Below are 123,036 nucleotides of genomic sequence, written 5' to 3' on the forward strand. Positions count from 1 at the left end.
TTGACTATCACTGTGTTGTATCTTTTTATTCTTGATGAATGTATTTTATTCTCCTTATGTACACTTAGAGCTTATACACCAAAAACAAATTCTTTGTGTGTCCAATCACACTTGGCCAATAAATAATTCTATTCTGTTCTATTCCATTCTATCATTGTTGGGGCTTTCTGAGACTACTCTACATTAGTTAGCAAACCCAGTGAGGAGAAACAGGAAGGCATGGTGAGATCAAATTTCACAGTAACAGGCAAGTCACAGGAAAAGAAGCTGACATAGAAAATAAAACTTCCAACGCCACTCCCCCCCATGCATGCGCGCACAACTCCTCCCCAGCCTCAGGAGGTTTTCCTGAATCCTGGGGAGGGTGAAAATGACCTCCCCTGGCCCTCCGGAAATGTGAAAAATCAGTGGCCGGTGCGTGCCATGAAATATGGACCATTTTTTGGTCATTTTTGCCCACCCCCCCCAGTTCCCAGGAGCACTCTACAAGCCTCCTAAAGGCTATGCATGCCCTTTTTTGGCAAACAATGGGCCAATTTTCATGAAAAACGGGCTGGTTTTTGCTTGTCCCCCTACCAGCCCCCAGGATCATTCTACAAGCCTCCTAAAGGCTATGCATGCCCTTTATTTGGCAAAAAATGGGCCCTTTTTGGAAAAAAACAGGCCAAATTTTGCTTGTTTTTGCAGAGGGTTTGGGAGGTCTGCAGAGTGCAAAAACTTTTTTTTAAATTTACCTCTTCAAAATCTTGATGCTTCTTATACTCCATTGCATCTTATACTCCGAAAAATGCGGTACGTTAGAATAAGTAGTATATTTTCGATGTTCAGTAGTAAATAAATAGACAGAGAAATTGTATCTTAATGAGGCCTTTGAGGCGAGGAGAAGCCAGGGAAGGCTCCCATTGATGTGAGTGACGTCAAGTTAGCCACGCCCATCCAGTCACATAACCAACCAGTTACATGATCAACCAGTCACATGACCATGAAGCCATGCCCACCATCACATTGTCAACAAGCCACACCCACCAAACAAGCCACACCCACAGAACCAGTAGTAAAATTTTTGAAACCCTCCCCTGCTTGTATGTCTGTATATTTGTATATAAACCACTATTAATTGTATAAAGGCGCTGTATGCTATGTTTTGTTCCTGGGGTTTATCTCACAAATAATAATCACACTGCTAAAACTCTTGACAGTTTTAAAGGAAACTACAGCTCCTATCCAGTTTGTGTTGTCCGGATTCCCCCTTTAACATTTCCACAAACCAGAGGTGGGTTTCGACTGGTACAGATTAGTACGGCCGAATAGGTAGTAGAAATCGGCCATACCATAGTGTATGGTTAGGACTGATGGGCTGGCCATGTCCCTTTACCTGTACAGTCCCCTGGTGTGGGCCCGCTTGCTCCCCATGGCCACCCAGTTGCCATTCTCTCTCTCTCACCCTGCCCGTCCACACCATGCTTGCCCTGCCCATCCACTTCCTTTGCCCGCCCAGCCAATGGAAGCCACAGTGGTGCTTGTCATGGCTGAGAGCTTTCTTTGGCCAGCTGGCCACTGAAAAGTTCTCCCCTTTAAAAGCCTCCAGTGATGGAACCAGAAGAAGAAAGAACTGGTGAGCTGCGCCCAGGTGGGAGGGATGTTCGTGGGGGCTGAGTGTGCAGGAGCTAGGGTAGCTGCATCCAGCCGGGGGATTGGATGGGGCGGCTGAGCGAGCACTGGGCAAGTAGGCAGGAGGGCCTTGGGGTGGGGGCGTGAGCCAAATTGCAACCACTGCGAGCGTCTCTCAGCTGTTGGGTGTAGGGAAAAATCTTGCACAGTAAAGAAAAATCTCTTGAGATTTTATAGGCAATTAACAGCTTCTTGCATTCTTGGGAAGTTTTTCTTTTCTGTGCAAGAGTTTTCCATGCATACAATAGCTGAGAGATGCTCACAGTAGGGTGAAATTTGGGGGTGGCAGGTGGGGCAGGGGATGGGGTGAGCCGGGCTGCACAATGTGCATCTTACCAGAGACTGGCGGCTCTGGATCTTGCAGCTTGAAAACCTGCAATGTTGCTTTTGGAGGGGGCAGATGGGCGCCTGAAGCCTCAGAGCCCCCCCCCCCCCCCCGCCTGGGCGCCTGAAGCCTCAGAGCCTGCAGCCATGGAACAAGCATTTGCACAATAAAGAAAATCTCACATTTGAGAGAAGTTCTTAGTTGCCTTTACTGTACAAGTTGCTGCAGGCCCCTAGGCTGCAGGCACCTGGGGAGGGGGGCAGAATGCTGCCTGTCTGCCTTCCCCCTCCAGAAGCAACCGGGCAGGCCCTGGGATGGTCAGCAGTCCATGTGTCCCTGCTATGTGACCACTCTGTGGGTGCAGCACCCAGACGAGGCTACAGCCGGCAACGGGATGTGAAGGAGCAGACATCCAGCAGAGCAGAGTGGGGTGGTGGGGAGGTTGCGCAGGGCTGAAGGTGGCATGGAGGTGGGTGCCGAAGCCCCTCTGGGCACTTGCAATTGGATGCGGCAGCTGCTTGATGGCTGCTCCTTCACGTCCTGTTGCTCCTTTGCCTCCTGATGCAGTTGGCTTTCTTCTGGTGATCCTTCCTCTCCAGGGCAGAAGGTCTCTCAAAGCCCGGAAGGATCGCCAGGAGAAAACCAACTGCAATAGGACGCGAAGGAGCGGCCACCCGGCAAAGCCAGGAGTGTCCTGAGGTCGCACTGCAGAGAGGTTGTGTGGGGCTGGAGGCGGCAGGGGGCCAAGTGCCGCGGCCCCCCTGGGCACCTGCAATGGGATGAGGCAGCTGCTGGGCAGCCACTCCTTCGTGTCCTGTTGCTCATTTGCATCCTGTTGCAGTTGGCTTTCTTTTGGCAATCCTTCTTCTCCGGGGCAGAAGGTCTCTCCCAGCCAGGAAGGATCACCAGGAAAAAGCCAACTGCAGCCAGCAACGGGACGCGGCAGCTCCTTCATCCCTAACTGCAGCGGTTGGTGCAGGTAATTGTCCCTACGTAGCTGCCGTAGCTTCACTGGAACTGGCTCCACTCGGCTGCTATAGCAAGCTCGCATGAAAGCAGGGATCGCTGCCTGGCGTTGCCATGGCAGTGGTGGAGGGTCACGGAGGGGAAGGGGCACTGTGGGGCTCTCGGGCCCCCAGTCGCACTGCCATGGAGGACAAGTCATGAGCACGGGAAGGAGAATCTGGGGAGGTTCATGGTCACTAAAAAGCTTTATTATTATTATAAACAAATAAAATAAATAAATAAAAGTTTAATGGTGGAAATGCGATTAGTTGCTTTCCTGCAGCCCTTTTAGGCCCCCAACTCGAATCCTGCATCCTTCCCCCAACATGCTTTATTCCAACTCCCATCATCCGCAGCGGGTGAATAGGGATTGTGGTAGGCCGAGCGTCTCTTGTGTGTGTGTGGGGGGGCGACCAAGCAAGAGGGTTTTGAAGGGACGACTTCTGAGACTCCTAATTTAATTAATTTAATTTAATTTAATTAGCACTTCTAGACCGCCCCCTCTCCCAAAAGGGACTCGGGGCGGTGTACAGTCCATATCAAAAACATCATACATAATAACAATTAAAAATTATTAAATGGATAAATACATAAATAAGAGGAGGATAAAATAGACAGAACTGTAATTGCTAAATAAATAATTTAAAATATACAAAATTTAAAACCCCAGTGTCCTATAAAATTAAGTCCCCTAAAAAACCAGTAGGAAATATGTATGCCAGGAGGTAGACGTTAAGAATTATGCCAGACCAGCCAGTCGGAACAGGTGTGTCTTCAGTTTCTGCCGGAAGGAGCGGAAGTCAGTGGTGGTTCTAATGTCGGGGGGGAGGTCATTCCAGAGGGTTGGGCCCATCACAGAGAAGGCTCTACTCCTTGGTGTCGCCCGTTGGCATTGCCTAGTGGACGGCACCAGGAGAAGCCCCTCCCTGTGAGAGCGAATTGGCCGCAGGGATGTATGTGGGAGGATGCGATCCCGCAGGTAACTAGGCCCTATGCCATGGAGCGCTTTAAAGATGGTGGTCAAAACCTTGAAACGCACGGTGGAGCCTTGTTGTCTTCTATTCTGCAAGGGACTGCAAGCATCCCATAATATCTCTGGCCTTTGAGCTTTCGTCTCCCCCTCCAAGGATCAAAACAGGGAGGTCCAATTTGGCATTTTAGGGAGGTGGGGGCTGAGTTTTCGAATGGCAGTTCTGGTTATGGATCACTTTATTTGGGAGGGAGCTTATCCACCCTGCCCAATCCACAGCAGTCCTGAACTCTGGAGTCCCCTCTTGCATTAAGGAAAATAATGATAAGTGTTAATAAATGTATTTCTCTCTGTGTGTGTATGTGTGTGTAGTAAATGATACAAAGAGTGGGGTGACTTCTCAGAAAAGAAATATATAATCTATACAATTGTACATGTGTATGTATAAAAATACTATAGGTATTTAGTATTAGTATTGTATGGTGTATTATATGGTATGGTTATAGTAATAGTATAGTAATAGTAATAGTATAGTACCGGGATGGCGACCCTCTGGCACGCATGCCACAGGTGGCACTCAGAGCCATTTGTCAGGGCACACAATGACAAACTGGAAGTGACTTCCGGTTTGCTCATAGGGTCATTTTTTGCCCATCAGAGACTTCAGGGAAGCCTCCAGAAGGCCCCTGAAGGCTCCGGAGGGCTAAAACCGGCCCTACGAGCAAACCAGAAGTCCGTTCCCGAACTTCCGGTTTGCCCATACGTCTGGCTTTTTTGTGCTCTGGAGGCTTCAGGGAAGCTCCTGAAGCCTCTGGAGGGCCTCCAGCAGGGTAAGGGGGGGCTGTTTTCACCCTCCCCAGGCTCCTATAAAGCTTCTGGAGCCTGGCGAGGGTGAAAAAAGCATGCAAAAAATGGGGGAGCACTGGTCATGCTCACATGTGCGCTGGGGTCGTGTATTTCATTATGGGTGTGGCACGCCCCCGCGTGACCCCTGTGCGCTCCCCCCCTTTTGGCACACGAACCAAAAAAGGTTCACCATCACTGGTATAGTATATAGCCATGATGGCGAACCTATGGCATGTGTGCCAGAAGTGGCATACAAAGCCATTTTACCTGGCACGCGGAGCCATCATCAGTTCCTCTTCCGGGTTCGGGCGCAGCAGCCAGCTGGTCTTGACGTGCATTGGCATGCCAGAAAACAGAAGTGGAGCCACCCGGTGTGCATGCGCACGCCAAGAAAATGATGTTTTTGTTTCCAGGGTGCACATGCATGTCGGCCATTTGGTGATCTGGTTCCTGGCACGCATGCACACCAAAAACCAGCAACAGGAAGAGCAACGACCGCATGTGCCAAAAGACACAGAGAGGGGTTCCTGGCCATCGCTTATTAGTAGAGCTGTGGTCAGGGCTTCCCTCCCTCCCCTCCTGAGCAGGCTTCTTGCATAGCCCCAGCTCTCCAGCCCATGGTTCATCTGCTGTCCGAAGTGCCTGGCCGGCTCAGGCGCCCCAGAAAAGCGGTGACAGCCATAAGGGGAATGGCAGGAATGGCCAGCCGGCCCCTGCAGCCACTCCCACTGACACCCCTGCACCAGGCGAAGCCCCCGGTTTGGAGGAAGATCTATCTCCAGACAGTGAGGGTTCTGAGATAGGAGATCAGGAAATGGAAGAGGCCCCTCAGCCCTCTGCCCCAGAAGGGCTGAACAGTCCAGGGCCCACAGGTTCAGCCATCTCTCCTATGGCACGGGTAGAGGTTTGTGCAGTAGCGCCTCCCCCCCCCCCCCGGCATGGCTGCCATCATTACTGAGGCTATTAGACAGGGCATTGTGGCAGGTCTCCAACAAAAGAAGTCCTCTGCCTCCAGAAAGCATAAAAACTGTAGGACAAGAACAGCGGCTAGAGACCCACCAAGGGAGACCAGGAGGAACGATCCCAGGGATCATCAGGCAGTTCTTCATCTTTGGGGGATGAGGAGGATTTTCAGGATCCCAAGCTATCTGACAATGAGGATTCAGATTTAGAGCAAACTCCCTTAGCTGGGCTCTTCAAACATTCAATATTTAGGTCCCTCCTAATCAAGGCCCAGAAGATAGCTAATGTAGAGGTGGCCCAGGCCACTAGGTCCCCGGCAGCCAAAAGGGATTCCACTGGCCTGGGGTTCACCGAGCCCAACGTGCAAAAAGAGGTGGTCCCCTTGCCCCCCTTCTTCACAGACGTGGTCCAACGTCAGTGGAAGTCCCTGGGGTCGGGTCCCTTTCCTTCCGCCCAGGACAAACACTTTTACAATATTGGGCCGGATTTGGCCAAGGACTTGGAGGTCCCTTCGGTGGATACTCTGATAGCTGTGTTGTCCTCGCCTAATGTTGTTCCAAGCAATCCAGAGGATGCTTTAAAGCCAGAGGATATGAGGATGGAACACATCCTCATTAAAGGTCATCAGCCGGCTGCCTGGGCGATCAGGGCAGACACATCTGCATCATTCTTTAACAGGACAGCTCTCCTGTGGCTCCAGCAGTTGAGGGATAGGCTTTCTGCTTCGGATTCGAGGTCCCACCAGGACATCAACAAGTTGAAAACGGCTTGACATCGCGACAACACAACATGCAATCATGGAGCTCCAGGATTGTTGTCGATATCTCTGCTGCTGGATGGTCCCTTTGGACCTACACCATCCCGTAGAGATGGTGATAGAGAAGGTCACGTCATGCGGATCTCAGGGACATCGCAAAGTCCCCGATTGATCCAGGAGAAGCCCTTTTTTCCGGCAAAAGAGAAGCACCCATTGAAGCTGCACAAGATTGGGACAGCCCCTGAATGGAAGAAAACAGGAGAGTATGTGTGTCGAACTAGTGAGATAAATTTTAATATTAGAGAAGAGAACACCCAAAAAGACAGAATAAAATTAAAATTGAAGACAGAAGAAAGCAAGCGGTGAATTAAACCTGGATTAAAATTAATGTGTTATCTTTCTTTAATTTTGTTTTTTTTAATGGATGGAATTTTTACGAATGCCTCTTTTTAAATTGGACTGGTCTTTTTTTTTCTCTTCTTCATTTTTTGTATTGTGGATCAAGAATCTCTTTTTTTCAACGCTCAGCTGGATTGTACCTTTTAAGCATTTTTTTTCTTTTCTCAATTTCGGAGCTTAAAGAGAGAGGTAAAAACAGAGGAAAAAGAAGTAACACTGCCACCTAGAGGCTGGAGGCTTGAAACATCTTATATCTCAAGGGTTCTGACTTTGTTTATTGAATGGGACAGTGGGAAGAGCAGTTTGTTTATGCAGGTGCTCTTCTGGAGTACTATCAGTAGCTGGTTTGGAGTAAAGAGAAAGCCTTGACTTGAAACATTACAGTGAATCTGTTTGAAACCTAGCAAAAATCCTTGGATGTCTTACTGGCAGTGTTTACAACTTGGAAAAATGGCGCAAACTGAAGAAGAAAAGGAATTAACATTGCAAATAATTATGCTAGAAATTAAAAAACTACAAATAAGTATAGAAAACATTGAAAAGACATTTGAGATTATAGAGCAAAGAACTGAAAGAATGGAGGGAAGATTTGAGAATATTTTTAAAACTATGATGAAATTTGAGGATATGAACAAAGTGATAAGAAAATTGTTGACATTGACACTAAATTGAGCTTGGAGGGAAATGATAGGAGTGGACTATCGAAAGGAGAGGTTGACGAACTGGAACTCTATCTCAGACTTCAAAATATGGAAAAAGAAAAGGGAGGAAATCTGGCAGAAATAATGAGAAAAACTTTGACAGAAGCACCAGTGATAACTAAAGGCAAGCTGATGGAAGGAACAGATGGAGGGCTTTGGGTCTTTACAAGATATACAATGAGCAACAAGTTGCCAAGAGAAGTCCACATAAGACTTTTCAAGAAAACAATTAGAATACAAATTCTACAAATGGCAAGAGATATAGGACTGCACTACTACTGGAAGGATACAGGATGATGAAATGAAATGTCATAATAAAAATTAAGTTAAACTTAGTTAAATTTTGAGTATTATGTATAAGACAATGTAATAATAGTTTATAGTCAAATACATGATTAACAATGATAATAATACATATATATATACATTAGATTGATATATGAAATTTTACTTAAATTGTAAGTGAAAACTATGGAGATGATGTTGAAAAGCTTTGTTATAAAAGATAAATAATTCTATATAGAAAAGAATATAAAGATGTAATATTACTGGATGATTTCAGGATGATGTAATGAAATGCTATAATATAAATTTATTTTAAATTTAGAATATTTCACATAAAAAGGATGTAATAATAGCTATAGTCAATGAATGTTTAATAATCATAATAATTGTATACATATATATTAGATTGATGATATGAGACTTTATGTGACTTGCAAGTAAAGACTATTGTGAGGAGGCACAAAAGCTTGGTAACCAATCGACCCATTGTAGGAAATTCGAGGATGGTTTTTATAATTTGTGTGTGTGTGTGTATGTTTGTTTGTTTTATGACTGTTTAAAAATAATTTTTAAAAAAACCAAGTTGAAAGCAGCCCTTCAATTTTCGGCGGACGCCTCCCTTAACACAGCCAGGTTAGTGGCTAAATCCTTGGGTTCTCCACAGTGGCCAGGTGTCTACTGTGGTTACGGCCTTGGCAGGCCAATGCCAAGAATAAGTGGCGTCTCGCCGCTGAACCATTTGCGGGGGATAAACTGTTTGCCCCCCCTTGAACTCAGACTTATTGAGCAATGTTCCCTCTAATTTTTTTTCAGTGTGAGCAGAAAAGTATAGTGTTTGAGCGGCACATTTTTATGCCTGAGCAGCACCTGAATTTTTTTCACAGGTGTCACCTAAGACAACAACAAAATCAGTATTATTTGAAACTCAAAGTTATGTTTATTCAAGGTACCCACTAATTAAAAGTGTTATATAGTATCACTTAACAACGCTCCTGCTTAGCAACCAAAATGTTGGCTCAGAAACTCTGGCATTTGAAGCACGCAAGTCTTAAAGCTGTCAAGTTACAAGATCCTTGCACCCCTAACCCTTTAGTAAAAAAAAACCCCAAGGGGTCTTCAAACTTGACAGCTTTAAGACTTATGGACTTCAACTCCCAGAATTCCTCCTCCAGTCCTGTTGGCTCAGGAACTCTGGCATTGAAGCATGCAAGTCTTAAAGCTGTCAAGTTGCAAGACCCTTGCACCCCTAACCCTTTAGAAAAAAAAACTCAGGGTCTTCAAACCTGACAGCTTGAAAACTTGTGGACTTCAACTCCCAGAATTACTCCTCCAGTCATGTTGCAGCGACGTCATCTGCGTGGATCTGCTCCATCTTCGGTTTTTTTCACAGGGGGCAGGGGTGCCGCTGAAGATGCCGAAGACGAGCCCCTGCCGCCACCAGAATAACAGCTGCCTCCTCCTCCTCCTCCTCCTCCTCAAACAGCACCACCACCTTTGGAGTGAAGCCACCAAAGCTCCCGCTGGAGCCCCTGCCCGTGGCAGCGGCGGCGGCGTGTCCCCCTCCACTTGGAGCACCTGAGCTGGGCACCACGTTACCCCTGCTGCCTTCTCCTCCGCCATGCTTTTGAGAAGCCATGAGGCTTTTTTCCCCCCTGCTGCCCTCCGCCGCCTTCCTACTGGCTCCCGTGGCCTCATGGCTCCTCAAAAGCACAGCAGAGGAGGAGGGGGTAGGGGTAACACGGGGCCCAGCTCAGGTGCTCCAAACAGAGGGGGAGGCGCCGCTGCCATGGGCGGGGGCACCGGCGGGAGCTTTGAAAAGGCTTTGGGAGTTTATTTTCGCCGCAGCGCCAGGCGCAAGCAGCTAGGATTGGCCGCCCACAAAGGACCTCCCCGGGCTTGCTTTCCTGAACTCAGTCGCCCCGCGCTCATCAAAACAAGTCTGGGGAGGTCCTTTGCGGGCGGCCAATTCTAGCCGCCTGCAAAGGACCTCCGGTGCCTGTGACAGTACAAAACACTGCGTGGCAGTTGGAAACTGCTGCGCTGTGTTTTCTTGCCACCTGCGCGGCCGCGCAGCCACGCACCTTAGAGGGAACAGTGTTATTGAGTCCAAAGATAAAAGAAAAATTCTCCCCTCCGTCTTCCGCAGGACTGAGAACCGGGCCACCCCTTATCATCACAGGTTGTCCTTTCAGAACCTGGATGGGGGATACGGGTTCTCCTGTCCGGTCAGACATTACTCAGGACGTCAGGGTCCCCAGCAGCAGCAGGAGAGGACGGGTAGAGTTTACCAACTATTCCCCCCTTCCAGGAAATCTTACCAAGGTACAAGAAATTCCTGTCCTTCCCCAGACAAAAGTGGCTGCAGCAGGAACCTTCCCATCGGTGGTCATTTGGCCTTTTTTGCCGACCAGAGGTAACTACGGATGCCTGGGTCAGAGAGATGGTGGAAACAGGCCTCTCTCTAGAATTTCTCTCCTACCCCCACAAAGCATTTCCTCCTCTGCCCTGTATCTTGGGACCGGGAAAAGAGAAGCCTGGTAGACCAGGCGATTCGGCATCACTTAAACATCCAGGCCATTCGGTTGTTGCTGGAGGAACAACAGGGACTGGTGTCTTACTGCCTATTGTTCATTGTACCAAAGGCTTCAGGGGGCTGGAGAGTGATCCTCGACCTCAAGGCCTTGAACCGCCATATTGTCTACCGGCAGTTCAAGATGCACTCGTTAATGACCATCTTGGAGGGCGTCTGCAGGGACGACTTTCTTACCTTGATAGATCTGACGGAGGCCTACCTCCATGTCCCAATCTGTCTAGAACACCAACAGTTTCTGTGCTTTTGCTACCGGGGGCGTCACTACCAATATCAGGCTCTCCCATTCAGGCTCTTGTCAGTGCCCAGGGTGTTCACCAAGCTGCTGGCGGCCTTCGCAGCCTATCTACGGGCCCGTCCCATAAGGATAATGTGCTAACTGGACTATGTTCTCCTGTTGTCCAGGTCCCCAGACCAGGCCCACAGGGATCTGCAGGAGGCCTTGGACGTTCTAGAAACACACAGCTTCTCAATAAACCTCTCCAAGAGCCACCTAGTTCCAACCAAGCGCATAATGCACCTGGACGCCCTCATAGACACCCGTCTAGGTAGGGTGTTCCTGGTGGGGCAACACCAGCAGAGCCTCCAGGAGTTGGCCTTGTCAGTAAGGGGACAGTGCAGGATGCAGCTTCTCCAACTGTCCCAACTGCTAAGCAAGATGGTCTCATGCTTTGCAATTGTGCCCTGGTCCAGACTTCACAGCAGCCCTCTCCAATGGTTGCTTCTACCATTCCAGAAGGACAACAGCAGCTGTTCGTCACTATGGATTATATTGCCCCCCCAGGGTCTGCAATTCCTTGGCCTGATGGTCATCTCAGACTATAACGAAGGGTTGCTTGTTCTGAGAACCGTGCCGGGTGACCATCAATGTTCCCTCTAAGGTGCGCGGCCGCACACGTGGCAAGAAAACACCACGCAGCAGTTTTCAACTGCCGCGCAGTGATTTCTATTGCCACAGGCTCTGGAAGCTGGGGAGGTCCTTTGCAGGCAGCTAGAACGGGCTGCCCGCAAAGGACTTCCCCGGACTTGCTTTGTTGAGCACGGGGCAACTGAGGGTAGTTGTGAAGCCCCAAAGCCCCCGCCGCCACCGGAATAACTGCTGCCACCTCCTCCTCCTCCTCTAACAGCACTGCTGGATTTGGCGCCCGGCGCTACGGCTAACTTGAAGCCAGCAAAGCTGCAGCCGGCATCCCCGTGCATGGCAGCGCCTCCTCCTCTCCGCTCGGAACACCTGAGCTCAGCGCCGCATTACCCCTGCCCCCTCCTCCTCCGCCGTGCTTTTGAGGAGCCATGAGGCTGCGGGAGCCAGTAGGAAGGGTGGGAGCAGGGGGAAAAAAGCCTCATGGCTCCTCAAAAGCACAGAGGAGGAGGAGCGGGCAGGGGTAACGCGGCACAGCTCAGATGCAAATGTGGTGGTGCTGTTGGAGGAGGAGGAGGAGGTAGCAGCAGTTATTCTGGTGGCAGCTCGTCGGCATCTTCAGTAGCAGCCCTGCCCACGATGAAGAAACCAAAGATGGAGCAGATACACACAGATGACGTCGCTGCAACATGACTGGTGGAGGAATTCTGGGAGTTGAAGTCCACAAGTCTTAAAGCTGTCAGGTTTGAAGAACTCTGCGTTTTTTTTTCTAGGGGTGGAAGGGTCTTGTAACTTGACAGTTTTAAGACTTCTATGCTTCAAATGCCAGAGTTCCTGAGCCAACAGGACTGGAGGAGGAATTCTGGGAATTGAAGTCCACAAGTCTTAAAAGCTGTCAGGTTTGAACACCCCTGGGGTCTTTTTTTCTAAAGGGTTAGGGGTGCAAAGGTCTTGTAACTTGACAGCTTTGAGACTTGCACACTTCAAATGCCAGAGTTTCTGAGCCAACATGACTGGAGGAGGAATTCTAGGAGTTGAAGTCCACAAGTCTTAAAGCTGTCAGGTTTGAAGACCCCTGGGGTTTTTTCCCCTAAAGGATTAGGGGTGCAAGGATCTTGTAACTTGACAGCTTTAAGACTTGCGTGCTTCAAATGCCAGAGTTTCTGAGCCAACATTTTGGTTGCTAAGCAGGAGCGTTGTTAAGTGATACTGATATTATATAACACTTTGAATTAAGCGGGTACCTTGAAGAAATATAACTTTGAGTTTCAAATAATACTGATTTCGTTGTTGTCTTAGGTGACATCTGTGAAAAAAATTCAGGTGCTCAGGCATGAAAATGTGCCGCTCAAACACTATATTTTTCTGCTCGCATTGAAAAAAAAATTAGAGGGAACGTTGGTGACCATCACCATTGATGCCAGCCTGCTGGGATGGGGGACCCATTCCAAAACAGAGGTGGCACAGGGTCAATGGACCCGCTCGGAACAGCAACAGATGATCAATTTCCTGGAACTGAGACTGATTCATCTGGGGCTCCTGCGCTTCCAATCATTAGTGGAGGGGTAGCACGTGTTGGTCCTAATGGACAACATGATGGCGAAGGCCCACGTCAACAGGCAGGGCGGAACCCGATCCAAGCGGCTGATGAAGGAAGCTGAACAGCTGCTGACCTGGGCAGAGACACACCTCCTCTCCATATGGGCTGAACACATCGCGGGCCCCGACAATGTCACCACGGATTGGCTGAGCTGATCACAAGTGGATCAGGCCGAGTGGGAATTCCACACAACCCACTTCAGAGAGCTGACCACAAAGCTTAGAGTCCCCTTGGCCAACCTCTTCGCCACCAGCCGCAACAAGAAGGTCCCTCAGTTTTACGTGAGGTATGCAGCTCCAGGTGTGGAGGGGAGGGATGCCCTATGATGTTGTTGGCCGCAGGACCTTCTTTATGCCTTCCCTCCATTTCCCCTGATCCAGCGGGTCATCAGGAACTGTTGGAGGAAAGTTGACCCTCCTAGCGCCTCAGTGGCCGCCTCACCCATGGTTGGTGGATCTCCTGTCTCTGTCAGTCGCTCCTCTGTGGAGGATCCCCCCTTCCAAGACTTCTCTCTTCCAGGGTTCTATATCGCATCCAGACCCACAATGTGTCAAGTTGACTACATGGAGGTTTGAGTGGTGCTCAATGACTGCTGAGGGCCTCTCACCAGATGTCATTCAGACGATCCAGGCAGCCAGGAGACCTGCCACCATTCACATCTATGACTACACTTGGAAGGCCTTCTGTTCTTGGTGCTGGACCAAGAAGGTGGCTCCCCTCCAAACACGGATATGTCACATTCTCCAATTTCTGCAGGATGGGTTGACTGCCGGGCTGGTGCCCAAAACCCACCGTCGCCAGGTTGCAGCCCTATCCTCCGTCCTATGTTCTGGCCTTGACAGGTCGCTTACCAAATTGTCATTTGACAATTCCTGAAGGGCACCACTAACCTGCATCCACCCACTGTGCATCGCTATCCTTCATGGGACGTGCCTCTCATTCTCCAGGCCCTCACCCAAGCCCCATTCGAGCCACTGCAGGACATCTCACTTCTCTACATGTTGCAAAAAGTTTTGTTTCTGGTGGCAATCATGTCCACTTGTTGGATTTCGGCGCTAGCGGCTCTTTCCGTGAGACAGGATCTGTGTACCTTCCATATGGATAGAGTGGTTCTCAGGGTGGATCCAGCATTCATCCTTAAGGTAAATTCCATCTTTCATTGCACTCAAGAATTGGTGCTTCCCAATTTCTGCCCTGAGCCAATCCATTGCCTGGAACCCAACTGGCAGAAGATCTATTTACACAGGATGTCGACCTTTCGTCACACTGAAGCATTGTTTGTATCTTTTCAACCGGACTCTATGAGCCTCAAAGCGTTCTCTTCTTCATTAGGAAGGTGGATCAGGGCATGCATTGCAAAGGCGTATTCTTCTCAGGATCAGCCCATTCCAGATCACATTACTGTCCATTCAACACGTACTGCAGCTGCTACAGCTGCCTGGGGCACACGGGCACCATTACATGAGTTGTGCAGGGTGGCCACGTTGTCATCTCCGTCCACATTTATTTGATACTACAGGATTGACAGGTACGCATTGGCTGATGCGGACTTTGGGAGGAGAGTCTTACAACAGGTCAGGGTTAGTCAGAAGGATTCGTCCTGGATGGTTTCCCACCTGTAATGTTGGACAAGCATTGGTATGTTCCACACAAGGATGCTGTCTCCACTAAGTCAGGAAAATGGACGATTGGCTTGATACACTCATTTTCTGAAGAAGTGGAGACAGCATCCTGCCTCATCTTTAGGGTTTGGGCTGTTATTTAGGGAGAGATTGTTTCTTTTCACGCACGTCTGTCTGCATATTAGTCTGGTCAAAAAAGCTGGGGATCTCAACAGGAAGAGGTGGGACTTAAACTTTGCAGACTCAGTTCTATTGGATGGTGTTCTGCCCCCCCCCTTCAATCCAGCCTGCCAAGAGGACAAGACCCGATAGCTTCTCCAGCTCTGGTAAATATGTTGATTCCTGCAAACAACTTGCGGAAAGTCCCTCCTTAAATACAGTCTTGAGAGGAGCCTAATTACAACCACCTGAGTTCAATTACCTCCTGTAACTGCGTAGCTGTTCTTTATGTCTATTAGCCCTTTGTTGCAGGGCATCCAGAACCACCTCCCTTGTCTCCTCCCCTCTGCTCCAATGCATGAGGTCAGGAGCACACTCCCTTATCTCCTCCCCACTCCCTTTGGCTTTCTCTGCTGCTCCATGCCTCAGGCGCCTCCTGGTGGCCAACCAGCCTCTCTGATCCCTGCTCTGAGTCGGAACCCTGTCCAGGGTCCTCCACATCTTCCAGAGCCGACTGATAAGGCCCCTCACTGTCGGAGTCTGGTTGCAGCTCCAACAGCTCCTGCTGGGCCACAACAGGATGGTATATGAGAATAACCCACACAAGGATGCTGTCTCCACTTCTTCAGAAAATGAGCGTATCAGGTAAGCCAAAGCTCCATTCTCTTCACTAGATTACCCATGGCAAGTTCCTGCAACTGTTCATTGTATGTTTTAGCCTCCAGTCTCCTAATCATCTTGGTTGCTTTTCTCTGCACTCTTTCTAGAGTCTCAACATCTTTTTTATAGTGTGGTGACCAAAACTAGATGCAATATTCTAGGTGTGATCTTACTAAGGCTTTATGGAGTGGTACCTCACTTGATCTTGATTGTATCCTTCTGTTACTGCAACTTAGGATTGCATTGGCTTTTTTGGCTGCTCCGCACACTGTTGGCACATATTTAATTGGTTGTCCACCAAGATCCATCTCACAATCACTGCTATTAAGCTTGGTTTCACCCAGTCTATATGTTGGCTTTTCTTGCCTAAGTGTAAGACCTTATTTTTCACTACGTTAAATTTCATTGTGTTAAATAGGGCCCAATTTTCAAGTCTGTCAAGATCATGGGTGAAATGCTACCGATTCTGCCTGGTTTGCTGAAACTGGTAGTAACAAATGCTTCCAGTTCCCTGAATCGATAGTAAAAAATATTTTTAAAAAGAAAAAAAAAAGGTTCCCACAATCGCATGGCACAACTGATTGTCACAGCTGATTTTTTAAAAAAACTTTTTTTAAAGCATTTTTTTATTCGCCGAACTGGTAGTAAAAAAAGGTTTAAAAAGTTTTTTAAAAGGTTCTGACTATCAGCTTTGTTGGGGGATGTGGAAACCTTTTTTTTCTTTTTTAAAGCATTTTTACTGCCTCTTAGCCCTAACCATGACTCTGTGAGGTTCCAGCTTGTTGCAAGGGCCATTTTTTATGAAGTCCAGCTGCTTCTGCATTGTGTGAGAGTCAGTTGTGTAGCTTTTGTGTTATTTTTGTGTAAAGTGTGATAGTTAGTTTTTGAGCTCTCTGTGACTCTGAGGTTATTTTTGTGTAAAATAATTTTTGAGCTGTGACTCTGTGAGGTTCCTGCTTGTTGCAGGGGCCATTTTGTGTGAAGTCCAGTTGCTTCTGCATTGTGTGTGAGTTAGTTGTGTGGCTTTTGTGTTGTTTATGTGTGAAGTATGAAAGTTGGTTTTTGAGCTCTTTGTCACTCTGTGAGATTTCTGCTTGTTGTTGCAGGGGCCATTTTGTGTGCTTGCATTGTGTGTGTCAGTTGTGTGGCTTTTGTGTTGTTTATGTGTGAAGTATGAAAGTTGGTTTTTGAGCTCTTTGTCACTCTGTGAGATTTCTGCTTGTTGTTGCAGGGGCCATTTTGTGTGCTTGCATTGTGTGTGTCAGTTGTGTGGCTTTTGTGTTGTTTGTGTGTGAAGTTTGAAAGTTGGTTTTTGAGCTCACCCGGTCACATGACCATGACCACCAAGCCACGCCCACCAAGCCACATCCATAGTACTGGTAGGGATTTTTTTTAGATTTCCCCACTGGTCAAGATCCATCTGGATCTTGAGCCTGTCATCTAGGGCAGGGCTTCCCAACATGCAGCCCATGCACCACAGGGAGGCAATTTGATTTTTAATGGGGGCAATTCAAAAATGAACTATTAACTGAATTTTTGAAAGCTCACTAATTGTTCTTATATATTTGTGTTTCATTTGTGTTCATATTTGTGTTTCATTCAAACAGCTGTGTTTCATTTGCCTACTGTTGTCTTTGTTAAAGTGCATTCCTTGGTCTGAAAAGAATATCTCAGCTGGGGGGAGGCAACTGCCAACCAATCAGATATGTTCCCACTAAGGATCATGGGACTGGCAGAGTCTCTCTCTCTCTCCCCCCCCCCCCCTGTGGGCTTTGCTGCTGGGTGGTTGCAGGGAGATCTGCTCTGTGAGGAGACAGAGTGGCTGGCTGTTGGGGGAAGTCCAACAGTGAGGATACAGAACCAGGACCCAAGTTTAAGTAAGAAATTGTTAGATTCACAGTTATTTTTAGTCTGTGTTTTTCCAGGCCGTGTTTGCGTTGTATGATCTTGAGGCGAGTTCAAATTGTATTTTGAATTTGTTAGATATCTTTGTTTTAATATGTACAGTAATTAATATGATCAAAGTATTACAGAAAAAGTTTTCATTAAAATTATTTTACATTTATGTATTCCAGTTCTCTATTATGTTTTGAAACTTTATTTGCTGCTTTTTCATATCCCTTCATACTATTATTTTTTTACGTTCTTCAGTACTTCTACTGTCTTTTGTTCTTTTATTTTTCTTTCATGGATGCCATGTTCTTTGGAATCTTGTTTAAACCAAGTTAATGGCCTTTTAAGCTTCCTCTGCGTGAGTAGGATTTCACTTTTTGAATAGTAAGAATTATATGTCACGGGAGGGGGGGATCAGGATTTTAGAGATGCTTAGATGGGGCATGGCCAAAAAAAGTTGGGAACCACTGGTCTAGGGTGTTGGCTATTTCTGCCAGCTTAGTATCATCTGCAAATTTGGCAAGCTCCCCTTCTATTCCTTCATCTAAGCCATTTATGAAGATATTGTAGTAGGAAGTAAGTAGTGGTACCCTACTGCTTCTTTCTCTCCATGTAAATGTATCCATTAAGTCCATTAAAAACTACTCATTGAGTAAGGTTTGACAGCCAGTTACAAATCCATCTGATGGTGATGCTATCTATCCCACTTTTTTCTAGCTTACCAAGAAATTGTGGTCTACTTTGTCGAATGCCTTGCTGAAGTCTAAGTATATTATGTCCACAGTGCTGGTCTACTAATTTAGTCACTATGTTGAAGAATGAAATAAGATTGGTTTGTCATGATCTGTTTTTAACAAACCCATGCTGACTTCTAGTTATTACTTTACTCATTTCTAGATGTTGGCAGATGTTGGAAGACTGATAGGATTAACTGCACATGTATAAAATGCCATGTATTGAATGCACAAGAGAAAAGGAAGGAGATGCTTCATTAGTTTTCCTCAAGGTATTCCAGATACTTCTTTGCAAGGGAATCCCATTCTACTGTTCTGCAAGTCATCCACTTTCTGAAATTGCTTCGTAGGAAAGGAGAAGAGTTATTGAGGTTTCAGTACCAATATTCACGTATAATCTGTAGCCAGATCTTTGCCTGGCAGTGTACAAGCTAAGTTTCTCATTTTATTTAGTTTTCATTGCAAATTGATACTGAAATACATCAGAGGAAGTTTGTGGCATGCACAAGAAGGATGGACATGTTGATGCCAGCTCTTAAATGCTGGTGCCAGTTAAGCTGTTAAAGGATACAATCAGAGACAATAAACAAGGCATCACCGCACTCCTACTCATGTTGGCAGAATCACTGCAGTAAGACATCTTTCTTGAAGCTTCATATAGCTCTGCTTCCATCAGTTTGATCAATTCTCAGGGAAGAATAGAGTTCAGTCAAGTACTGAAAGTCCACTTTTCTCTATGGGCATAATTCTTTTAACATTAAATGCATGCCCCCCTCTCTGGTTTTGCTCTATTAATTTAACTAAGCTGTTTTTTTTCCCTATTCTGGAAAATGATTAGAAAAAAGGGTCACCTCTGAGTGATGAGCTCCTCTGGGCAAAGTGGCCAATGATACACTCTCTCTTCTCTTAGCTGTTTGTAGTGATGTTACTAAATGACATATGAATGACCTGGATCTAGCCAGCATTAGGCATTCCATTCTGTCCCAGACCATTAATAAAATATACACAGGGATCCAATGTTAAAGCATTAGTTTTGAAAATAAAGCAAAACAATATTAACAACAACAGCAGCAGCAGTAAGAGTTGTAGGAAATGGTAACAACCATTTCTATTTTTAGTAATAGAACCATAGTAATTGCCAAGTTTGTCAGGTGCTAGCAGCAGGTATAAAAATATAAGCAATTCTGCTTAATTATTTCATATCAGGTTGCTGCTAATATGACCATTTCAAAAGCAGGATTGTTGTTAATTGGGCTTCTGAGGATGTACCTTACACCACAATCCTCTTGCAGACATTGTCTGACAAGAAAGAGAACAAATAACTGGTATATATTCTAGCACGATGAAATTAAATTCAAGTATAGCTTTGGCTAAAAGAGAAATGTGTTTACTGTAACCAAAGGTAATTGTTGTTGAAACCCCCTCCCCCCCCAATTTTGCATTGCAGCCAGAATAGATTCCTTCCTGGTTCCTACCAGTTCCTTTACAAATAGCCAATTATGGCACAGAAAAATGAAATTATTCCAATCAGCAATCAGTATTGCTCACTGGGCAAATCATCCTGAAAATTTAAAAATGTTGCTGCATGTATTTTAGCCCCAAAGTCCAGCATTCTAACATGCCCTTTTCTCCACTGATTGGGGGAACCATGATTCTCATTCTGAGCCTCAATGCAAGCAACAATGAGCCTGCAGAATTGGCCCCGAGATTCCTCAGAACCTGACCTCAATTGTTGATTCAAGATTCTAGTTCTGTTCCCTGGAGAACAGAGGAAAGAGCTGGGGTGGTGGGGCAGAAGGCAGTGGATTTTAGTGCGTAATGTTTATAAAAGCTTGAGAGGTGTGCAATCAGAAATCACACATGAAAATCTTTCTTTTATCAGAGTTATCTAGATGTTTCTTTATCTTCAGATGAAACCAAAACTAACATCTTGCTTTTGTATTTCACAGAATGCCACTGAAAAGCCTAGTTTAATGGCAAAACCAAACACTAAGTGAGGATGCATAAGGTAAATAACAACTGAACTAAAGGAATATGTAAGTTTAACATGATTATTAGGAAAAAAAGAACATCATATAATACACACTTTAGACCATGCTAGGAATCATATTTTCAGACATGTTTTAAAGCACATACTTTTATAAAACTGCCACTGAAAACAAGATATCAATAATACAAAAATAGAGGGAAGCCAGTAGAAATCTGTAATGGTTCCATTTATTAATATGTATATCACAAATACAATATCAATGCATTCTTGTCGGCATGCTAGACAGAGGCCTTATTAAAAAATTGTTTAGTTTTTTTAAAAAGGTCTTAAACTTTTGTTCCCCATCCTGAAAAATATTCCACACATTCTTTTTGTTATAATTATATTGATTGATTTGACAATGAATTTTGTGGCAACTTCAGTGCAAAAGGAGAATAAAACAGAAAGAAGGGCATAAGAAAAAAGTTGCATTACAGTACAATCTGATTCATAATTATCTAATCAAAGAAAGCAAAATTACTGGGTTCACAATAAGCAAACAACACACCTTAGTAATGTATTACACAAGTTCAGATTCTGAGGCAAAATGCACTAGACAAAGTCTATTGGCAAAAACACTAGGCGATACAACACTGCTCAAGAATGAAAAACATAGCAGAATATCAATACATTAATTTCCCTTAACCAGATTTTCACATTTCAAGTATTCCCCAAGTTATGTAATTTATTTTTTTCTTATTTTGGGCAGTGGTTGGAAAGGGGAGATTAGATAGACTGACACACTTTAGTAAAAGCTATAAACAAAATCGAGAAATTAAAAACTTGATAAATCAAAATAATATATATATTTCTGTACAGGCTTAATATGGATGTGTGCAACATTTATTAACCATGGTGAAAGGCTAATGGTGCCTTCCAGTCACTACATGCACAACCTAATCATTGCTGTCAAGGAATTATCTCTGCTAACTTGACAATGCAACTACTGTCTGATCAAGAACAAACATACAGTGCCATCATATCCACAGTTGTTGAGATGGAGTATACAGTACTGGATGCTCAATGGTTCAGGCTACTTTTTGTGGCGCGGCAGTACTTCATGGAATGGTACATTATGCATGGTACAAAGTTGAGAACGTGTTGTCTTTAGGTGTGTATATATGTAGTTGTGTTATGTGTGCGCTAACATTCTTTAGTAGTCTTCCAAGAAATTTCTAGTTCCTGATTGAAAACAGGTGCTGTATTTCATACTCCTGGAGAAGTACAGAAAGGAAGAGAATAATTATTGTTTTCATTTCCATCAATCATAAGATTTCTATTGTGTACAGGTAATCCTTGATTTATGACCACAATTGATCCCAAAATGTATGTTGTTAAGTGAAACATTTGTTAAGTAAGTTTGCCCCATTTTACAACCTTTCTTGCCACAGTTGTTAAGTGAATCATGTCATTTGTTAAGTTAGTAACATGGTTTTTAAGTGAATCTGGATTCTCCATTGACTTTGTTTGTCACAAGGTTACAAAATCTGATCACATGACCCCAGGACACTGCAACCATCATAAATATGAATCAGCTGCCAAGCATCTGAATTCTGATCAAGTAACAACAGGTAGTGCTGCAATAGTTGTGTGAAAAATGGTCATTACTGTTTTTCAGTATCATTGTAACTTTGAATGGTCATTAAATGAACTATTGTAAATCAAGGACTATCTGTAAATAAATTTTCTTCCAGTTGATTCTGACGGACATGTCAAGTAATTCACCAAAGATATTTGTGAAATTTCTCTGGAAGCAAGCAACCCAATATATTGGCAATAACATCTCTCACACTACAACTTCAAGGGGGGAGCTAATGAACATTTCTCCCTGCACTGCAAGTTTGGTGATTCCTTTAAGAAGTACTCCTGTAAAACCACTATCGTATTTTTCGGACTATAAGGCCTAGGTGAAAATCTGGGCAAGTCTTATACTCTGAATGTAACCGCCTGGGTTGTCTGGAGAAGGGGGAGATGAACCTGGCACTGCGCAAGAGGCGAGGCGTAAGAGAAGGTGGCTTGCTGCTTGGTCTCCTGCTTCTCCAGACAACCCAGTTGTCTGCTTCTGTTCCTGGCCCGGGAGATGGATCTGGCCAGGAGGAATAGAAGCCCCATTTTTGCAATCGGGGAGGAAAAAGAGTATTTCAGGTGCCAGGCGATCCTTGCAGCCTGGAACCACCTGCCATCTGAAACACTCTTTTTCCTCCCTGACTGCAAAAATGGGGCTTGCATTTCTCCTAGCCAGATCCATCTCCTGAGCCAGGAGTAGAAGCAGACCACCCTCTAACGGTTGACTGGAGAAGGGGGAGGCCGAGCAGCGAGCCGCCTTGCCTTACACCTCTCATACAGCGCCCGCTTCACCTGTCCCTTCTCAGTTCCAGGCAGCCGAAATCACCGCGCTGCCACCTGAAAACGCTGTTATTGTGCTCTCTGCTGCTGGAACTCCCGAGAAGAGACTGGTGAAGCGGGCGCTGCAATGCCCCCCAATCCCCTGGATCCGTGATGCAGTGCTTATTGCTACTGCTGCTATTGCGCCCAGTTACCATATCTCTTTGCTGCATAACAGATCCAGGCAGATTTTGTGGGGGAGGTGGATGGAAGAGGACCAATCTCCTCTGTATGAAGGCTTTTCTCAGGACACTAGATCTCCACTTGCTCTCCAGAAAAAGCTATTAGCATCTTTGGGATTTTGGCTAATGGAAGAAGCGCAGAATGGAAAGGAAACTTCAGAATTCAGGAGCGCTGGGTCGGGAGTCTCCCTGGAGCTTGGCATCTGCCGCATTCCAAAGTTTTCTTTCCATCCTGAGCTTCTTTCACTAGTCAAAATCCCAACGATGCAAATAGTTTTTTCCAGAGAGAAAGAGGAGATCTAGGGTCATGAGAAAAGCCTTCATGCAGAGGAGATTGATTCTCTTCCCTTGTTCCACCTCCCCCCACCCCAATCCCTCCCGATCTGTCATGCAGTGCTTATTGCTACTGCTGCTATGGAGCCCAGTTATCGTATCTCTTTGTTGCATGACAGATCCGAGCGGATTTGGTGTGTGTGTGTGTGTGTGCGTGCGTGACAAGGCAGCCTCATTTCCTTATGCTTCCCTTTTGCCATTTAGGCGCTGCTGCGAGGAACCATTAATCCAAATGGAAGGGATCCCCACCCATCCTCAACCAATGGGCTGTTCCCAGTCAAGCACAGCAGCAGCCATTCAGCAGTCCCCGCATGTCCCCTCACTAAAGAGAAGACGCGAGCTGACTACCACTTCTTAGGCCACGCGACTCACCGTCACCGCAAGTCCGAGGGAAGGGGAAAAAAATAAAGCATGGAGAGAGATGTTTAGTCCTGCCCTGCTGTGGGAGGGGTAGAGAAAAGTGGATTTGAGATCGCTAAAAGTCTTACTCTTTAAGAAGATCAAGCCCCCACGTGTTCCATTTTTGCCCTCCCTGGTCCCCAGAAGCACTTTTCAGGCCTCCCAAACTCTCTGCATGCCCCATTTTTCACAAAAAATGGGGCGTGCAGATGGTTTGGGATGCTGGAGTGCTCCTGGGTGCCGGGAAGGGCAAAAACTTTTTTTTTAAATTTACCTCTTCAAAATCTTGGTGCGTCTTATACTCCGAAAAATACAGTCAGTGAATCACTAATTTTAAAATGCTTTTTGCCATATGGTAGATGTCATAATGAATAATTAGGAATTCAAGATCGAGCTCTATTTAATCCATGGGAATTACCGTATTTTTCGGAGATGCACTTTTTTCGGAGATGCACCTTTTTTCCTCAAAAAAGAGGTTGAAAATCTGGGTGCGTCTTATACAACAAATACAGCATTTTTTTTGCCTCCTGAAGCCCCGCGCCCTTCACCAAAGTAGCCATGCATAGCCTTATGAAGGCTTCCAGAGAGCACCTGGGGGCTGGGGAGGGCAGAAATAAGCAAAAAATGGACCAATGTTTGCCCCCCCCCAGCTCCCAGCAGCACTCTGTAAGCCTCCATAAGGCTATGCATGCAGTTTTTTTGAAAGAAAACAGGCCCGTTTTAGTGAAAAATGGGCCGTTTTGGAGATGTTTGCAGAGTGCAAAAACTTTTTTTCCCCTTTTGGAAAGCTCTTTAACTGATTGATGAGAATTACATTGATCAAGTGCTGTGCCAGCAGAAACAAAGTCTTAGATGCTGCAGATTGTCAGCGATTTCCTTCTTCAGCACATGGATAAATACACCTGGAAACCTCTACCTACCTACCTACTCTCTCCCTACCTACCTACTGTATTTCTCCCCCTCTCTCTTTCTATTTCTCTCTCTCTATCCCTCTACCTACTTACCTACCTGTACACACTCTCTCTCTTCCTACCTACTTACTGTATTTCTCTATGTCTATTTCTCTCTCTCCCTCCCCCTTTACCTACCTACAGTACCTATTTCTCTCTCTTCTCTCCCTTTCTATCCCTCTACCTATTTTTTAAAAATTTGCCTCTTCAAAACCTTGGTGCGTCTTATACTCTGAAAAATACAGTATGTAATATAGACCACATGAACAAGAAGTACTGCATTGATTTCAGTGTCTTAACAGTACATGTTGTTTCTATATACAAACAACTGTTACTGGCAATGAAATTATAATACTAGAATCCCTGGAAATGTTGGACTAAGCCATTGTTCTCTGAGCTTGGTTGTTTCCTTGCAGACATTTAATTGCCCAAATTAGGTAACATCATCATTGCTAGTGGTGTTACAGGACTAGCACTGATCATGTTAACTAATTTGGATAATGAAATGTCTGCAAGCAAACAACCAAACTCAGGGAGCACCAAGGATCCCTCACATATGCTTTTTGTGTGAACCTATTCCTCCACTGAATTAAAAGTGAATTCATACAAGGATTCAGGCACTGATCTATATGCTCATATCACTTTGGATAAACTAAGATCACTGGGCATTCAGAATAGATCTAAAAGACTAATGGCTTCAAAAGCAATAAACCACATTCTGTGTCCAGAAAGTCTGGCATGCAATAGACTTGCTCTAAATATTCTGTTTCCATTTGGAATGGTTTTATAATTATAAATTTATTTATAATATTTTCTTAAACATTCATAAATTTTCAGTGGACAACGTGTTATCTGGGTCGATATATTTGCATACAATTCTAATAGTGATATTACCATTTAAATATTCATAATCATATTTTTTCAACTTCTAACATTTGTGTATACATAGTACTAATAATATGTTCTATTATATTTCAGTATACATAATATTATTTTCCCAGTTTCTACGTTTTTTTCTTTTTTCTAACTCTTATTAGAATAACCACCACGTTAAAAATATTCTATGTCTATCCATCATCTCTTGCCCTTTTTAGAATTTCAACTCTTATTAGCTTTTTGGTGAATCTGTCCTGCTTCTCCTCTGGTATCTTGTAACTCCTTTTGTCATTTTTATTTAATCTAAGTATTTTGGAATGTTTACTGCTGCATTGGGGTCATGCTCAAGCTTCTGTTCTACTGTGAAGGCCATGGAATAGCTTCCTTGCAGTGCATATTATCATAGGTGTAAGAAAGCATGCCTAGCTATGGTAAGGATCCAATTTCTCTGTGAATGGGCATGATTTATACATAAGACAGTGGTGGGATTCAAATAATTTAACAATTGGTTCACCCAGGGTCAGGTTGGTTGTCGTGGGAGGCATGGCCCATCTCTGTCCTCCAGCTCCGCTGCACATGCGGGATGGCCGACCTGACTCTAGGCAAACTGGTTGTTAAATTACCTCCCTGCTGTCAAAGTGGATCCTAGGCACTGTGCTGCAATGGAGAAATATGAAATGAAGCAGCCAGCGCGAGGAAAGGAAGCCACTTTCCCTCTTTCTTCTCCCTGCTCCTCCTTCTCCCCTTGCGCCAGCCATTCCATTTCATGTTTCTTCATTGCAGCAAAGTGTTGCACTGGGGAGCTTGCCCCACCCACCATCACCCAGATGCCATTGCTTCCCCCAAGCATTTCTTTACCCACTTGATTTCCAGCTCTGTCACATTTTTCCCTTGCATTTCTCGTCATCATGTGCAGGGAAATAAAAGTTTGTGGGACTAAAAAAAAGTTCAAACAATTCCAACTTTGTGCAGAAAAAAAAGATCTCACGAAGTTGGAATGGATTAATTTAACTTTTTTTTTAGTCCCACAAACTTTTGTTTCCCTGCACATGACGGCGAGAACCATGATGGAGAAACGCGACGGAACTAGAAATCAGATTAGCAAAGAAATCCTTGGGGGAAGCAAGGGCATTTGGGCGCCAGGCGCTGAAGTGGGTTCATCTGTCTCCAGCAGCTGCCCAGGTCCGCCGCAGGGAAGGCTGGCATCTATCGGTATTTAAACGCAGCAGCATTCCAGCAGTATGCTGGCTCACTTCAACACCCTCCCTGACCCTTTGGCGCTCCACCGGCGCTTTGGCCCCAGGCTGCTGTCTTATGTACAGGTCCTGCTCCACCCCTGCTGCTTACTGTACAGTAAGAATTTTCGCCTGAGTGACATGATCAAAGGCGCCGCATCTCTGTTTAGTTTCTGTCGCTCCTCTCTTGGACTTTTGGGGAGGATTTTATTCCCTCACTAGGAAGGAAGTTGAACGAAAGCCAGTCATGTTCCGGAAAACACAGATTTTCTGGAACACATCTAACCGGTTCGCCGAACTCCGCAAAAAAATAGATATTGGTTCTACTGAACTGGTGCGAACTGGCTGAATTCCACCACTGGGATAAGCTTATGCTGAACAAAAATACTCCTGGCTGAATGGGAATCAAATGGGTAGAAAGTCAAATCCAAGAGCACTCTAAAATTGTACCTTTGGGTTTTTTTAAAAGAAGTCAAATGAATTCTTTTTAGATCAATAGTTCTAGTGGCCAAGAAAGCTTGTCTGGATAAATTTCAACTTTTAAACCTACATCTAATCCATTACATGTAGTCATTTAAGCAGTTATTTTAGTGACCATTGAAAGTTACCATGGCACTGAAAAAAGTGACTTATGATCGTTTTTTGCACTTATAACCATTGAAGAATCCCTATGGTTACATGATCAAAATTAAGACACTTGGAAACTGATTCATATTTTAATGATTGCAATGCAAAGGTCATATGATCACCTTTTGTGCCCTTCTGACAAGCAAAGTCAATGGGGAATCCAGATTCACTTAACAACCGTGTTATTAACTTAGCCACTGCAATGATTCACTTAACAACTGTGGGAAGAATGATTGTAAAATGGGGCAAAATTCATTTAAGAACTGTCTCCTTAGCATCAGAAATTTTAGGCTCAATTGAGGTTGTAAGTTGAGGATTACCTGTACTGATTTTAAATATGGGTTTAGGGTTGCTAAGTTTTATAATGATGGGAATGAGACCACACATTCGAGAATATCAGCAGAGGTAGTATTTTAAAAACTACTTTTGTCTTTTAATTTAAAATAAAACTATGGAAAATTATATTACAGGATAGTCCTTACAGAATGCTTTTTGTTGTTCTGCTTTAACATTAATGCAAATTATTAATGCCATTCAGCACTGAATGTCTTTTCATTGATATAAACCACCCAGAATAACATTGGCTGAGGCTGATGGGAGTTGTGCTGATTGCAATTAAAAGGCCATGCTGGAGAGAACAGCTATAAAATCTATCTTTCTCCAAGTTGAAAGCAAAGCATTTGCCTGACTCTGAAAAAAGCATCTTGTATGCAGCTGTGCAGAATCTCACCTTGTTACACCATCTCATACTGATTGGCAGTAATAAACCGGGACAGACAACACGCCAACAGCATGCCAATCAGCTGCAGAAGAGAAAGGAAAAGAATCATGCATTTAATCCAGTGTCATGAAATGTACTGAGTCTGCAAAAAAGATTTTAGATTTTTAAATTTGTGGAAATATGTAAAATGAAATAATATAAAATAAAGTCTACAGCCAAAATAAAAACATCAAATTAATGCAATCAGGAAAGAGGCAGTTCTAATAATTTATTTGATACACCTCTCTTTTTATTTCCCCTCTTTTTAAGACCACACTGATTTCACTGTATTTGCCTCTAAGCAATTTATCTTTTCGAGGAAGTGGGAGTGGTATTGAAGCCATGTTATATCAGCTTTATTTTTTTCAGAATGAAGCATTGTGTTGGAAAAAGGCACTATGAGTTCATAAGATTAAGTTTAGTCTAGTAAAATACAAGGCTAGAAACTAGGAAACTATGAGGCATGAAAGTTGGTTGGGTGATTTTGGACCAATCTCTCTCTTTCAATCCACATCACAGTGTTTTTGTGGCGGGGGGGGTGGGTAAAAAGGAGGCGAAAGGAATATTAGGTAAGGGTGCCGTCTTGAGTTGTTTATAGAAATAATACAGATGAGAAAGAAAAAAATCTAATATCTATCTTGATGGGGAAGATGCATTTTAATCCTAGAAGTTCCACATATTGTTATTATCTTTCATTTTTCAATGGGCTATTGCTTAATTTTGGAAGTGCAAGTTCAGGGAATTCTACTAAGAATAGAATATAAAAATGTAATATTGGATGATTTCAGGGGTGATGTAATAAAATGTCATAATATAAATTTACTTTAAATTTAATATGCTTTAAGTTGAAAGGATGCAATAATAGTTAGGCTTAATGGATGTTTAATAATTATATCAATTTGTATACAAATATATTAGATTGATGATACTAATAATGGGGAAAACATGGAATTAAAAATTATTAGATAATGTTATCAATGCTAAAATAATAGAATGATGTCACAATAAATTTAGTTAAATATAGTTAAATTTTGAGTGTAATGTACAATGTAATAACAGCTAGTCAAATAAATGATTAATAATAATAAAGCATTTATATATACTAGATTTATAATATGAAATCTTATACAAACTGTAAGTGAGGATTATGGAGATGATGTTGAAAAGCCTTTTTATAAAAGATAAAAAATTCTATATAGAATAGATTAGAAAGACGTAATATCATTGGATGATTTCAGGATAATGTAATAAAATGTTATAATATAAATTTACTTCAAATTTAATATGTCTTATGTTGAAAGGATATAATAATAGCTGGGCTTAATGGATGCTTAATAAGTATAACAATTTGTATACATGCATATTAGATTGATGATACTAATAATGGGGGGGAAAACAACTATTAGAGAATTATCAATGCTAAAATGATTGAATGACTTAGAATAGGAGGAAGCATAATAACAATGTATACAAAGATATCTTGATTGTCAATATGTGAATTTTGATAAAATTAAAGTGAGGACCACGGAAAGGACACAGAAAGTCTTTGTAATCAATCGACACACTGTGTGTAATTGAAGAGGCTTTTATGTTATATGTGTTGTGTGTTTGTGTTTGTCTGCAAATAAAAATTTTATTAAAAAAAAATTGTAGCTATGGTATAACCTCCAGATAAAAGTACTCTTCTGAGTGGTTGCTGAGCTGAAATCAGCACAGTGAATTCTAGATTTTATTATGCTGCTTTGTATCTAGCTGCAAATGTACCTCACAGGATACTCTTTGTTTCCTTCTATGTTGGCATAGCAACAGCAAATGATGAGATACAGAATAGCTTCAGATGTTACAAATACTTTGGAATTAGCTAGCAGCATCTATTTGCAAAATTTTAAAAAATGTATAGGGAAGATGTGCAGGGTATGTGTGAATTTAACCTGCAGAATGTTGTTACAAAGCTTCTTTATTAGCTGTTAGAAACAAACACCACTAGACAAAAAAAAAGGTGAGAGACACTTACTTCTAACATACAAAACTGTTGCCCACAGAATACTGAGGCATCTCATATTTTGGAATAATGAAATTAATTTGGAATGGCTCTGTAACATGACTGGTGAGTATGTTAGAATTGAAAATATTCAAGAAAGAAGATGAAAACTATACAGGTAGTTCTTGAGTTACGAATGTAATGGAGCCTTCCCATTCCATTCATAACATGAGGATTCGTGGGAGTGAATCTCCTACCTTGAAAGGGATCACTCCCTCCTTTTGGCCACACATTCGCTTGAATGCGAGGCTCGTAAAGTGCACATAAGAGTGGGGAAGGCCATGGGGGGGGGGACTACTGATGGAACAGGCCACCTGCCTAAGACTACCCAAGGTGTCACCAGCCCACTGAAATATATCATGCTCCCCACAACTGCTTTTCCCCCCAACCTGCCATGCCAGGTTATTTACCTTGTGAAGATCTAGTAAGCAGTCTCCTCTCTAGACTCTCAGGCTTGCACTCTCCTCTGTAGTTCCATATGGGCCTCCACGGGCCTTCCCCGGCCTGTTGCAGGCCAAAATGGAATATCTGGGGGCTGCCCCCAGAAGCTCCATTTTGGTCTGCAATGGGCCAGTGGAGGCCTGCGGAGCCCCGAATGCAGTGTTGGAGGGCCAGATCCGGCCCTCAGAGGCTCCATTTTGGCCTGCAATGGGCCAGGGAGGCCTCTGGACAACTGAACGGGGCTTCTGAGGGGTGGATCTGGTCCTTGAAAGCTCCATTTCAGCCAGCAACATGCTGGGTGAGGCCCCTCAGAAGCCCTGTTCAGGGCACCCTGAAGCCTTCGGAACGCTTAAAACAACCCGACGATCCCTGAAGCCTCTGGAGGGCCTCCAGGGGGGCGGGGGAGGCTCTTTTCGCCCTCCCCAGGCTCCTATAAAGCGTCTGGAGCCTGGGGAGGGCGAAAAAAGCATGTAAAAATGGGGGGAGCACCTGTTGTGCGCGCATGTGCACTGGGGGGGTCGCGCATTGCATTATGGGTGCGGCACGCACGCACACGACCCCCCTGCGCTCCCCCCACTTGTGGCATGCGAGCCAAAAAAAGTTCGCCATCGCTGTTCTAGTAGATAAGGTTTCAGGATAGAAACCAAGAGACTGTGAGTTCTAGTTTTGCCTTAGACCTAAAAACCTGATTACTCTGGGCCAGTCACTCACTCTCAGCCCAATTCATCTCAAAGGTTTGTTATTGTGGGGTAAATAGAAGAGGGAAAAGTATTAGATATGTTTGCTACCTTGAGTTATTTATAAAATAATAGATATGGCATAAAAATATTCAGAACTAAATTTAATTATATTATTCAAGATTTAAAATGCATTGGAAGTTTTACTGATTTATTAATTAATATTAAACATTTTGCCCTACAAGTATGTCAAATGGGTTATATGCTAAAATTAAATTTAAAAAGTTCAAATTAAGAGTTAACTCCTCAAGTAAATGGTTTAGCCTTCAATTAATTAGCTACCTTGAAAAATGGGCATGTGATTTTTTTGTGCTTTATCTGCATGATAATTTTTAAAAGCATGCATACCAACTGATTAGTAATGAAAAATGCTTTCAGAAAGATACAGAGAGGGTATGAATTTAGAAGAGAACTTTGTATAGAAGTTCAACTTATAGCTATTATATCAATTACTGTATTTTTCGGAGTATAAGACACACTGGAGTATAAGACACACCAAGGTTTTGAAGAGGCAATTTTGTTAAAAAAAATAGGTAGGTAGATAGAGGGATAGAGAAAGAGAAATAGAGAGAGAGAGAGAGATAGAAATACAGTAGGGATAGAGAGAGTAGGTAGGTAGAGGGATAGAGAGAGAGAAATAGAGAGAGAAAAAATGCAGGAGAGAGAGAGAGAAACACAGTAGATAGGTAGGGAGAGAGAGAGAGAGAGAGAGAGAGAGAGAGAGAGGGTAGGTAGGTAGGTAGGTACTTAGGCAGATGATGGGAGAGAGAGAGAGAAATACAGTAGGTAGGTAGGGAGAGAGAGAAAATAGGTAGGTGGATAGAGGGATGTACATACATACATACATACATACATACATACAATAGGTAGGTAGGGAGAGAGAGAGAGTAGGTAGGTAGATAGATGTTTCCAGGTGTATTTATCCATGTGCTGGAGAAGGAAATAGCTGACAATCTGCAGCACCTAAGACTTTGTTTCTGCTGGCAAGCACTTGATCAATGTAATTCTCATCAACCACTGTAACTAAAGAGCTTGCCGAAAAGGGAGAAAAAAGTTTTTGCACTCTGCAAACCTTCCAAAAATGGCCCGTTTTTTTTCAAACAAGAGGCATGAATAGTCTTTAGGGGTTTTGCAGAGTGTTTCTGGGGGGCAAAAATGAGCAAAAACCAGCCTATTTTTTGCAAAAATGGGCCCGTTTTTTGTTTTAAAAAAAAAAGAAGCATGCATAGCCTTTAGGAAGCTTATAGAATGCTGCTGGGGGTTGGGGAGGGGGGCAAAAAATCGGGCCATTTTTCGCTCATTTCTGCCCTTCCCAGCTCCCAGGAGATCTCTAAAAGCCTCAATAAGGCTATGCACGGCCATTTTGGTGAAGAGGTGGGGCTTCGGGAGGCAAAAATTGCTGTATTCAGTGTATAAGACGCACTCAGATTTTCACCCTCTTTTTTGAGGCAAAAAGGTGTGTTTTACATTCCGAAAAATACGGTAGTTAAGAGCAAACTGATTAAAATTGGAACAAAAATGCTGCCTTCCATCTTTAACAAGGTATATTGTTCAGAGAACATGATTTTTTCTTAAAAAATCAAATAATTACAATTCTGAAATTCTGAATATTTATAAATGTTAAAAATAAAGAGCTTTCTTTGGTCAAGGTGAGCATGCATGTACTCTGGATAAGGATTGCTGATGAAAGAATAGACATATTCTTGTGTATTGCTGAACTGAGATAGATTTTTAAATAAAAATAGAGCAAAGAATTGAAGAATTATCATTTTTCTTTTGAAATCTTTTTGCTCATTTTACATGTTACGGAAAAAACTTTATATACGCTGATGGAGTATGAACTATCTGTAATCGAGAAAACACCAAGACATAATAGTAGGTGGTATAATTAAAAAATGGAGGCAGTATATAACACTCTGAACAAGGCAAATTGTATACTTAGGATTATAAGGAAAGGGACTGAAAATAAACCTACCAACATTGTAATGTAATGTTATACAAATGATACACAACATATTTGGAATATTATTCATAGTTCTGATTGCCACATAATATATAACAGCTGTAAACAGTATAGAAGAAGGTAATTCAAATGATCAAGGAGCTTGAACATCTTTTCTATGAGAAATGGCTAGAGTGTTTGGGACTCTAGCTAGTAATAAAAGTGATGGATCAAGTAAATGACTAAGGTATCATTTACCTTACCAATCATGCTGTCAGATCCCTAAAAGTGATACTGCCATTCAATTTGGAGGAGGGGGGCCTTGGAGTCGATTTATTAGCAGTACCTGTGACAACTGATATTTTACAACTGGTTTTCTGGTGCCAAAGTGCCTTGAGATCCCCTCACCTTTTGGTGGAATGTTTATGATGGCCATGTGGGATGTTTCACATTAATGTCTAATGAAATATAGCCATGGGAAAGTATGTTTATTCGGCTCTCAAGACTTCCCTCAAGCCTTCGGAACGCTCAAAACAACCCTCAGAGCAAACCGGAAGTCACTTCTGGTTTGCTCGGAGGGTCGTTTTGAGCGCTCCGAAGGCGTCAGGGAAGCCTCTGGACGGTCCCTGAAGCCTCCGGAAGGCCTCTGGGGGGGGGCGGGGGAGGCTCTTTTCGCCCTCCCCAGGCTCCTATAAAGCCTCTGGAGCCTGGGGAGGGTGAAAAATGGCTTTAAAAAAGGGTGAACTCAGCTGGCCAGAGCGCATGCGTGCTGGCCAGCTGATAGGCAGCGCCTCACGTGCCCTGACAAATGGCTCCGTGTGCCACCTGTGGCACGCGTGCCATAGGTTCGCCATCACTGATATATAGTATAATTTTTAAGTTATACATTTATATTGTGTGTATCATTCATATTAATCCAATTCACAATAACAATATTAGTAATCTCTATCACATTTTTCAAATTTAAGTAATCCTTATATTGTTCAAACATATATATTCAAAAAATGCCTAACGCCTCATCTTTATCTTCCTCTTTATCTTTCTTGTTCTATCTAAACTTTCTGTTATATATGAACAGATGTAACTAAGTGTCATTTATATTGATCCAGTTTACGCTAACACTATTAATAATCTCTATCACATTTATCAAGTTTATATAATTCTCATTATATTATTTATACATCTCCTCTTTAGTACTTCAATTGCTTTCCATTTTTCCATTTTAATCCAATTCACAATAACAGTATGAACAGATTTAACTAGATATCATTCATGTTGATCCAATACACATTAACATTATTGATTATCTCTATCACATTAATCAAATTATATAGTCTTGTTACATTGTTAAAATATACATTGAAGAAAATTACCTAACATCTGTAAACTTCTATTATTTTTATTCATTCTATAAGCAATTTGTTTTAATATTTCCCCTATCTAATTTTATTTCTGCGCCTCTAACTTATAATAGACTAATTTAATATTTAAAGGGCAATTTTTTACCCATTCTCTCTTCTCTTTTTAAGTGCTTCAATTCTTACCCAGTTTTTAATTCTGCTCCCATACTCCTCCTTTTTATCACTATTTTCATCTATCTCTTTTTTGTTCACTCTAAACATTTCTCCCAGTAGAATCTTATACTGCCAATTCTCCCAGTTATCTGCCCTTATCCTCATCTCCTTCTCCTCCTCTTCCTGCTTCTCCAATTGTTGATTTATCTGTTTTGTTTTCTTCAATATTTCTTTCTTTGTCAGCTGAATTGCCAGTCCCCTTTTTTGCTCCAGTCCTTGGTTTATTTGTTGATATAGCCAATTCACTTTTCTTTCCACTCCTTTTGCTTGTACTTTATCTAATTTTCCTCTTTCAAGCTGTTGCTTTGTTTGCTGACTTTTCTGATCGATATATTTCCCTGTTCGTATTCTATTTGCTGACTTAAGTGGTCCATTTCATCCAATCTTTTTTTTTTGTTTCCACCAGTTCATATATATTTTGGTCTTTACTTCTCATTCTTTGTGAAATATGGTCCACTTTCTGATCCATACCATTAATTAAGTTCAAAATATTTTGAAACACCAAAGCCAACTCATTAAGAAGTTCTCTAGTTCCCAGCACTGTTCCTTCAACTTCAGCCATAATGACAAAAAACATAGGGAAAACAATCATGCCTCAATCAAATCCAATGTCCAGGGAGTCCAAGATCCTGGGAGTATGCTTTGATAAGAAGAACGGTTGCAGGAACTGGGTATGTTTAGCTTAAGAGAAAGAAGGACTAGGGGAGACATGATAGCATTGTTCCAATATCTCAGGGGTTGCCACAAAGAAGAGGGAGTCAAACTATTCTCCAAGGCACCTGAGGGTAGAACAAGAAGCAATGGGTGGAAACTAATCAAGGAGAGAAGCAACTTAGAACTGAGGAGAAATTTCCTGACAGTTAGAACAATTAATCAGTGGAACAGCTTGCCTCCAGAAGTTGTGAATGCCCCAACACTGGAAGTCTTTAAGAAGATGTTGGATAGCTATTTGTCTGAAACGGTATAGGGTTTCCTGCCTAGGCAGGGGGTTGGACTAGAAGACCTCCAAGGTCTCTTCCAACTCTAGTATTGTATTGTATTGTATTGTATTGTATTGTATTGTATTGTATTGTATTGTAAGTAAGACTCTCTTCTCCAATTCCCACACTGCCTTCCTTCCAGCAGATATTTATTTCACTCAATCTCAATTTTTTTCAGAACAAAATCAATTTTCCAGAGGGATTAATCCCAGCAATTACTCAGTACTCTGTTAATCCAAAATATTTTCCAAGTTCTTTGAGTCTACTCTGTTTTTTTAGTCTTTTATTCTAGCTTCCCATGGTCTCTGTAAGTTTCCAGGAGTCTAGGAGTCATTTTCCCTTTCGTCAGTAGATGGTGATCTCACCTTTCAACATAAATCTCTATAAGAAAGGTATTTTCCGTGGCTTGCAAAAATTATTTTAGAGTCTCTTCTTTAGGGTTTTTTCTTATCCTTGGGGTAACTTTAAAGAAAAAAGAATCATCTCACTCAGCAACACAATCTCTGTTCACAGCTCTCTGCACCCCTGCACTGTCTTGGGTATTCTGACGGGTTCCTGCTTCATGGCAGGCATTTTGACTGCCACTCTTCCTCGTCTTCAGATGAGGGGGCTTTCCAAGTCAGGAGGAGAGATGTGGCTCTCCTCGACCTTCAAGGCAGTCCCCCTTTACTTCACTCCCCCTCCAGGGGGGCTGTGGCTCAGATTTGAGCCTTCCGACAGGGAGAGCTCGGAGCAGGATCGCTTTCCTCACCTGCGACACCACATGAAGTTCCTCCAGTTTTAGATTCTATTGTACTTCACAATCAGAACTCAGAACTATGATATTATTATTATTTTGCCTCACTCAGATAATGCACAAAAATTTAAATTTACTTTAGTAAGAATGTCAAACTAAAAGTATAAAATAATAAACTTGAGACAAAACATATGACCACACATTTTCCCATAGTATATTAAAATTAAGAGACAATGATGAAAAAATGATTTCTAATACATTTTACCCATGTGCCTAGTCTCAGTCCTGCATAATTAATTAAAAACAACTCATGCTGTAAGTAATATTATATAATTTTTCTGTATTTTAAAATTTAATAGTCTCATGTTAAAGTAATACCTACAAGGGATTTTTCACAATTATTTTTCTTAAATATATGTTGATCTAGATGTAATTGAAAAATATGCATCCGTATTATTTCATCATATGACCTTTGACAACAAATTTTACCAGATGATATTTTTTTTGTTTCTATGCTTTTAAATTATTGCAACCTATGGAAGAAACTTTTGATAGGAAACACAACAGAGATCTCTCAAAGGCAGCTCTAAATATATTTTTGCTTCTCTTATCTGAAGTACTGCAAACAAGAAGATTAAACTGCCACAATGAACCACCACTGAAAAGATTAATAAGTAGAACCAAGATTCTACTTCCAATGGCAGCGAGACAAAAAAAATTCTGACAAGTTGGAAAGCTCATGACAAGAGTTCTTTGTGACAATCACCTTCCATCTGCATTCAGGGTTCCTGAACATCGAGGTTGTCTCCTCCTTCCAAGGATAATGTTTGCATCTGTCATTCAGATTCTTCATAAATCTGCTTACTTTTTTGAAAAGTAATTTTGACTGCTAGTTATTATTTAATATATTTTGTTTAGTGAATGTCATAAATTAGCTATGTACTATATACAGAACTAGCTTCTTTGCTTTTCTTAACTACTATTAATCAATTTAGTGGTTAATATTGATATATAAAACAGCATTTAAACTGCTACTAATATCTTAACTGCTATCATCATTGTTCTCAGCAGCACATTACAAAAATAATCCAACTAAACAGTCAAGCAAATGACTTAAAGTAGTTGGTCTGAATACTTCTTACTACTGACAGATACAACTCAGATTATGAGATGTGACTGATAGTACTAGGTTTTATTTTAGAGGAGTATGTTGAATTAAATGACCTTTAGGAACTTTAGATCTATGAATAATCTCAGTAAATTAGAATCAGATTAATTTAATTTGGCATACTATTTTAACTATAGCAAAAAGATGGATTCAATCCTTTGTGCTTAAAACAAAAGAACTTAAAAGACACATTTTCTAATTTCTGAAGAATGAAATTCTCATGGAAAGCAGCTTCATTAGCAGGTTGTCCTGACTTTGATTTTTAGATGCAGCATTTACATAAAATTCACATTTGCTTACAACACATGCTAACAGCTTGAGTCTCAATAAAAAGAAATATTTGTTGATGGTCTTAACCATAACCCCCTAAATGGGACAAATTAAGCATATGCTTTCAACTTTCTTTTCTAAAACATGATGAGATTCCAAATTTGATATTTCTTTTAAATAAAGGCAAATCTAAGTTATGAAATTCCACATGCAAACTATGAATCAACTATATGTCATGTAGGCTGTTTATGTTCCATTTAAATTACTTTTATTACATTAACCTTTATTTGACCCAATGGAACAATCTCCCCCCCCCCCTTGAGCAGGCATTAGTTGGGCTGTAATTGATACTCTCTAGGCGAAACTCCATTTAAGTTAGAAAAAGAAAAATCAATGAACAGATGACCTAAGAGTTAATGAACAGTTTGAGGCCTGTACCTCTCCATAATCCCTCCCTGAAACTGGGCCAAACACACTTCAAAGCAATAAAATGGTATACCTGTGAGAATGCAATTCCAAAAGCCACTCCCGCTATGATTCCCATATTGGTCTCCATAAAACTGGTCACCAAATCATAACATCCCTAAAGAAAACAAAGAATATTTAATCACGCTTCAAAATTATATCCTCTTCTCCATGTTTAATACTCATTTCAAAAAGTTATTCAATTCAATATACAAAACTCAATGACACATCATTTACCAGTAATCAAAATCAGCAAGGACATAATCAGTATAACACTTTTTATAACTCATAAATTGTACATTTTAAAGTAGGATTAAAACCAAGAAAAGGAACATTTTATAAAAAGTTGTTTCCTTAATTATTCATCCTTGTAGAGAAATATGCAGTATCAATATAGCTAAATAATTATATTCATTTATAACCTTTCCATACTCTAGATATAAATTTTCTGAAATTCATCACAATCAAATATGATATAAAATACTTCTTTAATTATTCTGTCCTCACTGCATATTCTCACTACAATTGTTGAAAAAATATCAGCAAAATTACCTAATAAAATGTCCCTTTTTACATTTTCTAATTAATGTACTCACACTTTATTTCATGCTATATGACTATTATCTTATTAATATTTTAGCAGAAGAGAAACCAACTTCATCCAAGTTTATTTCTGAAACTTGCTCAAGATGAAAACCATTGCATCGGTAATACTTAAGCTGTTTGGTAAGTAAATGGAGCATACACACAATCAGATTACTCAGTTCTGGTGCCTCCAAAATATCTTGTAATTTAAACCAGTTGGCTTCTTGGTAACCAATCCAAGAATTCTGAGAGTGTGAGACAACATAACTGGACATGAAATTAGTCTAATTTATAATGGCATATAACTGTTGCAGTATGCTATATATTGGGCTGCTTTTCAATATGACCTGGAACCTTATAGCTGCTCTAAATGTAGCCTAAATGCTGGCTGATACATACTGGCATGAGAAAATCACAAAATCACTGGCATGAGAAAATCACAAATTACACTTTGATTCTTAGTGCAATTTGAAGTACTGGTTTTACATGGGTTGGCACTAGGGTACTTGCACAATTTTTTCCTGGAAAATCTTGTGACCCTCACTTCTGCAAAATGAGGAGAATAGAGGCTCAATCTGCTGTGTTTTTAGTAGTATAACTGATATAACATGATTAAGATTTATACTATATTTAATGCATCAATATTCAATGCTCTTTTATGAAAGTTTTGAAAAGTCTATGTTTTCTGCATTGATTTGCTCCCTCTATTGTAAACCTTAGAACTGAAGAAAATATATTTTTATGAAACAAACTCTATTTGGCTTTATATATTGTATGTGCCATGAAACAAAGTTTTCTAATATTTAGTCATTCCATTTGTTTTCATACAGTAGAACTGTGATGGTGAACCTATGGCATGCGTGCCACAGGTAGCATGCAGAGTCCTCTCTGCAGGCACACCAGCCGTTGCCCCAGCCCAGCTCCACCGTGCATGTGCATGTGACTCCTGCCAGGCAGCTGGTCTTTGGGGCTCTGCTGTGAATGTGCGGGCAGTGGCGCCTTCCCCGATCTCCATAGGTTCCCCCCCCCAGCGCACCCTACCTTTCTCCTCCATTTCTGCCACCTGCACCAACCTGGAAGCCAAAACAGGGTGCAGAGGTGCCACACGAGGCCCCCTGTACCCCATTTTGGGCCTGGTAAGCCTCCTGCACCAACCTGGAAGCCAAAATGGGGCATGAGGGTCGCATGTGGAGGGGGCGCTTTCATTGCATTTTGGGGATTAGGGCACACACGCACGCTTTCGGCACTCGGCACCAAAAAGGTTATCCATCACTGTACTATAAGATGCATCAATGTTTACAAACCATGATTTGTGGCAATTTTTGCTGTGTTCTTCCTGCAACATGAATTCCATAAAGCTATAAAATATACAGTACCAAACCAAGAAACTGAGCGTCGACCCACGTCAGAGTCACCATCTCAAAGAATAAAAGACGACGCCTTGTCCTACACCCAGAGAAGAGGCATCGGAATGGCAAGCTCTGTTAGCTGGTGCTAAAACCTCTTACCCTGAACAAGTTCCTCAAGAGTCTACACATGACCTAGACGGGTCCTCCGTTTTTTAAAAGAAGGCCAATTTGGTGTGTGATGACACCTCAATCCATGGTAACAACCAGACAACTTTCCTTTGTATAAATCAAGTTTCCTGATGAGCTGCAAAAGATGACCCACTTTCCTTTATAACCTGGAATATAGCAGGTTGGTCTGTTCCATCAAAAGACCAACTCTTTTTTTACTATATATCACACTTTGACATCCTCTTCTTGCAGGAAACCTGGACCTCCAGAGTGATTCAGTTAGGTGGCTATTGGATTAACTCAATACAGGCTGTCCCAAGCAAGGTGGGGGGGGGGGGGAGAACTAAAGGGGGTATTGTGACATTAGTTAATACATCCTTGCAATTTAAATGTGTACCACTGCCACCTTTCCAGCCATGGGTTGTAACTACATTACTCTTATTTAAACAGGTGGAGATTTTGCTTTTTAAAATCTATATTCCTCCACTTAATAAGAATAATGTGATTAACAAGATTTGGGACAGCATAGAAGATTTTATTCTTGGCTGTTCAGCCAAATCCCCCAAAGCTGCAATAATTATAGGGGGGGACTTAAACGCTAGAATGGGACCAAATGATCAAGCATTATTTAATCATTTTAAGATTCACTATGATGAAAATGTAACAGGAGAATCTTTGCATTCCAGACAATTTAAAGACCCTAAAGCTAATCGGGCAGGTTTTTGTGTAAGACAAATGACTGTACATTTGGATCTTTGTATCCTTAACGGGTCCCCATGGGCTGACTATCCAGCAGAATATACTTATCGAGGAGTAGGAAGAAAATCCACAGTTGATTACTGGATAATATCATATGACCTCCTGAAGTTCTTACAGAAGATGGAGGTAGACTCGCGACTGGAAAACGATCATAATACAATACTCCTTACTCTCACATTGCACCAGAAATCTCTAAGGGCAGGCACAGCCTACCTACCCAGGTTAGAGACTCAAAATACCCAGGTAAAAATTAAATGGAACAAGAAAAACGCTGAGGAAGTTACCAAATGGATGTTAGCCCCTGAAACCATAGAGCTACATACATCTCTACTAAGAAATAAGTGTGCAGGATCTTACCTAGAGGGGTTTGAATCCTTAATTTTAAATTTGAATTCGGTTCTCAGTAACAGATCACTAGCTCACTCCAAAAGGCCAGGTTCAAAGAACAAAAAATGGTTTGATAGAGATTGCGTGCAACTAAAAAGAATATATAATATGGAATACAAGAAAAGTAAAAGTGCCCCCTTTGAGGTATCACACTTACTACTTAAAGCAGCTGAAAGCACAATATAAGAACCTTCTAAAAGAAAAGAGAAGCGCGGCTCTGAAGGAGTCTTGGCATAGACTAATTACGGCAGTCAGGACAAAAAATACATCCCTTTTTTGGTACATCACCAGGGGATTGGGAAAACCTCCCCTACCCCCAACAAATTAGGTTCCGATTCATGCCTGGGAAGAATATTTTAGGGAGCTTTATACAGATTCTGACTATCTAACCAAGGAGACCCAAGCTAGTTTGGACCAAACTCCTTACTGGTCCCTGTTACACTAGAGGAGATATCCCGGTTGATTGGAGCCCTAAAGGATAATAAGGCACCCAGGGCTGATAATGTCCTGCCAGAAATAATAAAAAAGAACACCAGTTGGTGGGCTCCACTTTTAGCATCACTGTTTACATTTATAGATAAAACAGGCCATATGCCTAGAGACTGGGGAGTAGCAATTATCATACCAATTTATAAAAAAGGTAATAGAAATGACCCAGGCACTTATAGACCCATTTGTCTTCTAAGCGTTATTAGTAAACTGTATGCCAAAACATCTACATAAACTTCAAGAAGAGTACAAAAAGGGGTACGGCAGGTTGCATCCTATCCCCCTCCCTCTTTAACTTCTATATTAATCCCCTGATTGATCTCTTACAGAACCCTGATTTCCATCCTCCTAACCTAGCAGAACGCAAAGTGTCAATTCTCTTATATTCTGATGATGCCGCTGTCATTTCACAAACCCCTATAGGACTGAAGAGAGCAATTAGGGCAACACTCGGCTATTGCAGGCAAAACAAGCTGGTCCTTAACTTTGATAAATTAAAAATTTAGTAAAAGACCAAGCCAATACTCCTGGAAAATAGAAGGACATAGTTTGGAACAGGTTAGAACATTTAGATACCTTGGGGTGGTTTTCCACTCGCAAGGGACATGGAAGGCACATGGATCACACATTGCAAGTAGCCAATAGGTCCTCAAATGCAATTAAATATTTCTTTTATACAGGTGGAGGTCGTTAGTACCTGCTGCCTTAAAACTTTTTGAGGCCAAAACATTGGCACTAATTCTATATGGGGAACAAACAGGAATCCTTGCAAAAAAAGACTTGTTAGAAACCATACAAACCAAATTCCTGCAAGCCATCTTAGCTGCACCCAATGGAACTCCAAATGCCCAGTTAAGAATTGAGACAGGCATGCCTCAAATTCAGGTAAGAGCCTGGAAGATGATGATCATTCATTGGCTTAAAATGCATTTATTTCCAGAGGGGCTGTCCCCACTAGTGTTGACTGACAATTTCCCCTCCCCCTGGAAACAGGCAATTGATCACAAACTGGGCTCTTATAGGCTCTCACCGTTAATCTTAATGTCCCTAGGCTTTGATCAAGCAAAGCAAGTAGTAATTAATAGAATGAAGGACATGGAGTTCCAAGAAGAACTAAATAGGTTGCCTCTCCACAGTAGGGACAGAATCAAACAGGGTGTGTGGGAATTGGCAAGATATCTAAAGGACCTGATCTTCCCAAAACAAAGAATAGCTTTCTTCAGAGCCAGATTTAACATTCTTCCTTCAGCACTCCTTCAGTGCAGGTATAAGAGAACACCTATAGCAGAACGGGTTTGTATATGTGGTAAAGGAGAAGTAGAAGATAATTCACATGTTCTATTTACACTGTGAGCTATACAGAGCTTGTAGGTCTGCACATATTCTCCCCTTATTAGAGAGATTGCCAGGGAGGGCAGACAATTTTTATCTAGGCTTTCTCCTCCAGGACACTAACCCGGTTACCACGTATGCAGTGGCAAAGTTCTGTGCTGCTGCAATGTCCATAAGAAAAAAATTGGCTACAGAAGTATAGTTGTCATCTTGTACCAATTATCTGGAAATATCTCTAACAATCTTTGGACCATTGTATTTACTCCTATACTTAACAGCATTGCACCCAGGTAAACCAGGGAGTGACCCGAACAATCTGTTATGTTATGTATGTTATTTTCCACTTTTAATGTCAATACTTTTTAATTATATCTTAATGTCAGTACTTTTTAACATATTGTAAAAACTAATGTGTATTGTTGGTCTTTGACTGTAATAAAGATTTACTTACTTACAGTAACATATCTAATAAAGGATAGACTCTGATCACTTATTCTGTTTTCTACATTTATTTAGATTGTTAGCACATAACACGTGAAACATGTCCCAAATAATGAATTTTAAAAAGGAGACAGAAACTAATAAAAGACAGCCATAAAAACTGTCATAAACAGATTCAAGTAGACTTGCCATTTACACTAAGCAGCTGCTAATAGATTTGAATCTATTTGTTGAATTCTTTGCTTGAAGCAATAATTATTATGGGGACGTTTGTAGTCATAATAGGAGTGGTGTGGTGGGCTAGTGGTGAAGATGCTCGCCTCCCACTTGGAAGGTTAAGAGTTCAATCCTAGGTAGCGGCCAATGTTTCTCTCTCAGGGTGCAATTTTTTTTTTGCTGCAAACTCCGTGTGGTGTCAGGAAGGACATTTGCAAGTAAACATTCAGCTCCATTAAGTCTCCCCAACTTTATGCCAAATTAAGGGATTACAGAGTTGTAAAAAGAAAGGATTTTTAAAAAGTTTATAGCCATAATAGATAAGGAAGTTAGTTCAGAAATCACTGAGAAAGTTTTTTAATGGGGCCATATGGAAAACATTTTTCCTGTTAATAGCTAGAAAACATCACCACCATGATAAGAGCATTAGCAATCTGCCAGAAACATGTTTTGGTACATTTATTTAATTTATTTACTTAATTTACTTTTGCTATTACTCAATAATCAATAGCCAAAGACAGGATCACAAAATAGTGGGCATAACAGAGGGATAAGAGAAATACATCTATATATGTATGCATTAAATATTTTATTCTGAAAGCCTGAAATGAACCATACCTTCTGGTTTATTTTAGTGGGAGCAATTGTCATGTTACGCAGGTCCATAGAATTACAGTCACTTGCATTCATACAACAACTTGGGGGAATTCCATGTTCACTAAAATAAGGGCTAGTATTCCAGTTGGTGTAGTTCTGGACACCACAACAACTCAGCTAATAAGGATGAGAAAAAGGAAGGAAAAATTGTTACAAAACTGGCAAAGATTTTATGCATTTGATTTCAAAACATTCCAAACAAATAAAGATAGAGAAAAGAAATCTTTCTGAAAACATAATCAAGGGAATATTATTATAGTAAGACCTGTGGTAGCACAGTAGTTAGGATGCAGTATTGCAGGCTATTTCTGCTGACTGCTGGCTGCCTGCAATTTGGCAGTTCGAATCTCACTAGGCTCAAGTTTGATTCAGCCTTTCGTCCTTCTGAGGTCAACAAAATGAGGACCCAGATTGTTGTGGGCAATATACTGACTCTGTAAACTGCTTAAAGAGGGCTGTAAAGCACTGTGAAGCGATATATAAATAAGCTGTGGGAAGTGCCCTCTATAAAACATTTTGTATGTTTGCTTCGTATGCAGTGGATGTTGTCAATTTATAGTTTCTAACAACTTTTTCCACTTGTTAAATTCTATAGAAGACCCAAAATTTTTAGCCTATACTATCATGATTTCTTTTACTTGTTCTTCTTCCATTTTAATAGTCAATAAATAATTATAGACTTTTTAATCAGTTTCTCCTCCGGTCCTATTATGACTTGATCCAATTTTGTTGGTTCTTTATAAAAACCATATGTTTTAACATTTTTATAATATCTAGATTGTATCTGTAGATGTGGTCACCATGCTAAATTTATCCCTTGGCTACTCAATTCCTGTTTGTTTTTCAATTCCCGCTTCTCATTTAAAATATCTTTGTATCTTACAATTTTCCCCATATCCATAACATTTGGGTTCATTAGTGCCTCCATCGTGGAAAGCCAGATTGGTATTTTCAAATAGTGTTTTTCCTTTATTTTTGCCCATACTGAAGGCAGAGGGTTTCTAATGTAATGTCCTTGAAAGTATTTATGTGTTTTGTATTTCTTGTACCATAGAAAGGCATGCCATCCCAGTTGTAAGTCATGTCCCTCTAGTACAAGTAATCATCTATGTCTCAGAGATATCCATTCCTTCAAGGGCAGCTACTTGATAGTATAATTCCCTATTTGGCAACCCAAAACCTCCTCTATTGGTAGATTCTTGCATTAATTTCAGCCTAATTCTTGCCTTTCTACCTTGCCATATAAATTTGGTTACCATTCTATTCAGTTCCTCACATTATTTTCTTTCTAGCTTTATTGGAGTTGTTTGGAACAGGTATGACAGTCTCGGTAAGATATTCATTTTGATAGCAGCTATTCTTCCTAAAACATGATAATTGCATGTTTTCCCACTTTTCCAGATCCACTTTGATTTGCTGTGTTAATTTTTAAGTAATTGTCTTCTTTTCTTTATTAGTTTAGATCCCATTTCTTGCGGTTCCTCTAGGATAAAAACCAAATCTTGGAAAGTTTGTAGTTTGTATTTTTCCTTTTTTTATCTCCATGCCTTTTATTTCTATATCTTGATGAATGATTCTATTTAACACTTTCAGAGTCAGAATAAATAATAAGGGGGACAATGGGCATCCTTGTCTTGTGTCTCTTTTACTATTAATATTTTCTATTATGTTCCCATTCACAAACACTTTTGCTGTCTGTTTAGTGTATATTTCCTTGAGCATATTGATAAATTTCACCCCAAATTCCATATTTTTTCGCTTCAGTATCATCACCAGTTTACATTGTTAAATGCTTTCTGCGTGTTTAGAAATATCAGAGTCATTTGTTTTTCGGGATGTGCTTCATAATATTCCAATGTGTTCAAAATTCATGTTGTTTTTAATTTGTCTATTCAGCAGGAAACCATTCTGGTCTACATGTATTCCTGACTCCTTCAGGAATCTTTTCAATCTTTCAGCTATTATTGATGAATAGATTTTATAGTCCACATTTAGAAGTGCGATAGGTCTATAATTTTTAAATTGTGATGTCTGCATCTTCTTTTGGTATGAGGGTGATGGATCTTCTTTTGGTATGAGGATCCTTCCATCCAGGTTTTGATATTTTAGGTTCTAACAAGACTTCATTGTAAACTTCCAGCAGTAATAGTCCCAAGGAATCTTGAGTTGTTTATAGAATACTGCCGGTAGGTTGTCTGGTCCTGGTGTTTTCTTATTCTTCTGTCTCTTAATTGCCTCTTTTAATTCAAAAATTATTATCCTTTCATTTAATGTAGATCTTATTTCTTCAGGGACTTTAGGTAACCTGGCCTCTTCTAGGTATCATTTTATTTTATCCTCCGATAGTTCCTCTTGGTCCTACAGATTTTCATAGTAGTTCTGAATTATTTTTATTTTGCTGCCATTTTGATGTTGTAATGTACCTTTCTTGTCTATCAAGCTTTTTATCTGTTTTTTCTTTTTCTTTTTTTAATTTATATGCCAACCATCTTTCTGACATTGGCATTTTTGAAAAAGTTTTGTTTTATACTCTTTAATTTAATTTAATTTAATTTATTAAACTTCTAGACCGCCCCCTCTCCCCGAAGGGACTCGGGGCGGTGTACAGGTACAAATTTAAAAACCATACACTCGAGACATACATAACTAAAATTGAATTAAATAACCCCTGTACAAATTTATACAAATTAAAAACTTAGACCTTAAAACCAAATCATAAAATTTAAAAATACAAACTGAGGTGGGAAAGCTGGAATTAGGCCAGGCCGGCTAGGTGAAACAGGTGGGTTTTGAGTTTCCGGCGGAAGGAGCGGAGGTCCGTAGTCGTTCTAATGTCAGGGGGAAGGTCATTCCAGAGGGTCGGGCCCATCACAGAGCCTCTTAATTTTGTGTGCTAATTCTTCTTTTTCGGGTAGGGTCAGTTTGTGTTTTATTCTTTCCATTTGGTTTTTGAGTTTCTTTTCTTGTGGCTTTTTCTGCAATTCCAGTTCTACTGGACTTGCAGTTCTATGAATCTGTTGTACTCTCCCTCCAAAGTTTTTTGGTGTTGCTTCTTTTCTCTATTTTTCCTTCCTATATAAGAAATAGCTAGCTCTCGGATATATGCCTTTGCTATGTCCCATACGTTTTGTAATGAGGTCTCTTCCTTTCTATTTTCTTTGAAGTGGAATGTCATTTCTTTTTCTATTGTTTGTATGAATTCCTTGTCTTTTAGTATGGATTGATTCAACATCCATCTCACTTTTTTCTTATATTCTTTCCATTTAATCCTGATATATTTGGTTCTATTTCTATTTCCTGTATATTAATACTTAGTTCTAGTGTCATCCATGCCATGTCTATCCTTGACCAGGAATGATGGCTATTTGAGTAGTATGTATATTTGTTTTTCTCCAGATTTCTTTCTCTCCATATGTCTGAAATATTCATTTCCTCCACCAGTTTAAAGAAAGACTTTGGTAGGGCTTTCCTTGCCTTTTTATTTATTTTACTGCTTCTGTAATCTAGCTTTACATCTGTGATTGCATTGAAGTCTCCTATTAGACAAATGTTTTCATAATCCAGTTCTGCAATTTTCTTCTGGAGTTTCCCATAAAAATTATTTTGCTGCTTGTTTGCATATATTACTGTCAAGAGTATCTGTTTGTGGTTTATTGTTACTTCCACCATTAATATTCTCCCTTCTTCATCTGCATATATAGATTTGGCTTTTATTGTTCCTTTGCTGTATAAGACCACCCCCCATTTCTTTTGTTGGCCAGCGAGAAATATAGCTTCCCAATTTTGGGGTACTCGAAGAGTTTATTATAGTGTCTTTTGATGTGTACTTCTTGTAAGCAAATTATATGTAGGTCCATTTTTTGCAACTTCGTGGAGAGTTTTCTAAAGCAAGTACCCAGAAGAGTTAGAGACCTGCAGAAACAATATCAATTTCTGACAGGAGAGTTGATCAAACACCAAGTAAACTTTAGATGGCTGATACCAGAGGGAATTTTGGTTACCTGGAATGATAGAAGACACAGACTGGGCTCTCTAAATAGCACATACGAATTCTACAACTATTACTTTAATTTACAGGAGCAACAAAAAAAGAAGAGAGGAAGGAGAAAATAGAAGACAAGAGGAATTAATGATAGATGAAACTATGACTAAACAACAAGAAGGAAGTGAAGTGAACAAGAGACGAGGAGAACGAGAAGGAGGAAGAACAAAGGAGCAGAGAGAAACAAGAACAACTAGAATGGCAAAACCCACTTACAAGTGACATAATAAAAGAAGAAGCAAACCTACTATCAATTAACATAAATTGATTAAATTCTCCCATGAAGAGGATAAGACTCTTTACGCTTTACAACAACTACACCTTTATACTGCAATCCAAACACTGATTTTCAGTTCAGCAGCTCTAAACTTACACTCTGTTGTACATCATCCACTGCACGGCTCTTCTCATCATTTCCATTGTAATTCTCGATGGCTTCAGTGTATGTCCTAAGGAAAGTGTCCTTGATCTAAAAGGAAATTGAGACAATGGGATAAACTGCATGAAGCAACAGTCCAATTAACTTTTCAGTGAGTTTTCTCCTGCCCAGCCTCAATAGGGAGGAAATATAATTTTTAGATGAAAAGTCAAAAATATATTTCTCATGTCATTCCTCTCGAAAAAACATTAAAGATTAATGGAAGAGATCACTGAACATTCAATACTTTCCTATTTTGGTGCAATCACAGAGAAATAAAAATTAAATATCACATTTGATACTATGAGAGCCAAAATCCTGACTGATAAAGGGAGAAGCAATTATTTAAAAAGAATGAGGCTGCCATGTCTTAAAAAAACCCAGCAGATCTACCCTCCTCTTCTTTGACCTCTTCACTATGATGGCATGAAAAAGAATATTCCTGTCCTGATTGATGATATAGAGAAGCCCTTTATGAAAATCAGAATTCTTGTGTGGTAACCCTAACCATTTTTCCCTAATAAATGTTACAGCTTCTAAGATACTTGTTCTTTGTATTAATCATTTCCAGTCCTGCAAGGGCCAAGAAGTCAGGAATGGAATAGAGTGAAGAGGAGAGGACTATGTTAGAAATTAAAATATAGAAATATTAAAATATTTATTTATTTGACTTCAAGGATTTCCTAAAAGACCATACTTTGAGAACTGTTGCTCTAAGTTTCTTAGAGAAACTGAGAAGTTTTCTGGAAAATACTGATTATTAGCCTGGAAGGGTATATATTTGTGCCAAGAACAGAATCTTACTTTCTGAGTGTTCTTTGTGTTTCTGTGTTAACCTAGGAGAAGACTTGATTGTTTTAAAGAACTGCAGATTTTATACTCCCACATGTTTCAAAATACCTTTTCTGGATATTCAGTCCTTCAAATCTGAAAATGCCAGTGGTTGGTTCTTTAACTGCTTCTAAAAAGCAAACATTTCAGGAACCAAACAAAAATGTTGGGTCTTTTTAGAAGCATAAAGCATATTCTACATTAGTTTTAACTGTTATTTTCTAATTAGAAATGATAATGTGTTTCTAAACAGAAATCCCAGGTCCTATATCACTAAAGCATTCCTTAATTTGACATAACATTTAAAGAAAATAGAAAGAAAACCAAAACAGGTTTTCAGGACCAACAATAGCTTTTCAGATTCCCACCTTTATTATAATCAGATCATTTTGTCAAATAGTCTTCATTCAGCTTATGAAAAATATCCCACAATATATATAGAATGGTGCAAGACACATCTGTCTTGGACTAAAATTACCTACTAATTTCATCAATCTAAATAAATTTTATTCCTATTTCTAGGTATATTGTTTTTATAGAATGCAGGAAATAAATTATTATAGTGTAGGAAAGAAATACAATTTTCAAACCAGCAACAGAACTATTTTAGTTACTGAATTTTTCGGAGCATAAGACGCACCAGAGTATAAGACGCACCAAGGTTTTGAAGAGGCAAATAAAAAAAAAGTTTTTGCACTCTGCCAATCTCCCAAAAACAGCCCGTTTTTCGTGAAAACACCCCCATTTTTTTTTCAAAAAAGGGCATGAATAGCCCTTAGGAGGCTTGTAGTGTGCTCCGGGGGGGAGGGGGAACAAGCAAAAAATGCCCCATTTTTTGCAAAAACAGGCCCTTTTTTTGGCAAAAAAGAGGGCATGGATAGCCTTTAGGAAGCTTATAGAGTGCTCCTGGGGGCTGTGGCAAAATTGAGCAAAAAACTGCCTATTGTTTGCTAATTTCTGCCCTCCCCAGCCCACAGGAGCTCTCTGAAAGCCTCCTAAAAGCTATGCACGGCCATTTTGGTGAAGGGGCGGTGTTTTGGGAGGCAAAAAATGCTGTATTCAGTGTATAAGACAAACCGATTTTCAGCCTCTTTTTGAGAAAAAAAGGTGTATCTTATACTCTGAAAAATACAGTAGGTCTTGCAAATCCACTCTGAGTTACATAAATACCTGTTCAGTGGAAGTAGCAGAAGAAAATCTATGCAATGAAGAAAGAAAGAAATTTAACTAAGACCAGTATATAATAGCAAAAGCCTGTACATCCTTTACCAATTGAAGAAACACCCAGAATGTACAGAGTTGTTGAATTTATTTAAATTATAAAACCCAGTATCCTAAAAAGTTTCAGCCTTTGTTGTCATCAACTACTAACAAGGAAGTTAGACTCACCTCATGACGAAATACAAATCCTGAAATGCCAGCCACTAACTCAGCCAGGAAGACCAGAGATAGAAACATAGCATACTAAAAAAGGAGAGAGAGAGAAAAAGAGAGGGGGGAGAGAGAGAAGAAACATCCACAGGTATAGAAAAGATTACTCACACTGAAAAGTGTTTCACCCTGCGGGGAAAAACAGTACTTCTAATATGCTGTTCTTATTTCCCCTTTGAAACCTTAGGTGTACACAATCAGCACCATATGAAAAGGTAGCAAACTAGGATCCCTCAGGGTATGAGGCTACCATTTTTTCTTAAGTTTACTCATTCAGTTGCAAGAAACTAAAAACAGATATGAGAAACCTGGGGGGGGGGGAGGGATCCGTCCTCCGAGTCTTTTTAAAGAACTGCAACAAGGATATTATATCTGGTAAAAGAAAGGTATTCATGTGATGGGATGTGCCTCCTACTCAACAGAAAGACTTTTCTAGGATCCTTTATGTATTATTGCTGAAAAAAATTGCTGAGAAAATCAGCATGTTAATGAAGAAGGTGCACGGCTGCTTCCCTGGGGTTGCCTTTTTCACAAAAGAAAGGAAAAGGGCTGGTGAAATGATACTTTCTTTCTTGAAGAAATAAACTGTTCAGTAATGTTGACACTGGTGGATTTATTATTTTTTTCCTGCTGGGCTAACCAACCATTAAAATACTGGAAATGGAATGGAATGGCAGCATGTTGAACTGCTTAGTCAAGAAGAGAAAGTAGTTCTAACATTTCTGGGCTAGTCTAGAGCCAACTAAGAAGCTACTGATAACTCAGTCCTCCTATGCCTATCCCAGTCCCTTTCAAAGTTATGGGACTCCGTGTATGTATCCAAAAAGCATTGCAATAGTGTAGTCATATAAGTTGTTAATTTCAAATTTCACAAGAAGATTGTGAGATCATAGCTTGGATACAGTCAAGTCAAGGAATGAAAGCAATTCTTTCTCTTATTCTGCATTCATTCTGGTCATATGAATAGATGCCTAAATGTGCAATGTTAATGCATACTAATAAATAAAAATATTATACAGAAATACAAAATCTGTGACATTCCAGTATGTGCTGGACTCTTGTTTTCTAACCTATGACTATTGGGTTGGGGACAAATTTTTCTGATTTCGATGTATGGGATTTGGCTCAGCGTTCATTCCTTATGGAATTTAAAAGCAGGTCTCCTCACCTTCTATAAAAAGGCAAGGGCAACGAACAACTGCCACTTGCCTAACATTAACAATACTGCCATCTGGGTATTTTATTACTTCGTTATTTCTGAAGTCTTTATTGTTCTACGCTATATTTCTAACTGATATTTAATTCTTGTGAAGAATGTTTCTTCCAAACTTCTAAACACGCACACATACACACATACATACATATATGTACAATGGGACATACAAGAGTCTCATCAACTCTTGAGGGTCAATATTGACCACTTCGGTGAGCCTGATCTAGGAAGAGGATACAGTATTTAAGGAATCATGATTTAAGCGGGGTTTTCAATTGCACAGAAAACTATCTGGCTTGAACAATTGGGCAAAAAACAAATCCTGAATTAAATACTTACTTTTATTCAAAAGCACTTAAAAATTAGAGGTATATATTTTGGATGGCTAAAACCATAGTTCCATTACAAATCAGTGGTATCTGCCTTCCATGTGGCTGCAGTCTCCAAGGTCCCATAGAGGAAACTTGACCAGGGATTTCTGCAGTGTTTCCTCCAGCAACAGCTACCAGCTGGCTCTGATTCTCAGTTCATTCAAGGAGGCTAGTTGGGAGTTGCTGCCAGAGAAAACTCTGCCAACATGCACTTATTGATCTCTGTTGACTTCAGGACTGCAGCCAAACCATTTATTATCAAAGTAAGCTGCTATCACAATGACATGGATTTGGATATGCCTGTAGTATTCTTCCATTCCCCTTCTCCCACCAAGATTCATATTAATTACTTTTTCCCATAACTGTGATGGAAAACCTATATAAAAATGTATAGAGGGACTATAACTATACATATAGTACAACTATAATTGGGATCAGAATTTCTGCCACTAAGTGATGCAGTTATTAAGTGAATCACACTCAATATTATGACATTTTTGCCATGGTCATTAAGTGAATTCAGCTTCCCCTATTGACTTCCCTTACTGAAAGCCAGCTGGGAAGGTGGCAAATAGCAATCATGTGACCGTGGGACACTAAAACCTTATATATGTATGATGGTTGCCAAATGCCTGAATTTTCATCATCTCATCATGAGATTAACACCTTTCTTTTCAAATCAAGAAATTTGTTGGGTTATATATTAATAATAAATATGCACATTATAAAAAGACGTTGAACTGTGAATTTCATATTTACCGGTAGGTATAGTTTTTCAAAAATATTATTATTTTTTCTAGCTTGGCATGGTATTTGAGGCATTTCAGAAAATGATATATGACAAAATTATACAAATAAAGTGATCTATAGTCTCATGTTTTTCACAGGTGTATGCCTACATGTGTACCTGAACCTTCAGCTTTCTAGAATGACATTATTTAACCTCCTCACCAGTTTCAGCATCCATGGGCTTCCTCGACATGTTGCAAAGCAGCCAAACAGTCCAAAAACAATGATTGTGGTACCCGTCCCGATGAGAACATATGGAGCATTAGTGGAGTTTTCAGCAATAAGTGAGATATAAGTGCCTAAAGTCAACTTCCCCCAAACACCAACAGCAAGAAGGATAACACCAGTTATCTGGAAAATATGAAGCAGGAAAAGAGAGGCTTGGTTAGATTTTATAAGGGTAGCATATGATCTTACTGACAACATAATTTTTTTCAAAGGTACAGAATAACTGATCAGAGAAAAAATACAAAAGTATTTATTAGGCTAATTAGGAAGAAACAATGTCACAAATCAAAGCTCCAGAACAGTAAATCAGCAGTCTACACAGATAATTTTACTGGCAAAAGTATCCCATATACTCAGGGGATTAGCATGCTAATTGTTTTCCTCAAGCTTTTTCTGTCAACTACTAAAAAAAACTGCATGCATTTGTTTTATTTTATCTTCATATTAAGTTCTGGTTTGAATCTCAAATATGAAAATGTTCTCAATTAGTCAACTTCTTTCCACAGCTTTTCCAGATTTCCCAGCCAGCATGATCCCAAAAGAAAAGCACCAACTTGGGAAAGACAAATCCAGATTTCCGTATTCACAAGAAAAGATCAAGCACTGACTCTTCCTTAGGAAAAATGTAAGATGTAAATTGTTGATGTTCTCAATCTGTCTTTATGCTACATATTGTTAAAAAAATATATAGCCTGCACACATTCCATTTATAATAATCCAGCATATGGTGAAATCAAGATGTCCTTTGCTGACATCTAGTGGATACTGTAAAATATATCATTTGCATATGTGGATATTCTTTTGCACATGGGATTACCGTATTTTTCGCCCTATAAGACGCTCCGGAATATAAGACGCACCCAATTTTAAAGGAGGAAAATCTAGAAAAAAAAGATTCTGAACCAAATACTGTAGTAAAATATTTTATATCAACTGTATAAAGTTAACAGCAGTTTAAGAACAATTTTATGTCAACCATGTAACATATTAAGAACTATCTTTACTCTCATTAACAGTCAGTAAAGACAGTAAACAGTGAAAGTAACAAAAATAAGGCTGTAATGTTTTTATTCGAACCCCAAGAATTCCTCTTCTTCGCTGCTATCAGAAATGAGGAAGGACAGATCCACACAGTCATTGCCATCACTTTCTTCCTCACTGGTGTTTGCCTGCCCCATTTTTAGATGACCCAGGTGGCTACATTCGGCATATAAGACGCACCCAGATTTTCACCCTCTTTTTTGGAGTAAAAAAGTGAGTCTTATAGGGCAAAAAATACATATCTAAAAACCACAGGTTTGTGGGGCAGTTTAAGAAAAAAAATGATTATATAGAACAGAATTACCACTTCTGGTGGTTGTATTGACAGAACACTAACTTCTGAAAAAGTTGCCCCTAAAATCTAGTCCTCTGTTGTTTCTCACTAGTTACAGTGGCCACCCAAAAATCACTGAAATACAGGTAGTCTTCATTTAACAATTGTAGTTGGGTCCAATAAATCAAGTGGTCACTACATGAAAACGCGACTGTGCTTATGTATTACTTCAGTTTTCTTTTGCTTTACAAGTCTGTGAAAATAGTAAATGCAAGGAGTTGCAAATGTCTATGGAGATTCTGAGTCATCCAGGTCATGGTTGTCCCAAAGGTGCTTTTTCAAGGGGCAACTGGACTTTCTGTTTTTTCTTTGAAGATGTTTCACTTCTCATCCAAGAAGCTTCTTCAGCTCTAACTGGATGGTGGGTTTATACTCCTTGTACACAGATGGTCATTTTCATTCTTTTAGCGAGTCATTAAGGTTACCTGGAGGTTGATCTGTGTCATCAGGGTCACCTGGGTGGTGCAAATGGGTTTGGAGCCTTTTTGGAACTGTTGAAAGGACTGTCTCTTAGCCTGGAGATAGATGATGTTGTATTCCTCCCCCTCTATTTAGAGAGGGCTGTTCAATTTTGACATAGATGGTCTCTTTGACCCCTCTTTCAAACCAGCTATCCTCTTTGTCCAAAATGTGGACTTTGCTGTCTTCAAAAGAGTGGCCTTTGTCTTTTTAAAAAAATATATTTTTATTGTTTTTACATTTAAAACAGTGCAGTACCACAAAATCGAAGTGACCATACTATCACATTATATACAAATAATCTCATCCATTAACTATTAGCCTACTTAATACATTATCTATCCTTCTATCCAATCACGTTATTTACAGTTTGTTCCACTCTTGTCACCTTGTCTTATACCAGCGATGGCGAACCTTTTTTGGCTCACGTGCCACAAGTGGGGAAAGCGCAAGGGGGTCGTGTGCGGGCGTGCCTCACCCATAATGCAATGCGTGACCCCCCAGTGGGCATGCGCGCACAACAGGCACGACCCGCCCCTTTTTACATGCTTTTTTCACCCTCACCAGGCTCCAGAGGCTTTATAGGAGCCTGGGGAGGGCGAAAAGAGCCTCCCCAGCCCCCCCCGGAGGCCCTCTGGAGGCTTCAGGGACCGTCCGGAGGCTTCCCTGACGTCTTCGGAGTGTTTAAAACGACCCCCCGAGCAAACCGGAAGTCACTTCCAGTTGACGAGGGCGAAAAAATGGCTTTTAAAGACGGTGAACTCAGCTGGCCAGCGTGCGCATGCGCGCTGGCCAGCTGACAGGGCAGCGTCTCGCGTGCCCTCACAAATGGCTCCGCGTGCCACCTGTGGCACGCGTGCCATAGGTTCGCCATCACTGTCTTATACCAATAATAAAATCTGTTCCAGACTTCAAAGTATTCCGATTCCCCTTTATTTTTTAGTTCAAGAGTGAGCCTATCTGCTTCCGCACAGGCCAAAATTTTCCTAACTATATTTAACTCTGCTGGTGTATTTTCTTTTTTCCAATACTGTGCATGTTATATGTGCCGCAGTTAGTACATGTATAATCACTGTATTTTTGGAGTATAAGACACACTTTTTTTCCTCAAAAAAAGAGGCTGAAAAGCTGGGTGTGTCTTATACACTGAATACAGCATTTTTTGCCATTTTTTGGAGAGCCATGCTGGGGGGAGATGCTATCTGTAGAACATCTTATACAGATTTTCTTTATACGCAGCATAACAATGAGAACCCAAATCAACTAGAGCTATAAATCCTGTATATAAAGTATAAACATGGAGGAAAAAAATGATTACAATCAATATAAATGGACTTAACTCAGCAATTAAAAGAAGGAAAATATTCCATAAATTAGAAAAACTACCGTATATACTTGAGTATAAGCCGAATTTTTCAGGCCACTTTTTGGGCTGAAAAATCCACTTCGGCTTATACTCCAGTGAACCAAAAAAAAAAAAAAGAACACCGAGGCTTCGGTGCTTCCGGGATCGCTCCCACCCCCTCCGCCACCTTCCTACTGGCTCCCACGGCCTCATGGCTCCTCAAAAGCACGGCGAAGAAGGAGGGGGCAGGGGTAACACACCCTTCCCTCCACGCTGCTGGCGCCCTTGCTTTATTTGAGTGCATCGCTGCTGCTTTCCTTTCTCGTCCCCACTTATGCCATTCTGAGTCCTCGCTTTCCTTGCCCTGTGCGCGTTTTGTATTTTACGCCCGCCGCTGCAACGCCACCGCGTCCTCCCGCTCCGCCTGGAGCGCCCCGGGAAGCCGGCGGCGCTGCGCTCCGTCTGCCTGCCGCTGCAACGCCACCGCGTCCTCCCACTCTGCCTGGAGCGCCCCGGGAAGCCGGCAGCGCTGCGCTCCGTCTGCCCGCCGCTGCAACGCCACCGCGTCCTCCCGCTCCGCCTGGAGCGCCCCGGGAAGCCGGTGGCGCTGCGCTCCGTCTGCCCGCCGCTGCAACGCCACCGCGTCCTCCCGCTCCGCCTGGTCCTTTTCCCTCTCCATGCTGGCCTCCTGCCTTCCTCCCGAGGAGGAGCTTGAAGGGCAGCGGGAAAAGGCTCGACTGAAGGGAAGCAGGTGCCGCGGGGGTGGGAGGCGCACCGGGGGCTTCGGGAAGGCGCCGGCTTCCCGGGGTGCTCTAGGCAGAGCGGGAGGACGCGGTGGCGTTGCAGCGGCGGGCAGACGGAGCGCAGCGCCACCGGCTTCCCGGGGCGCTCCAGGTGGAGCGGGAGGACGCGGTGGCGTTGCAGCGGCGGGCAGACGGAGCGCAGCGCCGCCGGCTTCCCGGGGCGCTCCAGGTGGAGCGGGAGGACGCGGTGGCGTTGCAGCTGCGGGCAGACGGAGCGCAGCGCCGCCGGCTTCCCGGGGCACTCCAGGCGGAGCGGGAGGACGCGGTGGCGTTGCAACGGCGGGCGTAAAATACAAAACGCGCACAGGGTAAGGAAAGCGAGGACTCAGAATGGCATAAGTGGGGACAAGAAAGGAAAGCAGCAGCGATGCACTCAAATAAAGCAAGGGCGCCAGCAGCGTGGAGGGAAGGGTGGGGGACACAACTGCCCGGGCTTATCGGTGCTCCCGGGGAAGAAGGAAAGATGGGGCAGGTGAAGAGGGATCTACCTCCTTCTTCTTCTGGCTTCCCCCGAACTGGAAACAAAGGAGGAAGAGGAGGCAGCTCCCCGCAGACAGGTGCAGCCTTAAGAGCCGTAGCGATGCCATGGCTTCCCAACAGCGCCCTTCAATACCTCCCGTCTACCTGCTAGCGGCCGTTATCCACGCCACTTTCCCGGCCCGAATTGGGCCGGGCGGCGGCCAATCCAAAAGCAAGCTCCTAGGCAAAGCGTTCTGGGAAATGTAGTCTCCCTCTCGTTATCCCTCAACACGCCGCCTTTCTCCCTTCAAGAGAGAAGAGCTTTTTATTTGATGATCTGTATTACGAGAGGATGCATGAATAGTGAGTGAGCCTCTTTTCCACATGCCTCAATTAAAGCAATTTTATTGTTATCTACCTGTATTTTTATTTTTGAAATTTACCGTGAGCTGCTGCATTTCCCAGCCTCGGCTTATAGTCGAGTCAATAACTTTTTCCAGTTTTTTGGGGTAAAATTAGGGGTCTCGGCTTATACTCGAGTCGGCTTATACTCAAGTATATACGGTAAAATGCGACTTAATCTGCCTACAAGAAGTGCATATTCAAAAGAGACATGAACACCTATTAACACAACCAAAGCTTGGAAAAACATTTACTACACTGGCGAACTGCAAGAAAAGAGGAGTGATCTTCTATATTAAAGATAACATTTCAGCGAAATTAATTTATGCAGATAAAGAGGAAAGAATTTTGATGGTGGAAATTATGGATAAGATTAAAAAAACTCCTAATTGAAATTTATGCTCCTAATGAAAAGCAAGATGAATTTTATAAAAAACTGCACAAAAAAATTTCGGACTTGGACTATGTTGATATTTGTATGATGGGAGACTTTAATGGCATTGTAAATCAGAACATGGACTATAAAACACACAAAACAACAAAGTTAAATAGAAAACTGCGTCTGAAATCCTTCTTTAGGATGATAGATGAAATAAATTTAAAAGACATATGGAGAGAAAGAAATATTACAAAAGAACAATATACTTTTTATTCAAATAGACATTCATTATTTTCCAGAATTGATATGATATGGGTTTCAACAGAATTGATTTGTAATGTACAAGAAATTGAAATTGAAGCAAGCACATGGGCGGATCATAATCCAATTACAATTAAATGGAAAGGCCAAAGGATAAGATCTAGATGGACATTAAATAATATCATATTGAAAGAAAAATATTTTATACAGAAAATGGAAAAAGAATTGGCTTTTCTCTTTACAGAAAATAGAAAAGAAGATACATCAATGCAGAACCTTTGGGATACTATGAAGGCTGTTATCAGAGGCCTGATAATAGACTATACAAGGAAGAGAAACTTAAAGAAAAGACAAACGCATAAAGCTCTAGACAATGACTATTAAAAACTTGAAAAAGAGTTACAGAGATCGCCACAAAAAAAAAGATGTTAAAATAAAAATGGATATAATCAAACATAAAATAGATCTACTGGAAAAGGAAGAACTGGCACAAAAATCAAAGGCATTAAACAGAATTACTTTGAAAATGCAAATAAACCAGGCAGATGGTTGGCATATAAATTGAAAAAAGAGAGAGGGGCAAAGAAAATATTCCAATTAAGAGACGAGCAAGTATAAATTCATTATGGAAATGCTGAGAAAAAGAAAATTATACAAGACTACTCTGCTAAGCTGCATCAACAAGAGAAAATGGAAGAGGGGGGGGGAGTTAAAAATATTTACAGGATGCTAATCTTCCCCAGATACCAGATGAAACTAGAATAATGTTGGAAAGTAAAATAACAATGATGGAGCTAATGGAAGCACTCAAAAAAAACAAAATAATGGAAAAGCCCCAGGTCCAGATGGATTGCCAGTGGAATTTTACAAAACATTTGAAGAAATCTTGTCTCTCCCTCTTTTAGAAGTTATGAATGAAGTTATATCAGAGAGCAGCATATCTAAATCATGGTCAGAAGCATATATTGTATTGCTACCCAAAGAGGAGACAGATCTAACACAAACCAAGAACTATAGAACAATATCTTTATTAAATTCAGATTACAAGATATTTGCATGTATACTAGCAGAGAGACTCAAAAAGTATTTAAATACTTTATCCACTCTGATCAAAATGGTGTTTCTTTTTTACCAAAGAGACAATTTAAACATAATATGAGAATGATTTTGAATACTTTGGAATACTATAAGGACCATCCTGAAAAACAAATGGCTTTGATGTTTCTTGACGCACAGAAGGCTTTTGACAACGTGAATTGGCAATTCATGTTTTTACAATTGGAACAGATGAATTTTGGTAAGAAATTTATCCAAACCATACAAATGGTATATCACAAACAAACTGCAAAGATAATGGTAAATGGAGAATTGACAGATTCTATTGAAATAAAGAAAGGTATGAGTCAAGGTTGCCCATTATCACCGTTACTTTTTGTCTTAACATGAGAAGTCTTAAATAGAAAGATTAGAGAAGAAGAAGAAGAAATAAAAGGAATGAAAATTTAAAAAGAAGAATACAAGCTACAAGCATTTGCAGATGATTTGGTATTTATTCTTGAAGACCCACTCGAGACAGCACCCAAATTGTTGGAAAGAATAGGAGTATGGAAAAGTAGCAGGCTTGAAAATAAATAAAGACAAAACAAAGATTTTGACAAAGAACATACCATTAAGACGAAAGGAAGAGTTGGAAGAAGCTTTGCAGATTCAAATCACAAATAAAGGTTAAATATCTAGGGATATACTTATCAGCTAGATGTAGCACTCTCAAGGAGGATAATTATACTAGACTAAAACAACAAATTGCAACTGATTTGATGAAATGGGAAAACCTGCAACTATCAATGTTAGGAAGAATCTCTATAATTAAAACGAACATTTTACCCAGAATTTTATACCTGTTCCAGACAATTCCAATTAGATTGGGCAAGGACTTTTTTGAAGATCTAAATAAAATAGTCTCGAAGTTTATATGGCAAGGAAAAAAAAGCAAAAATAAAACTTAAATTGTTACAAGATGCTAGAATAAGAGGAGGATTGGGCTTACCTGATTGGGAGTTATATTATCAAGCAACAAACCTGATGTGGATTAAGGAGTGAGTAACACTAAAAAATACCAGATTATTGAATGTAGAGGGTCATGGTTTACTGTTGGGATGGCATGCTTTTTTATGGTATAAGAGAACTAAAGCACATGGTTATTTTAGAAGACATTATATAAGGGAGGCCTTGTTATTAAATTGGGAAAAGGTTAAAAGATTACACTACTTAAAAAACTCCAGGCTGGATATCAACTATTGAAGCATTTTCATATCCAATAATAAATAAAAAGGAGCAAACAGTTAGATATGTTGAAATATTGAATACAGAGGGTGAACTCAAATCTATTCAAGAGTTGAAACAAGAAGGCTTCCGGTGACGTCAGGGCGTATGGTCGGTGGTGGAGAAAACTCCTCTCCTCCTAGCTGACCCTTTCCCGTGGCTGGCGGCGATTTAGGGCCATCGCGAACCGCGGGGGGGCTCACGAATGAAAGAGGATATTGAGGTGTATGAGGAGGTGGCAAATTCCACACACCGAAATCCCTCTAAGGCACTGCCGCGGGAAGAGGGCGACATGGGGTCGCCCCAAAGCCGAGACTGACCCTTTTGGTTGGGGAAGCCGTCGTCACAACGCAGTTGCTCTCTAGATGGATTGAACGGAGGTGATTCTCTTAACTTTCTTTTGCCTCTTTGCTGCTGGAAGATTGGTCGTGATGAAGTAGAGACAGCTGTCGGATTGGAGTGAGTGGCCATTTCTGCTTGTTGCTGGGCTAGCTGTCTTTTCGACTGCCATACCGGAGGTGTTTGATCCGTGACAGAATTCTCTTAGTTAATCTACTTCTCTCTCCCTACTGCTGGGAGCTCTAACACTCTGGACCTCCCCTATAACTGGATTGCAGTGGAGTAGATTGGATTGTCTGCTGAATTTCGCTGAATTAGAACTAAGAAACTCAAACATACGGGGGTGATGATCTATTAATTAAACGTCCCTTCCAGCTGAGCAGTAAAGGAGGTGGGCTCAGAATCGAGGAGATTCAAAGAGTTATACCACCACCTAGTGGTTTCTTTGGGTCATGTCTACAAATTACATCTCCACTAGATCAACAAAGAAAATCCTTCCCTCCTCTGCAAACCCAAGCCCCAAGGGGATATCTACTAGATCACTGGAAGACATGTCGACCTCTGGTAATCCCCCGTCTATGCAAGCCCTCCAGGGGATGATGCAGGCTATACAAGACTTGATGACTAAAAACTTTGCAGATCTACGATCGAATGTTAAATCTGAAATGGGAGGAGTCAGGGAGGAAATTAAACAGCTGCGTGGAGATATGCGAGAATTCCAGCAGGCTTTGGCAAAGCAGGAGGAAAGGACCCAGGAGGTGGAATTAAGAATGGAAAGATGTGAGGGACATATGGATCGATGGGAACAGAAACAACCAATGGTTACTAAAAGGTTAATGGATGAGATCTCCTTCTTAGAAATGGAAAGATCCTCCTTCTTCCTCAGACTTCAAAATGTGGTGGAAGAAAGGGATGAGAACCTGGAGGAAATTGTGGGAGACATGGTGGCAGAGTCTCTGGACACAGCTAGGAGTCAGGTGCAGCAGGATATAGATCAGGCTTTCAGGGTGTTCACTGGGTATGCGAAGCGTAATAATCTCCCTCGAGAAATCCATGTGCGTTTCAACAAGAGAGCGCTATGTGAGGAATTCTTTAAACGTACTAGGAACCAAACTTTAACATATAAGGGGCGACAGATTACTATTCTGAGGCAGGTCCCGAGATGTGTCCGGGAACGGAGACGGGAATATCAATTCCTTACTTTAATACTAAGAAGAAATGCAATCGTGTATCGATGGATGTTACCTGAGGGTTTACTAATGACATGGAGGGACAAAAAGGTTAGGATTAGGAATTTACAGGAGGCCAGGGACTTTATACAACAGCAATTTAATACAATAGACTTGGAAAGAGAAGGAGAAGCAGAAACGGAGAGTAGGAGTCAGGAGGAACCGAATGAAGATGATAGGGGGACAGTCAATATAGGGGGAGGAGAGGAAAGTGAAGGGATAAGAGAAGGGGAAGGAAGACCAATACTAGCAACACAGAGAGAAACAAGACAACCCAAGAAAGCCACAACCAAAGGGCAGTAAAGAATAGGAACGACAGGTATAATGGGGGAATGTATATGTTTATTGTCGGTAAATATTAACGGCTTAAATGGCCCCTCTAAACGAAATAGAATTCTGAATAAATTGACTAAGCTCAAATATGATATTATTTGTTTACAAGAGACTCATATAAAGAAGGATCATGCGCATCTACTGAGACATCGGAAATTGGGTAATATGTTCACTGCCTTAGCAGAACAAAAAAAGAGAGGTTTAGTGTTTTATGTGCAACACCATTTGAAAGCCCAACAAATTTTTGCTGATCAGGAAGGAAGGGTTTTAATGATAGAGATAGAGATTGGACAGAGGAAGTGCCTTCTGGTTGGTATATACGCCCCCAATGTCAATCAAAGGGCCTTTTATGAAGATCTGTATGGGAGATAAGGGGAAGTGGAATATGATCATATCTGCGTACTGGGGGATTTTAATGCGGTGGTGGACAAATCTCAGGATTATATCTGGGGGGGAAATCAATGAGGTCTGAAAGAAATTTAAAAAACCCTACCAAGGATATGTCATAAGATAAGGGAGGAATTTGGCCTACAAGATGTTTGGAGATTACACAACCCTGGGAAAAGGCAATACACCTATTTCTCCCCCAGACACCACTCCTGGACACGTTTAGACATGGTCTGGATGTCTCCAGAACTGAGGGGAATGGTGTCTGGAATAGAAATTGGTACTAATGAATGGGTGGATCATAGTCCTATAAGGCTGACATGGAAGATTCCTGGATATAGGCAAACTAGATGGAGAATGTGGGTGGGGGCTTTGCAGGATGAAGACTTTATGGGGTCTTTTAAAAAAGAGATGAGTTTTTTTATCCAAGAGAATAAAACCGAAGACACATCCATCTATAATACTTGGGACACGGCTAAGGCAGTTATGAGGGGCTTACTGATTAAATACAGTGCTAACTGTCGCAAAATTAAAAGAGCACAACGGAAAGAATTCCTGAATAATTTGAGTAGAGTTGAGCAGAGAATGCAAGAAGGGAATGAGCAGGAACATCTGGTCGAGGAAAGGTCGTTCTGGCAACATCAGATTAGCTTGCTAGATAAAGAAGAGTTAGCTTCTAAGATTAAATGGTCTAAACAACATTACTTTGAGAATGCCAATAAGCCAGGTAGATGGCTCTCATACCGTTTAAGGAAGGAAGGCGAACAACGTAGGATAGAGGGGTTGAAGGATTTGGATGGAAACTTCCATACTACTAAGGAAGGGAAAAAGAAAGTGGCACAAGAATTTTTCACCAAACTGTATGAGAAAGGGGCAGAAGAGATACAAGGAATCAGACAGTTTTTGAATAAATCTGACCTACCACAAGTCCCTGAATCTGTGAAGCAACTTCTTAACACTGATATAACGGAAGGGGAAGTAGAAGCAGCCATGAGGAAACAAGCCAATGGGAAGACCCCGGGTACAGATGGGCTCCCGGTTGAACTATATAAGGCGATGTTTGGGTACTGGGTAAATATATGACAGAATTGTATAATAGAGTGATGAGGGATACCCAGACTCCAGCATCGTGGTCTGAAGCGTTTATTTCCATTATTCCCAAGGAAGGGACTGACCTGTCACTTATTAGAAATTACAGGCCAATTTCGCTGCTAAACTCTGATTATAAATTTTTTGCGGCAGTGTTAGCAGCAAGACTTACCTGTTTTCTCAATACCTTCATACACTCAGATCAGAATGGCTTCCTCCCCAATCGTCACCTACGGGATAATTTGAGGATGATTATGAATACCCTGGAATATTTTGAGGCATCCCTGGATAAACAGATGGCCGTAGTTTTTGTCGACGCCCAAAAGGCATTTGATCGGGTTTCCTGGGACTTTATGATATCCCAGATGGAATATATGGATTTTGGCACAAAATTTCTTGGGGCAATTCAGGCCATATATCAAAAACAAACAGCAAAGGTATTGATTGAGGGAGATCAAACAGGGAAGATCGAGATTTATAGAGGTACAAGACAGGGTTGCCCCTTATCCTCGCTCTTATTTGTCTTGACTTTGGAACCTCTACTGAGAGAAGTAAGACGGAAAAGCGAGATAAAGGGAATGAGGATTAGACGGGAGGATGCTGATGATCTGGCCTTCATTCTAGAGGAACCAAGGGAATCAGGACCGCATTTGTTAGAACTAATTAGGGAATTTGGGAGCGTTGCAGGTCTACTTCTTAATGAAGATAAGACCAAAATGTTGGTCAAAAACATGACCACAAGACAGAACCATCAACTTGAACATCTAGTGGGTCTGAAGTCAGTAAAAAAAATCAAATATTTAGGAATATGGCTGACGGGGAGATGTAGCTCCATAAAGGAGGACAACTATGTTCACCTTTACAAACAGATGGTCCAAGATTTCGGCAGATGGAAGAACCTACAACTCTCCCTTATGGGGAGAATAGCAGTTATTAAAATGTGTACTCTCCCCAAATGGCTATTTTTATTTCAATCGGCTCCTGTAAGATTGGAAAAGAAATTCTTTAATGAAATGAATAGAGCCGTCTCAAAATTTATTTGGCAAGGTAAAAAACCTAGAATTAAATTGAAAATGATGCAGGAACCTAGAATTAGAGGGGGATTTGGTCTCCCCAATTGGCAGCTTTATTATCAGGCGGCTTTATTAATTTGGATTAAAGAATGGATGACCCTGAGAAGAACACGGCTCCTGACTATTGAAGGCTGAGGCCTACAGTATGGTTGGCACTATTATATTTGGCCCGGTTCAGAGCGACCCAAACACTTTAACAACCACTTGGTGCGTAGGACCTTGAGCTACTCTTGGGAGAAGTTGAGGAGGAAGTTATACTTGAAGGTGCCATGCTGGATCTCTACTCAGGAAGCCCTTGTTTATCCAACACGATACAGAGGGGAGAAGATCTTGACATATGAAGAGATCTTAGACTCACAGGGGAATTTGAAGACCAGGGAGTCACTAGCTTTGCAAGGGTACCATATCGACTGGTGGCCATATTCCCAGATACTCTCAAGGTTTAAAAAAGATCAGAAGACTGAAGGTATATATCCCTATAAACAAGAACTGAACAAGGTTCTTTTTGGAACAGAGAAAGGGATGCTTTCCAAGTGTTACGGACATCTATTGCTATTGGACGTAGGGGAAGAAGTGGTCAAAGACTGCATGATTGCTTGGGGACGGAATATAGGACGCACATTGGACTTTCAAAGTTGGGAAGAAATTTGGTTTAAAAATATGAAATTGACTATGGCAGCCTCATATAAGGAAAATACATATAAAATGATATATCGGTGGCATCTACCACCGGCAAGACTGGCCAGAATGTTCCCTGGGATCATGCCTAATTGCTGGAAATGTGGTCACAGAGAGGGGACCTATTTCCATCAGTGGTGGACCTGCCCAATGGCGATTAAATACTGGAAAAAAATTAGGCGGTGGTTAATAGAAATCACCCAACATCAATTAGATTTGAAACCTGAAACCTTCCTGTTAGGACTCAAACCCCCAGATATCAACATCGAGATATGGTTCTTGGTGTTGCACATAATCATTGCGGCAAGATTGGCATTTGCCCAGGAATGGAAGAGCGATCAAATACCAATGGATAGGGCAGTAATAAATAAAATTAATGAATGCGCAGAATCGGATAGACTAACAAAATTAATTAAAGGAAAAAAGGACTCAGAATTCTATAACTCGTGGAAGAGGTGGTACAATTGGGTATGGGAACGACCGAATAATAACAACTGAAGCAATAATATATGTTTAAATCACATACTGGTAAATAATATTAATCAGAAATTAAAGGACGAATAAGAATTGACGATGTAGGTACGCTGACTAGATGGGCTGCATATAGTGTAAATGTTGGTGCTAAATATTAGGCCCATTATTAGGACGGTAATGTTAAGTTTAGTTATTTAAACATCATGATTTTTTGCGCTGTGACGGCAATATGTTTGAAATTATGTTTGTATGATTTTATTTTTATAAGAATAAATAAAAATTTATAAAGAGTTGAAACAAGAAGAAATAGAAATAAATTGGTATTCAAATCTACAGATACAATCTAGATAGAATGAAGATAGAAAATCAAAAAGTCTTTACAATGAAAAGATAAAATTTTAACAGATGAAAAGTAATTTAAAAACTATATGGATATTTATTAGAGACTAAATTACAAGAGGAACAAGTTAAAGAAACTGTGATAGCTTGGGGAAAAACTTTGGGCATGGGATAGATTTAGAGAAATGGCAGAAATTGTGGTTTCAAAATTATAAAATGACAATGTCAATTGCATATAAAGAAAATTTGTATAAGATGTTTTACAGGTGGCATCTACCCACAACGAGAATTGCAAGAATGTCTAAGAATAAATCGAAAAAGTGCTGGAAATGTCATCAGATATCGGGTTCATACTACCACATGTGGTGGACTTGTATTGAAGCTAAAAGATACTGGACTAAAATCCACATGTGGTTGGAGAAAATGATACACAAACACACAGACCTTAAACCAGAGATCTTTTTACTGGGAATCATAACAGAAATTTACAACAAAGACTTAAAATATTTGATTGTAAACGTTTTAACAGCAGCTAGCATTGTATTTGCAAAAAACTGGAAAAATGAAATGATACCAAAACAGGAAGAAGTTATTCAAAAGATAATGGAGTGCGCTGAAATGAGCAAATTGACATTTGAAATTAGAGAACAAGAAGACGAGCAATTTTATAAGATATGGGATTTGTTTTATCAGTGGCTGGAAAAAAGAACCTGGACAAGAAAAATGTTTTACTTATGTTTTAATTGAAGGAGTCCCTTTATCATGAATTGCATAGCCTGAGGGTCCCAGAGCCTGCTTTCGAAGTTGATTTGTTTTCACTCGTTTTCAATAAAAGATTCCTTTTGAAAATACTAGGTTTTCAAGAGTCTACACTTTTTTGAAAGGGGGGGGGGGCAAGGCAGGTCCTTACATAAAGTAGGCTCTGGGACCCTCCGAGGGGACCCTACAACAGTCCAAACAGAGCAGCGAAGAAGGGGAAGGCAACTGCTGGGGATCTCGACAACTAACCAACCCGATACCGGCTCCATATGTCCCATAAAAGACATCAAAGCTGTCTTTGAAAGTTCCACGAAGCCCCGATAGTCTGTCGGCATAGGAAAAAGGGATAGCTGGTACAGAAAAAACAGGGGTTGACCCTCACCCATGGCAGCTGCAAACCTGGGTGGCAAAAGGAACTGGAAGCCCTTTCCGATCAGGAAGAACTGACTGGGAAATCACTAACAGATGATCATTTGAAGCAGCACATCAACCACCTCATGATGGAAGCCCTGCAAAACCTCAACGTCTGAGGTGATCCGGGATGCCAATGGAGGAGACTGGGCAATCCAGAGCCGAAGGACCCTGAGCAGTCACCCCTGATCCAGCCATGACTAAACAAGCAGCTGACCAAACCATGGGAGCAGCAGCCACGCCAGGGATTCAGCTTCCTGCCATTCCAGCCCAGGCGATGTTTCTCAGCCAACCCAGAAACCCACAGCTAAAGAGGAAAGCTCCCTCTTGGGAGGGGATAAAATTTGACAGAGATCCCCAGAAATTGGAGTTTTTCCTGGCCCAGCCCTCACCTATATGCAAGAATATGAATGCAATTTTCCAACCTAGGGAGCACAAGTGCGAGTCACCACCCTAGCCCTGGAGGGGACAGCTGCCAGATGGATGGTCACCCTCCAGAATGCCAATGCTCCAGAGCTGCGGGACTTCGATCGATTCATGACAGCCTTGTGCCACCACTTCAAAGACCACCTCGCTGATCGCAAAGCCCATGACCATATTAGAGTCATAAAGCAGGGTTGTCACCCTGTGCTGAATGCACCGAGGAATTTTGACCTAGCCGTCCAAGTCAACTGGCCAAAAGATATCCAAGACTGCTGGTTCAAAGTTGGACTCAATGACAACCTGTACACTGCCTGCCTGGCCCGAGGGCCCCCTAACTGCCTGCATGAATAGTACCTGGTGGCAGAGGAGGCAAAGATTCACATGACCCAAAACCAGTACCACGCTGGCAGAGCCTGGAGAAGATCCCCATCCCAGGGGTGGCAGGAATCATTCAAGCCCCAAACTGCCATGAGGCTGAGGCCATCAGATTGCTTCAACTGTGGGAAGAAGGGGCATCGCGCAGCAGAGTGCCATCAAAACCCCCCGCCAGAAACCCTGATCACCCGTCAGGGGTGAAACCTGCAAAACCCACCCCCAGGGAAAGAAACCACACTAAGGAGCCAGGAGGCCGTGGAGTTTCGCTCCCCCCCCAAACCCAGAGGAAGGAACTACAGCACTCCAAAAAGACTCCAGCCAATCTGAAAGCGACCCAGAAGATGACCTGCTGGCAAGTGACCCAATCAAACCACTCACCCTACCCATAAGACTTTGTATCCCCAGCTTTGTATCCCCCAAAAGAAAAAGAGAAATCATTGGTCCAGGGTTGGCATCATAGCTTTTTAAGGATTTCAAAAGCTGTTCTTTTAATTTTGGGGTCTCGCTTTTTGGGATACACCCCGTGCCCCGTGCCTCACACACAAACCACACACACAAACAAACACACTCTCACAAACACACACACAGAGGAGACGAATCCAAGGTCAGAGAAGGAACCCTTACAAGTCCAAGTTGCTGCCTCCTCCACACCCACCACCCTTTCTTCTGAAGGAAAAAGCCTCCAGCCCAGAAATGATGCTCTCAGAGGAGGAGAGCCATGCTGCAAAGCAAGAAAAAAGAGGAAGAAAAACCTCACAACTTTAAAAATCTAGGGAGAAACACCCCCCTCCAGTCTCCTCCTCCCCGACGTGACTGCTTCTGAACTAAAAGAGACGTGGTTTGGAACGAAAGGAGGCGAGCAATTGAGCAGGAAAGCCAGAGCGGGAGAGACCAACTGCCAGCAAGAGCAATGTCAGTCTCAGGGATTTCGCTTATGGCTACCTTTTTTCTTCCTTCCTTCCTTTCCCTCAAGCAGCAGAAACTGTGCTTGGTTTGCAGGGTCTGAGCTTTACTTTCCCTTTCTGCCTTTTCCCACTTTCCAGGAAAGGAATGCTGCTTCTTTTGCTGCCACCCCACAAAAAAACTCACTTTCTTTCTCCTTCCTTGTCATCTTCCTTCCTTCCTTCCCTCCCCTCTACCCACTCCCTTCGCTGCCTCCATCCTTCTCATTCCCATCTCATTCCTTCCTCCACACTCAAGAAGGTACGAGGGGAGCAAGGGAGATTGTCAGTTCTGCCAGTGGCCGTGCTTACCATGGCTGTAGCTTTCCCACACGGGGTGGGGCAGGGCAGTCCCAGTCGAAGGGAAGCTGCATGGGCTGCAAGGCCAGGCCAGCAAACAGGCCATGGGGGCACTGGTGGTGGGTGCAGCACTGATCTATAACTGGATAGCAACCATCCAGCCTGGAACATAGTGAGCCTTAGATCTGTGGAGCAGCTCTGGAGCCAGCTAGGGGCCACCTCCTCTGCCTTAGTCCAGCCCCCTGGGGTTGCACACAGGAGGCAGCGAATGCCCAGGAGGCAGGGCTGAGACAGTTCCTCGCTGGCTCCAGAGCAGCCCCACGGATCTAAGGTTGACCACGTTCCAGCCCAGATGGCGACCAAGAAGTTATAGATTAGCACCTGGCCTGCTGGGGCTGAGCCACCAGGGGGTGGTCCTTCGCTGTCTCAAGGGCACCCCCGTCGGCCAGATCTAGCCACATCGTGGGTCAGATCTGGCTCACGGACCTTGAGTTTGACACCCCTGTTTTAAAAGCTTCGGGGAAATAGAAGCAGAATTCTGACTATTCAGGCCACCCAGTATGGAGCAAATTTGACAAATGTTTAAGAGAGACTGTTGTGCCATGTCAATATTAGGAGGTTGTCCTATGAGCATTCATAATATGCTTTGGAATGTTTCAATTAAAGATTGAAATGAATACTTTACATAAATTAATGCACTGAATGAAATATTATTGATTTAGTAGACATGAAAAAATGAGTGAATACTGAATGTATTTTGCACTGGGCACTTAATTGTAAATGAGTTAACTGTAATGTCTGTCTGAAGCTGCAAAAGAAAATTATAATTAAAACTGAAAACTATAACAATGTTGCTATTAAAAACTAGCCAACAAAACATTTAATTAATTAAACACCAAATGGCTCTCAAGGAGGCTTTAAGCTTTCCCAAACAAATTGAACATACGGCTTGCAATTTGTCCTTCAAGTGCTATTTGCTGCCTCTATTAATATGATGGAGAAATGACTTGTTTAAGCTTTGAAATCCAAAATAATATTTAACTTGGTTTTATGAGGAAAGTCTTTGCTCAGGAGCAACAACCAGCTTTTTTCTTCACTAACTTTATCACAGCAAAAAACAAGTCTCTGGGGTTTTATTCTGTTGAGAAACTCAGAGAAGACAGATCCAAAGAATAGAGCATTGGTCTTACCTGAACACTTCTTCTCGTCATGCTGAAGAATAATACAATTTGTGGATGTTCCTCTGTTTCCCTGCTTTGAGGCTGAGTCAATCATTTCTTTAGTCTGCCTCCTCCTACTATGCATGCCCAGTTTTGATGAAGGCTGATTGATTGACTTTTGGAGTTCTTTGGTGCTGTTACGATCACTCCCAGACTTAGGAGCCAATAGTTGCCATGGTGGGATTGTATTATCCTTCAGCATGAGAAGAAGCGTTCAGGTAAGATCAACATTCTTTCTCCATCGTGCTGACAGGATAATACAATTTGTGGGACCTACCAAAGCTGGCTGTCCTAAGGGTGGGGCAAAGTCTGGTCCTGGACCCTCACCACCATATATACTTTACTTTTTTTTACTTTATTGTCATTTACATATATACACAGTTTACACATACAACAAAATTCACATAATACCCAGAGACCAGGCCCAACACACATAACAATCCCCAAACACACCCCCACCCACCAAAAAAATTCCCGCCCCTAAACCACCCGAACATCCACACAACAGACCAAGTAGTGCTGTCCAATAGCTCATAGTCAATAGCCCTTTAGTTCATTGTTAAGTGCAATTATAGCTCTGGGATAAAAGCTATTCAGAAGACATGTGGCCCTAGTTTTAATTGTTCTGTATCTTTTGCCAGAAGGCAACAGTCTAAAAAGATTGTAAGCAGGATGGGAAGAGTCTCTGACAATGTTATGCAACTTCCTCAAACTCTTCCTTCGTGAGATGCGAAGATGTCATCCAGGGCTAGTACCTGGAGCCCGGTGATATTCTGGGCAGTTTTAATGATTCTCTGTAGAGCTTTTTTGTCCGCTGCAGAGCTGCTCCCATACCATGCAAGAATGCCATATGTCAGGACACTCTCAATAGTGCTGTGATAGTAGGACAGAAGTAGATGCTGAGATAGATTTATCTTCCTTAGCATTCTCAGGAAGTACAGCCTCTTCTGTGCCTTCTTCACAAGCATGTTAGCATTCATGTACAATGGTAAATGTACATCTCTCTTCCTCTTGAAGTCAATTATAAGTTCTTTAGTTTTTTTGGTATTAAGTGTAAGATTATTTTCTTTACACCAAAATGTCAGCCCTTGTACTTCCTTCCTATAAGCAGACTCGTTGTTCTTATTAATGAGCTCCACCACTGTCGTGTCATCCGCAAATTTAATAATCGTGTTGGTGTTATACAATGAAGTACAGTCATGTGTGTATAAAGAATAAAGGAAGGGGCTTAGCACACAACCCTGGGGGGATCCTGTGCTTAATGTCAGAGTAGAAGAATGGTGAGATCCCATCTTTACTGACTGTGGCCTATCTGTCAGAAAACCCTTTATTCACAAACAAATCCTCTGATTTATACCCAAATTGGACATTTTAAGAAACAACCTATTGGGTAGAATGGTGTTAAAGACAGAGCTATAATTTACAAATAGCAATCTTACATATGTTCCCTGTTGTTCCAAATGATTTAATACAGTATGGACAACAATAGACATAGCATCATCAGTTGATCTATTACTCCTATATGCAAATTGGTATGGGTCCAAAGTAGATGGAAGATTATCCTTAATATAGTTCAACATCAGTCTCTCAAAACATTTCATGACAACAAATGTTAAAGCTATTGGTCTATAATCATTAAGAGATACCACTACTGTCTGCTTAGGAAGTGGCACTATAATGGATGTCTTCAGGCAGGTGGAAATAGAGCACTGCAACAGGGATAGATTGAAAATATCCGTGAACACTCCAGCTAGCTCTGCAGCACAGTTCTTAACAACTCGTCCCATGATTCCATCAGGCCCAGCTGCCTTCCAGATGTTAACATTCTGAAAAGCGTTTCTCACATCAGAGAACTGCAGTAGAAGTGGTTGTCTATCGATGGTAGGTGTTAGTAGTGTACTATCAGTGGTAGATGCTGGAATGATGGTTGTTCCTGTTTCCAACTCAAAATGGCTGAAGAATTGATTTAGCTGTTCCGCCAAAGAGTCATTACTGCTGGACAAACTATTTTTATTGCTCTGCCCTGTGATTTGTCACAGACTTTGCCATACCTGATGAGAGTCCAAGTTCTCAAAAAGATGTTCAATCCTCCGTCTGTACATAGCTTTAGCGCCCCTGATGCCCTTTTTCAATTTATCTCTCACCTCGCTATACTGTAGCGAATCACCAGAGTGGAAAGCAGCATTTCTAGCTCTTAGTAAAAGACACACTTCTCTATTTATCCAGGGCTTATTGTTAGAGAACCACCCGTACCTATCTGGTGGTAGTGACAACATCAATGCAGCTTTTGATAAAGAACAGTACTGCTGAAGTGTAAGTATCAATATTGTCCTCCTCAAACAGTGCCCAATCAGTGCTCCTAAAGCAATCTTGAAGTTGCTCTGATGCACCCTCTGACTACACTTGTATTTCTCTCTGAAGTACTCTTCTGCTGAAGGCTGCCTCCCCTGATGCAAAGACATCCAGCTTGTAGTGTCTGATGAACGGAGAAGATCATGTTGCCGCCCTACAGATATCCTCGATGGAAGCCTGGGTATTCCATGCTGCCATTGTGGCCGTGCTCCTCGTTGAGTGAACCATCACTCATCCAGGCAGTGGCAACGACTGCAGTTCATAAGTCTTAGTAATGCATGTCCGAATCCACCGGCCTATTGTTGATGATGAAATCTTGTTGCTCAATGAGCTTGGCCTAATTGAGACGAACATTGACTTTGTCTTCCTGATAGGAGCTGCTCTCTTTAGATAGTTGCGGATCACCCTTTTAAGGAGTGCCACCTCTTTTCTAACTCATGTACCAGCCTAGGACAGAAATCCAGCAGTACTATCTCCTGTTCTCTGTGAAAGGTGGAATTCACTTTCAGTAGAAAGGTGGGATCTAGCCATAACACTGTTCTATTTGAGTGTAATATACATAGATCCTCTCTTATGGACAGGACTGCCAGTTCAGATATTCGTCTGGCGGAGGTAATTGCCACAAGGAAGACCACTTTCCAGGTGAGGAAGTTAAAACTGGTGGAACGTAACAGTTCTAATGGTTCTACCATTAATCCTCTCAGGGCTTTCGTCAGGTCCCATGTTGGATATCTATGAACAACTGGAGGTTGTAGGTTAGTTGCTCCTCTGAGGAAGCTGCATGCCAGTGGGTGCCAGGTGATGGATCCCAACCTCCCACGGCCCAAGACTGATGCTATCGATGTTACCTATGTGCGTAAGGTATTGAGAGACAGGCCTTTGACCAGGCCTTCCTGTAGAAATTCTAGAATTTTTATCACTGATACTGTGGTTTGTTCAATATTTGTTTTATCATACCAACCACAGAAGGCTCTCCATGTGGTGTCGTAGATTCTATTGGTTGAAGGCCTTCTAGAGGCCTGTACTGTCTAAATAACCTTGGTGGAGCACTTGAACTGACCTAATCTAGCCCGTTCAAGTATCAGACGGTCAGTTGAAGCCACTATAGTTCTGATTGTAGCAGATCCTACTGGCTGAGATTTACTCTGTCTGTGAAGATCCTCCACAGCCTGGCCACCGATAGGTTTACCAGATCTGGGAACCACGGTCGTCTGGTCCAGTGTGGTGCTATGAGTAGGACCTCTGCCCTCTCCTCCACTACTTTCCTGATCACTTTCGGGATCAGTGGTAGTGGTAGGAATGCATATAACAGTCCCTTGGCCATGGGCTGTAGAGATCATTGGCTCCTTCTGCTCCCAGTGTTGGGAATCTTGCGTAGAATCTTGGCAGCTGCATGTTTGTTTTGGATGCAAAAAGATCCAGGGCTAGACTCCCAAATCTTTTCACCACTCCTTGAATAGGTTGGGATGTAGGTGCCACTCTGAGTGATCGACTCTTGTTCTGCTGAGACACTCTGCCTGTACCTTCACTGACACAGAGATGTGTTCTGCTCTGAGTGAGAGGAGATGCCTCTCTGCCCAGAGGCCTAAGCGCCCTGCTTCTTGCATGAGCGCCTTAGAGTGTGTCTCCCCCATCAGTTTATATGGGCCTTGGCGACCACGTTGTCCGTCAGGATGAGTATGTGTCGACCCTTTGCAACTCCTTGGAACCTTTTTAGAACGAGGTGAGTCACCCTGAGTTCCAGCCAGTTGATGTTGTTCTTGAGGTCCACTAGAGACCACCAACCTATGCCTCACCAACTGGCAATGTGCACCCCAACTGAAAAGGCTGGTGTCTGTTGTGATGGTCAGGCGATTCAGCTCCTTGAAGCCACACCCCCTGGTTATGGCTTGTGACCTCCACCACTGAAGTGATTACCTCACCCTTGGTGGAACCCACACCCTGATCTTGGCATTGTTCCTGCCTGATCTCTAATGTGGAGGAGGAACTATTGCAATGTCCTTGCATGGAGGCGTGCCCACGGCACGATTGCTATGTAGGACACCATTTTGCCTAGGGGCTACAGTAGCAGATCCAAAAACATTGTTTGGGCTGTTAGGATCTGATCTGCCAGTGCTTTTATGCTGGTTTGACGTTCCTGTGACAAATACACCTCGCATAAGGTGGTATCTATGACTGCTCTCAAATGTAGCAGTCAATTGGCTGGAGTCAAATGGCTCTTGTCGAAGTTGACAGAAAATCCCTGCTTCTGCAGTGCCTGTATTGCTATTTCCAAGTCCTCCTTTGCCCTGGTCCTTGTTGAGGACTGTACCAATATGTCAACCAAATAGCATTGGACATGAGCCGGAATAGTTCTGAGATGTGCTGCCACTACTGTGGTGAATGTTCTGAGCACTGAGGATAGTCTGAATGGAAGGGCTCTGTACTGGTAAAAATCTTCTGTATACTATGTGACAGTTTAGACTTTTGAGGTCCAGAATTGCTCTCCACCCCCCTGAAGCCTTTGGCACCATGAACAGGATTAAATAAAACCCTTGTCCCAGTTTGTCCCAAGGAGCAGGTTCTATGGCCTGAATGTCCAACAGGTGCTGAACTGCTGTCTCCATGATGTTCCTCTTTGTCCTGTCCCTTGATATTGAGCACCTTCTGAAAAAAAATTTGGGGAGATGAATAGGAATTCTACTGCTAGATCTTGCCTTACTGTGTTCAGGACGCGGGTGTCCCCTGTTATTGTCACACATTGGTTGGCAAATAGGCCCAGTCTTCCGCCAATAGGCAGACTGTTCTTCTTGTCACTTGTTGCATCAGAAAGGCTACTGGTTGAGCCCCAGAATGAGCCCCTCCCAGGAAATCTTTAAATCTGGCTCTGTCCTATTGACGATTCTGGCCATATGTGTTGAGCCTCTGGTTCTGCTGGTGGCCAAGACCAGCATCTGTGGTTTGGAAATGGCTGCACGTATAGAATGAAGAGCGCTGCTGGGCGTGCCCATATATTTTAGTCAAAAAAATTCTCTTAGTCCTGGTTTCCACCAGTATAGATTATATGGACTTGCCAAATAGCTTGTTCCCTTTGACTGGGGCAGAAGCTAGCTTCCATTTATGTTTTACATCCACCTATCAATGGTGGAGCCAAACCAAGTGTCTTATAGTTATTGAAGCTTTGATGGCTTTGGAAGCGTACTTAGCGCCATCGAGAGCAGAATCTGCTATAAGTTACAGTGTGGCTATTACTTTGTTAAAATCCTGTTGAGATTGGACATCACCAAGTTGTGCCTTGTCCTGCATCTCACAAAGCCAGACCAGAACAGATCTGCTGAAAAATGAAGCAGTTGTGGTAGCTTTGACTGCCCATGCTGCTGCTTGGTGGATCTTATGAAGGGTTTGATCCTCCTTCTTATCCTTTCCTTTCAAGCCCTCCTCTGCCTCATACCAACTGAATGAGGATTTTGAAGATGCACCCCACATGACTCCCTAGGGAGTTGCAGATTGGCCATTGGGTTGAGGTGATTGGGGTGAGGGTGCTGGGTAAACATTTGATATGTACATTTTCGCACCTTTTTGGCTCAGATCTTGTTTTTCTTTCGCTGCTATCTTTTCATGACCAGTAAAAGTATCTTTAATTCCACAAACAATGGAGTTGGGAGTTTTGGGCCACATGGGCCACATGGGTCAGGACAAAATAATGATTAAAAATTGTGGCTAGCTGCTGCTACAGTACCCTTCAGAAGGCTAGTGCAAGGCGCATGGGGTGCATCACTTGGCCTCCTGCTGCTTTTGTGGCCGCAATCGATGGCAAAAGCAACTGCACTTGCCGGAGGCCACGGCCTGAGCAGCACCCACAAATCAGCTGTTTTTTGAATGGCAGTCGGATCGACTCAACTGATCTGATTAAGAAACTGAGAAGCGCTGAGGTGACTGGGGAAGGGAAGGGCTTCCTCCTGTACTTGCCACGGCACCCTTTCACTAGGGCTTATTTTGGGGGGAGGGTGTATATTTACACCCACCTCAAAAACCAGGCCTGGTGGAAGGAGTAGCTAGCATCGCCACGACATGCGATCTTGGAACTCCAGGATCACAGTCGATACTTTTGTCGCTGGATGGTGCTTTTGGACCTAAACCATCCCGCAGAGACGGTGACAGGGAAGATTACATCCTGCTGATCTCAGGGACATCGCAAAGTCCCTGATTGATACAGGAGAACCTCTTCTTGCCGGCGATAGAAGCGCAGCCACTGAAGCTGCTGAAGTTGGGACAGCTCCGGAATGGGAGGAAAGCGGAAAGAGAAAGTGTGCCGTTTGGTGAGGAAATTTTATTATTAGACAAGAGACTACCCCAAAAAAACAAAGTTAAATTAATTTGAGAACAGAAGAAAGTAAGCGGCGAAATTAAGCTATGTTAGACAGTGTGTTATCCTTGTTTTTTAAAAATCTTTTTTCATGGACGGAACTTTTGCAAATATTTCCTATTTTTTAAACCAATGGATTATGAATTTTTTCCTTTATTTTTACAATGCTGGACTGGATGGTTTTTTTCTCCATTTAAGAAGTTTTTTTTTCTTTTCTCTGTAAGTTTGGATTATAAAGAAGACATTAAAAGGAAGAGTGGAATATGGAAAGGGGAGATAGATGGACTGGAACTCAGACATCAAAGTACATTAGAAGAAAAGAGAGAAAAAATGATGGAAGTAAGGAGAGAAATTTTATCAGAAGCACAAGTGATAACTAAAGCTGATTGAAGAAGCAAATGGAGGGTTTCGAGTTTACATAAGAAATGAAATGAACAATAACTTGCGAAGAGAAGTTTATATAAGACTGACCAAGAAATTAATCAGAATGCTAATGCTACAAATGGCAAGAGACATAAGACTGCACTATTCCTGGAAAGACACAGGTTGATGTAATGAAAGCTGATAATAAAAATTAAGCAAAATTTAGTTAAATTTAGAATATTATGTATAAAATGAAGTGATAATGGTTATAGTTAAATAAATGATTGATAATGATAATAATGCATATATATGTATTGGTTTGTTAAGAGGGAATTCTATATAAATTGCAAATGGAGACTATGAAAGGAAGTTTAGAAATTAAACATAATCATTTTTTTATTTAGAACATGTTATAAAGATGCAATTTTATTGTAGGAAGTTGGGAGGAGTTAATGGAATGCCATTACGTGGTTTTGCTTTAAATTGGAATATTTCATATAAGAGGATGTAAAAACAATTACAGTAAAATGAAGGCTGAGGTATGATGAAAGCAATGTATATAAATACTGCATACTTGATTTAAAAATATGTGATTCGATATGAATTATAGGTGATGACTGTGGAAGGGACACACAGGAAGTTTTTGTAACCAACCGTCACACTTTCTACAATTTGTAATGAAAGATGGTTTTGTGTTTTTTGTTTTTGTCTGTTTGTGTTTATTTAAAAAATAAAAAATAAAAATTTCTTCCCCCCAAAAAAACCCAGACCTGGCCTTATTAGCAGGACATGTCATGTATTTTCAGGGAAACACCGTAACTAATTGTTACCCTCAATGTATTGGCAAATATTGCTGTTACTTGATACACTTTAATTGCTTTAAATATAGCTTATCTTTTTAAAAATTGACTATTTTTAAAAATAGCTTATCTTTTTAGAAAATTTTTGATTAATTGTTCTGTCAGGAAATTTCTCCTTAGTTCTAAATTGCTTCTCTCCTTGATTAGTTTCCACCCAACCCCAGTTGACTATCAACAAGGCTAAGTCTTTGCATGAGCTGAGTTGCACTCCTACTCCAAAGGAAATGCATATCCCTTGACAACCAAAGGGAAGGAACAAACCATCCTATCTGAAACATTGGGCAAAATCTACTTCAGATCTTAAACTAGTACTACTTGGTCAACTCTCAAAAGCAATAGATTGTATGCTCTCCCTTTCCCATAATAACAGGAAATAAGACTCTTGCTTTTCATGACCACTTAATTATGAGTATCAGAACAAACCAGGATCAAACAATGTGCTCAATGTGATCAAACAAAGATCCTGGCTGTTTAAAAAAAGCATAGTAAAACTTATAGTTTCACGTGGAAATATGAGTAGATTAAACAAAGAGCTGAAGCTTTTGATTTTCACCTGTGGTATATATAAGAAAGAGTCTGGAAAACCACATTTTTATTGTAGTTCATTCATGTTATATAGGACTCCCCGCCCCCCTTTTTTAAAACCTGAACTGTTCTCTCTTATTTCAACAGTTAAGTTCTCCATATGATTAAAATTGTCTGTTTGTTTGTTAATTAATTAATTCATTCATTCATTCATTATGTTAGTTCATTCATTCCAAGAGGCCACCTAGCTTTTCCTGAATGATTCCACAATCTTGATACAAACATTTATTTTCATTCCACTCCATTACTCAAAAGAATCAATAGAGGAAGAAATCAGACTTACAACAGCATATAGTTTTATTCATCCTAAACAGAGGACCCCCACTTCATACAATCCATTGTCTCATTCATTCAGCCAACAACCTTTGTTTCTCATTTTAATATTTTCATATTTTAATAATATTAGTAAAGTTTGAAAATATTGTATGAATGGAATTTACCTGGCCCCAAAAACCCATAGATAAATTTGGCATAATTCACCATTCAAATGGGTCCTAATAAATGTTATTGGAAATTTCTTACAATTCAAAACATATTTTGATCTATAGTTTACATTATAACTAAATTATAATCTAACTAATTTGAAAACAGCAGTTCAATAGTTATTCTGAAGATGTATCTTTAAAGCCCTGCCATGATAGCCCAAAATGTGATAACAATTTTGGCTGAAAATATAGCTAACATTTCATGGAGTAAATTACTCCAAAATGGTTTGAACAATCAGTTCAAATACCTATCATGAGATAACTAAAGAAGATTCTTCCTAACAGAAGACCATCTATACTGAGGCAGACTGTTCAATAAAGATGAAATAACACTAAAAGCTTACTACCTAATTACCATTTTAGGCTTATCAAATGATTACTTGAAATAGTAGTTCAACTATCAATTTATTTGGAGCTGGTAATTTCAGTAGCCCAGTATGAGAGTCCAAATATGTTAGCATAACATGGAGATACAGGAGTATAAAGTGATGAAATGGAATGAGTACTTTTTGGTGAGGTTCGTAGCATCTACTAAAATATGATCAAAGCTCTTTATATGCTAGAATCTAAAAAGAACATTGAATAATGCATTGGAACACAATTGGTGTTCTACTAGTGATTTTATTTCTTTTCATATACTTTCAGGGTATAGAAGTTTCATACACTTTCTTTTTCACATGCTTGTGAAATGACTGGAGGTGAATGGAAGAGTTGACAAAAAAGAGGCATTGGTCTTAGCTAACATGCTCCTTCTCGATGCTGAGAGTCCAATGAATGGATTAACTCTGCCTTCCTGCTGATTAGACTGAGTCAATCAATCTTTTGTAGCCATACCTCTCGCATCTACATCCCCAGTTTTTGATGAGGGCATGATGATTGACTTGAACGTGTTGTTTGACAAGACTTGACCACCCCTGGACTCTGGTCCAGACGACTGCCAGGGTGGGGTTGGAATCTCTCTCAGCACACCAAGAAGGAGTGTGACAGGTAAGACCAATGCCCCTTCTCCAGTGTGCTGAGTAGAGTCCAAGTAATGGGACATACCAAAGCTGGCACATCCTATGGGTGGGCAGCAGTCTGGTCCAGAGTCTCCACCTTCTGGAGAACACGTCTGCCAAAAGCCACTTCAGCAGAAGCAAAGGCATCCAGCTTATAATGCCATATAAATTGGGATGGAGAGGATCACGTTGCTGCTCTGCATATCTCCTTAATAGAGGCCTGTGTGGCCGCACTTCTAGTAGAATGGGTTGTCACTTGCCGAGGCAACAGAAGAGCCTGAAATTCATATGATTTGGCGATGCATGCCCATCTCCACCGGCCTATAGTTGATGCTGTGACTTTATTACCCAACGTGGAGGGTTGAAATGGTATAAACAAGGACACTAATCTCCAAAAGGGAGCTGTCCTCTTGATATAGATGCGGAGAGCCTTCCTGACATCCAAAGTGCGCCATTTCCTCTCTAGGGCATGGGTCGGATTAGGACAGAAGTCAGGTAAAATCAGTTCTTGTGTCCTGTGAAATAAGGAATTGACCTTGGGAAGAAATAAAGGGTTCAAACACAGAATAACTCTGTTGGGATGGAAAATGCATAGATCCTTCCTTATTGAGAGGGCTGCTAACTCAGAGATGTGCTTCACCGAGGTGATAGCCACAAGAAAGGAGACTGCAAGTGAGGAAATGAAGGCAGGTGAAGTGTAAAGATTTGAAGGGTGCAGAAGATAGAGACTGAAGGATCATAGGTAGTTCCCAGGTGGGATATCGGTGTACCATTGGAGGCTTTAAGTTAGTCATGCCTTTAATAAAGCTATGCACAATAGGGTGCTGTGCAAGAGACTCCAGTTCCCCACAAGATAACATGGATGACAACGTGGCCACTTGTCTCCGTATCGTACTGGGCAATAGGCCCTTGTTCAGCCCAGTCTGTAGGCAGTCCAGGATTTGGGCCACCGATACTGAGAGGGGATCAATAGAGGCCTTGGAACACCAGGCACGTAAGATTTTCCAGGTGGAATCATAAATCCTGTTGGTAAATGGCCTCCTAAAGGCTTGAATGATCTGTACTACCTAGTCGGAGCTGTCCAGCCTCAAAACTCTCTGCTCAAATGCCAAACGGCTAGTTGGAGCCATTGTGGGTCTGGGTGGAAGAGTTCCCTGACAGAGGAAGATTTTGTCTGGGATCCTCCAGAGACTGCATACTGATAGGTTGAATAAATTGGCAAACCATGACCTTCTGGGCCAGTGGGGAGCCAAGAGTAGGACCTCCGCTCTCTCTGCCAGCACTTTCCTGATTACCGCTGGGATGAGGGAAAACAAGGGAAATGCATATAGCAGCCCCTGGTGCTATGGAATGCGTAGTGCATTGACCCCCCCCTCCGGTGTCACGAACTGGACATAAAACCTGGGTAGCTGAAGGGGTGATGAACAGGTCCAGGATCGGAGAGCCGAACCTTTCAAACATTGCCCTGAACAGGTCTGGATGCAGACACCATTCTGCGTGGTTGATTGTGCCAGTCCACCTGTACATGTTCCTGAGATATGTTCTGCTCGCAGGGATAGGAGGTACCATTCCGCCCAGTGCCCCATGTGCTCGGCTTCTCACATGGGAGACCTGGAGTGAGTGCTCCCTTGGCAATTGATATGGGCCTTGATAGCTATGTTGTGTGTTAGGATAAGTACATGGTGGCTGGAGATGATGGTCTGGAACTGTTGGACGGCTAAGTGAGCCGCCTTGAGCTCTAGGCAATTGATGTTGTTTCATAAGTCCTCCTGTGACCACTGGCCTTGTGCCATCCGAGTCTGCATTTGGGCTCCCCAGCCGAACAGACTGGCGTCTGTGGTAATGGTGAGGTGGTTTGGCTCCTTGAATGTGCATCCCTTGAGCTATGGTCAGGGTCATCCAACACTAGTTGTGTATCCTGTTGGTAGGAGAGAAGTGGCTCTTGTCATAGTTGACTGAGGATTCGTGATCCTGAAAAACCCAGATCGTGAAGCAGAGGTCTTCTGTTGCCTAGAGGTGAGAGGAAGATTAGAGCAATATGTCGTCCAGATAGCATTGAATGCAAATAGGGCTGGTTCTGACGTGAGCCAAGGGAACCACTAGGATCTTCGTGAATGTTCTGGGTGCTGAATATAGGCTAAATGGGAGGACCCTGTATTGTGCTGGTTTTGCATAGCAAAACGTTGGTGAGCCGGCAATATACGGATGTGCAGGTATGCTTCTGTTAGATCTATTGACGCAGGAAGTCGCCCTCCCAGATGCTCTCCAGTATGGACAGTAGGGACTGCATTTTGAACCTCTTGTACTCCAGATGCTTATTGAGTCTTTTTAGGTCGAGATTAGTTCTCTAACCCCACAAACCCTTTGGGGCTACAAACAGGATGGAGTAAAACCCCAGTCGCTGCTGGTCCTCTGGTACTGGCTGAATGGCTTGAATGTCCAGCAGATGTTCCACTGCAGCTTCCATGAGGGATCTTATTGTTCTGTTTCTTGAGATGGGGCAACGAATAAAAAACCTTGGTGGTATAGAGAGAAAGTCGAGAGTGAGGCCTAGTTGCACAGTGTTCAGGACCCAGGAATCTGTGGTCATTTCCTCACATTGAGCCATGAAGAGACTTAGACAGCCACCAATGGGAGGGTTGGATCTAGTCACCTGGAGGAGCGACGGAAGGGACAACTCCCATTGCCTCGAAATGGCTGTTTGGATTGGAATTGCTGTCTACTCTTGTCCCTCTAGCCGGGCCTATCAGATTGGTGATCATGTCGCTGGAAGTATGCCCTCTGCGACTGTGAGAAGTCAGGTTCGTTGTCCGCTGCCCTGAAGGAAGGCTTCCAAAAGTAGGGGCAGGGATTAACAGTCAGCTCATCTAAACATAGAGGGTAGGATTTCTTTTTATTTTTGGTCTCTATGAGTATAGGCTCTAAGGCCTCTCCAAATAGCTTGTCCCCTTTGAAGGGACAGAAGCTAATTTCCACTTGTACTTCATGTCTGCCTGCCAGTGATGGAGCCACAGTTCTCAGACTGTCACGGATGAGGCAATGGCCCTGGAAGCGAATTTGGCTGAATTCAGTGTGGTATCTGCAGAAAATTCTGCCGCTGCAACCAGTTTGTTGATGTCCTGATGAGTGCTGAGATTCTTGCTTGTGTCTGTTTGAACGAGAGCAAGGAAGTCCTATTGAAGAAGGAAGCAGCCATAGCCAACTTAACTGCCCAGGCAACTGCCTGATGGGCTTTGCGGAGCGTCAGTTCTGCTTTCCTGTCCTCTGTTTTTAAGGCATCCTCCGTGTCATTGGACATAATGGTGGAGGAGGCTAAGGGCGCAATGGGCCCGTTGATTTTTGAAGTTTGCTAAACCACTGTGAGATTCAGGGCCACATTGTAGAACCGCTTGTCACTCATGCTCGGGGATGAGTATGCCCCTGGTAGTGCCCATTGTCGTTTGACGACATCCAGGAAAAATTTCAGGGAGGGAATCTCCTCGTTATCTGTAGTAGGGTCTGAGAAGAACAAATTATTGGGGTCAGATAATCCCAAGGCCGGATCTGAAGCGTCTGTGTCTGCTCCTATCCAAGCTGTGGTCTTGGCTTTGAAGAAAAGTTTTAAACAAGGCAGGGTGAAAGAGTCCTGTGAAGGCTGGGGGGGGGGGGGATCTGGGGCTACTCCTTCATCCTAAAATAGTATTAACTCTTTATGTTCCTCATCATCCAAGAGAGATTCTCGACTGTGCAATGAGGAGGTAGGGAATGAGGCCTGTGAAGAACTGGTAATTCCCTTGGATTAGCTGGTGCAGTAGACTGCCCCTGGTGTAAGGTGTTGTAGAAGTTGTAGAAGCTACCTGTTGGTTTTGCTGCATGCCTGCGGCAATGCCATGGGAATGGCCTCTGAAATTATTAGTCTCATTTGTGGGGAAATTTCTGGTTCCTGTGACTCCCTTGGGCAGAGTCCCACTGCTGTAGGAGTGAAGGTAGCCTGTGGAGTAGGCTTTGCCTCTTAGGAACCAGCTCCCAAGGTCTTTCCATTGGAAGTAGATTTGAAATTGTAGGAAAGAAAAGCTCATTGTGTTCTATCATTGGAAGCAGTAATGGCTGTGGTGGAAAAGTGCGGAAACTGGCAAGTTCGCCCATGGAGGAACTCTCTTGCTTATGTTGCTCTGCCTCCTTTTCTGCCTTAGCAACTTCCTTGTCTAAGGCCTTTTGGCGCCTTCACACGTCCTTCTCCTTGGCTTTACTGGCCTTTCTGGAGGATAGTACCTTTGCCCTGATTCTGGCCGCTGCTCCTGTAATAGCTGACGTGGGCATGGAGGAGCATTTCTTTGAGGCCTGGAGCTTGTGGGACTGGTAATTCCAATCCTTCCCCACTTACATTTTCCTCGCAGCTGTCTCTTGCTGCAGCATTCTCCATTTCCTGGATTGGCCCCCAGAAAAAGACAGACAGGTTCAGTGTGGAAACACGGTTGCCACAACTGATTGATCACCACAAAGCGAGTGTGCCCAGGGCAGTGACTCAAGTCCCCTTCGTGGGACTGTGGGATGTTCCAAAGGGACCTCGGCTTTACGAGAATGAGCCGGATAATGGCGGCCTTGCTGGTCAAACTGGGGAGCCTGCCTATCCTTTCGCACTCATTTGCAATCTCCAAAAGGAGGCTGTTTGCCATCCTCCATATAAAAGTGGGGAGAAGTTCTTGAATTTTAGTTGAGGTTAGAATAACTGGAGTTAAATAAAGGAATGTCTATCGAGCTGAGACAGAGTCAAAAACTGGGGACGTACACATGAGAGGCATGGCTACAAAAGATTGATTGACTTAGTGTAATGAGCAGGAAGGCAGAGTTAACCCATTCCTTGGACTCTCCTCAGCACACTGGAGAATTGTCCAGTAGTCCATCTTTGTCCATCTTTGTTCTAAAGACTGAGAAGAGAGCAAATCTGCAAGTATTTGATATGAATTGGATGCCATGCAAGAACAGAGAGATGACCTTAGGAATTCCATCTTTAGGATGAGGCTTTAGCAAAATAATTAAACAAAACCAGAGTTTTGCCATCCTTCCCCAAAAAGGGAAAGTAAAAAATACCATATTTTTCAGAGTATAAGACGCACCGCTCCCCCCTAAAAGAGGGTGAAAATTTGGGTGCATCTTATACATTGAATGTAGACCCAGCCACCCACCTGTCTCCCAGCAATTTACCTCCTTGCAGCAAACGGGAAAATGCAGCTTGTGGAGGCGGCAATAGGCTATGGCAATCCCTGCAGCCTGAAACAGCTGATCATCCAAAGGCCCATGCTGAAACTGAAACTGAAAGTGAAACCGGCTGTTTGCTGCAAGGAGGCAAATTGTTGGGAGGTGGAGGCAGATTTTTTTTCTTCTAATCAGGCTAAACTGAAACAGGCTGTTTGCTGTAAGGAGGTAAGTCAATAACTATAAGTGCCTATAGAATGTTTACATTATTAGACTTATTTTTTAAAGATAGCTTTATTATTGTTCTAGACAACAAAATGAAGAAACTTTTAAAAATACATCCTTGATCTGAAGAGGCCCAGTGCTATTGTATCTTCTTTTAAATAGTAGAGAATAACATATAATTCCAGAAAACCACATCAATTTTAACAGCACCTATACAAGTCTAGTCTGAAATGTAACACCAGAAACAGTGTATATCATCTGTAACATTTGCTGTTCACTGCAAGGAGAAAAATTGCTGGCAGAGGCAGATTTGTTTTCCCTTGTTTTCCTCCCCAAAAGCTAGGTGCGTCTTATACTTCAGAGTGTCTTATACTCTGAAAAATAAGGTAATTGTCATTTTTAATTTTCCAAATGATGTTTCAAGTTAATTTACAAAAATAATTTTTACAATCAATTCATTGTGCAATCAATTTTCACATTTCACTTAAAATAATACATGGTGTCATTCTATTTACAATTTTAAAAGAAAACTACAAAGATAGAAGGCTAATAAAGGGACAAAGCTAAAATCTAAATTTCAGGGTCTGAAAACTAATTATTAAATGTGTGGATTCAATGACTTTTGACGATGTATAAAAATGTCTCCCTAACTTGTTGAATAAGTTTAGGAGCAGAAAAACAAGCAGCAGCTCACATTACAAATGAGCATGTCATCTGGTATATGTTTGGTTTAAAATGTTTATATAAACAACACTATAACCTGTATTCCCTGTGATCGACAAGTGGAGAGATGGTGCTATAATTGGCACCAGATCATGCTATCCAAAGGGCAAAATAAATAAATCAAGGATATTTTTCCTGGATCTGCAATCAAACATATATTTACTTATTAAGTTTCTGCTTAAAGAAGGGGTGAAATCCAGCAGGTTCTGGAGAACCATAGCAGAAATTTTGAGTAGTTTGGAGAACCAGCAAATGTCACCTCTGGCTGGCCCCAGAGTGGGGGGAGAATGGAGATTTTGCAATATCCTTCCCCTGGAGTGGGGAGGGAATGGAGATTTTGCAGTATCCTTCTCCTGCCACACCCAGCAAGCCACACCACACGCACCAAGCCACGCCCACAGAACTGGTAGTAAAAAAACGAATTTCACCACTGGCTTAAAGGCATCATTTTATTTCATATCTGGTTATCAAGAGAGTGCGAAAACAAAAATATTTCACATCATTATCAATAGACATGAAAAACCATTTTCTTGTCATTTTTCTTATCCAGCATATTATTTGAATTAAAATTTTATTATGCAGTCTCCTTGCCTCTACTGGACTTTCTGAGAGATCATATCATGTTTTCACTGGAAACTTTTTTATATTTTCCCATTTTTTTTTACTTTTTTCCTTATCACACACAATTTAATGAGAGAATGACAACGTACTCATTAAAAGACCAGCTTATCTCCATTTGGAAACATCTGTAGAAAGAGAAACTTAACAGCTAATCTGACTCGATCCATGGATTACAAATGCCAATACCAAAATAGGACATAGAATTTAAGGATTTCTAAATTTGCCAACCAAATTTATTTCTCTGAGGGATAAAATTTAATTCTACATAATCTAACATGGCTTTATTCCACCTTAATTTTGAAGACTTATGAAATACCACAGATAGCCAAGAAATCAAACAAATGGGTCATAGAACGATACTAAGGATACTAAGTCTGCTCAGAAATCCCTGCAAGATTCTGTACATCTGACATTGACCCCATAGACCTGCAGTACTAATGGGCAGTAAGGAAGCCTGAGGAGAGAGCTATTCAGACTGAATGATTGCAGCCTATTGGAATTGCTTGCATTTCCTCTCCTGTCTGACATATGGGAGCTTCTTCTGTCAGAATTTGCGCATAACTTCTCAACAGCCCTTTCTCTCCTGCGCTCATCTTTTTCAAGTGCCATGGATTGCTTGGGGACCCTACTGGGTTTTTCTGCAGCCTTTGAGTTGCATTTAGATGCAACTACTGCTACCTCAGACTGTAGGTGCCACTGACAGCTCTGGGCTTGCCCTGCGGTTAACAGCTGAATCATCCGCCATTTTCAGGTCCTCTGCTGCCCTTGGCAGATAGAAGAAGGGGAACACAAAGCCTTTGCTATAACCAAGTCGGTTGGTGGCTAACTGATGGACTGGAGTGAGAAGCTCCTATGGTCACTGCCGCTGCTGGGAGAGCATGGAAGGGAAGCACGAAGGCTCTGTTCAAGCGGCTCACATGCTATTGAGCTCTGAAAAGGTGGGGCGCGAAAGCTCCTGTAACAGCTTTGTCTTTCCCAATAATACTTGGAGTGCGAAGCTCCTATAATGTGCCAGATCATTGACGGTTACCTGTCAAGGAGAGCATGAAAGCTCCTGAGGTCAATGCTGCCACTCTTCAATGTTAAAGGAAGCACGAACCTCCTGCAATTGCAAGTGTTGGTGGTTAGCTGTCAATAACAGAGCGCAAAGCTCCTGTGGCTGATTCTGCTGCTCAACCATGAAAGTGGAGCGTGAACCTCCTGTAACTAGCAGCTTGAGCTGGGTATCTACAATGTGGAGTGTGAAGCTCCTATGACAGCTCTTCTTCCCTGGCAAAATAGAGTATGAAACTCCCGGCAATTTGGAGTTTGAAGCTCCAGCCATGCGGGAAATCAAGAGGAGGTGGAGGCATGAAGTTCCTGAATCAAACAGAGCACGAAAGCTTTGGCCACAACCGCCGCGTGAGGGAGCGCGAAGTTATGGCCTTACTGTCTCTAAACACCCTGGAGCGCAAAGCTCCTATCGCCAAAGCTCTAGTGAAGGCCAGCAACCCTACCAATAGATCGGGAGTCAGCCAGGTAGATAAATCAGTCCAAATTTCTTATTGCCCTCAAATTGATCCAGAATTTCCAAAACGGAGGGATTTTGAAATGTCTGTCCAAGCTGAGGGACTGAGTCGAAAGCTGGGGAGCCATAGCAACAGGGGCGTGTCTTCACAATTCTAACACTCAGTCCAATCAGCTAAGCAGATGAAGTCAACCCATTCCTGGATGCTATCTCCACCACAATGGAGAACCAGAAAAATAAACCTGCCTCTGCCACCCATTCACCACCACCACCACAGCCTGTTCGCCACCACTGTGGTCCATTTGCTACCACGGTCCATTTGCCAGCATGTCCGCCCATTTGTCGCCACCCATTTGCTGCTGATCACTGCAAACAGGTGGCGGTGATTGGAACTGATAGGTGGCAGCAGTGCCAATAAGCTAGAACAGTTGATTGGCACCGCACCAACCCCCTTACCCCCCACCACCACAACATTCGTTCTATAAGACGCACAGACATTTCGACCCACTGGGGAGGGGAGGTGCCTTATAGTCTGAAATATATGGTAGAACTATATATAAAATAATAAAAATATTTTTGTGTAGAAAGGGGGGGGGGCTTTATTAATTTTGAAATAACTCAAGACAGCGAACATACCTCACCGGCTCAAAGTTAACTCAGGCTTCCATCCTTCCAAGGTCAGTAAAATAAGGACTCAGATTGTTGGGAGCAATATGCAGACTCTGTAGACCGCTTAGAGAGGACTGTAAAGCACTGTGAAGTGGTATATAAATATAAGTGCTATTGCTAATACTCCTTCCTCCTATTTTCCACACAACCACCCAGTGAAATGGGTTGTGCTAAGAGACGGTGACTGACCCAAGATACCCAACTACCTTTCATGCCTAAGGCATAGATAGATGGATGGATGGATGGATGGATATAGTGTTTTCCCCAAAATAAGAACTAATTGATTTTTATATGTGCACCTTATATAAGCCCTACCCCAAAAATAAGCCTTCATGGGGGGGGGGGTGGCGTAGTCAGCACACAAGGCCATCCAACCATGTGTACCATCACAAACATGGGTAGCGATCCCTGAGGTGGTGCTCAGCACAGCAGCTCCTTCCCTTCCCCAGTCACCTTAATCATAGCTCCACGGATCAGCTCACCAGCGAGGGCCAGGAGCTGTTTCTTGTTCTGTCTCTCCAGGAAAATGGGGTTTTGGAGGACAAAAGAGGAAGGGACGATCTCCTCCAGCCTCTATCCCACTGTTGAGCCACCACAGAGCTCGCACAGGGCAGGGCAGGGGCTCAGCCCAAACGCAACGGTGGGCAAGGCACTCCAGAGGTGAAGGAACTCCACAGATCATAGATCTGGGCCGAGTTGCCCGCGTCAGGCAGGAGCAGCTCAGCAGGGGGTCTGAGAGCAGCACAGCCAGGAGGGCAAAGAGCTCCCGCAAGACCAGCAGCAGGTGCAGCAGGCCCAGCAGCCAGGCAAAGCCATGGTGGGGAGCCAATCTTGATACACCATAAGGCCTTTGGCCTCATCATAACAACAGCCTGAGCAAGACCTGAGCTCCAGTAACCCAGAAGCAGCAGGGCCAGCAGGCAGGCTGGTTGGAGGTCAGGGTGCACCAAGAGATTGGCCCATTGTGACCATAGGCAAGCAGACAGTGGGATGGAGGGCAGGACCAGCGGTAGCAGTGCTCCCACTCTCCACAGCCCCCGTGCTCTCCACCTCCAGTAGGTAAAAAAAGTAAGACATCCTCAAAAATAAGCACTAGGGCTTATTTTTGAGCCCAAAAGAAATAAGATGGGGTCTTATTTTCAGGGAAACATGGTAGGTAGGTGGAGAGATGGGGGGAGGGAGGGAGAGAAATATTCAATAGTCGTGCCATATAATAACCATATTACGCTCAGTCCAACTTATACTCCGTACCCATCTCATTAATGCACTGTGTGACTCATGCACAAAATATGTGACACACTTACCGTTTCTAAAGTATTTTCATAGCCTATGACTGACATTCAGTCACTCATGTTCTAGTCATATCTTGGCTTGACTATTGCAACGTTATCTATGTGGAGCCATCCTTGAAGACCACTCAGAAGCATCAACTGGTTCAGAATGTAGTGCTGTAGACAGTTGTGGACATACCCCACTGTCAATGTGACACCTTGGAACCCATTTTTGTAGACTGTCAATTTATTTTTGGGTGTGATTCAAAGTGCTGGTTATGACTGAAAAGTCCTATATGGCATAGGGCCCAGTTTTTTTGAGATTGTCTATCTCTTGTGGTTCCTGCCTGGGCGATTCAATCTGACAGGGTCATAAAAACCTGGTTGTTCTCCCGGATTAGGGCTTGTCAAATTTTTCAACTTTCAATTTCCAAACTTTAGGGATGCTCAAAGGTTGTGACATGCTTTAGGGATTTTAAAGATATTTTGGTTACTTTAATATTATTTAGATGTCCTTGGTAAGTAACTACATAAATATAATAACTTATTAATATTTTGTTTGTTTCATTTGCAGAGCCCCCTCTGTTGGATATTAGAAGTTGGTTTTCAAGCATCTTTCAGGTTTGACATCTTATTCTTTTCTCTGTTTCTCTGTTACTTTGGGGTTTTTTGTTCGTTATTTCTTACTGCAATGTTTTTAGATTGATTGGTATATTATGGGGTATCCAAGACTTTTGGAGTTGGCCAAGACAAAATCAAAGCAAAGATAAGAATAGGAGCTACTTGAGGTTTCTTTCCTTAATTGCCTTAAAACTGCACAACTATGCACAATATGGATGGAGTAAAATTATTTATTCCTCATTTAAACTGGAACTTATTTCTTTCTGCATATTTTATCCGTGAATCACAACATACTAGTAGATACTGTTGGAAAACCATTGTTCTTTGAATTACAATCTAATCAAGGAACAAGGAAACTTCATATAACAGACTGTATAGTAGTGCACGTATCAATTTAAACACATTATTTGTAAATGTTATTTACCCAAACTATGAATTTTTTTGTATTTGTGCCTCAAGTCATTGTTGATCTTAGTGACTGCCTAAACCAGAAGTGTCAAAGTCAAGGCCTCTGGGCTGGATCCAGCTCACAGGATGCTTAGATCTGGTATGCAGGACCGCCCTGGAAACAGCAAAGGACTGGGCTACCTTCCCAAGCTCGGTTTTCACTAGCAGAGGGTTGCAAGAGGCAGTTGCAGCCAAAAACAGAGCTTCTGAGCCGTTTTTTTCTGGCAGAGAGCTCAGGACATCACAGGCGTCCTGACGAGAGTGACGTTAAGCTGGCCACGCCCATCCAGCCACACTCACCCCAGCCCCCAAGGTCAAACACATCCCTGATGCAGCCCTCAATGAAATCAAGTTTGACACCCCTGGCCTACACATGCTATTTCTTCCCTGCTATTTTTTTGACAAGATTTTGGAAGTGATTTGCCATTGTCTTCTTACATACCCAAGGTGAATCAGCAGGCTTTACACTTAAGGCAGGACTAAAACTCATAGCTTACCAGTTTCTAGCTTAATGCTTAACTACTACACCAAACTGGCTCTTAAGCCATGCATTACTGTAGGTGAAAATGACCATTGGCTTACCTGAAGGGTCATTCTCTGTGCACTGCATCCAAGCATGGGTTAAATTATCTGGTTGCCCAAGGACTGAGTTCAAATTTCTTTAACCATGCTTCATGCTCCTCCTTAAGGCCAATTTTTCAACGATTGCTGAAATCTGAGAGGTGTGATGAGATGACATGGAAATCTTCTGGTGCTCCTGAACCCTGGACCTGAGAGAGACCCTGGGCAGGGTTGGACTCTCCCACAGCGCACAGAAAACAACTCTTCAGGTAAGCCAATGGTCATTCTCCCATGCACTGCTTGGAGAGTCCCAGAATGGGACATACCCAAGTTAAATGTCACTAGGGCGGGTAGAAGGTCTGTCAAGGGATTCGGTCATGGAGTGAACCCTATGTAGGACCCTTCTGCCAAATGAGGCCTCGGCGGAGGCAAATGTGTCCAATTTATAGTTCTGAACAAACGGTGAGGGGGATGACCACATTGCCACCCTGCATATGTTCTCTATTGTTGCCTGGGTTGCCCAGGCAGCCGTGGTGGAGGAACTCCCTGTGGAGTGAGCGATAATATGGCGAGGAACTGTCTTCGATTGCTGTTTGTACGTCAGTGCAATGCACGCCCTCAGCCATCGGCCAATGGTTGAAAATGACACTTTTCACCCCATAGACACTGGCTGGAATGCCATGAAGAGTGCTTCGGATCTGCAAAATTCAGTGTTCTCTTAAAACATACCTGCACAGAGCCTGCCTGATGTCCAACGTATGCCAGGTACGTTCCCTGGAATGCCTTGGGCATGGGCAAAGTCAGGTAAAACCACCTCCTTTGCCCAGTGGAACAAAGTGCTAATTTTAGGAATAACTGAAGGGTTCAAGCAGAGTACCACCTTGTCCGGATGAATAATACATAAATTGTCCCGAACCAACAGAGCCGCCAACACCGATATTCTCCTTGCCAATGTAATGGCTATGAGGAAGACGGTATTAAGAGTCAAATGTCTCAGACTAGCTGAGCCAAGTGGTTCAAATGGGGATTATGTCAGGGCCTGCAAGACCACGGAAAGCTACCAAGTTGGGTATCGATGGATCACTGGTTGTAGATTCAAAGTGCCCTTGAAGAAACTACACACCCTCAGAAGCCTGCTGAGAAGTTGTGAGGAGTGGCCTGACCAAACAGTAGACAACACGGCTACTTGGAGGCAGAGAGTGTAGGAAGTCCAAGATGGGTGGAACCAAAGCTGTGACTGGATCAAGATCTAGGGTGGAACAACATCTGGCAAAGGTGGTCCAGGTTGAATCATACATTCTGGTGGTTGACGGTCTCCTGGACGCTTGGATAGTCTGCATTACTTTGTTTGAAAGTTGTCCCTCCTCAGGAAGTCCCCCTCAAGTGCCAAATGGCCAACTGGAGCCACTGGGGGTCCAGGTGGACGATGGCCCCTTGGCTGAGGGAGACCTGACTTTGAGGGATGTGCCAGGGATTCACAACTGAGAGGCTGATAAGGTTGGCATACCATGACATCCTGGGCTCATGTGGAGCCACCAGTAGGACTCCACCTTCTCTGTGCTGATCTTGCAAACTACTTGTGGTACTAGAGGCAGGGGCGGTAAGGCGTACAAGAGCTCTGGAGACCATTTGCAACAAAGAGAGTCAGGGGGAGTGAAACTGGGAAAAGAATCGGGGAAGTTGTGTGTTCTCCTGGCTGGCAAAAGGTCACTTATTGGGAAGCTGAATCTCTGTGACAGCTGATGAAAGAGATTTGGATGCTTGCTCCACTCCAAGTTTTCCTGCTCAGCCAGTCTGCCTGGGTGTTGTGCACCCCCGAGATGTGGTCTGCTCGAATCAACTCGAGGTGACACTCCACCCATCTGCCCAAGGCTTCGGCCTCCACCATGCGGGATCGGGATCTTGTGCCCCCTTGGCAGTTGATATGGGCCTTGGTGGCCACATTGTCCGTCATCAACAGGACATGTTGGTGCTGAATGTCCGTCTTGAAGTGACATAGGATGAGTCTCGCCACTCTCAGCTCCAGACAGTTCATGTTACAAGCTGACTCCTCCTGAGACCACTTGCCCTGGGTTACTTGATGGCTGAGATGAGCGTCCCAGCCGTAAAGGCTGGCATCCATGGTTACGACTAGTCGCTCTGGCTCCTTGAACAGGTGACCCTTCTTCATGGATGGTGATTGCCACTACTGGACAGACTGCTTGATCTTCGGGGGAACTTGCACCAACGCCAGGGAGCTGCTTCTGTTGGCCCTCTAAAGAGGCAGCAAGAGCCATCGGAGTTCCCTTGCGTGAAGCCTTCCCCATGGAACTACTGATATGCAGGAAATCATTTTGCCTAATAATTGAGATAGGAGCAGCACGGGAACCCCCTGCGCTCCCTGAACTCTGCAAACTAAGGCTCCTATGCTGTCTAACCTTTCCTGAGACAGGAAGACATTGCAGGCTAAGGTTTCTATCTCTGTGCCTAGATGTAGCAGGCTGGTAGTTGGAATCAAGTGGCTTTTTTCCAGGTTCAGAGAATCCGTGGGCCTGGAGGACCCACATGGTGAAATGAAGGTCACAGATTGCCTGTTTCCTGGACGACAACTGAATGAGTATGTCGTCCAAGTAACAATGGAATCTCACCGGCCTCCTTTTGAGGGAGGTTGCAACAACTGAGAGAATTTTCGTGAAGGTCCTGGGGGCCGAAGACAGGCGAAAGGGCATGGCCCTGAACTGATAATGTCAGCCCGCATAAAAGAACCAGGAACCTTCGATAATGAGGCTGAATTGGTATATGTAGGTATGCCCCCCTTAGGTCTACAGACATGAGTAGCTCCCCCTGTCTTATCCCTGCAAGGATAGTTTGCAGGGATTGCATTTTGAACCTCCTGTAGGCCAGGTGGTAGTTGATGTTCTTTATATCCAGTATTGCTCTCCACTCCCCACCCCCCACTCCAAACTCTTCGGTACCAGGAAAAGGATGGAGTAAAATCCCCTCCGTTCTTGTTCGGCGGGTTCTATGGCATTGATTTCCAACAGATGTAGAATCTCCTGGTGTATAAGCTCTCTCTTGGTTGGACAGGAGGGAGTGGGGCGAATAAAGTTTCTGGGGGGAAGGGAGATGAATTCCAGGGCAAAGCCCTGTTTCACTGTCTGTAGAACCCAGGAATCCATTGTGGTGAGTTCCCATTGGGAGGCAAATTGTTGAAGCCCCCCCCCCAGTGGGAGGCAGCCTTTGGTGGTCACTCGCTCTAACAGAAGGGCCTGTGGGAGGCACCTCCTTGATTCAGTCTGTGATAGGGGTACTGCTGCCTGCCTCTATCCTGAAAGGACTGCCTATCCTGGGATGGGTCAGAGGATTGAGAAAGGTGGAGGTCTGTGAAAGGTGGAGGTGTTAAATTATGAGTCAGCTCCTCAAAAAGACTGCCTCCTAAAGTAAGGCGGATTCTTTCTCTCCTGCTTTTTGTTACTGGTGGGAAGGACCTTCCTCTTGTCCTTAGATTTGACCAGCACTGAATCTAATGCTTCTCCAAATAATTTATCTCCCTTGAAAGGAGCTGCGGCTAGCTTCTACTTCAATTTCATATCGACTTGCCAATGATGAAGCCAGAGTAGGCATCGAGACGTCACATTAGACGCCAGCACCCTAGATGCGCATTTTGCCACATTTAAGGAGGCATCCGCCGAATATTGGGCCGCTGCAATGATCTTATTCATGTCCTGGCGCAGACGTGTGCCCTCCACTGGTAACTTAGATTGTAGTTCATGTAACCAGAGGATGGAGGCCCTATTAAAAAAGGAGGCGGGGTAGAAGCCTTAATGGCCCAGAATGCCGCTTGGTGAGTCTTGTGGCAAGCCTTCTCCACCTTTCTAGCTTCCGCTTTGAGGCCTTCCATTAGGTCAGCAGGAAGAACCGAATTGGAGATCAGGGAAGCTACTGGGCAGTCCAAGGGGGACAATTTTAAGATGTTCTCTAAGGAAGATTCTACTGAATAGAGTCTTTTGTCTCCCCCACTAGATGCTGCTAGGGAACCAGGTTGGATCCACTGGCGTTGTACCACGTCCATGAAAAGCTCAGGCACAGGAACAAGCTCCTGGGCCAGGGCCTTTGCCTTGAACATGCTGAACTCAGTCCTTGGGCAACCAGACTAATTTAACCGATGCTTGGACTCTCCAAGCAGCGCACAGGAGAAGAACTGCATACAGCATGTTGCAAAAACATTTTCAACAAAATGCAAGCAAAACCTTCTTCAAAGAAATTCAATGAACTGAACTTAAAATACTTCCAAGTATGAAATAACAAGAACAAAATCAACAATCTGTATATAAACCAAGTTAATTTGTGGTAACTTTGAGACAGAATGGTGGGAACAATATTAGCTCATCAACTGGAGAAGTCTCTAAGATGTCAGGATAGAAGTCTACATTTGATTAGTCTTCCTTGTCAGCTTCCCTGACTCTCTTAAGAGTTTTCCCCTTCATTCAGTTTTCCCTACTTTGCTCAATGAAACATGGAATGAAATCAATTGTCCACCGCCCCCCCCCGCCCCCCCTCAGTCTACATGCCTTCTTTGAAGGGAATGGATCGGTTTTTCAGTCTATGCAATTGTCACATTTTGTTTTTTTCCATAGTCTCTCCATAAACCATTAGAAACATGATAATGCAAGTGTGTATTATATCTCTGCTTTTCTCTAGCTCTTTAGAAGTAACTCACGTTCACTTCAGCTATGATTACTAAGGGCTTCTCCACATGTAATATTTATGGCACTATCAGCATGTGCTTGGTATTCTTATATAGTCAATGTTCTTTATTAACTACCAGCCTAGCTGAAAAGCAGGAGGAAACACAGTGAAGATAGGAATGCAGTACTTGTTTTTGTTTATTAGATTTTATATTTACAGATTTCATGTCTGCATACATAAAAATTCCTCCCATTTTTCCCACAACAACAATTTTGTAAAGTTGGTTGGACTAAAAGAGAGGACAGGCTCAAAGTTACTCACTGAATTTCCATGGCTAAGAGTTGAACCTGGATCTCCTTGAGTCTACTCCAGTACATAAATCACCATTTGGCACTATTTCACACTGAAATGGGTAGTTTCTGACTGGTGAAACTATGACCTTTAATATTTGTATCTGTTGAGTTCCTCTCTGCCTGAAAATGACCTTTTGCCCCTGCAGTAAATATATTTTGTCAGTGATATCAAACCCCACAAGTCTGAAGAAGATATCTGTACCAAGTCCCTTTAATTCAACGTTGCAATGTGCCATATGTATCAGCTTCAACAAGACTAACAATCATGTCCTTTTACTTTGAAGTTTGGCTTACATAATTTGATGGCATTGAGTTCCACTAAATTCAATGGGATTTATTTTCAACTTTACATATAGGACTGCACTATCAGAAGTCTACTTTAAAGTAGAATTAAATTCATCTTTACAACTGAAGACACTGATTTGCAGTATCATTGAATTCAATATCCAATGACTAGTCAATATTATTCCATTGTCTATCTACTGTTATTGTTTCAAATTGTGGAATGAATTCTGTATTCGTTTAATCCATGCAGCACATATTTGTTATTCATAATCATTTTCCCCCACATAATTAGTTAAAGGTACTTGAAAACATGCAATACTTTCATAACTGTTTCTCTTCAAGATTGATATATGGTTATAAATATATCAAATATTTCTATGTTAATGTTTTTAAGATATGTATATGTGCACAATTGTATATACAAATCAGGGCAACTCAGAATCATACTTCTCCAAAAAATATTTCCGTTAAAGCAAGAAGCTTATTTAAATAGGCATATGTTAGAGGTGTCTCAAGCTCCCAAAGGCCAACAGATAGTTGCTGCTCTTCTAAACTCTGTGAGGGCATTTGGACTTTGGGGAATGATCGTTGGCTTATCTGAATGAGCATTCTCTGGGCGCTGCGGGAGACTCCAAACATGGTTAGATTCTGCCTTCTGCCCAAGGGCTGAATTGAATTTCTTTGGCCACACTCTCTAGTTGCTTGCTAAATTCAATTTTTTTCAATGAAGGTGTGGTTCTAATGAGAGGATTGTCAATGTCATTAGCTGGTGCATGCACCTAAGTCCATCCAAGATTCAGGAGACCCTAGGGTGAGGTTGGATTCTCCCACAGCACCCAGAGAATGATCATTCAGGTAAGCCAACGATCATTCTCCTGAGCGCTGCTTGGAGAGTCCAGGCATGGGATATACCCAAGCTAATTGTCACTAGGATGGGAAACTGCTGTACTGGAAGTCTCCATGCTGGAGTGGACACTCTGCAGGACTCATCTCCCGAATGCTGCTTCTGCGGATGCAAATTTGTCCAGGTTGTAGTTTCGTACAAAAAGAGAAGGCAAAGCCCAAGTGGCCACCCTGCAATTTCTTCTACCAAAGCTTGTGTTGCCCAGGCAGCAGTGGTAGCTGCACTCTGAGTGGAGTGCACTGTTATATGGCCTGGTAATGGCTTTGCCTGGTGTTCATAGGCCAGTGAGATGCAAACTCTGAGCCAGCGACTGACAGTCGAGGAGGTGACTTTACGACCCACCGTAGCTGGCTGGAATGATATGAAGAGTGCTTCAGATCTTCGGAAAGAAGCGGTTCTCTTGACATAACGTCTGGATGCCCGTCAAACATCCAGGGTGTGCCAACGGGGTCCCTGGGGTGTTGAGGGTTCAGGTAAAGGTCTGGTAGAATGATCTATTGGGCCCGATGGAACCAGGAGTTGATTTTTGGTATAAATAAGGATCCAGTTGGAGGGAGACCCTATCAGGGTGAATGATACACAAGTCCTCCCTGACTGACAGGGCCGCCAGCTCCAAGATTCTCCTAGCCAACGTGATGGCAATGAGAAAAACTATCTTAAAAGTTAAATGCCGGAGACAGAAGGTACATAGTGGTTCAAATGGAGCACCTTAAGCACTGTGGAGAGGTCCCAAGATGGAAAGCGGTGGATGACAGGTGGACGAAGATTTGTAGCCCCTTTCAAAAAGTATGCATCTTGGGATGCTGGCTGAGGGAATGATGGGAGACCTTGGAAAGGATGGTAGCCAGCGCAGCCACTGGGCGCCTGAGAGTGTTGGGCACCAGACTCTTGTTAAAGCCATCCTGCAAAAAGTCCAGAACTTGTGGTATGGTCGCTGAAACTTATACAATGAGTCTGCTGGAACACCATCGAGTGAAGGCTGCCCAGATTGCATCATATATTCTGGTAGTGGACTCACACCTGGAGGCCTGAATGGTTCAGATAACCATGGTGGAAAGGTTATCTCATCTCAGGAGGCCCCTCTCAAGAGCCAGGAGGCCAACTGGAGCCACTGAGGTTCCAGATGGAGGAAGTCCCACTGGCTGAGAGAGACTTGATCCTGGGGAAGTCTCCAGGGCTTGGCGATGGAGAGGCTGACAAGATCAGCAAACCAGGGTCGCCTGGGCCAATGGGGAGCCACAAGGTACCGTGTTTCCCCGAAAATACGACAGAGTCTTATATGGTCCACAACCATAGAGCGTACTTCCAGAGCAGCATCCATCTTCCGTGCTTTGAAAAAAAACAACCAAGCGGCGGATGGCTCCAGCAGCGGAGATCCCTTTCGCGCGAGCGGGGAGCAGAAAAGCCGCTGCGCAACTCCCCTCTCCAGCCATGCAGAGCCCCATTCACTCATCTAGGGGAATTCCGAAGGCACCGAGCCGCGGAAGGCGGAGGGCGGCGAACAGGCGCTCGCATTGCTTGGTGCCTTCCGGGTACTGCTAGGTCGGTCAGCGGCGCTGTACCCAGCTGGAAAGGGGGGTTGTGGGGCGACTGCTTGTAAGCTTGGTCACCTCATGGCTGCTGCGTTGCTGCTGCGACAGCGCAACACAGCCATTCAACCCTGAGGCTGTGCCCGGCTCTTCGAGAGCCCGCTCGCAAGAGAGGAGCTGCCCAGCAACCCCCACTCTTCAGCTGGGCACAGTGTCACTGACCGACCTAACGGTACCCCGAAAGCACCAAGCAACGCAAGCGCCTTTGCCCCCCCTCATTCCCGTGGCTTGGCACCTTCGGGATACCGCTAGGTCGGCGAGCGGTGCTCTGCCTGGCCGGAGGGGGGGATTGTCCAGAGGGCTTATTTTTGGGGTTGGGCTAATATTTTTGCCCATGCGAAAAATGTGGCAAGGCTTTAGTTTCAGGACAGGTTGTATTTTCGGGGAAACAGGGTAACGTCCGGCTATTCTGCTATGATCTTCCTGATCAATCTGGGCAGGAGAGGTAGAGGTAGAAATGCATATAGGAGGACTAGAGGCCACTGGCAACAAAGGGCATTGACTTCCTCCATCTGAGGTGTCGGTAACCTTGAAAAGATTCTGGGTAGGTGGGCATTCTCCAGGCGGGCAAATAGGTCAACCACTGGGAGGCCGAACCACAATGATATTTGGTGGAACAGGTCCAGGTGCAGCCTCCATTCCGATTGGTCGATGGTGGACCAGCTCAGCCAGTCCACTTGAACGTTGTCAACCCCAGAAATGTACTCTGCCATGATTGAACCTAGATGAAGTTCCGCCCACGTCCCAAGGGTCACAGCCTCCTTCAAGAGTGATCTTGATTGGGTGCCTCCCTGTTGATTTATGTGCAACTTTGTCACAACATTGTAAGAATCAAGACATGGCGCTGCTGGATCTCTAACTTGAAGCGGCGTAGAGTGAGGCGAACGGCTCTCAGCTCTAATCAGTTGATGCTGCGTGACAGCTCCTGCATGGACTGTCTGCCCTGCGCCAACTGGTCATGAAGATGGGTGCCCCACCTGAATACACTTGTGCCAATCATGATGGTGAGACGGCTCAGCTCCTTGAAGAGGCTGCCCTTCAACATGGCCGGGGAATGTCACTAGCAAAGAGATCTGAGAACCTTCTGCAGCACTCGAACAGTGGCTAGGGAGTTGCTGGCATTGGCTCTCTGTAGTGGAAGGAGGACCCACTGGAGCTTCCTGATGTGCAGCCGCGCCCAGGAGACGATGCTCAGGCAGGAGATCATCTTGCTGAGTAGTTGAGACAAGAGAACGACTGTCACGTGATGAGAGGTCTGGACCTGCTGGGTCAGGACCTTGATGCTGTTGATGTGATCCTGGGAGAAAGAAACCTGGAGAGGACAGGGTGTCTATCACAGCCCCCAGATGAAGCAATCTGGTGATGGAGGAGAGGTGACTCGTCTCCAGGTTGATGGAGAATCCACAGGTCTGAAGGGTATGCATCGCGATCTTGAGGTTGCTTAGGGCCTGACAATGGGATGACAACTGTATCAGGATGTCGTCGAGGTAGTATTGAAGTCTGATGGGCCGCAACCAGAGAGCCGCTACCGCCGACAGTAACTTTGTGAAAGTCCTGGGGGTCGATGACAGGCCGAATGGCAGGGCTTGGTATAGATAATGAAGCCCTGCGAAGCAGAATCTCAGGAACCTTCTTTGAGACTGTTGGACCGGAACATGCAGCTATGCCTCCTTCAGATCTATGGATGTCAGGAGATCTCCCTGTCTAATGCAGCACAGGATTGACTGGAGGGACTGCATCTTGAAGCGCTTGTAGGCCAAGTGGATGTTGGGCTGCTTCAAGTCCAATATCGCCCTCCATCCCGCCAAGCTCTTGGGGACTAAGAACAGAATGGAGTAAAACCCCTTCCCTTCCTGTCCTGTGGGAACCCGCTCTATGACCCTGATCTCGAGGAGAAGAATTTCGCTCTCCATGAGGCCCCTCTTGGTCAGGCAGGATGGGGAGGGCAGAAGATGAAGCGACGGGGGTGAGGATATGAACTCCAAGGTGAGTCCATTGTGATCAACTCCCATTGGCTGGTGAATAGTTGGAGGCACCCGCCTATGGGAGGGACCGGCTGGTGGTTACTTGTTGCGGCAGAAAGGGCAGGAAGCTGAGCCTCCACAAAATGGCCACCTGGAAAAGTTGTTTTCTCTATTTCTATCCCGAAAGGGCTGCCGATCCTGAGGATGGTCAAAGCCCTGGGAATAGGGTCACTGGAAGAGGATGAGGTTGGGGCCTTTTCCTTTTCCTTTTTCCTTTCTTTTTTTCTTTTCTCTCACTTTATTTCAGTACTATATACTGAACCAAATATTTTATTTACTGAGCTAAAATTATCCCAGAAAAATAAATATATAAATTCTGATGGAGTTCCAGCGATAACAGCTAGTAATGTGGTCTGCTATGATAAGATATGTTAATATTATGTTCTGGATTATATTTGTGTTTCCAGATCAAATAATACATCCAGTTTATAACTAGAGTTTAGATTTGCAGAAGCTAACAAATTTTAGTTCACTATTAGACATGTGAATTGACTCCCAGTTGTATGATTGATGAACTTCCAATTATTAAATAAATTAATACCTACAATAGAAACATGTGCATTCCACAAAAATCCTTACCCTGGAAGGGACATTGCTCATAAAAGCCAAACAATTTAAAGACGATTCACAAACATTTTGATGTTTCTTGTAAATATTTACCAGTTGAATTGTTGCTCTTCCTTTCTTCAGATATATTCAGTAGGTATCAAAATATTTATGAGTAGAATTTATAGTATATTAGACTTTTAATTTCAAGGAAATTCCTATTTTCAGGATTAAAATTGTGGCCATTGATTTATATTTTTGTCTTACCATTTGGCCTTTCATAAAATAGCGTAATCTAAAAATGTAATACTTTTAGAAATGATATAGTAAAACTCTGATGACAACAGCCTTGAGATTGGCCATCTAATTAATACAGGTGATAATAGAAATAAGCACACTATTGAATGGTAAGTGAAATCTTATAGTTACTATTCTGTAATTGGTGCATTTCCTTTTTAAATATGGCTTTATTGATACATCAGTCCTCATCCAACTTCTCTCCCTCTCCCTCTTCCCTCCCTCCCACTCTCTCTCTGTCATATACACACAGAGAGATCTACCCAGCTTCTATAAAATCATTCATATGTATCTGGATTGAAGATTAACGTATTTTTTGGAGAATAAGATGCGTTGGAGTATAAGACGTACCTTAGTTTTTGGGGAGGAAAATGGGGGGGGGGTCTGCCTACCAGGTATTCCTCTGGCTAGGGTCCTTACTCTGGTCAGCTTCAGCACATATGTCTTTTGGTTTTGAGTCTGCACGCTTTTTATCCCCTGAACTATGTATTCCAAGTTAGGCTACACTGGTTAACAATCACTTACAATCATTACAAACAATCATTATTAAGGGCAAGTGAGAAGTCTATTTGGATCAAAAAGGAGTATACCTTCCTATCTAAACTCTATCTGAGATCATCAACCAGCATGATCGATGCTATTTCTATTCTGGAAAATTGGAGCAGTAATACTAGCAAATTATCTGCTCCACAGAAAAGTTGAAGGGCATACTTAAATGAGAAAATTCAAAGAAGATAGCCGCAATTTACAAAAGAATGTGTTGCATTGGAAAAAAGTAGATTTTCCATGCATTGAGTTTTTGAAGCACAGACTCCATTTTGTTTGTCTCTACTCTTTCAAGCCTCACTTAGATGTACCAGTATCCAAGGGAGTGAGTATGCTGCAGTAAAAATATTTGAAGCTTTTTTTCAGCCCTAATGAGGTGATAATGAGTAAAGTGATCTTCTGTGCTTTGCCTGCTTTTCTCATTGCTGCTCCCTCGGAAGATCAGCTGTGTTTTAGTAGCTTTTTTTCAGCCCTGAGGCGCTAACGTGGGAGGGAGCAGCAATGAGAAAAGGAGGCAAAGCACAGAAGATCACTTCATTCATTAGCGCCTCATTAGGGCTGAAAAAAAGCTTTGAAAAAACTACACATTTAGAGTATAAGATGCACCCAAATTTTCAGCCTCTTTGGTGGGGGGAAGTGGTTCTTATACTCCGAAAAATATGGTAGCTTTTAATCTCATATTTTAAATACCCCAATGTGTCTGCATATACTCTACTATTTAATATTTTTCCAACAAGATTATTTAAACGTTTTATAATGTCATGTTATTTGTATCATATGAAAATTAACCATCACATATACTTAATAAAGAGAAGGGGAGAATAATATTTAACAAATTTAAATTTAATGATGTATATATGATGCAGAAAACCATCTGAAGCTGAATTATGGCTTCTCTTTGGCAAACATTTGTTCAATTCACTCAGACTGCAAGATCAAAAGGTTTTACAGGGTCCTAAATTAAAAATGAAAGCAGAGTAGTATTGTTATCTGATCTTCTCAAAAGAATTTGCTGACAGGTGTAAAAGCAAAGCTGAGCGGGTGAGTAGTACAGAGAACAATGTCTGCAGACTAAAGTATTCATTCTAATAACCCAATTAGATATTCAATACTGGAATTATTAATGTTACCAATCTGCCATGTGTTACTGTGAGTATAAGGAAAAACTGCTGAACTAATGTACAGTTTTTCTTCTGTAAATGAGTTTGACTCAGCAAATTCACAGCAAGAAGTAGACACAAATTATAATCAGAGTTTGAGTCTTTATTTTTCATCTGTTACTTTGTAGGACATTTTATGTTTCCTGTTTACACAAAATTGTTTGCCAATATTGACAACTCTACAAGGCTTTAAACCAACAGCAAGATAGATAGATGATAGATAGATAGATAGATAGATAGATAGATAGATAGATAGATAGATAGATAGATGATAGATAGATGATAGAGAGAGAGAGAGAGAGAGAGAGACAGACAGACAGACAGACAGACAGACAGACAGACTTCAGTTATAAGAAAAATATTGCTGAAGTAATGTGTTTAGCTATATACTAACATATCACATGTAATATGCTATTAGTTCATTATTATCATTGGAACCATTTTCTCACAACAAGATTCTATAGTCTATACCAGGGGTGTCACTGCAGCCCGGATATGTCACATGCTGGCCACGTCCACCTCAGCTCCACAAAGGGCAAAAAATCACAAAAAATCACAAAACATCACATGACGGCAATGTGACACCCAAGTTTGACACCCGTGGCCTATACCAATGTGATATTTGTTTAATTATTTGGTTCAGACTTATACCCTGATTTCTATCCTTAGGACCTTCAAAATGACTAATGGACAGAAAACAAAATACTGTTGAGTTACTAGGAAGCTACAGCCAATGTTTAGCCAGTCCATGAGGCCTTGTACCTAGTTGCAGAGAATGTGTAAGACATAATAGCAGCAAGTATAACAGAGAAGAAAACTGGGCAGTTAAATAAAAAAGACAACAAAATATGGATGATCACCCATCATCATGTCTCACTAAATAGTACTTCATAAATAGCAAGAAAATTGAATTTCCTTCACTTGCACAGGGAAATATTTGCAGTATGATCTTATTTGCAAAGGGAAAATAAATAAATAAGCAATCACCATAGGTGGGGTATGGAATATAAGAAGCCTCTTTAAAAAATAGCATGAACAATTCCAAACTTAGTAGTGTACATCACTTGCCCCAGATTCTACTCGACATGTATAGGACTATAGGTGTTAAGTCTTTTGTCTTCTGTTTTATTTTCAGTTATCATTTTCTGACAAATCAAGCTTCCAAGTTTGAGACCCAATATTTATTAATATTTTTCTTATCTAAATTGACAGAAGTTAAATCTGGATTACAATGCCATATTAATTTTAATGGAACATTGCCAACTGAATTTGAATTCAATCCAAAAAAATTAGTTAGAAGTATAAAACAGATTTCAAAATATTTTCTTTGATGATAACGAAACTGATCTAAAAGTTTATGATAAGTCATTTATACAGCAAACCTTAAAACTATGCCACAATGTAAATTCATTAAAAGTCCCTTGATGAGAACAAGCAGCATTTGTAAGATTCATTTCTTCCTCCCAGAAAAAATGTCGCATTCACATACAGTATACACAAAAAGATAATTGTGGCCTCTCTTGGTCAGTTTAGTAAAGATTAGGGATCTCTGCTTGTTTTATTGCGGTCTGACTTCACCTCAATAGATTAGGAGTGCAAATGAGGAAACTGCAGATTAAAGACAAAGCAATGATTACTCAAGACAGAGTAAATGGAAATGAATTCTTCCTTCTTTACCTATGAAAGTGCCCTTGAGAACCAATAAAACTGAAATATTAGAATTTTTAATTCAGTATATCATACTATGATTTATCTACATTGGTATATTTTTATAACCTACATAAATTGTAGTTGAATTCTCATAAATGGAGTGTTCTGTGGTAAAATCACTGATCCAACCAGAGTTTCTAAATTAATGAATGAGCCGCACTATTAATTGCTGATATGCAAAACACTGTAGTTTTGTGGCATGCCAACTAATAGACATTAGACTCTTCAAATATCAAACAGATTTCACATTAGTTTAATTGGGTTGGGCTTTTTTCCTTTTGCTTTCAAAATTTCCAGAAAACCTACATTTGTCCCCATGATTTCCTCAGCTCTGTATTCTCTTAGATCATCCAAATAAATTATGTAGATATATACATGGGTAGGATAAATTAGGATTATATGACCTAAATTTCATCTTGTGGATTTAGTCAGCATTGAATTAAATCTTTTGACCCAATTCTTTTGACTCAACCTTTTAAAAAGCCTTTGAGGTTCCCTTACCATTCATTGCCCCAAACCTGTAATTGTTAACTACAAAAATTATCTTGAGCTCAAAGGCATATCAATGCCAAATGGAATATAGAGGTCTTCTTCCTTACTATACACTGTCTCAAAATGAATAAGACAGTTATAATAACTTATTGACTTATTTTGATTAGATTACACCTTAAAACAACTTTTCAAGTATCTTGTGTGTGTGAATACTGCTTTCCTTGGAGATTATTTTTTTATTATTTTTTTATTTTTTTAAACATAAAAAAGCAACATAAAAAATTCTCATCCATTACGTACAGCATGTCGTTTAGTTACAAGCTTTGTGCATCCATATTTTCAATTACCTATACAGTCACAAATGTTTCATCTAACATGAATAGGTACCTTACTTTCATTTTGCATTATATGTTCAATTACAATTTAAAATTTCTTTCCTCAGCAAGCCTAATTCCCTTGCATTCTTAATTATCTATTTAATAACAATATACCTTTATGTAATCAGTTATCTCATTCTAATTATTTTTACAGTGTAAAAATTTTCCCCCACTATTTATGTTTATACATCACTACTTTTAATTATGCATAGCCCCATTGATCATCCATCAAGTATGTTTATGTTCATTGTTGTCCTTGTACATACATTCCTTCAAAAATATTGTTCCTTCATTTTCAAATATTCTTAATGTTCGCTTCATAAATATACCAATCCTTCATTACTTCCTTACTAAACTATTCATCAACAACAAAATATCTTTGTATTATACATACTACCTAGTGTTATGCATATTACCAATCATCTATCAAATTTACACAGATTCATTATTATCCTTATCCTTCATTTTAAAACAAAATATTCTAAATTATTCAGTTCATATGTAAGTCAACCTTTCATTGTATCATTGTTAATCTATTTAACAAATAATTGTATAATTACTTATCTCCTTCAATTAAAACATACATAAAACATTTTTCATTTCCAGGTTTTTTTGTCCAACCACTGATAAAACAAGTCCCATATCTTATAAAATTGCTCATCTTCTTGTTCTCTAATTTCAAATGTCAATTTGCTCATTTCAGCACACTCCATTATCTTTCAAATAACTTCCTCTTGTTTTGGTATTGTTCCATTTTTCCAGTTTTTTGCAAATACAATTCTAGCTGCTGTTAAAACATTTATAATCAAATATTTCAAGTCTTTATTGCAAGTTTCTGGTATAATTCCCAATAAAAAAATCTCTGGTTTAATATCTATGTGTTTGTGTATCATTTTCTCCAACCACATGTGAATTTTAGTCCAGTATCTTTTAGCTTCAATGCAAGTCCACCACATGTGGTAGTAAAAACCCAGTATCTGATGACATTTCCAACACTTTTCGGATTTATCCTTAAACATTCTTGAAATTCTCGTTGGGGGTAGATGCCACCTTTCTCTATATGCCGTTGACATCATCATTTTATAATTTTGTGACCACAATTTCTGCCATTTCTCTAAATCAATCCCATGTCCAAAATATTTCCCCCATGCTATCATAGTTCCTTTAACTTGTTCCTCTTGTAGTTTAACCTCTAATAAACATCCATATAATTTTTAATTACTTTTTCATCAGTACCTGTTAAGATTTTGTCTAGTTCAGTCATTTTGTTATAAAGACCTTTTGATTTTCTATCTTCATTATATCTAGAATGTATCTGCACATATGAATACCAATTCATTTCTATTCCTTCCTGTTTCAACTCTTGGATAGATTTGAGTTCACCCTCTGCATTCAATATTTCAACATATCTAACTGTTTGTTCCTTTTTATATATTATTGCATATGAAAAACCTTCAATAGTTGATATCCAGACTGGCGTTTTAAGTAATGTAATCTTTTAACTTTTTCCCAATTTAATAGCAAAGCCTCCCTTATATAATGTCTTCTAAAATAACCATGTGCTTTAGCATGCCATTCCAACAGTAAATCGTGACCTGGTCTATAGTTCTTGGTTTGTGTTAAATCAATTCTATATCATATCAGTAAGGTTTAATTTATAGGATCCTACAAACCACTGGAATTTATTCTATATATTTGGTACAGCTATACATTTGTAGTAATCTAATGTATATAATGTTATATTATGCAATGTTATATTATGTTATATTATGCAATGAAATTTATACTATTCCAGTTGTGAAGAAATGACTACTGTACCACACTACTATGGTACTGAGGGAAGTCACCACTCCTAGAATAATGAAATATTTTGAGAAATATTTAAAAAGGCAGAATATTATATTTCCCCTAAAAGACAAATGGAAATCTTAAGTGAGACAAAAGCTTCTGCACCCTGCCCCCAGCAGATATTTGATGCCCTTTAAGAAAGACTGGGCCAGCCTATCTACAAAACAAAAGACCTTCAGATCCAGGATGATGGGATTATCCTTCAGGGCAAAGCCATTCAGCCACAATAGAAACTGCACAACAATGTCATTGCATCAGCCAAGCTTCAACCAAGCTTGACTCAGATAGCCAACAAAATCAGCTATGACCGCTGCATAGCCCCATGGGAGTCTGACAGCAACGAATAGAATATATGCCCTTGCCACAAGCTCAAGGGCAAGGCCCAAGACAGGGTATAAATAACCCTCACTCTCCACTCCGTGTGATCAGCTTCTCAGAATCAATGATGGTAATGTTTCACCATTAAACCACCTTTCCAATCAGCCTCCATTTTTCCAGTGTCTTTCTCCCCACTTGGAACTAAACCAGATGAATATGTCTTCCAACAGTACTATTACTGTACATCTACAGTATTATAAAACCACTAAAAAGCAGTTATGATAAGTGCATTTTTGGTATATTCCTTAGAGCTCTAATAAACTATTTTCTAGTTGGTGGAATGCAAAGAATACAGTGTGTTAGTTTGCCAAGTAAAATTATATTTACATGAATTTGTGTCTGCATGTCTAGGGTTTTGGTTGTGCTCCTGGAATTTTGCCCAAAATATGCCAAAACTGATCAATACTATTCTTATAATTGGCAAAGAATGAAGGAAAGTAACATTTCCATCTTACTAAAAAGGCATTACAGGAAAGCATCAAAGTATGGATAGTGTTGGTCAATACTTGTGGGCCCATCTCATGATGATGACAACTTACAGTAGAATGCAACCTGGAATGTAAGAAAAATAAATGGAGATGTACATGAATTAACAAAATAATTAAAGAAAATAGGTATGTCATGTATTTGTAAAACTGAGAAAGAATGTAACAGAGCTGATTAAAGAAAATCTGATATTATGAAGTTGATTACCGTATTTTTTCTAAGACGCACCAAGATTTTGAAGAGGCAAATTTTTAAAAAATGTTTTTGACTCTGCAGACCTCCCAAAAATGACCCATTTTTCGCAAAAACAGGCTCATTTTTTTCCAGAAAAAGGGCAAGAATAGCCTTTAGGAGGCTTGTAGAGTGGTCCGGGGGGTGGGGGGCCAAAAACGAGCAAAACATGGCCCATTTTTAACTCATTTCTGCCCTCCCCAGCCCCCAGGAGCACTCTGAAAGCCTTTTAAAAGCTATGCACAGCCATTTTGGTGAAGGGGGTAGGGTTTCGGGAGGCAAAAATACAGTATTCAGTGTATAAGATGCATCCAAATTTTCAGCCTCTTTTTTTGAGGGAAAAGGGTGTCTTATACTTTGAAAAATACAGTAATAAATATAGGGATGACACAGAATTAGTTATGGATGAAAGGATTAAAATATGTGCATTATTATTGTTGTTGTTATTATTATCCTTTCTTTTAACATCTAACTCCTATCATCTAGATTGTATTTTCATGTGAAAAATAGAAATCCAGAGATTGATAATGGGTTATGTTCTCTTCTAGTATAACTGTCTATATAAATGCAATAAAGAAAAATGTTTTATAATGTAACATAAATTGTGAGAACAAGATGAAAGAATAGATTAGAATAGACAAGCGATGGCGAAACTTTTTGGGCTCACGTGCCATAAGTGGGGGGAGCACAGGGAGGTCGTGCATGGGTGTGCCGCATGCATAATGCAACATGAGAAAACACCCCCATGCGCATGCGTGCATGAGAGGCGCGACCCCCCATTCTTTGCATGCTTTTTACACCCTCCCCAGGTTCCAGAAGCTTCATAGGAGCCAGGGGAGGGCGAAAAGAGCCTCCGCCCCCCCCCCCAAGGAGGCTTCAGGGAAGCCTCCTGAAGGTCCCTGAAGCCTCCAAAGGGTTTAAACCGACCCTACGAGCAAACCGGAAGTGATTTCTGGTTTGCTCGTAGAGTTGTTTTTTGTCCTCCGGAGGCTTCAAGGAAGGCTCCTGGAGGTCCCTGAAGCATCCAGAGGGCTTAAACCGACCCTACGAGCAAACCGGGAGTCCGTTCCTGAACTTCCGGTTTTCCCATAGGACCATTTTTTTGCGCTCCTGAAGCCTACAGAAGGCCTCCGGGGGGGATCTTTTTGTCCTCCCAAGGCTCCTATTAAGCTTTACAAAAGGCTGAACTCAGCTGGCCAGCGCGCACATGCTGGCCAGTTCGCCATCCCGGGACTAGACTCAAGACCCGCAGATGCCTCTACCGGACAAAATGGGCTGTGTGTGGCCCCTGGTGACCCGTTTTCAGCCTCCTCAGTCTCCTGCAGCATTCTGCTGGCCAAAAATGGGCCATGCGGAGGCCTCTGTGTGGCCCATTTTTGGCCAGCAGTGCTGCTGGAGGTTCGGGAAGCTGAAAATGGGCTACGGGGGCCTCAAGAGGGCCCCTCTGCCCCATTTTGGCTGGTAAAGTGCTACAGGAGGCCGTTCAGGCCAAAACTGGAGCAGTGGGGGCCATGTGTGGGGCCCCCGTGCCCACTTTTGGCCGGCAGGGTGCTGCAGGAGGTATCCATGTTCCACCCCGCACCAGCCCGCAGAGGTTTCCAAACACAACAGTGAACAAGGGAAAACTGAATGCTGGAGGGAGACATCAAACCCCGCCAACCAGAGGCCTACTCCAGGTACCCTGTCAGAGAGGATAAGGTGAACCTGGAGGATCTCAAAAAGCCATGCTGGTCAATCGGCATCGGGACGAAAGACGGCTGGGATGGGAGGACCAAAGAAGTCACCCTCACCTGTGGTAATAAAAAAACCAGGGTGAAAATTGGAGCTAGAAGCCCCTACTGATCAGGAGGAGCTAAATGAAGCCTTGTTGAGAGAGGATCATTTGAAGAGACATGTAACCCAGTTGATGGAGATTTTGGAAAATCTCAACATCCGGGAGGAGCCAGAACGGAAGCGAGAAGCATTGGAAGGGCAGCAGCTGTGGATGATGCCAGGGGGGCTAACCCCCCTCTAGGCCCTGCTGATCAAGCAGATGGTATAGCAGTAACAACAGGGGACCCAGAAAACCCTCTCCCCCCAGTTGGTGCATGGATTGGGGGCCACTCCCAACCAACCCCAAAACCTGCAATTAGAAAGAAAAACTCCTTCCCTTGGGGTGAAGTTTGATGGGAACCCGAAAAAATTGGGATTCTTTGTGGCACATGTGCTCACCTATATGCAAGAATACAGGTGTGATTTTCTAACCCAAGGATCCTGAGTGTGAGTGGTTACCCTAGCCCTGGAAGGAGCTGCTGCCAAATGGATGGTGACCTTACATGATGCCAATGCACCAGAACTGCGGGTCTTCGACCATTTCATGATGGCTTTGCAACGATGTTTCAAGGATCCTTTCACAGACCGCAAAGCACATGACTGCATTAAAGTTTTGAAGCAGGGACAGCGGCCACTGGCAGAGTATACCGAAGAATTCTGAGACCTGGCATGTCGTGTCAACTGGCAAGACGATATCCTGGTGAGCTGGTTCAAGGATGGACTGAGTGATGACCTCCACAATGCCTGTGTGGGCTGAGGTGCACCGAACCACCTACATGAGTGGCATCTCACTCCTGAAGAGGCTGAGATCAACATGGCCAGGAACCAGTACCGAGCGGGACAAGTTTGGAAGAAATCCTCAACCCAATGGAAGCAAGAACCTTTCAATCCACAAACGGCATCTTCTCCGAAACCCTCAGCCTGTTTCAAGTGTGGAAAGAAGGAGCACCGAGCTGCAGAATTCTGTTCTCAAGCATCAGCTAGGAGATCAGAGTGCCCATTGGGAGGGAAACCTACGATACCTGACCAGCGTGGGAAGGAGATGGCCCTGAGGAGCAGAGAGATCGTAGAATCTCCATCCCCTCCCCTCTTTGAGGAGGAAACCCAGGTTTCTCAGCAGGAGGAACTATATTCACTCAGAAGCGATCCAGAGGGTGAACCACTGGTAAGCAAACAATTAAACCGCTTACCCTCCCCCTAAGACTCTTTATCCCCAACTGGGAGAGGGGGATAAAAATCTCTGCTTTAGTGGACTCAGGGTGCACCCACTCTTTGATGAGCCCAACCCTGGTAAGGAAGTTGAGGATTAATGTAAGGAAGCTGAAAAGCCCCATAGCTTTTTGTCAACTAGATGGGTCAATAGCAGGGTGGGGAGCCAGCTTTTTTTGCCACTGAGCCTCTACGAGATAGGCATCGGGAGCTACGAAGAAATACTTACATTTATAGTGGCACCTGGCATGGAATGGCCGTTAGTTTTGGGCCTTGCATGGATAAAAAATGGAACCCCAACATTAATTGGAAGCAAGGCACCATAAAAGTTCAGATGCACGTGACGTTTGCTGAGAATCCACACAAAGAAACTGAGGGAGCAGAGCACCAAGAAACAGCAATGCCTGCTTATACTATGCCAACCCAGGGAATACCCAAAGAATACAAAGACTTGGCTGAGGTTTTTAGCAAAAAAAGCCTCTGACAAACTCCACCCACCTCCACCCACCGCTCCACTGACTATGCGATAGAAATCCTACCCGGTGCCAAGCTCCCTAAACCCAAGATGTATAGCATGTCCCCGAGGGAGCTGGAAGAATTGAGAGCATTCATTGAGAAAAACCTAGAAAGGGGTTTCATTGAGCCAGCCCGACCAAAAATCGCATCCTCAATGTTATTTAGAGAAAAAAAGATGGCTCTAAACGTCTGTGTGTGGATTTTAGAAACTTAAATACGATCAGTGTGGAGAACATGTAACTCTCCCCCTTATGAAAGAAATGCTAGCACACTCAGCTAAAGGGAAATTTTTTTCAAAGTTGGATTTAAGGGAGGCTTACTACCGTACCAGAATTAAAGCGAGAGATGAATAGAAAACGGCATTTAACACCCCTCTTGGATGCTACCAATTCAAAGTGCTCCCATTTGGCTACAAGGGACCCCTGCAGTGTTTATGCAATTAATAAACAAAGTGCTACATGAGCATTTGTATAAGGGCGTTTTGGTATATTTAGATGACATTTTATTATATACCGAGACCAAAAAACATGTAAAACTAGTCCAGGCTGTTCTGAACAAACTCTGCTCTGCCAAACTTTATGCTAAACTCTCTAAATGTGAATTCCACCAAGAAAAAAATAGATTATTTAGGGTACCGCATTTCACACCAGGGCATAGAAATGGATCTTTTAAAAGTGCAGGCAGTACTTGACTGGGAACTACCCAGAACATGTAAACAGTTACAAAGCTTCCTGGGATTTGCCAACTTTTACCACCAGTTTATCTACGCTTTCGCCCAGATTGCTCTCCCCATCACCAAGCTTTTAAAAACGAAGGGGGAGAATAACCCGAAACCGAAGCAGCTTTTGAACTGGACAATAGAATGCCAAGCTGCATTTGAAAAACTTAAAGCAGAGCCAATTCTAAAGCATCCAGACACAGAGAAACCATTCATCATACAAGCAGATTCTAGTGATGTGGCAGTAGAAGCGGTCCTGCTTCAGAAAAATGAGCAAGACCAATTACAACCATGTGCTTACACATCCAAAAAATTGAATGAAACTGAGCAAATGTGGGCCATTTGGGAGAAAGAAGCTTATGCAGTTTGGTGGGCACTTTTAGCCTGGAGGCATTTCCTAGAGGGGAGTAAGATCCCCTTTGAAGTCTGGACAGATCATAAAAATTTAGAAGCCTTAAAGACCCCAAGGAAACTCTTCCCAAAACAAGTACGATGGGCTCAGTACTTTAAACGGTTTGAATTTACGCTCAGATATCTCCCGAGTGGGAAAGATTTTCTGGCAGATGCACTATCCAGAAAACTGAAATATAATAGTAGGAAGCCACATGTAATCAAACCCATGATATAAAACAATCAACTAGCCGCTAAAGTAATCACCAAATCCCAGGCAAAACAAGAAACATTGACTATGACACCACCAAAGCTTTTAAACAAGCTTTGGCTACTGATGAATGACTTTGAGCCACAAAAATCAGCTGCCTGATTAAAGATAACTTAGCTTGGGTGGGAAGGAAGTTGTATGTTCCAGCTAGCCAAAGACTGCACTTAATGGCAAGTTGCCACGACTCCAAATTAGCTGGACACTTTGGTTTTGTGAAAACTTTACACCTAATTAAAATTTTGGTGGCCATCACTAAAAAAGGACATAGAGAGCTATGTAGTTTGCTGCGCTATTTGTGCGGCAGCTAAAAGATGTCAAGGGAAAATCCCAGGACTGTTACAGAGGTAGCTGAACCTTCAGCACCCTGGAAAGAGATTGCTATGGACTTTATTGTAGAACTACCAGAAAGTGCGAGAAATACTGTCATTTGTGTTGTAATAGACCTGTTTTCAAAACAGGCACATTTTATATCTTGCCAAACGATCCCAACTGCCAAAAGTCTAGTCAAGTTATTCCTGATACACATTTATCGTCTTCATAAGCCCACAGAGAATCATCTTCGACAGAGGGATCCAATTCACCTCTGAGTGAATTGGAGAGCATTTTTAACTTTACCACCCAAGGTTTGAGCTCATCGCACCATGCCCAAACTAACTAACAGGCAAACTGAAAAACTTAACTCAGTCCTAGAACAATATCCAAGATGTTTTATTAATTTTCAACAAGATAACTGGACCGAACTTCTACCTTTTGTGGAAGTTGCATTCAATAACGCTGTCCACTCAAGCACTGGTTTCTCCCCTTTTAGAGTAGCAACAGGCCAGGATTTCAGCCCCATGCCTGAACTACCCACAGAAGAACCCACTATCCCCTCACTTAAGGAGTGGATGGACACTTTGCAAAACACATGGCCAGTAGTTAGATTAGCTTTAGAGGAAGCTAGAGCGGCTTTTAAAATTCAAGCTGAAAAGAAAAGAGTGAAACCCAAACCTTTCTATATTGGAGATAGGGTATACTTATCTACAAAATTCCTGAAGTAATTGCAGCCATCAAATAAATTAGGGCCAAATTTCATTGGACCTTTCACTATCACTCAGTAACAGTAGAACTCTTCCTTCCAAAGACACTCAGGCAAGTCCCCCCAGTATTTCACATTAGTTTACTCAAACGAGAGGTAATCTCATCACTCAGACCACCAGCACCTACACCATCTGTTCCTATCATGATAGAAGGTGAACAACACTTTGAAATTAAGGAAATCCTTGACTCTAGGATCCACAGGGGGGAAAACCCAATACTTAGTTGCTTGGAAGCACCTACCTTCGTCCCAAAATGAATGGGTAGCTAAACACCATGTTAGGGCTACCTTATTGAAAAAAATTCACTCCCGATACCCTGACAAACCTTGTTAAAATACTCTGCTGGAATTTTTGTTTCTATCTTTTCACAGGTGGATCTCTCCTTTTTCTAAGGATGGCAGCATGTCAGATCCCTAAAAGTGATACTGCCATTCAATTTGGAGGAAGGGGGCCTTGGAGTCAATTTATTAGCAGTGCCTGTGACAACTGATATTTTACAACTGGTTTCCTGGTGCCAAAATGCCTTGAGATCCTCTCACCTTTTGGGGGAATGTTTATGATGGCCATGTGGGACATTTCACTTTAATGAAGATAGCCATGGGAATATATGTTTATTCGGCTCTCCGGGCAGTTGATAAAGGAAACATCTTCACACTTGTGTATTGGCTAAAATCTGCATTCTAACTAATGGGAGGAGTCTCTACTGCTTTAATTCTAATTGCATTGCCTAAGGGGATTCAGATGTTGCTTTGAATTCAATGGCTGCCATTCTACTTAATAAAAGGTTCCTTTTGAAATACTCCATTTCAAGAGTCTTCACTTTCTTAAGTTAGGAGAGGAGCCCTTACAGATAGATTGCATGCAATAACAGATATCTGAAACTTTATGTATGAAAGACCAAAATGATTGTGTACTTTGGCATATAGGTACTCAACATATGATCACAATTGAACCCAAAATTTTATGTTGTTAAGTAAGAAGTTTGTTCAGTGAGTTTTGCCCCATTTTACAACTTTTCTTGCCACATTTGTTAAGTGAATCACTGCAGTTTTTAAATTAATAACACGGTTGTTAAATGAATCTGATTTCCCCATTGACTTTGCTTGTCAGAAGATCAAAAAAGGTGATCACATGATCCAGGGATACTGCAACTCTCATGTCAGTTGTCAAGCATCTGAATGTAAATCACCTGACCATGGGGCTGCTACAATGGTCATAAGTGTGAAAAACGATAAGTCACTTTTTTTCAGTGCTGTTGTAACGTCAAACAGTCACTAAATGAACTGTTGTAAATTGAGTACTACCTGTATTTACTAATGATGAGCAAATAGATGCGGAAAGTTTGACAGATACAACTGCTGATAGAAAATAGACATAATCCAAATTTTAAAAGTATAAGTGAGAAATGGGAATGGAAGGAACTATAGAAATAATTGATGTAGGAATTATTCATATCAGTAGCTACTGGTGTCCCAAATCTGACTTATGCAGAGATATGCATTTAAAAAAAGGAATCCTAGATTTTTAAAAAAATCAAAACAAATGTGAATTATAAAAATAGTACATGTAACACATGTGTAACTTATATAACAGGCTTAAATTGTTCATCAAGTGGAAAGAACATAGGAAGATAAGGATTAGTAGATGACTGTCAGGAAAAGTTATTCCTATATTGATTTAAAAAGCTCACTAAGCAAAGCTTAAACAAACAAACAAAGCATTGATTTTTCTCATTGTGCCGAACATATTAAAGCTATTCAATTAGCTTCTTTTGATACATTGAATGGTTAACGCCTGTAGTATGTACTGTAATGTTTAAGGTCTAAATAAATTAAATAAACTAAACAGGAACCATTACATTATACTTTCATGATGTATGACAAAAGAGTTCTTAATCAGCAGATCACTGTTAAGATAGGATAGACTCTGTATTTGAGTCTGCTGAACAACAACCCAAGCTGCTAAAAAAATTCCAGTCCCTAGAGGCTATTTGAAAACCCAGAGCTTGTTACCAAATACCTCTTTAATGTATTTCGGTTACAAACCACAATAATATTTTAATAATATTATTATTATTATGTTATTTTGCTATAATGAAGCAGTGGAAGATGCTTTTTCTCCCTCTAGAGCAGCTGCAAGTAAAGCCTGACATGAACTAAAAAAATCAAGTTCAATAGCCTTCAAAAAATAAAAGAGGCAATCTGCTACAAATATGTCCACCTGTATATACTATTTTTTAGTGGAAAATCAGCAATAAGGCTGTCTCTTGAAATGAGTAGAGATGTTCAACATAATATTCAATTAAACCAAAGCAAGTCTTCTATATTACATGTATCTAAATGCATGATTATATACATCTATATTACTTGGGATAAGGTTAGTTCTAGTCCCACTTATTTGGAAATCAAGCAGTATTTCAGTTTAACTGTACTGTTAATCAAAACATATAATTTATTCCTGTTATTCAGGAACAATGAGAAATGGGTTTCAATTCTTCATTCTGAGTAACAGCCTATTTAAAAATAGGAGACAACCATATGGTACAATATACCGTATTACAAACGAAGCAGAATACAGAAGACATTAATGCTGTATTTGATAACCCTTCCAATTCCAACAGCTACAACTTTTGTATGAACATCCAGCAATACACGTTAATCTGACAAAATCATAACATATATGAAAACATAACCATCAGAGTAGGTAATGCTAAGTGGATACAAACAGAAGCAGTGGAAACAGCAAGCTTTTTTTTTTGCAAAGGTTTATATCTTGCTGTTTATTTTCACATATTTATTGGATGTGTACGTAGGTATTTTTTTAACCATTTCCAATAAATATTTAAGTTCATGTGATTTTTATTCCTGCAGTATCATTTTCCGTGAGCTGTCCACCACATTTCCCGGAGGTGTTGGCAGAAAATGCAGAGGGAACAGACGCCTAGCATGGAGGAGAGCAATATGTTCTAGCAAGCAAACAGGCGTTTGCGCAGCAAAGAACCGCTACTGCGGTTCCCATGAAACGTTCCGTTATCTCCGGCGACGCCAACGCAGACGGCGCATAAACCCGCTCGGGGCGAGCCGGGGGGGGGGGGGGGAATTGCCGCTTCCAGTACCCCACCCTTTACACCCTCACTGGGCTGCTTCCAGCGCGGGGTTTGGGGGCACTCACCCAGAAAACGAAGGAATAGATGATGAGTAAAGTTTTCAGACACGTTATCACGGGTTTGGTCTCCATTCTCCTCGATGCCATAATACTGAAATCCCGGCTGGTGGCTCAGGGCAGGGGAGGGAGTGTGCGCCAGAAGGGGAGGGGAAGGAGGGAAGGAGGGGGGTGCGAGCTCCGTTCGCGCCTCTACGGAGCGGCGGATTCGTGCCGCCGGCTCCTCCGCTACCAATATTATCGCGGCCGAGGCTAAAGCTTGGAAGCGGCCGCTCCAGAGTGCTCGTGCACAATTACTCGTGCACAGCCTGCCCCTCCTCCAGCCGTCTCGCAGCTACCGCACACCACAGCCCGGGCACTATTGTGCGCTCACACTGGCGGACAAAGCAGGAGATAATCGACCTTTCCCAGCCCTCGGGCCCCGCTATCTGGAAGGCAGCGCCAGGGCCGGGAAGAAGGAAACGAGAGTCTCCGCTGCCCAGTTACAGGAAAGGCGCTGAGGCGGGAGGCAAAGGAATACGCAGGAAGGTGGAAAAGGCAGTTGTGTGAATGGCAGTAAAAGAAGGAAGACGTCTCCCGCGAGGGTGTCTTAGGGCAGGGTGATGCGGCTGGGGGAGGGAAACCGATGTAGATCGTGTAGACAAAGCAGGCTGTTTATCGCCAGTCTCCTGCTGAAAAGGGAGCCGCATCTGCATTTGGGTATCAGTGAAAGGGTTGCGTGGTGGGCCTACTGAGTGCGCAGCCATGATAGGCGTGTGGACCTGGAAAAAGAACTTGAAAAAGATGGTTTCCTCGGTCTCCAGCTACCTCTCATAGGCTTTTACTTTCAAAAGGGTCCTTGTAACAATTGGAAGGCAAGGAGAATAGCTGTTTTCTAGCCAGAGCTCAGCTTTGTTTGTTTGTTTCTTTGTATTAATTTGAGCTGGTTGTATAAATAATCCCTTTTCCTGGTGAGGTAAAATCTTCGCACCTTATTCATAGGCTGATAGTTTACTTCCTAAATAGAAAACAAGGAGATTCATGCTTGCCTGAACTTGAACTTCCTGACCCAAAACTGCTTGCTTCTCTATTAGTGAAGTGATGCAGCTTATTTAGGTGATGAAACAAAAGAATGTGTCAGACGATGGCTATAATGTATATCCCACTTCAATAATAAAAGCAAAACAATGCGGCATAGTGGGAAAACATATTCCACTAATGAGAGGATAGTCGGCTGCCATATCATTGTATCGTGAAGGTTATGCATTTTAAGCAACACAGGTGGACATAGCAAAAGCTATGAGCTACTAAAATTTATTCAGAATAATTCAGTTGACTTAAGTAATAGTATTTCAGGTAGTATCCCAATTAGAAATTGCATAAGTTATCTTGAAACCTGGATGGAATTAACACTTGCTTTGTAGTTCGTCAATTAGTTATTCACTATCTAAATCAATTCTTGTGCTGAAATTAGTATCTAATCACTTGTTAGCTAAAACTCATAATATCAGTAGGACTTCATTTAGTTATTAACATTAGCTTATCTATCATTCAGAAATGAAGGTTTTCTGGGAGACAAAAAAGCTTTTTAAATTTTAAATATATATTTTTCTGGATCCAAAGGGGCAATTTTCTTATATAGGAAGATATTTGTGGAGACTTTCTGCTTGATATCTTTTTCATTTTTTAACTTTTTAAATGAGCATCTTATTGAATGAAGATCTAATATCCACACATTTATGCCTGAGTATTAATAATAGCTTTTTATCAATTGTGTAATAAAACAGGAACTGAGGAAAAATATCTTATATAAAAGAACATGGCAGTGTAGCAAACTACTTGAGCAGCACCATTTGTTTTTGGAATTCTGTGCTAACCCTTCTATTTCTTATAGACTAGTAGTGATATGCATGGTCATAAGGCTGATTATGGTTGTCAGATGGAAGTGCTATCTGCTTCTCTTTTCTTTCTTTTTCCTTTCTCTCTGTATTTCTTTCTTTTTCTTTCTTTCTCTCTCTCTCCCCCTCTCTCCCTCCCTCTCCCTCCCCACCCATACACCCAGGGAATAACTGTAAGGAAATTCGGCCTCATTTTCTCCGTCTCTGGAAAGATACGAAAATAAACCTTGTATTGCAAAAGGAGTGACTG

General features: G+C 42.0%; 1 protein-coding gene across 2 annotated transcripts; it reads right to left on the bottom strand.

Moving 5' to 3' along the window:
- Positions 1 to 20,237: 20,237 nt before the first annotated feature.
- On the bottom strand, positions 20,238 to 121,175 carry TSPAN7 (tetraspanin 7). Of its 2 annotated transcripts, XM_081950058.1 has the most exons (8): positions 120,919 to 121,170; positions 53,810 to 53,998; positions 51,233 to 51,307; positions 48,968 to 49,063; positions 44,514 to 44,669; positions 38,204 to 38,287; positions 27,786 to 27,858; positions 20,238 to 21,282 (listed from the first exon to the last, which is right to left on the bottom strand). In XM_081950058.1, exons 1-7 carry the CDS (start codon positions 120,997 to 120,999, stop codon positions 27,790 to 27,792), a joined length of 750 nt encoding a protein of 249 aa, XP_081806184.1. In that variant the 5' UTR covers positions 121,000 to 121,170; the 3' UTR covers positions 20,238 to 21,282; positions 27,786 to 27,789. The 2 variants fall into 2 exon arrangements, with proteins under 2 accessions (XP_081806184.1, XP_081806185.1); XM_081950059.1 differs by lacking the exon at positions 51,233 to 51,307 and having other exon boundaries at positions 120,919 to 121,175.
- Positions 121,176 to 123,036: the final 1,861 nt, after the last annotated feature.

The sequence above is a fragment of the Natrix helvetica genome (genome assembly GCF_964273705.1).
Source record: "Natrix helvetica genome assembly, chromosome: 4".
Classification (NCBI taxonomy): Eukaryota; Metazoa; Chordata; class Lepidosauria; order Squamata; family Natricidae; genus Natrix; species Natrix helvetica.

Bases quoted from the DNA above. Each gene is read 5' to 3' on its own strand.
- TSPAN7 (XM_081950058.1), bottom strand. From the start codon at position 120,999: ATGGCATCGAGGAGAATGGAGACCAAACCCGTGATAACGTGTCTGAAA. The intron at 53,999-120,918 runs GTGAGTGCCCCC...CATATTTTCCAG, and splicing joins TCTATTCCTTCGTTTTCTGG to ATAACTGGTGTTATCCTTCT. The intron at 51,308-53,809 runs GTGAGGAGGTTA...CTCCTTTTTTAG, and splicing joins GCCCATGGATGCTGAAACTG to TATGCTATGTTTCTATCTCT.